We start from the raw sequence: 135,489 nt of genomic DNA, 5'->3' as shown, positions 1-135,489 counted from the left end.
GCCGGGTGCAGGGTGGTGCTCTCGGAGATGGAGCTCCCCGTCCGGTTCCTGCTCCTGCACGAAGCCTGGTGGCACACGGGGGTCAGGCACCGCCGTCCCCAGCACCCATTTGTGCACCCTGTCACCCAAGGGACTCCGGCACAAGCCCTTGGGTGTCCAGGGGACGCTTGTCCCCCATGTCCTCACCTCCTCGTCCCTGCCCACGAGGACCAGATGTCCGTCCACCAACGAGAAGTTGGAGACGTCCCACACCGGGGCATCAGGTGCTGGAGCCAGCGGGATCGATGGTATCCCATGGGTGCTCACTGGGGGTGCAGAGCAGGGTGTCAGGGGGAGACTGGGTGCTCACCGTGCCCCCGTCACCCATGGGCAGCGTGGCAGTGCCAGGAGACATGTGGCTGTGGCCATGCCACTATAGGTGTGACAATACCAGGGCACATGGGGCCATGGCTGTGGTATGGTTGGGGTGATGGTGCCAGGGGACATATGGCCATGGCCATGCCACCATGGGTGCGGTGATGCTGAGGGACACGTGGCCGTGGAGGTGCCACCATGGGTGCGGTGATGCTGAGGAACACGTGGCCGTGGAGGTGCCACCATGGGTGCGGTGATGTTGGGGGACATGTGGTCGTGGAGGTGCCACCATGGGTGCGGTGATGCTGAGGGACACGTGGCCATGGAGGTGCCACCATGGGTGCGGTGATGCTGAGGGACATGTGGCCGTGGAGGTGCCACCATGGGTGCGGTGATGTTGGGGGACATGTGGCCATGAAGGTGCCACCATGAGTGTGACAATGCCAGGGGACATATGTCCATGGCCATGCCACCATGGGTGTGGTGATGCTGGGGGACATGTGGCCATGAAGGTGCCACCATGAGTGTGACAATGCCAGGGGACATATGGCCACGGCCATGCCACCATGGGTGTGGTGATGTTGGGGGACACGTGACCATGGAGGTGCCACCATCAGGGTGGTGATGCTGGGGGATGTGTGGCCGTATCACAGTTGGGGTGACAGTGCCAGGGGACACGTGGCCGTGCCACCATCCGCGTGGCAATGCCAGGCCACACACGGCCATGGCCGTGCCGTAGAGGGGCCAAACCCAGGTGATGGCCCTGCCCCAGAGCCCTGCCTGCACCGTGGGTGGCCCTGCCGGAGCCAAGCCGGTTTTGCCAGATCCTGGTGCCGCGGGGGCTGGCACAGCTCCATGTGCCGCCACCGAGCCCCGTGCCGGGCACACACAGGGACTGGGGCCACGTGTGGGTGGGAGCGGGTCCTGGGGCCAGGTGGGATGCGGCCATCCTGCACCCATGGGTGCCCCCCCCGCCCAACCCTGGAGGACGCCTGCAGGCAGGAGCTCCCCAACACCAGCAAAGCCTGGCCACATCCTGCACCCCTCCGCATCCTCCTCTGTCCACATCATGGACCAGCACCCTATGCCCCCCACCGTCGCCCACCAACCCCCAGCCCATCACCCGTCAGCCCTCAGACTCCAGCAGTCACCATCAACCATCACCACCCATCACCCCCCACCCATCACCCCAGCTCATCACCCATTGTCATCACCTAACACCCATCACCCCTCAGTCCATCACCCATCATCACCACCCACCACCCCCAACCCATCACCCATCATCACCCACCACCCATCACCCCCAATCCATCACCCATCATCATCACCCACCACCCATCACTTCCCCCATCAACCATCATCATCACCCACCACCCATCACCCCTCAGTCCATCACCCATCATCATCATCCACCACCCATCACCCCTCAGTCCATCACCCATCATCATCATCCACCACCCTTCACCCCTCAGTCCATCACCCATCATCATCATCATGCACCACCCTTCACCCCTAATCCATCGCCCATCATCATCACCCGCCACCCATCACCCCCCAACCCATCACCCATCATCACCCACCACCCCCCAACGCATCACCCATCATCACCCATCACCCATCACCCCCCAACCCATCACCCATCATCATCACCCACCACCCACCACCCCCCAACCCATCACCCATCATCATCACCCACCACCCCCAACCCATCACCAACAACCACCTACCACCCATCACCCCCCAACCCATCCCCCATCATCATCACCCACCACCCATCACCCCTCAGTCCATCACCCATCATCATCACCCACCACCCATCACCCCCCAACCCATCACCCATCATCATCACCCACCACCCATCACTTCTCCCATCACCCATCATCATCACCCACCACCCATCACTTCCCCCATCAACCATCATCATCACCCACCACCCATCACTTCCCCCATCAGCCATCATCATCACCCACCACCCATCACCCCTCAGTCCATCACCCATCATCATCACCCACCACCCATCACCCCCAAGCCATCACCCATCATCATCACCCACCACCCATCACTTCCCCCATCAACCATCATCATCACCCACCACCCATCACCCCTCAGTCCATCACCCATCATCATCACCCACCACCCATCACCCCCAACCCACCCATCACCCATCATCACCCACCACCCTTCACCCCCAACCCATCACCCATCATCACCCACCACCCTTCACCCCCAACCCATCACCCATCATCACCCACCACCCATCACCCCCAATCCATCACCCATCATCACCCACCACCTTTCACCCCTAATCCATCGCCCATCATCATCACCCACCACCCATCACCCCCCAACCCATCACCCATCATCACCCACCACCCACCACCCCCCAACGCATCACCCATCATCACCCATCACCCATCACCCCCCAACCCATCACCCATCATCATCACCCACCACCCACCACCCCCCAACCCATCACCCACCACCCCCAGCCCATCACCAACCACCACCACCCGCAACCCATCACCATCACCCACCACCAGCACCCTGACCCCCACCCTCCCCATCACCCCCATACCTGCAACAGCATCGTGGAGCACCTGCTCAGCCTTGGCACCGCTCTCCACATGACCCTTCTTCTTGGACATGGAACGCAGGTACTTCTGCAGGGTGGCCTTGCCACCCTCGGGTCCCCGTGTCTCCTTGGTCCCCTTGGAGGGGGCCGAAAAAGCCCGTTGGAAGAGGGACCGACGGGTGCTGGCTTTGGGTGCCCCCAAAGTGGAGTTGCCCTTTCCAGCCCCGTCATCGGGGCCATCAGACTCGGGTTGGCTGTAGGAACGTTTCCAGCCCTGCAACCGGGTCCAGCGCCGGCTGCCTGGGGACCCCGTGCCCCGTTCGGGTTCCCGGTCACCCATGGGTGCTGCCGTTCGCCATTTGTAGGTCTTCAGTAGGGTCGGTGGTTCGGGTCCCAGCGGGGGTTTCTCCACCTCCATCTGTGGGATTGGGGAGAACCACGTTAGCCATGGGGTGTCCACGGGGGGAGCTGGGTGGGTGGGTGGTGGGAAGGGCACCCTTGTCTGGGCACCCCCAATCTGGAATCCCCGCCCAGGCACCCCTCTTCGGGTGCCCCATCCTAGTATCCCTGTCGGAGCACCCCCACCCAGGCACCCCAATCCTGGCACCCTTATTGGGGTACCTCTATGTCACCACCCCATTTGCACCCCCTTATCTGGGTGCCCTGCTCTGGGCACCCATGCCCAGGCATCTCCACCCAGGAACCCCAATCTGGGTGCCCCTCCCTGGGCACCCCCATCTGGGCACCCCTATCTAGGTGCCCTTCTCCAGAGCACCCTAATCCAGGCACCCCTATTTGGGTCCTCTCATCCAGGGCACCCTTACCTGGCCACCCTTAACTGGGCACCCACAGTGGGGCACCCTGGGGTGCCCCTGCCCGCTGAGGGGTCCCCACCTTGCAGGTGCCCACGTCCCTGGGGTGCCCGTGCCCACCGAGGGGTCCCCATCTTGTGGGTGCCCCTGACCCCAGGGTGCCCCTGCCCACCCAGGGTCCCCACCTTGTGGGTGCCCACGTTCCTGGGGTGCCCCTGCCCACCCAGGGGTCCCCACCTTGTGGGTGCCCATGTCCCTGGGGTGTCCTCGCCCACCCAGGGGTCCCCACCTTGTGGGTGCCCATGTCCCTGGGGTGCCCTCACCCACCAAGGGGTCCCCACCTTTTGGGTGCCCACGTTCCCAGGGTGCCCCTGCCCACCCAGGGGTCCCCATCTTATAGGTGCCCCTGACCCCAGGGTGCCCCTGCCCACCCAGGGTCCCCACCTTTTGTGTGCCCTCATCCCCAGGGTGCCCCTGCCCACCGAGGGGTCCCCACCTTTTGGGTGCCCACGTTCCCAGGGTGCCCCTGCCCACCCAGGGGTCCCCATCTTGTGGGTGCCCATGACCCCAGGATGCCCCTGCCCACCGAGGGGTCCTCACCTTTTGGGTGCCCACATCCCTGGGGTGCCCCTGCCCACGGAGGGGGTCCCCCACCCAGCAGGTGCCCACGCCACCGTGCCCACGCCAGCCCCTGCTCCCCGCAGCACCCATCCCTGCCAGGGCACGGTGGCACCGGGGGCGCGGCAGCATCAGGATTTGGTGACACCGGGGTGCGGTGACACCAGGGACACGGTGACACCCAGGCAGGTGGCCCCGCCGCCACCTCGGCCCCGGGCGCAGGCGGGTGCCGGAGATGCTTCCGTCGCCACCACGGCCGCGCTTCCCCTCGCGCCGCCACGGCATTTCCTCCCGGCACCTGCACCCCGCGCCGAGCCCAGGCCCCGGGGACCCCGCCAGCACCCCGGGGCGCACGCATGGGTGCAAGCCAGGGTGGGGGCGGACGGGGCCGGTTGCACCCCAGGACCTCCTCGCCGTGGCACCCCCCGGCGTGGCCCCAGGGTGGAAGTGAGCTGCGGGCACCCGTGGTTTTGGCGCCCACCGATTTAGGGGTGCCAGCACCCTAGAGCTGAGCTGCGGAGGGTGCCCTGGGTGGGGTGGGGGGTGTGCCAGCATTTTTGGGGTCCCCACCCCAACTTGCAGCACCCCATCACCCATACCTTCCCCTGCAGCACCCCTCGCTCCTCAGGGTGCTGCTTTACCCCACCCCAGCACCCCGCATCCCCTCTGCACCCCCGAGGCTGGAGCATCATCCCGGGGTACCACCCCCTCCCCAAAATACCTCCCCCCCCGCCCCTGTCCCCGTGGTACCTCTGTTCTCTGCCTGCTCCGGCACCCAGACTCGGCCGCCCCGGTTCCTGTCGTGGCTTCCCCATGTGACCAGGCAGGAGTTTCAGTCACACCCTCACCTCCGCCTCTGCCCCGATGATGTTATCTACGCTCCCGGCTTGGCCAGGCTCACGCTCGGCCACGGCTTGGGACACGCGGAGAAGGGTGAGCCACGCCCGGCCACCCCGCAGCCAGGTCTGGGTACCCTGGTGGCCGGTGGCATGGATCTGGTTTAAACGCCGTCATTAGGTTTCAGAGTGAACGGGTGTGGGAAATGGCAGCGCTCGGGTGCTACAGTGCGGGGTGCGGCGTGGGGACCTCTGGGGGCTGGATGTCCATCTCGGGGGGGGGATGCTCATCTTGGGGAGGGGGGTATGGAGGTGGGGGGTCTCCTTGGGGGTCATGTGGGGTCTTCAAGGTGGGTTAAGGGGGGACAGTGCTGCTTGGGCACAGGGCACGCGTGTGCACACAGACACACGTGTACCACAGCACCCAGCCCTGCAGCAGGTCCTGGGCAGCTGGGTCCCTTGCTTGAGTCCTCTCCTATGACCCCATGGCCAAGCCCACCCTGTGCCTCAGTTTCCCCCTCACTCTCCAGGGACCACTCGAAGCTGATGTCATGGCACTGACTTTATTGTGGTTACGGGGATGGGCTACTGGGCCAGTGGGGCTGGGCCAGGATCCTTCTAGGCTGGTGCCCACCTGGGCCAGGACCTGTCCAGGCTGGTAGCCTTCAAGGCTGGGGTCCTTCTGGGCCAGTGTCCATCAGGGTTGGCATCTGTTGGGCTGGTGTCCACCTGGACCAGGGCCGATCCGTGATGGCATCCATTGGACCAGGGTCCATCTGGACCGGGGTCCATCCAGGCTGGCATCCATTGGACCAACATCTGTTGGACCAGGGTCCATCCAGACCATCACCCATTGGGCCAGCATCCATCTAGACCATGATCCAACTTTGCCTGCACCCATCCAGACCAGCACCCACGGGGCCGGTCCTCACTGCAGAGGAGAGAAGAAACCACGATCGCTTTCTACATCCACCCCCACCAAACCCCCATCCTCCTGGCCACGCCGGACCAGACCAGACACCCCAACCGGGCACCAACCCTCCAACCCCTGGAGATGCCACAGATCTTGGTGCTCACCTTGAAGCCATGCCAGGTCTCAATCTCCTGGAAAAGGGAGTTGCCGGGGCAGTCGGTGTGACCCATCTGGCGGTGGCCACGTAGGGTGTAGTTACGGTGAAGCCGGCCGGTCCGTACGGCGCAGGGCAAGAGACCGTCCCGCACCAAGGCGATGGCATCGGGGTCCGGCAAAGTGGCCGAGAAGTCTCCAACGTAGCCCACACCGTAGCCTTTGCTGTTGTAGCCTTTGGTGTGGGCACCAACCCAGTGCCAACCTCGACCTTGGTACAGGTACCCATCTGACCCCACCACAAAGCTGCAAGCACCCATGGGTCAACCTGAGCTGCCCGGAGATGGGTGACGGGAACCGCGGTGGGGTGAAGGTGACGGGGTCTCACCTGTAGCCGATGTCATCCCAACCGCGGGTGTCCTGGTGGAAGCGTTGCATGGCGCGCATGGCGCGGGCGCAGGCGGTGAAGTTGCGGCACGGGGCGCTGGGTATGAAGGTGTGGTGGATGTAGACGGAGCCCAAGGGGAGGGTCAATGGTTTGGGGGTGCCCCGGTAGGGACGGGCACCCCACATGCACCGGGGCACGATGGCCGGGCACTCTGCGAGGGAAGGCAAGCGGTGGAAGAAGGGGACTTGCCCGGTCCCACGGGCAGTTGGGGGTCTTGGGGACATGGGGACATGGAGCATCTGCCCAGCTGAGGAACCCCTTGGCCTGAGGCATGGTGGTGTCCTCCTGGGGTCCCCTCATCTAGGTGCTCAAGGTGTCCCTTGGCTGGGGACATGGCTGTCCATCCAGAGGACATGGCAGTGGACACCCAGAGGACATGGCGGTGGACACCCAGGGGATATGGTGGTGGACACCCAGGGGACACATCGGTACCCAGCCAGGGGACAAAGCAGTGTCCAAGGACCCATTATCCAGGGGACATGGTGGTGTCCATCCAGGGACCACCATCTGGGGACACACCAGTGTCCATCTAGGGGACACAGTGGTGTCCATCCAGGAGATATACCGACGTCCATCCAGGGGACGTGGTGGTGTCCATCGAGGTACCACCATCTGGGGACACAGTGGTGTCCATCCAGAGGACCTGTGGGTGTCCATCCAGGGGACGTGGTGGTGTCCATCAAGGTACCACCATCTGGGGACACAGTGGTGTCCATCCAGAGGACCTGTGGGTGTCCATCCAGGGGACGTGGTGGTGTCCATCCAGGTACCACCATCTGGGGACACAGTGGTGTCCATCCAGAGGACCTGTGGGTGTCCATCCAGGGGACGTGGTGGGCCATATGTCACCAATTGGCTCTCAGAGCTTAATTCCCCCCGTGCCACCTACATTGGGGTGACACTGGGGACCCCCAGCCCCACCCAGGGTGCAGCTCTCCACCCATCCTCCCACCCAATTTTTTTTTGGGGGGGGGACAAATGTGATATCGTGACCCGGTGCCACCTCCCTACCCACGTAGACCTCCGTGAAGTCCTGCGCCGCTTGACGAGCAATGGCCGCCACCTCCTCCGGCCCCACGTCCTCCAAGAGCTCCCGGGTGGGTGGCAGCACCCGCAGCACCCTCAGCATCGCTGCCACCTCCTTCTCCAGCTTTCCCGGCCCTGTCAGCACCCCGAAATCTCGCCGCCGGTAACTGCTGGGTGGTCGCCCCTTCTCCGTGCCGTTGCCCATCCCGTAGTAACCCCGGAGAAGGTCGGCTAGCGGGATGGGTGCTTGGGCCAGGCGAGCACCCAACAGCACCCCATCCATCGCCCCGTTGGCAACGGCATCAGGGACGGGTGAGGGGGGTCCCAGCAGGGTGTAGTTTTGGGGGTCATCCACGTCATCCCAACAACCACCGGGCCCCAACGTGGCTCGGTTGCCACCACGAGCCAAGAGGAAGGACGTCCCCAAAACCTCGGTGATGGTGACGGCGTAGAGCGCGTCGACGGGTGGCTCAACAGTGGGGACGGGCCACCCCGCCGCCCGCTTGAGGCCGACCTCGACGCCGGCGAGGAGGGGCCCGAGGGCGACGGTGGAGCCGTCGGGTGCCAGCACGGCGCCGCGCTCGGGTGCCGCGGCGTCCTGGTGGAGGAGTTGGGTGAAGAGCAGCCACTGCTCCCGGCTGAGCGTCGGTGGGGCTGGTGGGACGTCGGGTGGTTCTCCCAAGACCGCGCGGCACCCCGGGGTGCTGCAGCCACCCAGCGCCCGCGCCAGCTCCGGCACGGTGGCGGTGAAGCCGTCGTCGGTGGATTCGAGGGCTTCCACGATCTGAATGACGGAGTCCACGTGGCGTGGTGGGAGACCTGGGGAGGGTGGGGGGGACGTGGGAGGGGACCGAGGGGCACCCGTGGGGCTGGGGGTGCCCGTGGGTGCAGGGGTGGCAGGAGTCTCCCAGGGTGGGTGAGTGTGCACCCAAATCAGCGTGAAGGCACCCAAAACAGGATGAAAGCACCCCAGAACAGGGTGAAGGCACCCAAAACAGGATGAAAGCACCCCAAAACAGGGTGCCAGGCACCCAAAACAGGATGAAAGCACCCCAGAACAGGGTGAAGGCACCCAAAACAGCATGAAAGCACCCCAAAACAGGGTGCGAGGCACGCAAAACAGGGTGAAAGCACCCCAAAACAGGGTGCGAGGCACCCAAAACAGGGTGAAAGCACCCCAAAACAGGGTGCGAGGCACCCAAAACAGGATGAAAGCACCCCAAAACAGGGTGCGAGGCACCCAAAACAGGATGAAAGCACCCCAAAACAGGGTGAAGGCACCCAAAACAGGATGAAAACACCCAAAACAGGGTGCGAGGCACCCAAAACAGGGTGAAAGCACCCCAAAACAGGGTGCCAGGCACCCAAAACAGCATGAAAGCACCCCAAAACAGGGTGCGAGGCACCCAAAACAGGATGAAAGCACCCCAAAACAGGGTGCGAGGCACCCAAAACAGGGTGAAAGCACCCCAAAACAGGGTGCGAGGCACCCAAAACAGGATGAAAGCACCCCAAAACAGGGTGAAGGCACCCAAAACAGCATGAAAGCACCCCAAAACAGGGTGCGAGGCACCCAAAACAGGATGAAAGCACCCCAGAACAGGGTGAAGGCACCCAAAACAGGATGAAAGCACCCCAAAACAGGGTGCGAGGCACGCAAAACAGGGTGAAAGCACCCAAAACAGGGTGCGAGGCACCCAAAACAGGATGAAAACACCCATAGCAGAGCAAATGCACCCAGCAAAAGGCACCCAAAACCAGAACAAATGCACCCAGAACAGGGTGAAAGCACCTAAAAGTGGGTGAACGCACCCACAGGCACAAGCACCCAGGAAAAGGGTGAATGCACCCAAAACAGGGTGAAAAGACCCAAAACAGGTGAATGCACCCAAAACAGGGCAAAGGCACCCAAAACAGGATGGAAGCACCCAGAGGAGGGCGCAAGCACCCAGGAAAAGGGTGAATGCACCCAAAACAGGGCAAAGGCACCCAGAACAGGGTAAATGCACCTAAAACTGGGTGAAAGCACCCAAACCAGGGTGAATGCACCCAGAAAAGGAGGCCTGCACCCAAAACAGGACGAAAGCACCCATAGCAGAGCAAATGCGCCCAGAGCAGGGTGACTGCACCCAAAGCAGGGTGTCTGCACCCATAACCAGAGCAAACGCACCCAAAACAGGGTGAAAGCACTCAGAAAAGGGCAAATGCACCCAAAACAGGGTGAAAGCACCCACAGGACTGCAAATGCACCCAGAGCGGGGTGACTGCACCCAAAACAGAGCAAATGCACCCAAAGCAGGGTGAAAGCACCCAGAGGAGGGCGCAAGCACCCAGGGAAAGGGTGAATGCACCCAAAACGGAGTGAATGCACCCAAAACAGGGGTGAAAACACCCCAAAGCAGGACAAAAGCACCCAGAACAGGGTGAAAGCACCCCAAAACAGGGTGAGAGCACCCAGAAAAGGGTGAATGCACCCAAACCAGGGCAAAAGCACCCTGAACAGGGTGAATGCACCCAAAACAGGGGGGAAAAAAACCCCAAAGCAGGACTAAAGCACCCAGAACAGGGTGCGAGCACCCCAAAAAAGGCAAAAGCACCCCCCAAAAATAGCAAAGGCACCCAGAACTGGGTGACTGCACCCAAAACCGAGGGAAAACGCCCCAAAAAAGGAAAAAGCTCCCAAAAAAAGGCAAAAGTACCCCCAAAAAAGCGTAAAAGCACCCCAAACCGGGGCGACTGCACCCATCGCGAGCACCCAAAGCCCGACTGAAGCCGCACGCACCCAAAACTGGGTGCAGCCCCTCCCCCACCCCCACTAACACCCCCCCCCCGGCATCACCCACGTGGGCACAAATTTGGGCCAGAATCGCCCTAATTAGGGAAAAAAACGCAACCGGAGCCGTTCTGACCCAAAAAGGGGCTTGGAGAAGCCTCCGCGGTTGCCACACGCGTGTGATGGCGTGTGGTGGCGTGTCGTAGCGTGTGGCTGCACGCCGGGGTGCGTTGTGATGGCTTGCGGCATGCTGTGGGCTGTTGTGGCGTGTTGTAGCATGTCGTGGCATGTTCTAGCGTGGCGGGGCGCGTGGCGGGGCGTTGCGGCGTGGCGTGGCGCGGCGTGTTGCGGCGTGTTATGGGGTGTTGTAGCGTGTTGTGGCATGTCACGGAGCATTGCGGTGCGTTGTAGCACGTTGCGGGGTGTTGTGGCGTGGCGTGGCGTGTTGTGGGGTGTTGCGGCGTGTTGTGGGGTGTTGTGGCATGTTCATGGCGTGTTGTGGGGTGTTGTGGCGTGTTGTGTCGTGGCATGGCGTGTTGTGGGGTGTTGTGGCATGTTGTGGGGTGTTGTGTCATGTTCATGGCGTGTTGTGGGGTGTTGTGGCATGTCGTGGGGTGTTGTGTCATGTCGTGGCGTGTTGTGGGGTGTTGTGGCATGTTGTGGGGTGTTGTGGCATGTTGTGGCGTGTTGTGGCGTGCTGTGGCATGTTGTGGCATGTTGTGGGGTGTTGTGTCATGTTCATGGCGTGTTGTGGGGTGTTGCGGCGTGTTGTGGCATGCTGTGACACGTCCCGGTGTGTTGGGGCGTGTTGTAGCATGTTTGGCGTGTTCCAGCTTGTTATGGAGTGCTGTGGCGTGTTGTGGGGTGTCGTAGCGTGGCGTGGCGTGGCGTTGGCGTGTGCCTACCTGTGCCGGGCCGGGCGCAGACGCTCAGCACCACGAGGAGCCCCGGGAGCATGGCGCAGGATTGCGTCCCGTGTCGCGGCCTCGCCGGACTTCGGCCCCAGGGGGGGGACACGGAGACGGGGGGGGGGGAGGGGGTGTGTCAGGGTGGCACACGTGTGCGTTGCGTGGGCGCTTCCGGCGGGGCGGCTCTGCAGGACGGGTGTGCGTGCGCGTGGTGGCGTGCACACGTGTGGGGGGGGCCTAGGAAGGGGCTACATGCGTGTGCATGGGGCGCGTGTGCACCAGAAGTGTGTACATACGTGCACACGTGTGTGCATGTGCTTGTGCGTAGGGTGTATACATACGTGGGCGTGCGTTGCGTGTGCATGGGGCGTGCATACATACATGCGTGTGCAGGCGTATGTGCGTGTGCGTGTTGCGTGTGCATGGGGGGTGTGTGCATACATACGTGTGTGTGCGTTGCGTGTGCACGGGGTGTGTGTGCATACATGCGTGTGTGTGCATGCGTGTGCACGGGGTGTGTGCGCATGCATACATGTGTGTGCATTGTGTGTGCACGCGGGTGTGCATACATACGTGTGGTGCACGACGTGTGTGTTCATACATGCGTGTGCGTGCATTGCATGTGCATGGGGCGTGTGTGCGTACATACGTGTGTGTGCATTGCGTGTGCATGGGGTGTACGTGCATACATACACGTGTGTGCGTGTGAGTGTGCATGGGGCATGCATACATACATGTGTGTGCATGTGTATGTGCGTGTGCGTGTGCATGTTGCATGTGCACGGGGTGTGTGTGCATTGCGTGTGCACGGGGTGTGTGCGCATGCATGCGTGCGTGTGCATTGCGTGTGCACGGGGGGTGTGCATGGGGTGTATCTGCATGCATACATGTGTGTGCATTGCGTGTGCACGCGGGTGTGCATACATACGTGTGGTGCACGACGTGTGTGTTCATACATGCGTGTGCGTGCATTGCGTGTGCATGGGGCGTGTGTGCGTACATACGTGTGGGGACAGTGGGGACAGGGGGGGTGGCACTGGGGGGTGGCAGGGACAGGGTGGTGGCACTGGGGGGGGACAGCAGGGACAGGGTGGTGGCACTGGGGGGACAGTGGGGACAGGGTGGTGGCTCTGGGGGTTGGCAGGGACAGGGTGGTGACACTGGGGGGACAGTGGGGACAGGGTGGTTGCACCTAGGAGGGGGGACAGCAGGGACAGGGTGGTGGCACTGGGGGGTGGCAGGGACAGGGTGGTGGCACTGGGGGGACAGTGAGGACAGGGTGGTGGCACTGGGGGGTGGCAGGGACAGGGTGGTGGCTCTGGGGGGACAGTGGGGACAGGGTGGTGGTACTGGGGGGTGGCAGGGACAGGGTGGTGGCTCTGGGGGGACAGTGGGGACAGGGTGGTGGCTCTGGGGGGTGGCAGGGACAGGGTGGTGGCACTGGGGGGACAGTGGGGACAGGGTGGTGGCACTGGGGGGTGGCAGGGACAGGGTGGTGGCTCTGGGGGGACAGTGGGGACAGGGTGGTGGCACCTAGAAGGGGGGACAGCAGGGACAGGGTGGTGGCACTGGGGGGTGGCAGGGACAGGGTGGTGGCACTGGGGGGACAGTGGGGACAGGGTGGTGGCACTGGGGGGTGGCAGGGACAGGGTGGTGGCACTGGGGGGACAGTGGGGACAGGGTGGTGGCTCTGGGGGTTGGCAGGGACAGGGTGGTGACACTGGGGGGGACAGTGGGGACAGGGTGGTGGCACCTAGGAGGGGGGACAGCAGGGACAGGGTGGTGGCACTGGGGGGTGGCAGGGACAGGGTGGTGGCACTGGGGGGACAGTGGGGACAGGGTGGTGGCACTGGGGGGTGGCAGGGACAGGGTGGTGGCTCTGGGGGGACAGTGGGGACAGGGTGGTGGCACTGGGGGGACAGTGGGGACAGGGTGGTGGCTCTGGGGGTTGGCAGGGACAGGGTGGTGGCACTGGGGGGGACAGTGGGGACAGGGTGGTGGCACCTAGGAGGGGGGACAGCAGGGACAGGGTGGTGGCACATGAGCTCTGAGTGTCCCCAAACTCATCTGTGAATTCAAGCTGAGCCCGTCCCCAAGGCCGGCCACCAGCTGGGGACAAGGGTGTCCCCAAGGCTGGCCGTCACCCTGGGGACAAGGGTGTCCCCAAGGCTGTCACTGAGCCCCGCGGTGCCCCGCGGCGCAGGGGAGGAGCACGGAGGAGGGGCTGCAGGACGTGGAGGAGCTGGTGGCACCGTGGTGGCTCCGGCCATGGACGCCCGTCCTACGCCTCGTCCACCCCGACACCCTGCGCCCCATCCTCCTGGCCACAGGTAGGACACGAGGGCCACCAACCCAGCCCTGAGGGTCCCCAGGGCCACCCAGAGGTGTCACCGTGGCCGGCCTGGTGACCTGGCCATGTCCAGGCTCCCAGCTTGTGGTGGCCACCAACCCAACCCCAAGGCTCTTCAGAGCCACCCAGAGGTCACCCTTGGCTGGCCCAGTGAGTGCCCAAATGCCCATGCCATGGTGGCCACCTTGAGGGTCCCCAGGGCCACCTAAAGGTGTGGCCAGCCCAAATGCCACCCCATAGTGACCCCCAACCTATCCTTGAGGGTCCCCAAGGCCGCTCAGAAGTGTCACCCATGGCCAACCCAAATGCCACCCCATAGCGACCACCAACCTGTCCCCAAAGGTGTCACCATGGCCAGCTGGGTGGCCTGGTTGTACCCAAAACCCCATCCTCTGGTGGTTATGGGTGCAGATGGGGGGGGGTCCCCTCTCCCTAGGGACCCCACCCTCCTTGGAAGCCCCTGAGGGGACCTGATGCCCACCCTGGTGGCACCACCACCAGCCCCCGCTCCCCTCTCTCGCAGCCTTCATCGCCCCCAAGGACCAGCTCTTCTACGGCTTCCTCAAGCCCTGGCTGGGTGAGTGGGTGCTGGGGAGTGGTGGGACGGGTGGGCAGCACCCATGGGTGCCGCGGGCGGAAGCGGGCGCCTACTGACACCCGCCTTCCACAGGGACGTCCTCAGGTCCTACGTGGGCATCTTCAACCAGAGCACCCACGTCATGCACGTGAGCACCCGCTGCCCGCGCCCCGAGGCCTGTCCTGCACCCAAACCCCTGTCCTGCACCCAGACCTGCACCCCGACCCCAACCTGCACCCAGACCTGCACCCCGACCCCAACCTGCACCCAGACCTGCACCCAGACCTGCACCCAGACCTGCACCCCGACCCCAACCTGCACCCCAACCTGCACCCAGACCTGCACCCCGACCCCAACCTGCACCCAGACCTGCACCCCGACCCCAACCTGCACCCCAACCTGCACCCAGACCTGCACCCAGACCCCAACCTGCACCCAGACCTGCACCCTGACCTGCACCCCGACCCCAACCTGCACCCAGACCTGCACCCAGACCTGCACCCAGACCTGCACCCTGACCTGCACCCAGACCTGCACCCTGACCCCAACCTGCACCCTGTCCTGCACCCAGACCTGCACCCAGACCTGCACCCAGACCCCAACCTGCACCCAGACCTGCACCCAGACCTGCACCCTGACCTGCACCCCGACCCCAACCTGCACCCAGACCTGCACCCTGACCCCAACCTGCACCCAGACCTGCACCCAGACCTGCACCCAGACCTGCACCCTGACCCCAACCTGCACCCAGACCTGCACCCAGACCTGCACCCTGACCCCAACCTGCACCCCGACCTGCACCCAGACCTGCACCCAGACCTGCACCCTGACCCCAACCTGCACCCAGACCCCAACCTGCACCCAGACCTGCACCCTGACCCCAACCTGCACCCTGACCTGCACCCTGACCTGCACCCAGACCTGCACCCTGACCCCAACCTGCACCCTGACCCCAACCTGCACCCAGACCTGCACCCTGACCCGCACCCCGACCCCAACCTGCACCCTGTCCTGCACCCAGACCTGCACCCAGACCCCAACCTGCACCCAGACCTGCACCCAGACCTGCACCCAGACCTGCACCCTGACCCCAGCCTGCACCCTGACCTGCACCCAGACCTGCACCCTGACCCCAACCTGCACCCTGACCCCAACCTGCACCCAGACCTGCACCCCGACCTGCACCCCGACCCCAACCTGCACCCTGTCCTGCACCCAGACCTGCACCCAGACCCCAACCTGCACCCAGACCTGCACCCAGACCTGCACCCAGACCTGCACCCTGACCCCAACCTGCACCCTGTCCTGCACCCAGACCTGCACCCAGACCCCAACCTGCACCCAGACCTGCACCCAGACCTGCACCCAGACCTGCACCCTGACCTGCACCCCGACCCCAACCTGCACCCTGTCCTGCACCCCGACCTGCACCCAGACCTGCACCCTGACCCCAACCTGCACCCAGACCTGCACCCAGACCTGCACCCAGACCTGCACCCTGACCCCAACCTGCACCCCGACCTGCACCCAGACCTGCACCCAGACCTGCACCCTGACCCCAACCTGCACCCAGACCCCAACCTGCACCCAGACCTGCACCCTGACCCCAACCTGCACCCTGACCTGCACCCTGACCTGCACCCAGACCTGCACCCTGACCCCAACCTGCACCCTGACCCCAACCTGCACCCAGACCTGCACCCTGACCTGCACCCCGACCCCAACCTGCACCCTGTCCTGCACCCAGACCTGCACCCAGACCCCAACCTGCACCCAGACCTGCACCCAGACCTGCACCCAGACCTGCACCCTGACCCCAACCTGCACCCTGACCTGCACCCAGACCTGCACCCTGACCCCAACCTGCACCCTGACCCCAACCTGCACCCAGACCTGCACCCCGACCTGCACCCCGACCCCAACCTGCACCCTGTCCTGCACCCAGACCTGCACCCAGACCCCAACCTGCACCCAGACCTGCACCCAGACCTGCACCCAGACCTGCACCCTGACCCCAACCTGCACCCTGTCCTGCACCCAGACCTGCACCCCGACCCCAACCTGCACCCAGACCTGCACCCAGACCTGCACCCTGACCCCAACCTGCACCCAGACCTGCACCCAGACCTGCACCCAGACCTGCACCCTGACCCCAACCTGCACCCAGACCCCAACCTGCACCCAGACCTGCACCCTGTCCTGCACCCAGACCTGCACCCCGACCCCAACCTGCACCCTGTCCTGCACCCAGACCTGCACCCTGACCCCAACCTGCACCCAGACCCCAACCTGCACCCAGACCTGCACCCAGACCTGCACCCAGACCTGCACCCTGACCCCAACCTGCACCCAGACCTGCACCCAGACCTGCACCCTGACCCCAACCTGCACCCAGACCTGCACCCAGACCTGCACCCTGACCCCAACCTGCACCCAGATCTGCACCCAGACCTGCACCCAGACCCCAACCTGCACCCAGACCTGCACCCAGACCTGCACCCAGACCTGCACCCTGACCCCAACCTGCACCCTGTCCTGCACCCAGACCTGCACCCCGACCCCAACCTGCACCCAGACCTGCACCCAGACCTGCACCCTGACCCCAACCTGCACCCAGACCTGCACCCAGACCTGCACCCAGACCTGCACCCTGACCCCAACCTGCACCCAGACCCCAACCTGCACCCAGACCTGCACCCTGTCCTGCACCCAGACCTGCACCCCGACCCCAACCTGCACCCTGTCCTGCACCCAGACCTGCACCCTGACCCCAACCTGCACCCAGACCTGCACCCTGACCTGCACCCAGACCTGCACCCCGACCCCAACCTGCACCCTGTCCTGCACCCAGACCTGCACCCTGACCCCAACCTGCACCCAGACCCCAACCTGCACCCAGACCTGCACCCAGACCTGCACCCAGACCTGCACCCTGACCCCAACCTGCACCCAGACCTGCACCCAGACCTGCACCCTGACCCCAACCTGCACCCAGACCTGCACCCCGACCCCAACCTGCACCCTGTCCTGCACCCAGACCTGCACCCTGACCCCAACCTGCACCCAGACCCCAACCTGCACCCAGACCTGCACCCAGACCTGCACCCAGACCTGCACCCTGACCCCAACCTGCACCCAGACCCTGTCCTGCAACCAGACCAACATGACGTGTACCCCCCCCGTGCCACACGTCACCACCCATGGACGTGTCCCCCCCCAGTGCCACACGTCACCACCCATGGACGTGTCCCCCTCCCTGTCACCGTCCTGGCACAGGCGGGGGGGGGGGGAGGGAGCGACGGCGGCAGGTGGGCGTGGCTACAGCCAAGCGGCATGTGGGCGGGGCCACGGTGCGGCACTGGGCGTGGCCACAACATTCTGGGCGGTGGGAAGGCGTGGCTACGGCCAAGCATCGGGTGGGCGGGGCCACGGTCCGGCACTGGGTGTGGCCACAGCGTTCTGGGTGGAGGGGAGGGCGCGGCTACAGCCAATCGGCGCTCTGGGCGATAGGTGGGCGTGGCTACCGTCAAAGGAGCGGGTAGGCGGAGCCACGGCGGTACCTTCCGGTCACGTGAGGAGGGCGGCTGAAGCCGCGGTGCGGCGGCGCCATGGCGGCCCCGTCCGGTGAGCGGCAACCGGGGACCGGGGCGGGGAGGGCGGCGGGGGGGGGGCGGCGCGGGCCGGTACCGGCCCGCGCCGCCCCCCCCCGCCGCCCTCCCCGTCGGAGGCTCCCGGTACCCGCCTGTTAACGGCCGTTTCCCCTCAGAAACGGAGCGGCTGCTGGGCCGCGGCCCCGGCTACGGCACAACGGAGTCTCCGGCGGTGGCGGAGGAAGAAGAGCTGCGACGCCGCCTGAAATATTTCTTCATGAGCCCCTGCGATAAATACCGGGCCCGGGGACGGCGACCCGTTAAGTTGGGGCTGCAGCTGGCCAAGATCCTCCTTGTCACCGTCCAGGTACGGGGACAGCGGGGAGGGGGGGACCGGGGCACCGGGGGGGGGGGGCCTTGGGGCATGGGTGGGCCTGGGGAACGGGGACACCGGGAGGGGAGGGGCATGGGGCATGGGGACAGCGGGGAGGGGGAGAGCGGGGCACCGGGGGAGGGGGGCTTAGGGCATGGGTGGCCCTGGGGAACGGGGACACCGGGAGGGGGGGGGCCTGGGGCATGGGGACAGCGGGGAGGGGGAGAGCGGGGCACCGGGGAGGGGGGCTTAGAGCATGGGTGGCCCTGGGGAATGGGGACATCGGGCACTGGGGCGTGGGGACACCGGGAGGAATGGCCCTGGGACGTGGGGACACTGGGGAGAGAGGCACTGGGGGGGTCCTGGGACGTGGGGACACCGGGGCGGGAGGCACTGGGACATGGGGACGCTGGGGAGGGAGGCACTGGGACATGGGGACACTGGGGAGGGAGGCACTGGGGGGTCCTGGAATGTGGGGACACCGGGGAGGGAGGCACTGGGATGTGGGGACAGCGGGGAGGGAGGCACTGGGACATGGGGACACTGGGGAGGGAGGCACTGGGAGCTCCTAGGACGTGGGGACACCGGGGAGGGAGGCACTGGGATGTGGGGACAGCGGGGAGGGAGGCACTGGGGATCACGGGACATGGGGACACCAGGGAGGGGTGGCCCTGGGACATGGGGACACCGGGGAGGGAGGGACTGGGACGTGGGGACACGGGGGAGGGAGGCACTGGGACATGGGGACACTGGGGAGGGAGGCACTGGGAGCTCCTAGGACGTGGGGACACCGGGGAGGGAGGCACTGGGATGTGGGGACAGTGGGGAGGGAGGCACTGGGGATCACGGGACATGGGGACACCAGGGAGGGGTGGCCCTGGGACATGGGGACACCGGGGAGGGAGGGACTGGGACGTGGGGACACTGGGGAGGGAGGCACTGGGGGGTCCTGGGGCATGGTGACACCAGGGAGAGGAGCCTGGGGGCACTGGGCACAGGGACACTGGGGTGGGGTGGCCCTGGGACACGGGGACAGCGGGGTGGCACTGAGGGGCAATGGGCAGGGGGACACCGGGGCGTGGGAGATTGGGGGTTGACAATGACACAGGCACTGGGGGTGGGGGGGGGGGCTCTGGGCGCAGGAGGTGACCTCTGAGGTGGGCACTGGGCAGGGGGACATAGGAGGGGACACCCTCAGCGAGGCCTGGGGACATCGTGGGGAGCACTGGGGGTTTGGGGACACTTGGTGGGGGTGCTTGGGGACAGTGGGGGACTCAGGAGAGATCCCCTGGGAGAGGGGGGGTCTGGGGTTACCCTGCTGGCACGTCCTTGGGGTCCGGGTGCCACACACGGGGGAGTCTCAGGCAGTGGGTGATGCCGGGGGTGCCCCAAAAAAGGAGGGGGTGCAGAAAGGATGACACCTTAGGGTGTCACCGGCTCCCGGACGGGCACCAGGCTCCGTCCCAGGGCGGAAAATCCCCGGGGAGCTGCCAGGCTGCGGTCACAAGGCGCAGAGGAAACACCCAGCACGTGACATCCCCGTCCCGGCGAGGGAAATCGGGGTGCCGGGGCCTTGACCCGGCCCCCCCCCCCCTTTTCTGCCTGCTCAGCGCTGCCTGCACCCTGCCTGGCAGGCAGCGGCTCCCAGCTCAGCCGTGTTGTCCTGGGTGCTTTTCCCCCGAGGCTTTGAGCGCTGTCACCCAGAGCCACCCGTGCCCTCACCCTGCCAACGAGCAGCGCTAACGAGCGGCCTCTTACGTTAATAAATACAAGCTAATTACCGGCACGGGGAGGAGTTTAGAGCACGCAGCCAGGGAAAAAACGATGAAGAGGAGGAAGATCAGGGTCCGCTTTGCCGTAGGGTTCCTAGGGTGCTTGGACGCATGCGCGTCCCCGAGGAGATCGTCCTCCCCCCGCCTGCGGTGGGACACGCGCGCGTCCCCGAGGAGATCGTCCTCCCCCCCCCCGCCTGCGGTGGGACACGCGCGTGTCCCCGAGGAGATCGTCCTCCCCCCGCCTGCGGTGGGACACGCGCGTGTCCCCGAGGAGATCGTCCTCCCCCCCGCCTGCGGTGGGACACGCGCGTGTCCCCGAGGAGATCGTCCTCCCCCCTTCTGCGGTGGGACACGCGCGTGTCCCCGAGGAGATCGTCCTCCCCCCGCCTGCGGTGGGACACGCGCGTGTCCCCGAGGAGATCGTCCTCCCCCCTTCTGCGGTGGGACACACGCGTGTCCCCGAGGAGATCGTCCTCCCCCCTTCTGCGGTGGGACACGCGCGTGTCCCCGAGGAGATCGTCCTCCCCCCGCCTGCGGTGGGACACGCGTGCGTCCCCGAGGAGATCGTCCTCCCCCCGCCTGCGGTGGGACACGCGCGTGTCCCCGAGGAGATCGTCCTCCCCCCGCCTGCGGTGGGACACGCGCGTGTCCCCGAGGAGATCGTCCTCCCCCCCGCCTGCGGTGGGACACGCGCGCGTCCCCGAGGAGATCGTCCCCCCCCTGTCTGTGGTGGGACACGCGCGTGTCCCCGAGGAGATCGTCCTCCCCCCGCCTGCGGTGGGAGAGGAGCTTTGCTGCGGGAAATCAGCCGGCGTAGGAGGTTTTGGGGCACCCAGGGGGACATGGGGACAACCTTAGGGACGTGCTAGGTGGCCCTTGTCTTCTTGGGATCGCCCGAGTGTAGGGTGATGGCTTTTTGCCTCTATGAGCATCTTTGGGGCGAAAGAGCTGAATTTTGGGTCGTGGCGTCGTCGTTTATGGAACCTTTGGGGCAGGGATTTAATCGTGGTCTCTTTTGTCCCTCAGCTCATCCTCTTCGGGCTCAGCAACCAGATGGTGGTGACGTTCAAGGAGGAGAACACCATCGCCTTCAAACACCTCTTCCTGAAGGACTACGTGGACGGCGCGGATGACTCCTACGCCGTCTACACGCAGCGCGACCTCTACGACCGCATGTTTTACGCCGTGGAGAAGGTGAGAACGGCGGGCGGAGGGGGACACGGGGGTGGCTCAGGGACACGGAGGTGGCTCGGGGCCACATCCAGCCGCTGAAGGCATCTCCTTTTCCAGTACTTGGCCATTCCCAACGAAACCATCGGCCGCTACGCCTACGTGCGGGGGGAGAGCGGAGGGAACCGCTCAGCCCTCACGCTGTGCCAGCAGTACTACCGTAAAGGGCGCATCGATCCCGCCAACGACACCTTCAACATCGACCCCAAGATTGTCACCGGTGGGTTTTGGGAACGGTGAGGCTGAGGTCACTTGTCCCCACGGCCACCACTGGATCCCCAAGGAGGTTTTTTTGCTCCTCGTCCTGGGCTTGAGAAGGTCCGAGGGGTCTGCGTGGGGCTTCGGGCTTCCCTGAAGGTGCTTTTCCTTCCCTGCAGACTGCCTGGGAGTGGATCCCGAGGACCCACAGCCTCTGCCCCCCGAGCTGGACCGCAGCTACAAGAACTTCACCCTCAAATTTCACAAGTAATTGCCGGCACCTTCCTCTCAACTTGGGATGTCCCAACGTTTGGGTGCTGGGGGACACCCCATCGGCACAGGGTATGGACGAGGGTGGAATGGGGACCCCAACGCGGGGGAATTCCTCGCGTTGAAGCTTGCTGCCGGGATGGAAAAAACCCCGTCGGTTTGAAAAACCGCTTGCGGGATAGAAAACAAATCCATCCTTGTACCGAGGGAGATGTGAAACCGGTGAGGTTGCACAACAAAGCAGCTCTTTTCCGGCCCCGTCTCCATCGGCGTCGACCGCAGAGCTGGCCCCGAGGCACCGCAACTGTCCTGCAACACCCGCTTTGGGGGTTGTTTTCTCCACCTCGAAACCCTGGGCTGGCTTTCGGCAGCGTTTTGATGGCCCGTGGCCAAGCCCTGCAGTTGTGGGCACGTTATCAGCGTGGGCAGGCCCCAGCTTCTTGCCGGTGGAGTTTGTGGAACTGTTTCTTCCGGAAACAAAATTCACCGACGCTGAGGCATGCGGCCAGCGGTTTGTTCCTCTCCTGCTGGAGACACCCTTTCCTAGGGCTGTACGCACCCCCCAAGGAAGGGGTTTACCCCCCTCGCTGTTGGTTGTTTGACTCTCGGCGCCGGATTTTGGGGGGTTGAGGGGGGCTGAGACACCCTGGACAAGCCCCGGGAGGAGGATTAACGACCGTCCCTTCCCGCAGACTCATCAACGTCACCATCCAGTTCAAGCTAAAAGCCATCAACATCCAAACCATCATCAACAACGAGATCCCCGACTGCTACACCTTCACCATCACCGTGAGTGCGTTGGCACCGTTCCCCGTTTCGGGGTGATCCAGCCGGGTTGCGTGGGGGTGACAGCGGCCCTCGTGGGAACGTAGGGACCGAGGACCGGCAACGAGGGGCTGCCGGGCGGTTTCGGTGACCGTCCCCCTTCTCCCCAGATCACGTTCGACAACAAGGCGCACAGCGGCCGGGTGAAAATCCGCCTCGACAACCGGGCCGACATCAAGGAGTGCAAAGATCCCAGCGTCTTCGGCCGAGGTAGGAACCACGAGGTGACTTCTGGCCCCAGCGGTTGCCAAAAGGCTTCCTGGGGAAGGGCTCGGGGTGCTTCTGGGCGGCCGTCCCCCTCGTTAAGAAGAATCACCGCGCGTCTTGTAGGTGACAACTCCTTCCGGCTGTTCTTCGATGTCGTCGTCATCCTCGTCTGCTCGCTCTCCTTCATCCTCTGCGCTCGCTCCATCATCCGGGGCCTGATGCTGCAGCACGTGAGTGGTGGGAGGGCAGGGAGCGGCGCTAACCGTAGCTGCCCTCCACCGTGTAACCGGTGGGGACGGACAGAGCTGTCACCAGGACGCTGTTTCGGCGCTGCCGGCTTTCAGAGGAGGCCCTTTCCCCACGAGGGTGCTCAGTCAAAGCTGTGGGTGCTGCAAGACGAGCAAAAAACCCTGGACGGTGGGTAAAAGACCTCATTTATTTTTTTTTTTCCTCCCCACGCAGGAGTTCAGCCGGTTCTTCCAGCGTCGATACAACCAGAATGTGTGCTTGTCAGATCGCATGGAGTTCCTCAACGGCTGGTACATCCTCCTGGTGATCAGCGACGTCCTCACCGTGCTGGGAACCATCATGAAGATCGGCATCGAATCCAAGGTACGGGGACACCGGGGAGCCAAGCGGGAGGTTTTGCAGATCCTGGGTGCTGCGGGGTTGCTGGGGAGGGGACATTTCTGTCTGGCGGGGGTAAACCTTCCCGCTTGGCCGTGAAACAGCCTCTCTCGGGTGTTGGCAGCGCGTTGTCTGCCCCGGTGAAGCTGTCCTGGGTGTAATGGGAGCCCTGTCAGCAGGTTAGGGGACAGACGTGGCTCCTGAGGGGGTTCACAGAGGGGTCCTGGCCCAAGTGGGACCCCAGAGCCCCCCTTTTTCCCTTTGGGACAGGGAGGTGACAACAAAGGGACAGGCAGGCTGCTGCGTGGTGGCTTGTGACGTCGGGATTTCACTCGCCGCTAGCTTGTGGCCGGCGCAGAGGGTTGTTGGGGCTTCAGGGACGGCGTTGGGGACTTCGGGGGTGGCGTTGGCCGTGCCTCAGGCCCGTGACACCTCTGTCCCCCGCAGAACTTCGCCAGCTACGACGTCTGCAGCATCCTCCTGGGCACCTCCACGCTGCTGGTCTGGGTCGGGGTCATTCGCTACCTCACCTTCTTCCAGAAGTACAACGTGAGTGACACCGGGGAGGTGACCTGGGAGCCAAGGGGACAATTTCCAGGGCTGGGGACGGCCGTGCCAGCCTGGCCCTGAGCTCCTGGGCAGGCTTAGGCTCGTCCTACAGCTGCTGCGTGTCCCCAAGGTCCCCATCCTGCTCTGCTGGGGACCTCGGGGTCACACAGGGTGCTTTAACTGCTGTTGGGTCCCCTCCCGCCGACACCCTCGGAGGAAGACGAGGGTTAATCCCGCCTGGTTTTCCTCCACCAGATCCTCATCGTCACGCTACGGGTGGCCCTTCCCAACGTCATCCGCTTCTGCTGCTGCGTGGCCGTCATCTATCTGGGCTACTGCTTCTGCGGGTGGATCGTGCTGGGCCCGTACCACGTCAAGGTGCTGCTCCGGCGCGGTGGTTGGGGTGGGCTTCACCCACCTCCGGGTGATTCCCTGCCCGGATTTGGGAGGAGGTGGGTGTGGGACCGGTCCCCGTTTTGGCTTAGATACGGTGCCGCTCTTTGCCGCAGCCTCTCTCCTCGTAGCCCAACGGCATCGGGGTGGCACGTAGGGTGTCGGGGAGCGCTCGCTTCCGAGAGCTTCCAGCCGGCCGGTGGCCTGAACCAGCTACCAGCCCTTTGTCACCTTCCATCTCCAGTTCCGATCCCTTTCCATGGTGTCCGAATGCCTTTTCTCCCTCATCAACGGAGACGACATGTTCGTTACCTTCGCCGAGATGCAACAGAACAGTTATTTGGTGTGGCTCTTCAGCCAGATCTACCTGTACACCTTCATCAGCCTCTTCATCTACATGGTCCTCAGCCTCTTCATCGCCCTCATCACCGGCTCCTACGAGACCATCAAGGTGAGGCCGGATCCTGGTTTTTAAGCAAAGCTTGGTTTATTTTTGGGGGGGAGGGATTCGACCTCCCCGTCCCCTTTCCCCCCAGCACCAATGCGAAGGCGAAGCGCCCGTCTCCCAGCTCCACGCCTACATCGCCCAGTGCAAGGACAGCCCCAAATCGGGCAAGTACCGTCGGGACAGCGCCTCATCCTGCTCCGTCTTCTGCTGTTGCGAGCGGTGAGCGGGCAGTGCCGGTGCTGGGGGCGCCGGGGGGGGTTATTGGGGGGGGGGGGGGGGCGGGGCTTCTGGCTGCTGGATCGGGGCCAGGTACGCTCTGCGACCCCCCCCTGTTATCTACCCCGCTCCCTCCTGCGTGGGAGAGGAGGATTTACGGCTGTTTTCGCTCCTCGGACGTGGCCGATCCCAGGTGGATCGTGATTTCCAGCTCCCCTCCCCGCTGGTGAGTCTCTTGCCAGCACCCCAAAATGGCTCTGTGCCCGTGGGGACCCCCCCACATGGGTATAACCGGGGTACGTGGGCTCTCTGCGTCCCCCCCTCCTCGCTCCCTGCTTGTTTCTGGGGGGGGGGGGGGGGGGGGGGGGGGTCTCCCTTTAGCTACGGCTGGGTCTTGTTTCCAAAATCGAAGCCGCCTTCCCCAAATTCATCGGATTTCCCCCCATTACCGCCGGCGCTGTCTCCCCGCAGGGCTCCTCTGCAGGACAACGCGCTGCTGGTGAACTGAGGGAGCACCCCACGGCGCGGACCCCCGGGGACACGAGGGAGCGGTGCCCCGTCCTCCCCCCCCGGCCCCGAGCCCTTTTAATTTATTTTATCGCTTGCTTTTTACCGGCTTGGGGCCCCGAAAAAGCGGGGAGAGACGGTGGCCGTGTCCCCTGCACCTGGGGGACGCTAAACGGACGCTTGTGGCCCCGTTATTTTGCTTGACGGACTTTGGTCTTGCTGCTCCTAATCCTGAACTGGAGCCGGGCACCCCTCGGGGGCTCGCCGTGGAGCCCTGCCACCCCTCGGATGTGTTTTAGGGGGGCAGCTTGGAGCCCTGCCACCCCTCGGATGTGTTTTAGGGGGGCAGTTTGGAGCCCTGCCACCCCTCGGATGTGTTTTAGGGGGGCAGTTTGGAGCCCTGCGACCCCTCGGATGTGTTTTAGGGGGGCAGCTTGGAGCCCTGCCACCCCTCGGATGTGTTTTAGGGGGGCAGCTTGGAGCCCTGCCACCCCTCGGATGTGTTTTAGGGGGGCAGCTTGGAGCCCTGTGAACCCTCGGATGTGTTTTGGGGGCTCAGCCTGGAGCCCTGCCACCCCTCGGCTGCGTCGGGGACGTGGCCGAAGCCTCATCCTAAAGCCCCCTGGTCCCTTGGCTGCGCTGGGGACTCGTCCCCGCCCTTGTCCCCAAGCCCCGCAGCCCCTCGGCTGCGCTGGGGACTCGTCCCCGCCCTTGTCCCCAAGCCCCGCAGCCCCTTGGCTGCGCTGGGGACTCGTCCCTGCCCTTGTCCCCAAGCCCCGCAGCCCCTCGGCTGTGCTGGGGACTCGTCCCCGCCCTTGTCCCCAAGCCCCGCAGCCCCTTGGCTGCGCTGGGGACTCGTCCCCGCCCTTGTCCCCAAGCCCCGCAGCCCCTTGGCTGCGCTGGGGACTCGTCCCCGGCCTTGTCCCCAAGCCCCGCAGCCCCTTGGCTGCGCTGGGGACTCGTCCCCGCCCTTGTCCCCAAGCCCTGCAGCCCCTTGGCCAGGTCAGGGACTCGTCCCTGCCCCTGTCCCCAAGCCCCGCAGCCCCTCGGCTGCGCTGGGGACTCGTCCCCGTCCTTGTCCCCAAGCCCCGCAGCCCCTCGGCTGCGCTGGGGACTCGTCCCCGTCCTTGTCCCCAAGCCCCGCAGCCCCTCGGCTGCGCTGGGGACTCGTCCCCGCCCTTGTCCCCAAGCCCCGCAGCCCCTCGGCTGCGCTGGGGACTCGTCCCCGCCCTTGTCCCCAAGCCCCGCAGCCCCTCGGCTGCGCTGGGGACTCGTCCCCGTCCTTGTCCCCAAGCCCCGCAGCCCCTTGGCTGTGCTGGGGACTCGTCCCCGCCCTTGTCCCCAAGCCCCGCAGCCCCTTGGCCAGGTCAGGGACTCGTCCCCGCCCTTGTCCCCAAGCCCAGCTGCCCTGTGGCAGCATCAGGGACTCGTCCCCGAGCCCTGCAGCCATTTTGGGGGGAGCGCCTAGGCCCAAAGGGGGCTCCCCTTGCCCCCCCCCCCCCAGCCACCTCTGTCCCACTCCACCCGGGGCCGTGGGGTAAGAAGGAAAACGGGTCCCCTGGTCCCCGGGGTTGGGACAGAGGGACAGTGTCACCCCGGAGCTGTTGACGCGCGAGGGGACGGGTCAAGGGCGCGTTTTGTCACCGGAGGAGCAGCTGCTCCCGGCTGGAGCGAGGCCAGCGGCCGCTCGAACCAGGCACCGCTGCCTCCGCCCGCCTTCCCAGCACCCAAAAAAGCCAAATTGAACCCCAAATCGAGGAGCCACCGAGATTGGGGGTGTTTGGCGTTGCTTTTAATGCCCCTTTCATTCATGGCCTGAGTTGTGGCCGGTCTCAGCTCATGGGTTTGGCTCCATGTTTTGGGGGCGGTGGGGGGGGGGGGGAGTTGCGCCCCACGTGGGGTCCCGGTGGGTGCCCCCGCGGTGGGAGAATAAAGCGCCCCGGGAGAACAGTGGGTCTGTGCTGCTGTGGGACCCCCTGCGCCGGGGGGTGCCAGCACCTTGGGGTGCCAGCACCTTGGGGTGCCCATGGGGACGGGGTAGCGGTGGGGCTGGTGGGGCTGTCACCCTGGGGTGCCTTGGGGTTGGTGGTGGGTGCTGTCACCCCGGGGTGCCCGTGGGGGGACCGGGCTGGCGGTGGGTGCTGTCACCCCGGGGTGCCCGTGGGGGGACAGGGCTAGCGGTGGGTGCCGTCGCCCCGGGGTGCCCGTGGGGGGACCGGGCTGGCGGTGGGTGCCGTCACCCCGGGGTGCCCGTGGGGGGACCGGGCTGGCGGTGGGGCAGTGGGTGCTGTGACCCCGGGGTGCCCGTGGGGGGACAGGGCTGGCGGTGGGTGCCGTCACCCCGGGGTGCCCGTGGGGGGACAGGGCTGGCGGTGGGTGCCGTCACCCCGGGGTGCCCGTGGGGGGACCGGGCTGGCGGTGGGGCAGTGGGTGCTGTACCCCCGGGGTGCCCGTGGGGGGGCACAGACCTGAGGGTGCTCCCCGGTCCCCAACCCCAGGGTCTCCCCCCAGATTCGGGGTCCCCCCCCCATCCCCCGGCCGCCCTCCCCTGCCACTCCCAAGATGGCGCCGGGGCGCGCACCAAGACACGCCCGCGCCGTCGACCTGTGATGACATCATCACCCCCCGCGCCACACCCAAGATGGCGCCCACCCGCTTCGCCGCGCTCTCGCCCTCTCCCTTGACCTTCCCAACATGGCGGGGGCGCCGCGACGCACTCCCCGCCCCCGCGTGACGTCAGCGCGAGAGGCGGGGCGCCTTTAAAGGGACCATGACCCCGCGGGGGCCGCCGCTACCGCCGAGGCCGGAGCGGGGCGCGGGGCGGCGACCGGCGGCTGGTGAGTGCGGGGGGGGCCGGGGGGGGCATTACCGGCCTGGGGAGGGGGGGAACGGGGGCAGCACCGGCTTTGGGGTGACCGGGGGGGGCCAGGTCTGGATTTGGGGGGGGGAGTAGAACCGGGGGGGGGGGGCAAGACCCCTCGGGGGGGGCAGCAATAGCCCGAGGGGGGGCAATAACGCCTTGGGAGGGTTGGGGGGGGGCAGCATCAGCCCCCCAATTAGTGGGGGGGGGGGCAATATTAACCTGGGGGGGTAATAACGCCTTGGGGGGGGGCAGCATCAGCCCCCCCAATTATCGGGGGAGGGGCCAACACTAGTTTGGGGGGGCAATATTAGCGTGGGGAGGGGGCAATAACGCCTTGGGGGGGGGGCTTGGGGGGGAGTATTAGCCCATGGGGGGGGCAATACGAGTTGGGGGGGGCAATATTAATGTGGGGAGGGGGCAATAGCGCCTTGGAGGGGGCTGGGGGGGCAGCATCAGCCCCCCAATTATCGGGGGGGGCAATATTAACCCTGGGGGGGCAATACTAGTTTGGGGGGGGGCCAATATTAGCGTGGGGAGGGGGCAATAACGCCTGGGGGGGGGGGGGAGAGTATTAGCCCGGGGGGGGCAATACGAGTTGGGGGGGGCAATATTAATGTGGGGAGGGGGCAATAACGCCTTTGGGGGGGGCAGCATCAGCCCCCCCAATTACCGGGGGGGGGGCAATATTAGCCTGGGGGGAGGGGGAGGGCTGGGGGGGGGCACTATTGACCGGGGGGGTGGCACAATTTGGGGGGGGGGAGGGAATATTGCCCTGGGGGAGGGGGTAGAACCAGCCGGGGGGGGGTAATTGAGGGGGGGTGATGGGGGGGGGGGCAGTTGTCACCCATGGGGGGGTGACAGTTGTCACCCATGGGGGGTGGCAGGGGCCCCCGGCGCCGCCCTCGCTGCAAACAGGGTGCTGGGTGCTGGCTGCGCGTCGTGTCCCCACCCCCCCAAAGGGTGGCCGCGATGGGGGCGGGGGGGGGAGGGGGGGGGTGACACGTGCCAGCCTCGGTGACGTCCCCGCTCCGGTGCCCGCCGATGCCACCGTCACCTCCCTGGGGTGTCCTTGGGAAGGACGGTGGTGACGCGGGGGGGGGGACGACACCCACACACCCCGGGGCTGGCCCCGGCGCTCGGGGACCCTTCTGGGGGTGACAGCGGTGACAGCGGTGACAGCGGTGACAGCGGCCGGTGGCCTCGGCGTGGTGACCGAGGCTGTCGCAACAGAGGGTTCCTGCCACCGCTTCCTCTCCCTGCCGGGGAGGGGACATTAAAGTCCCCAAGGTGGGGGGGGGGGGGACGACACTAAAGTCCCCTCCCAGCCACTCGATGTCACCGAGCACCCTGGGGACACCCCGGGGACACCCCTCGTCCCGAGCGCACCCCATCGAGGCCAAACTCAACCCCCGGTGGAGTTTTTACCCCCCGGCGCGAATGTCACCCCGTTGTCACCGGTCCCTCGGTGGCCATCGTGGGTCCCTGTGTCACAAAACTCTCTTTTTTTTTTTTTGGGGGGGGGTTTTAACCGGTTTTCCCCATTTTTGCAGGTTTTTGCATGGGCGGGGCCCCGCCGCGGCCATGGGGCAGAGCCCGTCGGAGCCGCAGGAGGAGGCGGAGGTAGGAAATTGTCACCGCGCCTGGGCAGGGGGGGGACAGTCACCCCCCTCCGTGTCACCGGGGGGGGGGCTCAGCTGTCCCCTTGTCCCCGCAGGATGTGTCCCTGACGGCCGTGCTGCCCAAGCTCTTCGCCGAGGAGCAGCTCCCCACCGGCGCGGTGAGCACCCCCAGGGGACACCAACTTGTCCCCATGTCCCCAAGGGACAGCGTCCTGGTCCCCAATGCTCTTGAGCACCCCCAGGGGACACCAACTTGTCCCCATGTCCCCAGGGGACAGCGTCCTGGTCCCCAATGCTCTTGAGCACCCCCAGGGGACACCAACTTGTCCCCATGTCCCCAAGGGACAGTGTCCTGGTCCCCAAAGCTATTGAGCACCCCCAGGGGACACGAACTTGTCCCCATGTCCCCAAGGGACAGCGTCCTGGTCCCCAATGCTCTTGAGCACCCCCAGGGGACACCAACTTGTCCCCATGTCCCCAGGGGACAGCGTCCTGGGTCCCCAATGCTCTTGAGCACCCCCAGGGGACACCAACTTGTCCCCATGTCCCCAGGGGACAGCGTCCTGGGTCCCCAATGCTCTTGAGCACCCCCAGGGGACACCAACTTGTCCCCATGTCCCCAGGGGACAGCGTCCTGGTCCCCAAAGCTATTGAGCACCCCCAGGGGACACGAACTTGTCCCCATGTCCCCAGGGGGCAGCGTCCTGGTCCCCAATGCTCTTGAGCACCCCCAGGGGACACCAACTTGTCCCCATGTCCCCAGGGGGCAGCGTCCTGGTCCCCAATGCTCTTGAGCACCCCCAGGGGACACCAACTTGTCCCCATGTCCCCAGGGGACAGCGTCCTGGTCCCCAATGCTACTGAGCACCATGAGGGGACATGAACTTGTCCCCATGTCCCCAGGGGACAGCGTCCTGGTCCCCAATGCTCTTGAGCACCCCCAGGGGACACCAACTTGTCCCCATGTCCCCAGGGGACAGCGTCCTGGTCCCCAATGCTCTTGAGCACCCCCAGGGGACACGAACTTGTCCCCATGTCCCCAAGGGACAGCGTCCTGGTCCCCAATGCTCTTGAGCACCCCCAGGGGACACCAACTTGTCCCCATGTCCCCAGGGGACAGCGTCCTGGGTCCCCAATGCTCTTGAGCACCCCCAGGGGACACCAACTTGTCCCCATGTCCCCAGGGGGCAGCGTCCTGGTCCCCGATGCTACTGAGCACCGCGAGGGGACATGAACTTGTCCCCATGTCCCCAGGGGACAGCATCATCGTCCCCAATGCTATTGAGCACCCCCAGGGGACACCAACTTGTCCCCATGCCCCAGGGGACATGAACTTGTCCCCACGCCCGTGGGGACAGCGTCCTGGTCCCCAATGCTGTTGTGTCCCCTTGGGGTGCTCAAACTTGTCCCCATGTCCCCAGGGGACAGCATCATTGTCCCCAATGCTATTGAGCACCCCAAGGGGACACGAACTTGTCCCCATGCCTCTGGGGACACGAACTTGTCCCCACGCCCCAGGGGACACCATCCCAATCCCCGATGCTGTCGAGCCCCTCCCATCCCTCCATGTCCCCAAGGTGGCAGTGCCATTGGTCACCCCCTGCGCTCGTCCCCGGCCCCCGGGGGACACTGGGGACCCCCCCCTTGTCCCTCCGCAGGTGCTGGGGGCGATGCTCGGCCTCGGCCTCTTCACCGTCATCGTCGCCACTGCCATCGTGGTCCTGGTCCGCCGGCTGCGCCTTAAGAGTGAGTGACACCGCCGCGGTGGCCTTGGGGACAGGGGGTGACAGGGCTGCGCCCCATTAACCTGTCCCCATCGTGCTCCCCAGAGATACCCGCGCAGGGGACCCCGAAATATCGCTTCCGAAAACGGGACAAGATGCTCTTTTACGGCCGCAAAATCATGCGCAAGGTGACACCGGGGGTGGCAGCCGGGGTGACTTTCTGATGTCACCATCGGGTGACATCCCCGGCTTGGTGTCCCCAACCCCAGGTCTCCCAATCCACCTCCTCCCTGGTGGACACCACCATTTCCAGCACCTCGAGACCCCGGATGAAAAAAAAACTCAAGATGCTCAACATCGCCAAAAAGTGAGGTTGTCACCGACGCCGGGGGGTGGGGGGGTGGTGGCCCTGCCCCGATGTCACCTCCTTGTCCCCAAGGTTCCTGCGCATCCAGAAGGAGCTGCCCACGCTGCAGCTGAAGGAGCCTCCGCCCTCGGTCCTGGAAGCCGACTTGACCGAATTCGACGTGGCCAATTCCCATCTTCCCTCCGAGGTCCTCTACATGCTCAAAAATGTCCGGTGAGGCTCAGGATCCATCCCTGGGAGGATCAGGATCAGGTCCCAGGGACAGGATCAGGCCCCAGGAGGACAGGATCCATCCCCGGGGTCAGGATTAGGCCCTGGAAGCTGATGAGGGGAGGCTGGACCTCTCCGTTGAAGGACGCTCTTCCCCTCCGCATCCCCATGGCAATCGGCCACTGGGATGACTCCAGAAGACCGGAGCAGATCCCGGTGTCACCCGGTGTCCCCGTCCTTGTCCCTGCAGGGTGCTGGGTCACTTTGAGAAGCCGTTGTTCCTGGAGCTTTGCAAGCACATGGTTTTCCAGCAGTGCCAACAAGGTGACTACGTTTTCCGGCCGGGACAACCCGACACCAGCATTTACGTCCTGCAGGACGGCAAGTTGGAACTCTTCCTCACCGAACCGGTGCGGGGACGGGGACAAGAAAGGGTGGGGGGGGGGACAAGGACATGGGAAAAGGGGGCTGGGGACGCTGCGTGGGGAGGATGAGGATGGAAAGAGCCAAGGTGGGGGGGGGGTGTTTGCGCTTCGCAGGATGGGAAGGAGACGGTGATGAAGGAGGTGTTCCCCGGGGACAGCGTCCACAGTCTGCTCAGCATCCTTGATGTCATCACGGTACCGGCGCCGGCACCGTCCCCAACACCCCCTGTGACAGATTGTGGTTGTCCCCAAACCCCCTAAGCCTGATGGTGGCCATCCCCAACCCCCCCCCAGCCCAACAGTGGCCATCCCCAAACACCCCCCAACCTAACTGTGACCACCCCCAAGCCCCACCAGCAGCCCCCAAGCTCCTCCAGCCCAACCGTGGCCATCCCCAAGCCCAACCGTGGCTGTCCCCAAGTCCCACCAGCCATCCCCAAGCCTCTCCAGCCCAACCGTGGCCATCCCCAAGCCCAACCGTGGCTGTCCCCAAGTCCCACCAGCCATCCCCAAACCCCTCCAGCTCAACCGTGGCCTTCCCCAAGCCCCACCAGCCATCCCCAAGCTTCTCCAGCCAGACAATGACTGCCCCCAAGCCCAACCGTGTCTGTCCCCAAGCCCCACCAGCAGTCCCCAAGCCCCTCCAACCTGACCATGGCCATCCCCAAGCCCAACCGTGGCCGTCCCCAAGCCCCACCAGCCAGCCCCAAGCCCCTCCAGCCAGACCATGGCTGTCCCCAAGCTCCTCCAACCTGACCATGGCCATCACCAAGCCCAACCGTGGCTGTCCCCAAGCCCCACCAGCAGTTCCCAAGCCCCTCCAGCTCAACCATGGCCGTCCCCAAACCCATCCAGCTCAACCATGGCCGTCCCCAAACCCATCCAGCCCAACTGTGGCCATCCCAGCCCAACCATTGCCATCCCCAGATGCCTCCAGCCCAACCACGGCCATCCCCAAGCCCAACTGGCCAAAAGCCACCGGCGGGCTTCACCAGCCCCCAGCTGCCACCATCCCTCATCCATGGCCAGGATGGACCTCCCCATCCCAGCAAGGCCACCAATGCCACGGCATGTCACCTAGGGCCACCAGCGACCATACCGAACGGTGTGTGCCCGGGCAGCGGAGGACTCCACCGTGCTACGGCTGCCGGTTGAAGCCTTCTCTGCCGTCTTTGAGAAGTACCCCGAGAGCTTGGTGCGGGTGGTGCAGGTGAGAACAGGTTGGGGAGACCACGGTGGGGGGGGGGGGGGTGGTCCCTTGGGGTGGCAGGGGACCACTGATGGCTTCTTGTCCCCTCCTTAGATCATCATGGTGCGCCTACAGCGCGTCACCTTCTTGGCGTTGCACAACTACCTTGGGTTGACGAACGAGCTCTTCAGCCACGTGAGTTCATGCTGAAAATGGGAGGGGGGGGGGGTCGGGCCAAATCCGGACCCACCCCCCGCCCCCCCCCCCAGCCCCGCTGATGTCCCCCCTTTGCAGGACATGCAACCGCTACGGCTCTTCCCCCAACCCGGCCACGCCGCCCGCACCAGCCCCGTCCGCCACGGCAAGCGGGGGCTCGGCGGTGCCGATGAGGGCAGGGAGCCGGGTAAGAGCTCGGGGTGCTGGGACAAGCCCCCCCCCCTCCTTGCCAGCACCGTGGCGGTGGGGGGCTTGGTTGCTCAGGGTGGTCTCATCCTGCAGCTGACGCCCTGAAAGCCGGAGGCCTGGAGACCCCCGTGCCGCCGCCGTTGAGCCGCTGCATCTCCATGCCGGTGGATATCTCCGGTGGGTCGGAGGCTGGAGGAAGGAGGGGGGGAGCCAGGGTCATGCAATGCCCCCTCCCCCCCCCCAGGCTTGTGCATCCCCCTCCCCAGATTGTGCAGACCCCCCCCCGGGCTCTTGCCGGTGACCCCCCCGGTCCCCTCCCTCACCCATCTCAGGCATCCAGAAGGGTCCCCGCTCCGACTTCGACATGGCCTACGAGCGCGGCCGCATCTCGGTGTCGCTGCAGGAGGACAGCACCGGCGCCTTGGCCGCCTTCTCCCGGGTAAGACCAGATCCGGCAACACAACGTCCACCCAAATCCTCCTCGCCGGGGTGGCCGCGGACGGGTGCCGGAGCTGTCCCGTCTCCCCGCAGTCCGTCTCGCACGAGCCCAAGGAGCGCAAGTCAGTGACGGTGGAGGAGCAACCGTCTGGTGTCTACCACTACAACTACTGCGAGGACGATTCGGCAACCGGGAATTGTCCCTTCGGGCCCTACCAGGGCCGCCAGACCAGCGCCATCTTCGAGGCTGCCAAGCAGGAGCTGGTCAAGCTCATGAAGGTGGAGGTGAGGGCAGAAACGGTGCCGGTATGGGGGTATTGTGGCTTTTTGGTGGTCCTCTGTTGCATTGTGGTTAGTTCCCCTGGCTTTGTGGTGGTCCCCCATGGCTTTGTGGTGGTCCCTGTTACCTCATGGTGGTCCCTCGGCACTTCGTGTTGGTTCCCCGTTGCTTTATAGTGGTCCTCCGTCACCTCATGGTGGTCCCTCAGCACTTTGTGGTGGTCCCCCTTCGCCTCGTGGTGGTCCCCCATCACCTCGTGGTGGTCCCTCGGTGCTTCATGTTGGTCCCCCGTTGCTTCATAGTGGTCCCTGTTGCTTCATGGTGGTCCTCCGTTGCCTCATGGTGGTCCCCCATCACCTCGTGGTGGTCCCCCGTTGCTTTATAGTGGTCCCTGTTGCTTCATGGTGGGTCCCTGTGGTCTTGTGGTGGTCCCCCATCACCTCATGGTGGTCCCCCATCACCTCGTGATGATCCCTCGGCACTTCGTCGTGGTCCCCCGTTGCTTTATAGTGGTCCCTGTTGCTTCATGGTGGGTCCTTGTGGTCTTGTGGTGGTCCCTCATTGCCTCATGGTGGTCCCCCATCACCTCGTGATGATCCCTCGGCACTTCGTCGTGGTCCCCCGTTGCTTTATAGCGGTCCTTGTTGCTTCATGGTGGGTCCTTGTGGTCTTGTGGTGGTCCCCTGTGGCCTCATGGTGGTCCCCCATCACCTCGTGATAGTCCCTCGGCAGTTCGTGTTGGTCCCTGTTGCTTTATAGTGGTCCCTGCTGCTTCATGGTGGGTCCCTGTGGTCTTGTGGTGAGTTCCCATCACCTCGTGGTGGTCCCCCATCACCTCGTGATGGACCCTTGGCGCTTTGTGTTGGTCCCCTATTGCTTCATGGTGGGTCCCTGTTGCTTCATGGTGGGTGCCTATCACCTCATGGTGGTCCCTCATTGCCTCATGGTGGTCCCCCATCACCTCGTGGTGGTCCCTTGGTGCTTTGTGTTGGTCTCCTGTTGCTTCATAGTGGTCCCTGTGATCTTGTGGTGGGTCCCCATCACCTCGTGGTGGTCCCCCGTTGCCTTGTGGTGGTCCCTCATCACTTCGTGTTGGTCCCCCTTTGCTTCATGGTGGGTCGCCATCACTTCGTGATGGTCCCCATGGCCTCAGGGTGGTCCCCCATCTCCTTGTGGTGGTCTCCATCACTTCATGGTGGTCTCCATTGCCTTGGGGTGGTCCCCTGTTTCCTCATGGTAGTCCCCCATCACTTTGTGGTGGGTTCTCATCTCCTCGTGGTGGTCTCCATTGCTTCACGATGGTCCCTGTGGCCTCCTTGTGGTCCTCTGTCTCCTCGTGGTGGTCCCCATCTCCTCATGATGGTCCCCATCACCTCACGTGATGCTGTTCTTCCCTCTAGGACCCTTCTCTCCTCAACAACCGTGTCTTGCTCCATCATGCCAAAGCCGGGACGGTCATTGCCCGTCAAGGGGACCAGGTGGGTCTGGGTTTCGGGGAGCTGCTGTGGCATCTTTCTCCCCCCACCCTATATTTCCGTGGGGTGCTACTCTTCCTACTCCTGCCCTATGGGTGGTGAGGGGCGGGAATGATCGCCAGAGCCATCTGGAGGGTGCAAAACACCCCGTGAAGAGGACCAGAAGAAACCTGGAGGGATGCTGGTGGGACCCCTCATGCCTGGGGGTCCCAGGTGGCCCCCGTCGTCTATAGGGTGCCATTTTGGCAGGACGTGAGCCTCCACTTCGTGCTGTGGGGCTGCCTCCACGTGTACCAGCGGATGATCGACAAGGCGGAGGACGTCTGCCTCTTCTTGACGCAGCCCGGTGAGATGGTGGGACAGCTGGCCGTGCTCACCGGCGAACCCCTCATCTTCACCATCAAGGCCAACCGTGACTGCACCTTCCTTAAGATCTCCAAGTCGGACTTCTACGAGTGAGTCCCGGCATCGGTGGTGGAGGAGGTTTGAGGGCAAAAGGGTTGATGCCAAAGGAGATTCCTGCGGTGAGCGTTGTGGTGGTATCTTTTGGGGCCACCACCGTGTCTCCCAACTGCTGTTGACCCATAGGATCATGCGGGAGCAGCCCAGCGTGGTGCTGAGCGTCGCCCACACCGTGGCTGCCCGTATGTCACCCTTCGTGCGCCAGATGGACTTTGCCATCGACTGGATGGCGGTGGAGGCCGGCCGGGCGCTCTACAGGTGGGTACCGATGAATGGGTGCCCACCTCAGCTTGATGAGGACCACTTTGGGGTGGCTGAGGTCCCACTGGTGGTGTCCCCCAGGCAGGGGGACAAGTCGGACTGCACCTACATCGCGCTCAACGGCCGTCTCCGCTCCGTCATCCAGAAGGGCAGCGGGAAGAAGGAGCTCATCGGGGAGTACGGCCGCGGGGACCTCATCGGCGTGGTGAGAGCCATGTCGGGGCCAAGCCACGGACACCCTATACGTCTTGCCGATCCATCTTGGTTATATGTCTTCTTCTCCAGGTGGAAGCCCTCACCCGGCAGCCCCGTGCCACCACGGTCCACGCGGTCCGGGACACGGAGCTGGCCAAGCTGCCTGAGGGCACCTTGAACAATATCAAACGCAGATACCCCCAGGTACCCCTAGATCCTCATCCCGGGGTCTGCACCCTCTTCCCATGGAAGGAACGTGTCCTCACATCTCCTCCAATCGGTGGTTGCGATGCTCGTTAAAACCAGCTTAAATTAAGGAATTAAAGACGTGATTAGAGCTGTTGGAGGAGGAGGGCTGATGTGCTAAAGGGTTGTCCCTCTCTGAGGTCCTCAAGGGTGGGTGGTGGTACCCAAAAAGTCGTGTGGGACACCGGTCTGGGGTGTTAATGAGTCTCCAGCTTGGGAAGTCCTGCTGGGTCTGGTGGCCATCCCTGTCCTCGTCCCTGCAGGTTGTCACCCGCCTCATCCACCTCCTGAGTCAAAAGATCTTGGGAAACCTTCAGCAGCTCCGTGGCCCCTTTGCAAGTAGGTCCCGAAGGGGTTAGGGACAAGGGGGTGCTGGTGGCCATCATCGGAGCAGCACGTGGAAGGTGTCCACCACCCCATCGTGGTGTCCCCCCACCGCCACCGCGTCTCTGTCCGTGCAGGCTCTGGCTTGGGCATGGCCTCCAGCTCGGAGCCCACCAATCCCACCAGTAACCTGTCAACGGTGGCGGTGCTGCCAGTGTGTGACGATGTGCCCACGGCTGCCTTCACGCTGGAGCTCAAGCACGCGCTCAACGCCATCGGTGAGTGCCAACGCAGTGGTGACCACCGTGGTGGCTATGGCATGGAGGTGACCATGGTCCTGTGGCACGTCAGTGACCTGGTGTGGTGATTGCAGCCCCATGGCATGGTGGTGGCTGTGGAATGGAGGTGGCCATGGTCCTGTGGCGTGGTGGGCATCGTGGCATGGTGACCACCACAGCCTCATGGCATGACGGTGACCACAGCATGGTGGTGACCGCAGTCCCGTGGCATGATGACCACAACCCTATGGCACGGTGGTGACCACAAGGCATAGTGGTGACCACAGCCCCGTGGCACGGTGGTGACCACAGCATGGTGGTGACCAAAGCCCCATGGCATGGTGGTGACCACAGCATGGTGGTGACCAAAGCCCTGTGGCACGGTGGTGACCACGGCATGGTGGTGACCAAAGCCCCGTGGCACGGTGGTGACCACGGCATGGTGGTGACCAAAGCCCCGTGGCACGGTGGTGACCACAGCATGGTGGTGACCAAAGCCCTGTGGCACGGTGGTGACCATGGCATGCTGGTGACCAAAGCCCTGTGGCACAGTGGTGATCACAGCATGGTGGTGACCACAGCCCCGTGGCACGGTGGTGACCACAGCATGGTGGTGACCACAGCCCCGTGGCACGGTGGTGACCACAGCATGGTGGTGACCAAAGCCCCGTGGCACGGTGGTGACCACGGCATGGTGATGACCACAGCCCCGTGGCACGGTGGTGACCACGGCATGGTGGTGACCAAAGCCCCGTGGCACGGTGGTGACCACGGCATGGTGGTGACCACAGCCCCATGGCACGGTGGTGACCATGGCATACTGGTGACCACAGCCCCATGGCACGGTGGTGACCACAGCATGGTGGTGACCAAAGCCCCGTGGCACGGTGGTGACCACAGCATGGTGGTGACCACAGCCCTGTGGCACGGTGGTGACCACAGCATGGTGATGACCAAAGCCCCGTGGCACGGTGGTGACCATGGCATGCTGGTGACCACAGCCCCATGGCACGGTGGTGACCATGGCATGCTGGTGACCACAGCCCCACGGGACACCGGTGACCATGTCCCCACCTCTCCCAGGTCCCACATTGCTCCTCACCAGCGACATCATCCGTGCCCGTCTCGGCTCCTCGGCGTTGGACAGGTAACTCCTGTCGGGAGGAACATCCCCGGCGACCCATCACCATGCCGCCGGCTGACGCCTCCATCTCGGCAGCATCCAGGAGTACCGCCTGTCGGGTTGGCTGGCGCAACAGGAGGACATCCACCGCATCGTCCTCTACCAAACCGACTGTACCCTGACGCCGTGGACCGTGCGCTGCATCCGTCAAGCCGACTGTATCCTCATCGTAGGGTTGGGCGACCAAGAGCCAGCGTTGGGAGAGGTGAGATGGGGGCTGTAGGTGGTGGTGGTGAGACAACACCGCGCCGGGTGGCTGATGACTTCTACAGCTGGAGCAGATGCTGGAGAACACGGCGGTGCGTGCCCTGAAGCAGTTGGTCCTCCTACACCGCGAGGATGGTCCCAGCCCTTCCCGGACCGTTGAGTGGCTCAACATGCGTAGCTGGTGCTCTGGCCACCTCCACATCAAGTGTCCCCGGCGCGTCTTCTCCCGCCGTAGCCCCACCAAACTGGTACGTGTGTCCTCCTGGGTGACCTTGGTGGTCAACCATCATCATCGTCACCCATCGTTCATCCCGTCCGCAGCGGGAGATGTACGAGAAGGTGTTTGAGAAGAGCGCCGACCGGCACAGCGACTTCTCCCGCTTGGCGCGGATCCTCACCGGCAACACCATCGCCCTCGTCCTGGGAGGCGGCGGAGCCAGGTGGGTGCTGTGCCGTGACAGGATGCGACCCGGCAGGGTGGGGATCCCGCTCTCGTCCATCTTCCTCTTTATTTTCTCTGTCCGGCCAGGGGTTGCTCCCACATCGGGGTGATCAAGGCGATGGAGGAGTCGGGGATCCCCATCGACATGGTGGGCGGCACCTCCATCGGCGCCTTCATCGGGGCCCTCTACGCCGAGGAGCGCAGCGCCGTCCGCACCAAGCAGCGGGCGCGCGAGTGGGCCAAGGTGGGTGCCGCCGCACGTCCCCCCACCCCAGCGACGGCCCTCCCTGCCGGTGGCCAGCCCTGCCTGGGGTGTTTCTAAAGCATCTCCTTCCTCCTTTTCTTCTTCCTCCTCCTCCTTCTTCCTCTTCTTCTTCTTCTTCGTCTTCTTCTTCTTCCTCTTCTTCGTCTTCTTCTTCTTTTTCTTCTTCGTCTTCTTCTTCTTCTTCTTCTTCGTCTTCTTCTTCTTCTTCTTCTTCGTCTTCTTCTTCTTCTTCTTCTTCGTCTTCTTCTTCTTCTTCTTCGTCTTCTTCTTCTTCTTCGTCGTCTTCTTCTTCTTCTTCCTCCTTTGCCTCTTCTCCTCTTCCTTCTTCTTTTTTCCTCCTCTTTCTTCTTCCTCCTTCTCCTCCGCCGCCTTCTCTCCTTTTCTTCTGCTGTTGCTTCTTTCTCTTCTTCCTTCCTTTTTCCTTCTCCTCCTTCTTATTCCTCCTCCTGCTTCTCTTCCTCCTCCTCGTGTTTATTCCTCCTCCTCCTCGTGTTTATTCCTCCTCCTCCTCCTTTTTATTCCTCCTCCTCCTCCTCCTTTTTCTTCCTCCTCCTCCTTTTTCTTCCTCCTCCTCTTTTTTCTTCCTCCTCCTCTTTTTTCTTCCTCCTCCTCTTTTTTCTTCCTCCTCCTCCTTTTTCTTCCTCCTCCTCCTCCTCCTCCAGTGCATGAATTCAGTGTTCGAGACCGTCCTGGACCTCACCTACCCCATCACCTCCATGTTTTCGGGTTCAGCCTTCAACGCCAGCATCAACAAGGTCTTCCAGGACAAGCAGATCGAGGTGTGTTGCACGGACGCCCCCCGGAGCTGCACCCACCCGTGGTGGGGGGTCCAACCAGCTCCCCACCCACCCACCAACCTCCCCACGACGTCACCCACCCCATCTTGTCCCCGCAGGACCTGTGGCTGCCCTACTTCAACGTCACGACTGACATCACGGCCTCGGCCATGCGGGTGCACACGGACGGTAAGAGCTCCCCGGGGAGCCGGGGAAGCTCTCCGGTGCCACCACATCCCCCCTTGTGGGGACCCTCCTCACCAGCACCCCAAAACGGTGTCACCACACCACGGGGGAAGGTTTGCCATGTGCCAGGAGGACGTATCCTGGCACGGCAAGGAAAGGGCTTGGAGGGCTCATGGTGAGCCCGGGCAGTGGTGGCTTCCCAGAGCCACCTGGTGCTGGTGACACCACCAGGCTCAGGTCCCCATGGGGGTCTGGCTGTGCCCCACATCCTCGGTGGGGTTGGGGGCAGAATTGGTGCGTGGAGCCACATCTCGCCACCCTGAGCTGAGCGTGCATGTCCCCTCTAACATATCTGCTCACCACTAACCCCAGTAACCCACGCTCACGGCATGTGGAGCACGGGGAGGCGGTTGGCAGTGCTGGGGATGATGCCGTGGTGGTGGTGGGGATGATGCCGTGGTGGTGGTGGGGATGATGCTGTGGTGGTGGTGGAAACGTGATGGTGGTGGTGGAGACGTGGTGGTGGGGATGATGCCGTGGTGGTGGTGGGGATGATGCCATGGTGGTGGTGGAGACGTGGTGGTGGTGGTGGAGACGTGGTGGTGGGGATGATGCCGTGGTGGTGGGGATGATGCCGTGGTGGTGCTGGAGTCAACGTGGTGGTGGTGCAGTCAACGTGGTGGTGGGGATGACATCGTGGTGGTGGGGATGACATCGTGGTGGGGATGACGTGGTGGTGGTGGAGATGGTGCGGTGGTGGTGGGAACATCGTGGTGATGGGGACGTTGCGGTGGCTGCCCCTCTCCCTTGCCTGGTGTCGGAGCTCACCTGGGACATTGAGCCGTCCACGGGGGCGCACGCGGTGGCTCGTAGGCAGCCTGGCTCTCGCTCTGCCTGCTCCTCTGGCCTCCTAACGCCAACTAATCCCTCCTCACCACCCCTAACCCTCCGGCGAGCATCTCGCCCCATTCCATCCTTCCCCATCCTGGTAGCTCAGGTCTTGGGGCTGCAAACATCCCACCGGCGTGGTGCCAACCATCCTTGGTCACCCACCGCCGGGTGCTCGGGTACGTCCCGTCCCCCCGTGACCGTGTCCTCTCGCTCCGGCAGGCAGCCTTTGGCGTTACGTCCGAGCCAGTGCGTCTTATACCCCCTACCTGCCTCCGCTCTGCGACCCCAAGGACAGCCATTGGCTCGTGGACGGCTGCTATGTTAACAATGTCCCAGGTCAGCATCTCGCTCGCCGGGGCCACCGGCCTCCCAGAAAAAACACCCTCTCCCACCCCCCCAAAACCACGTCCCATCCCAACTTTGAGCCACCTGAGTTTTCCAAACGGCCGGTCAGAGCGAGCAACGGGTTCCTCTGCCACCCGTGGGTGCCCGTCGGACAACCGTGGGGTGCAGACATCCCCGGATGCGGGGCAAGGGCGAGGGGCAGCCCCCCCCCAGGGGGGGAGGATCTCGGGCGGGCCGTGCTCATTGCGTTTGTTCCCGCCGGCGCAGGCTCGCTCTGGCGGTACGTGCGAGCCAGCATGACCCTTTCTGGGTACCTACCGCCACTCTGCGACCCCAAGGACGGCAACTTGCTGATGGACGGTGGTTACATCAACAACCTGCCAGGCAAGTAGCAGCTCAACGCCGTCACCGTCACCGCCCAACCGGGGCGGCAGCCAACGCGGCGCCGGGTTTGACCCCGAGAGCGGTGGCAGGTGGTTGGGTGGGGGCTGCGTGGGCCACCATGAGATAGGCGCTCAATGGATGGAGACGTTGAGGTTGGATTTGGGTCATCTTGCTTGGGTTTGCATCTTCTTGGTGTCTTCGTTGTTGGGCGTCCTCTCAGGGCGTCCATCCATCCAAAAAGCGTTCATCCATCTCGCATCATCTCTTGGTGTCCTCAGTACCAGGTGGCTTCCCAGGGCATCTTCATCTTTCTTCATATGCAAGATGCGTCCCTTCATCTTGCATCATCTCTTGGTGTCTTCGGTGTTGGGCATCCTCTCAGGGCATCTTCATCCTCTTTCATGCGCCAAAAAAAGTCGTACAGTCTTGCGTCGTCTCTTGGCGTCATCGGCCAAGGTGACAGGTCGCTTCCCAGATCATCCTTCTTCACACGCAAAAAATATCCCTCCATCTTGCATCATCTCTGGGTGTCCTCAGCACTGGGTGCCCTCCTAGAGCATCTCCAGGCTCCTTATGTACCAACCACCTCCCTCCATCCTGCACCGTCTTTTGGTGTCCTCAGCATCGTGTCCCCTCCTGGGGCGTCTTCATGCTTCACCATGTGCGAGCCATCTTTGTCCATCTCTTGACGTTCTGAGCTCCGGGTGCCGTCCTTGGGCCTCTTTCACCTACAAGACACCTCCATCCGTCTTGGTGTCCAGCTCTTGGTGTCTTTGACACCAGGTGTCCTCCATGCTCTTTCACAGGCAAACCACCTCCCTCTGTCTCACACCATCTCTTGGTGACCCCGGCACTGGGTGCCTTCCTGGGGCACCTTCATGTGCAAACCACCTTTGTCCATCCTGCCTCATCTTCTGGTGCCCTCAGCTCTGGATTGCCTCCTGGGGCATCTCCATCCTCATTCATGTGCAAGCCACCTCCTGTCATCTCAAACTATTTCCTGGTGTCTTTGACACCAGGTACCCTCCCAGAACATCTCCATGCTCCTTCCCATGCAAGCCACTTCCCTCCATTCTGTGTCATCTTCTGGTGTCCTTGGCACTGGGTGCCCTCCCAGGACATCTCCATCCTTCTTCACATTGCAAGCTACGTCCCTCCATCCTGCACCGTGTTTTGGTGTCTTTGGTACTGGGTGGCCTCCTGTGGCATCTTTGTGCTCCTTCATTTCCAAGCCACCTTCCTCCATCCTGCGTCATCGTCTCTCAGTGTCCTCAGGACTGGGTGCCCTCCTGCAGCGTCTTCATCTCCCCTCATGTACAAGCCACCTTCCTCCATGTTGCATCATCTCTTGATGTCCTCAGCGCCAGGAGCACCTCCATCCTCCTCCATATTAAGCCATCTCCATCCACCTTGCCTCGTCTCCTGATGTCCTCACCACTGGGTGTCCTCCTGGGGCATCTCCACGCTCCTTCGCATCCCACCGCAGATGCCGCAACTTGCCTGTGCCCTCCCGTCGCCGCAGCACATGCACCAGGTTGCGTGACTACTCTGCTCCCCACCGGCACGTCCTGCCCGCTGGGCTCCTGCCCCCAACTCTGGCACCCATGGGACACCCCTCGTCCCACCACGAGCCCCAGCATGGCTTTGCCATCCAACCCATCAGGGACAATCCCTCACCCCCATTTCCCTCCGCTCGTGCCATCGCCTCTCACCGCGGGCTCGGACCGGGGGAAACGGCGACGCTGCCGACCCAGCTTCTTCCTTTCCCATCCCGCAGCCGACATCGCCCGCAACATGGGTGCCAAGACGGTGATCGCCATCGACGTGGGCAGCCAGGATGAGACAGACCTCTGCAACTACGGGGACAGCCTGTCTGGCTGGTGGCTTCTCTGGAAACGTCTCAACCCCTGGGCTGAAAAAGTCAAGGTGAGGACCGGTGGGAGGCGGGGATGCTGGTGAGGTGACGCGGGCAGGGTGCTGAGCACCTTGGCTTCCCAGGTGCCCGACATGGCGGAGATCCAGTCCCGCCTGGCCTACGTGTCGTGCGTCAGGCAGCTGGAGGTGGTGAAGTCCAGCTCGTACTGCGAGTACATCCGCCCCCCCATCGACCGCTTCAAGACCATGGATTTCGGCAAGTTCGACGAGATCTACGTGAGTTGGGGGATGGAGAGGCCGGTGGGGTGGCCTGGACCATCGTTTAGGGTGCTTCTGGCCATGAATGGGGTGCCCCAAGCCATGGGTTGGGAGTTCTGCAGCCATCAGTTGGGGTGTCCTGGCTGTTGCTTGGGGTGTCTTGGCCATTAACAGGGTGCCCTGGCCACTAATGGGGTGCCCCAGATGTGGATTGTGGTGCCCTTGCCATCAGTTGGGTGTCCAGGCCATTAACAGGGTCTCCTGGCCATCAGGTAGGGTCAACCAGCAATTGATTGGATGCCCCAGCCACCATTTGGGGGTGCTCTGGTCCATCGGTTGGGGTGTCCTGGCCATTGGTGGGGTGCCCCAGCCATCAGTTGGGTGCTCAAGCCATCATCCAGGTGCCCCAGCCATTAACGGAGTGACTGGATCATCATCTGGGGGTGCCCGAGCCATCATTCGGGGTGCTTGGGCCATCAGTTGCCATGTCCTGGCCATTATTTGGGGTGCCTGGGCCATCGTTCTGGGTACCCAGGTCATCATTTGGGGCTCCCTGACCATCAGTTGGGCTGCCTGGGCCGTTGGTCAGGGTGCCCAAGCCATCAATGGGGTACCCTTGGCCATCGTTTGGGGTGTCCTGACTAGGTTGAGCATCCCAGTCATCATTTGGGGTACCCTGGCCATCAGTTGGGTGCCCCAGCCATCAACCAAGTGTCCTGGGCGATCAATTGGGGTGTCTTACCCATCAGTTGGGTGCCCGGGTCATCATTTGGGGTGCCCCAGGCCATCGTTTGGGGTGCCCAGGGCACCGATGGACTGCGGCTGCTCTCCTCGCAGGACGTGGGGTACCAGCACGGCAAGGTGGTCTTCGACGGCTGGAGCCGGGGCGACATCATCGAGAAGATGGTGAAGGACCGGCGTTCGGCTGACTTCTACGAGAGCAAACGCATGGACGTGAGCAGGGGGGGGTGACACCGGCGCCCGTGGGTGGTGGTGGCTGCCTGGGGACCTGCCCTGGGGCATCCTGGGATGGGCCTGGCACCCTGATTTTAAGAACTTTTTGTTTTCCCCTGGCCCTGGAGCCATCTTCAGGGAGCAGCACCCTGCTTGTCCCTTGTCCCCTCTGTCTCCCCCACGTCCTTCTAGCTCCATCCTCCTGTCCCCTTGGTCCATCCTTCTGACCCTGTCACCCTGGTCTATCTCCTGTCCCTCCCCAGCATCATCCTGTCCCCTTGGTCCATCTTCTTGTCCCTTCCTTGGTCCATCTCCTGTCCCCTCAACCCTGGTCCATCTCCTGTCCCTCACTGGCATCCTCCTGTCCCCTTCTTAGTCCATCTCCTGTCCTCCTCCCCATCATCCTTTGTCCCCTTGGTCCATCCTGTCCCCTTCTTGGTCCATCTCCTGTCCCCCCCAGCATTCTTGTCCCCTCCTTGGTCCATCTCCTGTCCCCTCAACCCTGGTCCATCTCCCATCCCTCATTGGTAGCCTCCTGTCCCCTTCTTGGTCCATCTCCTGTCCCCTTCTTGGTCCATCTCCTGTCCTCCTCTCCATCATCCTTATGTCCCCTTGATCCATCTCCTGCCCCTCCACCCTCGTCCATCTCCTGTCCCTCACCGGCATCCTCCTGTCCCCTCCTTGGTCCATCTCCTGTCCCACTCCCCATCATCCTTTTGTCCCCTTGGTCCATCCTGTCCCCTTGGTCCATCTCCTGTCCCCTCCTTGGTCCATCTCCTGTCCCACTCCCTATCATCCTTTGTCCCCTTGGTCCATCTCCTGTCCCCTCCTTAGTCCATCTCCTGTCCCACTCCCCATCATCCTTTTGTCCCCTTGGTCCATCTCCTGTCCCCTCCTTGGTCCATCTCCTGTCCCCTCCTTGGTCCATCCTGTCCCCTTGGTCCATCTCCTGTCCCCTCCTTGGTCCATCTCCTGTCCCACTCCCTATCATCCTTTGTCCCCTTGGTCCATCTCCTGTCCCCTCCTTGGTCCATCTCCTGTCCCACTCCCCATCATCCTTTGTCCCCTTGGTCCATCTCCTGTCCCCTCCTTGGTCCATCTCCTGTCCCCTTGGTCCATCTCCTGTCCCCTCCTTGGTCCATCCTGTCCCCTTGGTCCATCTCCTGTCCCCCTGGTCTCCTTTTGTCCCTCTCTCTGTGTCCCCCGCTGCCCTTTACCCATCCCACGTCCCTCCTCCTGCCCCCTCCATCCTCACCCCTTCTCGCACTCGCTGGGGGGGCTGCTCGGGGGCCCCCCCTTTTTCCTCCCGTAGGTGCTCACTTGCCCCAGCGCCGGCTTCACCGACCTGGCGGAGATCGTGTCCCGCATCGAGCCCGCCAAGCCGTACTTGTCCGACGGATACGCGGACGGTGAGATGGGGGGGGCGGGGGGTCGGGATCCGGGGTGCGGGGCCTGATCCGGACCCGGGGCCTGACCCTGCCCCCCCCCATCTTGCTCCCCCAGAGGAGTCCGACTACCTCACCGAGTACGAGGACGAGGGGCCGGAGCCAGCGCGGGGTGAGGAGGACGCGTTCGCCCCTTCCGAGTGGGCCAGCGCCGGCGCTTTGGAGGCTGTGAGTGCCCACGGCCGTGGAGACCCTCTGAAATGGGGTGCCCCTGGGTTTGGGGGCTCCCAAGGGTGCCCTGACCCCGTGTATGGGGGTATGTGGTCATGGAGAGCCTCCAAAATGGGGTGTCCCTGGGTTTGGGGGCTCCCAAGGGTGCCCTGACCCCGTGTATGGGGGCATGTGGTCATGGAGAGCCTCCAAAATGGGGTGTCCCTGGGTTTGGGGGCTCCCAAGGGTGTCCTGACCCCATGTATGGGGGTATGTGGTCATGGAGAGCCTCCAAAATGGGGTGTCCCTGGGTTTGGGGGCTCCCAAGGGTGCCCTGACCCCATGTATGGGGGTATGTGGTCATGGAGAGCCTCCAAAATGGGGTGCCCCTGGGTTTGGGGGCTCCCAAGGGTGCCCTGACCCCGTGTATGGGGGCATGTGGTCATGGAGAGCCTCCAAAATGGGGTGCCCCTGGGTTTGGGGGCTCCCAAGGGTGTCCTGACCCCATGTATGGGGGTATGTGGTCATGGAGAGCCTCCAAAATGGGGTGTCCCTGGGTTTGGGGGCTCCCAAGGGTGCCCTGACCCCGTGTATGGGGGGTATGTGGTCATGGAGAGCCTCCAAAATGGGGTGTCCCTGGGTTTGGGGGCTCCCAAGGGTGCCCTGACCCCGTGTATGGGGGTATGTGGTCATGGAGAGCCTCCAAAATGGGGTGTCCCTGGGTTTGGGGGCTCCCAAGGGTGCCCTGACCCCGTGTATGGGGGTATGTGGTCATGGAGAGCCTCCAAAATGGGGTGTCCCTGGGTTTGGGGGCTCCCAAGGGTGCCCTGACCCCATGTGTGGGGGTATGTGGCCATGGAGACCCTCCAAAATGGGCTCAGGGACACCCTGGACCCCACGGGTGCTGCACCGTGTCCCCGTCCCAGTGTCCCCCACGTGTCCCCAGCTCCCTGCAGACACGGGGACACCCTGGACCCCACGGGTGCGGCACCGTGTCCCAGTGTCCCCCACGTGTCCCCCAGGTCCCTGCAGACGCGGGGACACCCTGGACCCCACGGGTGCGGCACCGTGTCCCAGTGTCCCCCACGTGTCCCCAGCTCCCTGCAGACACGGGGACACCCTGGACCCCACGGGTGCGGCACCGTGTCCCAGTGTCCCCCACGTGTCCCCAGCTCCCTGCAGACACGGGGACACCCTGGACCCCACGGGTGCTGCACCGTGTCCCCGTCCCAGTGTCCCCCACGTGTCCCCCAGGTCCCTGCAGATGCGGGGACAGCCTGGACCCCACGGGTGCGGCACCGTGTCCCCGTCCCAGTGTCCCCCACGTGTCCCCAGCTCCCTGCAGACACGGGGACACCCTGGACCCCACGGGTGCGGCACCGTGTCCCCGTCCCAGTGTCCCCCACGTGTCCCCAGCTCCCTGCAGACACGGGGACACCCTGGACCCCACAGGTGCTGCACCGTGTCCCAGTGTCCCCCACGTGTCCCCAGCTCCCTGCAGACGTGGGGACAGCCTGGACCCCACGGGTGCTGCACCGTGTCCCAGTGTCCCCCACGTGTCCCCAGCTCCCTGCAGGCTCGGGGACAGCCTGGACCCCACGGGTGCGGCACCGTGTCCCCGTCCCAGTGTCCCCCACGTGTCCCCCAGGTCCCTGCAGACACGGGGACACCCTGGACCCCACGGGTGCGGCACCGTGTCCCAGTGTCCCCCACGTGTCCCCAGCTCCCTGCAGGCTCGGGGACACCCTGGACCCCACGGGTGCGGCACCGTGTCCCCGTCCCAGTGTCCCCAACGTGTCCCCAGCTCCCTGCAGACGCGGGGACACCCTGGACCCCACGGGTGCGGCACCGTGTCCCCGTCCCAGTGTCCCCAACGTGTCCCATCTCTCCCCAGGAGGAGGAGAAGAGCCTGCGGCACCGCCCGAGCCCGCCCCGGGACCCCCCCGCACCCCACACCTGACCCCAACGCCACCGAAGGAGCCCCAGAGCCGCCACTACCTCCGCACCCCGGGGGGGGGGGGTGTCCCCCACTACCGACCCCCCCCCCCCCCAGCCTTTCCGCGGCCCGGTGGCACTTTCCCACTTGTCCCCATCGCTGTCCCCAGGCTGGGGTGACACAGGGGGGCTCCAGGGACCCCCCCATTCCCCCCCTCCCCCCCTGCACTGTTGCACTGGCCCAAATCCCCCCCCCCCCCCCGGCCCGGCCGTGCCCCGCTGGCGAGGAGGGGAAGTGACTGCTGTATATTTTCATTTTTCTTTTTTTTTAATTATTATTATTATTTAAAATTAACCCAGCTGTATATTTTCTTATTCCTTTATTAATTCTTATTAATTATTTAAAATTAACCCCGCAGCGCTCATCCTGGGGGGGGGGGTGGGGTGAGGGAATAAAAGCTTCAACGCTGGGGGCTGGCGACAGCCGGTCCGGGTGACGCCTCGGCACGGTGTTCGTTGGCACCGTGTCCAAACACCGGGAGGAATAACCACCCCCCCCGCCACGATGGCAGCACCCATGGGTGCTGGTTGGGTGTCAGTTGGGCGCATGAACTCGCTGGTGCAGGAGGAGGTTGGAGCTGCGGCTGTAGCGGCGGCCGCAGTGGGCGCAGGGAAAGGGACGTTCGCCGGCGTGCGCCCGCCGGTGCCGCAACAACGCCGAGCGATGCCGGAAACGGCGGTGACACAGAGGACAGCGGTGGGGTCGCTCGCCCGTGTGCCGTCGGCCGTGTTCTACCAGGCTGGCTCGCTGGGCGAATCGCTGCCCGCACTGCCCGCAGGCAAAGGGCCGCTGCCCGCCGTGCGCCCGCCCGTGAGCCGCCAGCGCTGCCCGTCGCCCAAAAAGCTGCCCGCACTGCCCGCAGGCAAAGGACCGCTGCCCGCCGTGGGTGCCAGCGTGCGCCCGGAGATGCGCCCGTTGGGCGAAGCGTCGTCCGCACTGCCCGCAGGCGTGGGGTCGGGCGCCGGCGTGACCCCGGCGATGGCGCAGGAGGTTGGCGCGGTCGGCGAAAGTCCGTGGGCATTCGGGGCAGGCGTGGGGCCGTTGGCCGGCGTGGGCGCTGCGGCGGTGCTGGGCCAGGTAGGCGCTTTGGGTGTAGGCGCGGGGACAGTCGGGGCAACGGTGCGGGCGTTCGCCGGTGTGCACCAGCTGGTGCCGCAGCAGCGTCGCGCTGAGGGCGAAGGTTTTGCCGCACTCGCCGCAGGGGAAAGGGCGTTCGCCCGTGTGTGCCAGGCGGTGCCGGGCCAGGTGAGCCCGTTGGCGGAAGCGGCGCCCGCAGTCGCCGCAGGCGTGGGGTCGCTCGCCGGTGTGGGTCTGAGCGTGCCGGGCCAGCGTGGAGCGGAGGGCGAAGGCTTTGCCGCACTGCGGGCAGGGGTGCGGGCGCCCCGTGCCGTGGGCGCCCTGGCGGTGTTGGGCAAGGTGGGCGCTCTGCCGGAAGCGCTGCCCGCACTCGGCGCAGGCAAAGGGACGCTCGCCCGTGTGCGCCCGTTGGTGCACCAGCAGCCCCGCGCTGCCGGCAAAGGCTTTGCCGCACTGGGCGCAGGCGAAGGGGCGCTCGCCCGTGTGCCCTCGCCGGTGCGTGGCCAGCGCCGCCCGGTCACAGAAACCGCGGCCGCATTCGGCGCAGGAGAAGGGGCGCTCGGCTCCGTGCAGCGCCTGGTGCCGCATCAGCGTGGTGCTCGCCCCGAACCGCTTCCCGCACGCCCCGCACCGAAAGGGACGGGCACCCGCTGCCGTGGCCTCGCCGGTGGCCTCACCGTCGTGCCGGCTCGGCTTGGCAGCATCCTCCTCGTGCTGGTGCTGTGGGGCCGATTCGGCGCTCCTGGCATCCGCCGTGTCCTGGCATCGTGTCCCCGAATCGGCGCTCTTGGCATCCGCCGTGTCCTGGCATCGTGTCCTCGAATCGGCGCTCCTGGCATCCGCCGTGTCCTGGCATCGTGTCCCCGAATCGGTGCTGCTGGTGGCTGCCTCGTCCCGGCACGCCGGCATTGGTTTGGAGCTGCCGGTGTCTGCCTGGTTCTGGTAGTGTGTCCCCAGATCGGTGCTGCCAGTGGCTGCCCGGTCCCGGTATTGTCCCCCGAAATTGGCACTGCTGGTGTTTGCCCGGTGCTGGCACGCCGGCATCGGTTTGGCACTGTCAGCACCCTCTTCATCCTGGCATCGTGGTCCCGAATCGGCATTGCCGGCATCAGCCCTGTCCCAACACCGCGGCATCGTTTTGGCACTGCCGGTGCCTGCCCTGTCCTGGCTGCCTGGTGTCACTTTGGCACTGGTGGCATCTGCCAGGTGTTGGCACGGTGGCCTCGAATCGGCGCTGCCGGTGTCCTCACCGCCCTGACGCGCCGGCATCGATTCGGTGCTGCCGGCATCTGCCCCAGCTTGGCATCGTGGCCCCAAATCGGCGCTGCCGGTGTCCATCCCGTCCCGGCACCCTGGTGCGGTTTCGGTGCTGCCGGTGTCCTCCCGGGTCCCGTCTGCAGTGCAAGGAGAGAGGGGGTGAGCAGGCAGCACCCAAGGGGGTCACCCTGGGGTGGTGGTGTCCCCCTCCAGTACCGGGGACACCCCAGGGATGCCGGGACACTGGTGACGGGTGCTGCTGGGCCCAGCTGGCGCCGGGGTCACCGGCGATGGGGACAGGTCCCTGTGGGCAGCCCGGTGCCATGGTACCGACAGGTCCCACTCCCTGGTGCCTTTCCCAGTCCCGGTCTGGTCCCCCAGTACCGGCTTTCTGGCTCGGTACACCCATCGCCCTGCCGGTAACCGGCCCCCGCAGCCCGGTACAGCCCCCTCCTCTCCGGTGCTGGATCCCCCAGCTCCCCGGTACCGACTCCTCCCGCACCGGCTCCCCCCCCTCTCCCCAGTACCGGGGGCCCCCCCCACCTTTACCCAGATCCCTGCTCCCCGGTCCCTGCTCCCCCTGGTGCCGACCCCCGGTCCCTGCTCCCCAGTCCCGGTATCCCCCAGTCCAGGCCCCCGTACCTGCTCCTCGGTCCCAGCCCCCTCCCCCCGGTCCCGGCTCCCCCCGTACCGACCCCCAGTCCCTGCTCCCCGGTCTCGGCTCCCCCGATATCGATGCCCGGTCCCTGCTCCCCGATACCTGCTCTCCGGTCCCAGTATCCCCTAGTCCCTGCTCCCCGTTCCCAGTATCCCCCGGTCCCAGCCCCCCGGTCCCAGCCCCCCCGGTCTCCGTATCCCCCGGTCCCTGCTCCCCGGTACCGGCTCCCCCCGTACCGACCCCCGCTACCTGCTCCCTAGTTCCAGCCCCCCCGTTCCCAGTATTCCCCCCGTACCTGCTCCCCGGTCCCGGTATCCCCCGGTCCCGGTCCCCCGGTCCCAACCCCCTCGTACCGACCCCCGGTCCCTGCTCCCCGGTCCCTGCTTCCCGGTCCCGGTATCCCCCGGTTCCTGCTCCCCGGCCCCAGCCCCCCCGTACCGACCCCCCGTACCTGCTCCCCAGTCCCGGTATCCCCTGGTCCTGGCCCCCGGTCCCTGCTCCCCGGTCCCAGCCCCCCCGGTCCCGGTATCCCTCGGTCCCAGCCCTCCCGGTCCCACTATCCCCCGGCCCAGCCCCCCCGGTCCCGGTATCCCCCGGTCCCGCTATGCCCCGGCCCCAGCCCCCCCGGTCCTGGTATCCCCCGTTCCCGGTATCGCCCGGTCCCAGCCCCCCCGGTCCCGGTATCCCCCGGTCCCGGTATCGCCCGGCCCCAGCCCCCCCGGTCCCGGTATCCCCCGTTCCCGGTATCGCCCGGTCCCAGCCCCCCCCGGTCCCGGTATCCCCCGTTCCCGGTATCGCCCGGTCCCAGCCCCCCCCGGTCCCGGTATACCCCGGTCCCGGTATCCCTCGGTCCCAGCCTCCCCGGTCCCGGTATCCCCCGGTCCCGGTATCCCCCGGTCCCGCTATCCCCCAGCCCCCCCGGTCCCGGTATCCCCGTACCTGCTCCCCGGTCCCGGTCCCGGCCCCGCCCCCCCCGGTCCCGGCCGGGGCTGCGCTCGGCCCCGCCCCTCGGCGGCTCCGCTCGTGATGGCGCCACCTGGCGGCCGCGGGCCGCGCTGCACCGCGGGGGGGCGGGGACACGCGTGGGGACCCCAGCGGGGGGGGCGGGGGGGGGGGGGGACCCTCTGGGGACACGCGAGGGGCAGGACGGGTGTGGGGGTCCTGCGAGGACGGAGACTGGGAGGGGGGACCCGTGGGGACACCTGGCACAACTGTCACCGGGACGGGACAGCCGGCACCGCCACGGGACAGCCGGTACCGCCACGGCACAACTGTCACCGGGACGGGACAGCCGGCACCGCCATGGGACACCCGGCACCACCACGGCACAACTGTCACCGGGACGGGACAACCGGCACCACCATGGGACAGCCGGTACCGCCACGGCACAACTGTCACCGTGACGGGACAGCCGGCACCACCATGGGACAGCCGGTACCGCCACGGCACAACTGTCACCATGACGGGACAGCTGGCACTGCCACGGGACACACGGCGCCGCCACGTCACAACTCTCACCGTGACGGGACAGCCGGCACCGCCACAGGACACACGGCATGGCCACGGGACACCCAGCACCGCCACAGCACAACTGTCACCGTGACGGGACAGCCGGCACTGCCACGGGACACACAGCACCGCCACGGCACAACTGTCACCGTGACGGGACAGCCGGCACCGCCACAGGACACACAGCATGGCCACGGGCCACGCGGCACTGCCACGGGACACATGGCATGGCCATGGCACACCTGGCCAGCACAGCCATGGAATAGCTATGGCACAGCCGGCACTGCCACGGCACAGCTGGTACAACCACAGCACACCCAGCATCACCACGGGACACGCAGTACAGCCATGAGACACCCGGCACAGCCACGGCACACCCAGCACCGCCACGGGACACCCAGTACCACCACAGGATACCTGACACCACCATGGCACACCTGGAACTACCATGGGACACCCGGCACCACCATGGGACACCCAGTACAGTCATGGGACAGCCGGCACCACCATGGGACACCCAGCACCACCATGGCACATCTGGCACCACCATGGGACACCCGGCACCACCATGGGACACCTGGCACCACCATGGGACACCCGGCACCACCACGGCACAGCTGGTACAACCACAGCACACCCAGCACCACCATGGGACATCCGGCACCGCCATGGGACATCTGGCACCACCATGGGACACCCGGCACCGCCATGGGACATCTGGCACCACCATGGCACATCTGGCACCACCATGGGACACCCAGCACCACCATGGGACACCCAGCACCACCACGGCACAGCTGGTACAACCACAGCACACCCAGCACCACCACGGGACACCCAGCACCGCCACGGCACATCCGGCTCCGCCACAGCCCCACGGCCATTCCCACAGCGCCGCGCCCGCCCCGCGGCACTGGGTGCCCGCTCCCACCGGGTGTGATAAGCCGGGTGCCGGCGGGTGGCCGGGGAGCTGTGGCCGGGGCTGGTGGGTGCTGATAGCACCCGGCTATTCCTGCGCGGCCAGAGCCGGCGTGGGGCCAGGCACCCGCCTCGGGGCCACCCGGATCTCCCGTGGGTGCTGGGATGGGCGTGGGGACACCCTGGTGATGGGGACACCACGGGCACTGCCATGGGTGTACCCTGGACACCGGCATCTGCTGAGCATGGGCACGGGGACACCATGGGCACGGGGACACCCTGGACACTGCCATGGGTGCACCCCGGGCATGGGGACACCCTGGACATTGCCATGGGGACACCCCAGGCATGGGGACACCTTGGACATTGCCACGGGTGCACCCTGGGCATAGGGACACCCCCCGAACACTGCCATGGGTGCACCCCGGGCATGGGGACACCCTGGACATTGCCATGGGGACACCCCAGGCATGGGGACACCCTGGACTTTGCCACGGGTGCACCCTGGGCATAGGGACACCCCCCGAACACTGCCATGGGTGCACCCCGGGCATGGGGACACCCTGGGGTACTGCCATGGGTGCACCCCAGGCATGGGGACACCTCGAACATGCCATGGGTGCAATCTGGGTTTGGGGACACCCCAGACACTGCCATGGGTGCACCCCGGGCATGGGGACACCCCGAACATGCCATGGGTGCAATCTGGGTTTGGGGACACCCCAGACACTGCCATGGGTGCACCCCGGGCATGGGGACACCCCGAACATGCCATGGGTGCAACCTGGGTGTGGGGACACCCCAGACACTGCCATGGGTGCACCCCGGGCATGGGGACACCCTGGGGTACTGCCATGGGGACACCCCAGGCATGGGGACAGCCCCGGACATTGCCACGGGTGCACCCTGGGCATAGGGACACCCCCCGAACACTGCCATGGGTGCACCCCGGGCATGGGGACACCCTGGGGTACTGCCATGGGGACACCCCTGGCATGGGGACACCCTGGACATTGGCATGGGGACACCCCTGGCATGGGGACACCCAGCCCCTGCTCTCCCCAGGTCCCCACATGCCACCGAGCACCCACCCCCCCAGCCAGGCAGCACCCTTGGGCCCCCTTCGCCTTCCTGCACTGAGACCCCAGGGACACTGGGGTCTTTGCCAGCACCCGTTGGGGACTGTCACTGGCGGTGCCACCTCCAGCCAAGCTTTGGGGTGCAGGGAGGGAGCCGCTGGGTGCTCGGGGGGCCCCTCTGAGGCCCGTCCCCGGGGTGGGGGTGCATCCGGCACCCCCCCACACCCGCTTCCTGCAGGCTTTATCAGTGGGGACACCCACTGGGGACAGCTCTTCGGCGCCGCAGGGACAATGTACGGCAACATCGAGTCCAGCCAAGCCGGGCAGGGACAAATGTGGGTGCTGGGACCCGATGGAGGGGAAGGTAGGGAGCACCCCGGGGTGCTGGTTGGGGTGGGGGCTGTCCCGCTGTCCCTAATACACACCCCATGTCACTTTTGGGGGTCTCACGGTGTTGGGGGAATCCCCTGTCTCTGTCCCCGGTGCCCAAGGGGGGTTCTCAGGGTGGGTGGTGGCACCCAAGGGGGGTTCCCCCATCCCTGAGGTCTGAAGTGGGGAGTCCCCAGGATGGACTGTGGCACCTGGGGGGGGGGGATCCCCATCTCCTCTCCCTGGTGCTCAAGGGGGGGTCCCTGGGGCAAGTGGTGGCACCTAGAAAGGGATCCCCAGTCCCCGGTGCCCAAGAGGGGTCCCCAGGGTAGATGGTGGCACTGAAGGGGACCCCCATCTCCCTGAGGGGTGTCCCCAAGGTGGGCAGTGGCACTGAGAGGGATCCCCGTCTCTGTACCTGGTGTCCGAGGGGGCCCCTGGGGCAGTTGGTGACCCCCACAAGAGATTCTCCCACCCCCAGTGTCCAAGGAAGGGGTCCCTAGGGCAGACGGTGGCACCGAAGGGGACCCCAATTTCCATCCTCGGTGCCCAAGGGCGATCCCTGGGGAGGTCGGAGACATCTGGGGGGGGATCCCCCACCCCTGGTGCCCAATGCGGGGGGTCCCCAGGAAAGTGGGAATCCTCCACCCCTCATACTCGAGGGGAGTCCCCAGGGATCATGGTGACATCGGGAGGGGGAGATCCCCCACGAGTGCCGTCACCGCTGCCCCCTCCCCAGCCTGCAGCGACCTGTGCCCCACAGAGGAGAACCCCTATGAGCCCCTGGACCCCCCCATCGCCGTGCCAAGCCAGAAGCACGTCCCCGACACCCCAGGTACGGCACGGGCGAGGGCAAGAGCATCACCGGCGGGACAAAACCACGCTGCGGTTAAAGCCGGTGCCATCCAGCTCTGCCCGAACCGGGGGCCGGTCGTTACTCACCCACCCTCCCCAGTATCAGGGTGCTGCTCCAGGGAGAAGCTGGTGGTGGTGGGCACCGTGGCACTGGGGGTCTCAGTGCTGATGAACGTGCTCTTCCTCGCCATCGGCTCGCGGCACAGTGAGTAGCGGGGCTCCGCGGGGCTCGGGGGAGCTTCCTTCCACCTGGGGAGATGTCCCCCCCAAGTTGGGGGGGACAGAGTTAAGGTTATCAGGGTGTTGGGGGTCTCCACGGGGGATCTGAGTGCTCAGCACCCCTCAATGCCAGCCTCTCTCCCACCCCTGCCGCGGCAACAGCTCCGGGACACCCTGTGCCCTGCGGTGACGGGGTGATCTCTGTGTGTCCCCATGTGTGTCCCCCCCCCCAGTTGCAGCCCTGACGGCGGCGCTGGAGGCAGAGAAGGCGAAAGAGCTGCCGAACGTGGGTGCGTATCCGCGCCGCGTGTGTGTCCCCCCCCCTCCTTTCCACGGTGACACCCACAGACGTGTCCCCAATCCCTGTGTGTCCCCCCGCCCCGGTTCACCGGGAACCTCTCCGCAGCCTCCCGGTCCTTCCTGTTGTACAACGAAGACCACCGCAAATGCGTGGAGGCCAGCGGGCAACAGCTGACGGCGACGGCGTGCCGGCCCGAGGCCGCGGCGCAACGCTTCCAGTGGTTACACGGGGGCCGGTTATGGGGTTGGGGGAGCCAGCGTTGCGTTACGGCAACCCGCGGGCAAAACCTGGCCCTCGTGAGGCTGGAACCGTGCCGGGACGACGGCAATTTGCAGCGCTGGGAGTGCCGCGACGGTGGGGTGTTGGCGCTCGCCGGCTACAATCTTTACTTCAATTACGGCAACAACCAGCAGCGCACGGTGATGCTTTACACCGGGGACCGCGAGTGGAGCCGCTGGGTCGTCCACGGGAGCAAGGATGATATCTGTTCCCGCTCCTGTCAGTCCCGGCAATCTTCATCCCAAATATTTAGGGCTTCGCCTAACCCTACGCTGGCTGAAGTTCAGCCCTAACCTGGCATGGATACAGCTTAAGCTAAGCTCAGACTGCAAGAGGGCCCTGAACCTGATCTAACCCTACATTTAGGGTGACTTAGGTGACTTGGGTGACTTAACCTAACCCTAACCGAGCCCAAACCTTAATGGGGTCCTAGCCCTGACGCAGACTTAACCCTAAATATATGCAACTTAACCTAATCCTAATTGAGGTCAAAACTCAATGGGGTCTTAACCCAGCTCAAACCCTAAATATAAGTGACTTTACCTAATCCTAAGCTAGCCCAAACCCCTAACCTAGACGTAACCCTAAATATAAAGGATCTAAATTGATCCTAAACTAGCCCTAATCCCAGCGAGGCCCTAACCCTAACCCAGCCATAGCCCTAAATATCTAGGACTTAAGCTAACCCTGATTTAGCCCAAACTTCAGCACGGTCCTAACCCCAACCCAGTTGTAACCCTAAACATACAGGACTCAAGCTAAACCCAAACCCCAATGGGACCCTAACCCAGTTATAACCCTATATATATAGGAGTTAACCTAATCCTGACCCAATCTAAACCCCAATGGGAACCCAACCCAGTCCTAACCCTAAATATATAGGATTTAACCCAAACCCCAGCACGATTCTAACCCTATCCCAGCCATAACCCTAAATATATAGGAGTTAACCTAATCCTGACCCAATCTAAACCCCAATGGGAACCCAACCCAGTCCTAACCCTAAATATATAGGATTTAACCCAAACCCCAGCACGGTTCTAACCCTATCCCAGCCATAACCCTAAATATATAGGAGTTAACCTAATCCTGACCCAATCTAAACCCCAATGGGAACCCAATCCAGTCCTAACCCTAAATATATAGGATTTTACCCAAACCCCAGCACGGTTCTAACCCTATCCCAGCCATAACGCTAACCCAGCAGGGATGCTCGGCATCTCCCACAACCGGGGTCATGTCTCCGGCCAGGGTTGTCCCCCGGTTTATGGGGTCTCGCAGCCCCAGCTGGGAGGTGACCCCCTTTTTTCTGTGTCCCTCCCCCCCCCCCAGGCTGTCCCCCTTGCTCCAAAGGCTGGACTTATTTCAGGAATTCCTGCTATTTCTACTCCAAGACGGAGAGCTCCTGGGAGAACGCCCAGCGCTTCTGCTCGGTCCTGGGCACGCAACTCCTGGAGGTGGACGGCCCCGAGGAGAAGGTGAGGGGCGGGATGGAGCCAGGTATCCGGAAAAGAGGGTATTGAGGCGGGATATGGCATCAGGTCCTGCTGTCCCCCGCTGTCCCCGAGGGTGGGCAAGGGGCCGTGGGGGGCTCTGCCATGGGGCGACGTTGCCTTTGCCCCCAGGATCACATCCGGACCATGCTGCAAAGCTCCTCTTGGCTCGGCATCAGGGATGTGGAGGTTGAGGGTACCTGGAAGCGGCCGAACGGGACTATCCTGCCCCAGGAAAGCAGGTATGACCCAGCGGGCGCTGGGGATAAGGAGATGGGAGCTTGGGGACGCAGGGTGACACCCCTAAGCTGTCCCCATCCCTCTCCTCGTCGCAGCTGGTGGCACAGGAACGAGCCCAACGGCGGGCACCAGGAGAACTGCGCGGCGGTGAGGGAGGACGGCGAGTGGTACGACTACCCCTGCACGAGTCAACTCCGCTGGGTGTGCGAGGGACACCCCTGAGCGTGCAAGGGACACCCCTGAGCGTGCAAGGGACACCCCAGAGTGTGCAAGGGACACCCCAAGAGCACCTGCCACCCCCTCGGGGGGTTCCCCCCCAGCCCCTCTCTGCTTGCCACATCCAACCTGCAACGCTCCGGGATGCAGCCTTGACTTTCAGCGCATTCGTTTGGGGTCCACGGATGGATCTGCGGGGAAAATTCGGGGTACGAGGTGGAGCGGGGAGTCCCTGCAGAGCAATAAACACGTGTGCAGAATGAGGCCCTGCTCCGGTGATGTGGCGGGGGGGGGTGTGGGATGGGGGACCCCCGATGACCACCCTGGATGGGTGCGGGATGGCTCCTAGCTCTGAGTTTGGGGGTCCCCTGGCGAAGAAGTGGTGGTTTGGGGGGTGATGCCACAGAAAGGAAGGGGGGTGGGGGGTCTTGGGCCCCCAGGCCACCCACAATCCCCCATGATCCCTTCCATTACCCTTCAGGCTCCCCAAAATACCCCCCAAATCCCCAGGTACCCCCCCCAGACCCTCCAAATACCTCCCAGACCCCCCAAATACCCCACAGGCCACCCCCAAATACCCCCCAGACTCCTTCAATACCTTCCTGACCCCCAAATAACCTCCCAGCCCCCCCCCAAATACCCTCCAGACTTCCCTAAATACTTCCCAGATGCACAAACATGCCAGGGCTCCCCCAGATACCGCCCAGACCCCCCCAAATACCCTCCAGACCCCCCCAAATACCACCTAGACCTCCAAGTTACCCCCCAAAGCTCCCTCAATTACCCCCCAGAACCCCCAAATACCTCCCAGACCTCCCTAAATTCCCTCCAAAACCCCCTAAATCCCCCTCTAGACCCAAAAATATCCCCCAGGGCTCCCTCAGTTACCCCCCCAGGACCCCCAATACTCCCCAGACCTCCCTAAATTCCCCCCCCAAACCCCTTAAATCCCCCTCTAGACCCACAAATATCCCCCAGGGCTCCCCCAAATACCCCCCAGACTCCCCTAAATACCCCTCCAGCCCCCCAAATACCCCCAGATCCCCCCCAAATACTCCCAGAGACCCCCCCCAAATACTCCCCAGCCCCCCCAAGCCCCCTAGGACCCTCCAAATACCCCCCAGCCCCCCAAATACCCCTCAACCTGCCCAAACATCCTCCAGACCCCCTTAAATACCCTCCAGAGCCCCCCAATACCCCCTCAAATCCCCCCCCCCAGGGCTCCCCACACCTCCTCACCCTGTGGCCGGGAGGTGTCTCCGCTCCGGGGGCGGGGAGGGGGGGGGTCCTCCCGGTCCAGGTGGGGGTGTCTCGGTCCCGGGTGGGGGTCTCGGTCCCGGGTGGAGGTGGGGGGGGTTCCCCGTGGTTCCGGACTACAGCTCCCGGCAGCGCTGCCGGCGGCATCCCAGGAATTCGCGCCGCGGGATGGCGGCGCCGCCGCTTCAGGCCCCGCCGCGCTGAGGGGACGGGGACGGCCCTGAGGGGAGCGGGAAGGGCTGAGGGGACCAAGCCGGGTTGAGAGGACCGGTACGGGCTGGACGGACCAAGGAAACGGCGGAGGGCGGAGGGGGAGGCCCCCGAAGGTGTGAGGAGAGGCCGGTGAGGGGAGCGGGGCGGGTGATGGCGGAGCCGCTGCTGCGGCGGACCTTCTCCCGCCTGAGGGGCCGCGACCGCCCGCGCGGGAAGAAGTCGGACGGCAAGGACAGAGGTACGGACACCCCCCACCCCGGGGAAGGGACCCACCTCCCCGGGAAGGGAACCCAACACCCTGGGGTCCCTCCTGTCCCCCCCGAGGAGGGGACCCCCCCCGAGGAGGGGACCTCGGACCCCCCCCCGAGGAGGGGGACCCCCCCCGAGGAAGGGACCCCCCCCGAGAAGGGGACCTCGGACCCCCCCCCGAGGAGGGGACACCCCCCCGAGGAAGGGACCCCCCCCGAGGAGGGGACCCCCCCCGAGAAGGGGACCTCGGACCCCCCCCCTGAGGAGGGGACACCCCCCCGAGGAAGGGACCCCCCCCGAGGAGGGGACCTCGGACCCCCGCCCGAGGAGGGGGACCCCCCCCCGAGGAAGGGACCACCCTGGTGGTCCTTCCTGCACCCCCCGAGGAAGGGACCACCCCCATCCCCCTGGGGTCCCTCCTGCACACACCCCCCCCCCAGGAAGGGACACCCCCAAGAAGGGATCCCCTAACCCAAGGAAGGGACCCCCCCCCGAGGAGGGGACCCCCCCCGAGGAAGGGACCCCCCCCGAGGAGGGGACCTCGGACCCCCCCCCCCGAGGAGGGGACACCCCCCCGAGAAGGGGACCTCGGACCCCCCCCCGAGGAGGGGGACCCCCCCCCGAGGAAGGGACCACCCTGGTGGTCCTTCCTGCACCCCCCGAGGAAGGGACCACCCCCATCCCCCTGGGGTCCCTCCTGCACACACCCCCCCCCCAGGAAGGGACACCCCCGAGAAGGGATCCCCCATCCCCCTGGGGTCCCTCCTGTCCCCCCCCCCAAGGAAGGGACACCCCCGAGAAGGGATCTCCTAACCCAAGGAAGGGACCCCCCCTCCGAGGAAGGGACCCCCCATCCCCCTGGGGTCCCTCCTGTCCCCCCCCCCAGGAAGGGACACCCCCGAGAAGGGATCTCCTAACCCAAGGAAGGGACCCCCCCTCCGAGGAAGGGACCCCCCATCACCCTGGGGTCCTTCCTGCACCCCCCAAGGAAGGGACCCCCCTATCTCCCTGGGGACCCTCCTGTCCCCCCCGAGGAAGGGACCCCCCCATCACCCTGGGGTCCCTCTTGCCCCCCTGCCCTGAGGAAGGGACCCCCCATCACCCTGGGGTCCCTCCTATCCCCCCCCCCCCAGGAAGGGACACCCCCGAGAAGGGATCCCCTAACCCAAGGAAGGGACCCCCCCTCCGAGGAAGGGACCCCCCATCACCCTGGGGTCCTTCCTGCACCCCCCAAGGAAGGGACCCTCCATCTCCCTGGGGACCCTCCTGTCCCCCCCCGAGGAAGGGACACCCCATCACCCTGGGGTCCTTCCTGCATCCCCCAAGGAAGGGACCCCCCATCACCCTGGGGACCCTCCTGTCCCCCCCAAGGAAAGGACCCCCCCATCACCCTGGGGTCCCTCTTGCCCCCCTGCCCCAAGGAAGGGACCCCCCATCACCCTGGAGTCCCTCTTGGCTCCCCCCCCGAGGAAGGGACCCCCCCCATTACCCTGGGGTCCCTCTTGCCCCCCTGCCCCGAGGAAGGGACTCCCCACCACCCTGGGGTCCTTCCTGCCCACCCTAAGGAAGGGACCCCCCCCATCACCCCAGGGTCCCTCCTAACCCCTCCCAAGGAAGGGACCCCTCCCCAAGGAAGGGACCCCCATCACCCCAGGGTTCTGCCCCCCAAGGAAGGGACCCCCATCACCCTGGCGACCATCCTGCCCCCCCCAAGGAAGGCACCCCTCCCCAAGGTAGGGAACCCCATCACCCCGGGGTTCTGCCCCCCAAGGAAGGGACCCCCCCCATCACCCCAGCTCCCTCTGTGCCCTGAGAGAGTTGGGGTTCCCCTCTGTCTGTCCCCAGGATCTCCCCTGGGATTCCTCCTGCCCCCCCAGAAAGAGACCCCCCCCGAGGAAGGGATCCATCACCCCAGGATCCCTTCTGGCCCCCAAGGGAGGGACCACCATCACCCTGGGGTGCCTCCTGCCCCCTCAGGAAGGGCCCCCCCTTTGTCCCCAGGGCCCCTCTTGCCCCCCAAGGAAGGGGCCCCCATCACCCCAACTCCCTCTGTGCCCTACAGGAATCGGGGTGTCCCCCCCCCTCGGGTCCCTCCTGCCCCCACCCCACATCTCAAGCTCCATGGCGTCACGGGACGGGGGGGATCCTGGGGGTCTGTGGGGTGTCACGGGGGGGGCACCCTGCCGTGGGTGCAGTGGGATTGGGGTGCACAAGGCAGGGGAGGTTGGGCTGCACAAGGCAAGGGGGTGCAGGGGAGATTGGGGTGCACAATTGGAAGGATGCAGACAACCTGGGAGGGAGGGGGGGCCCACAAATGAACCCCAGGGGGGTGCAGGGAATTGGGGGGTGCACTATTGGGGGGACCCCCCTGTGTGTGTGAGCCGGGGGGGGCAGGGGGGCCTTGCGGCACAGAGCCAGGGGACACGGCCAGAGCCACCCCCCGTCCCCGTTGGGGTGCAGCCCTATCCTCATTGGGGTGCAGAGGGCTCCGGCTGTGCCCCCCCAACTCCTTGCCGGGGCTCCCCCTGCCCGCGCCAGGGCGGTGGGAGCGCGGCCGCGGGTCCGGCCAGCGGTAAACAACCGGAAATCCCGCTTGGCAAGGGGCTGCGCGCAGCTGCCTGCGCCCGCCCGCCGCCCCGGCAGAGCCGGCACGGGGAAGGGGGGGTCCCATCCGGGACGGCAACGGATTCAGGGTGAGGACGGTGGGTGGCCTGGCAAGATGCTGGGGGGGGGACGACGAGAGAGTGATCCCCATGTCCCAGTGGGCACCCCGTTGGCGTTTTGGGGACCCCCGCACTCAGCCCGGCTCTTTTCCTTCCTCCCGCAGAGCATCCCCTGCCGAGCCCCGATTCTCCGGTGGACCCTGAGGCGGCATCGGCGGAGCCGGTACCGGCGGCATCCCGCAAGCAGAACTGGGCCCGTTTCTCCTGCGGCGGCCGCGACGAGAGGCAGCCGCTGCCTCCCAAAGTCTCCCCGGATCCGGCGGATGCCGGCGAGCTGGTCCTTGCCGCCAGCAGCAGCCCCCGGCTCGGCATCGAGCAGCCCGGCGAGGAAGACGTGGAGCCGGCGGAGGAAGCCGAGGCGGTGAACGGCTCTGGGGAGCTGGGCGGTCCCGGTAGGAGCCCCGGGCACGGCGCCTACCTACAGAGTTTGGAGCGGAGCAGCCGGCACTGGGTGCTGTCATCGGTGAAGGGACCAGGGCTGGATGAGCCGGGCGGCGGAACCGAGGCGGATGCCGGCGCTGCCGGCAGCGAGGGCGAGATCTGGTACAACCCCATCCCTGAAGATGAGGACCCCCAGCCTGGGAGCTCCTGGAAGACATGGAGCGGAGGGAACCGTGGTGGGGAGTCACCCCCGAAGACGGGTAGGGAAGACCCTCCCCGGGGCGGTTTGGGGACGGCGGAGAGCTCCGGACCCCGCAGCGGCACGGCCCTGGTGCTGCCGGCGGCTGGCCGAGGAGAGGAGCCGGGAGCCAGCAGGACCCAGGCTTGCGGTGAGGGGCGGCACGCGGCTACGGTTTGGAGGGGGAGGTGGGACAGTGGTCCCCCACAGCCCTTGTCCTCCTGTCACCTCTTCAGGAGAGCGTCCCCTGGACCCCACGGTCTGGTCTCCATCGGCAGCACCCTGCGGTCTTTGTCCTTTCTCTGTCCCCCGTGAGGTTTCCTGGACCCTGTGGTCCCCAAACCTCATCGTCCCTGTCCCCTGTGTCCCCTGGACCCTGTGGTCCCCAGATCTGATGATCCATGTCCCCAGTGTCCCCCAGACCCCATGGTCCCTGTCCCATGGGCGGCATCATCCCCATCCCGTCGTCCCCATCCCTTCCCTGTCCCCAGGCCAGTGGTTCCTGTCCCTTCCCAGTCTCCCTGGACAGTGTCCTTTGAACCTCACAGTCCCTGTCCCCAAGGATGTCTCCTGGACCCCCCAGTCCCCCAGGAGAGTGTCCCCAGGACCCCACAGTCCCTGTTCCCACCCCAGGGGAGTGTCCCCCAGACTCCACAGTCCCCGTCCCCTCTCCATCCCCCAGGACAGTGTCCCCAGGACCCCCCAGTCCTCGTCCCTTCCCCATCTCCCAGGACATTGTCCCCCAGACCCCCCACTCCCCATCCCTTGCCCATCCCACAGGACATTGTCCCCCAGACCCTATAGTCCCCGTCCCCTCCCCATCCCCCAAAATAGTGTCCCCCAGACCCCACCGCCACCACGTCATCCCACGGGACCCTCCCTCCACCCCACAGCAGTTGCCAGGGAGCAGCCCAGTCCCACCCAGGCTTCCCAGTAACCCCCCCAGGCACCCATTCACCCCCTTTTTCCCCTCCACAGGGAAGATGCCGATCCCGTGTGTGAGCTCGGGGACGGGGCTGACCACCCCCTCGCCCCCCGCCAGCCCCAAGAAGGGTCGTTCGCTCAACAAGGTGAAATCTCCGGGTACCGTTCGTCGCCTCTCCATGAAGATGAAGAAGCTGCCGGAGCTACGGAGGAAGCTGAGCCTCCGCAACCCCCGGCCCCGGGGCCAAGAAGGTGGCACCTCACCCTCCGAAACCCGCAAGGAATCCAGCAACGTCATCAGCCGCTACCACCTAGACAGCAGCGTGGCTTCACGGCCGGGGCTGCCGCGAGCCAAAGCGGCCGGCAAAGGTGGCTACTTGAGCGACGGCGACTCCCCGGAGCTGCCGGCTAAAGCCGGGGCGCGTGCCGAACCGGAGGATGGGGAAAACGGGTTGGACGTGGGCGCTTTCCGCCCTTACAGCTGCGGGGAGACGCCGCCGCGGTGCGGGCAACACATCTCGGGGCTGGTGAGCGTTCACCTTCACGGCGTGCGGGATCTGAAGCCGCCGCGGGCCGAAGCCCGGGAAGTTTTCTGCGTGTTACAGGTAGACGCGGCCAACCGGGCTCGCACGGCTTTGCTGCCCTGCAAGACGGCGTTCCTCGGCCTCAACCATACCTTCAACCTGGAGCTGGAGGGCGCCCGGCACCTCAAGGTGATCATCTTCTCCTGGGATCCCACCTCCTGCCGCAACCGCCTCTGCTGCCACGGCACCGTGGTCCTGCCCCACATCTTCAGAGGTACGGCCGGCCGGTGGGGTCGGTTTGGGGTTTGGTGACTCGGTACCCCCCTTGACGGCACCATTTGGTTCCGCAGGTTGCCGGGCCCAGCAGCTGGCGGTGCGGCTGCAACCACGCGGCGTCCTCTATTCCAAATTCACCTTGGTGGAGCAATGGGACAGTCCCGGTGAACGGGAACCCCGCGTCTTCGGCGTGGAGCTGGGCCAGCTGGTGGAGAGGGAGAAGACGGCCACCAAGGTGCCCCTGCTCATCCAAAAATGCGTGGCCGAGATAGAGAAACGAGGGCTGAAGGTGAGCGGGGACTTACGGTGACGGCTCCGGGGGGGGTGGCGGTGGATAAACACCCCCCCCGCCCCCCAAAACCGTGGTGACGGTGTCCCCATTTGCAGGTGGTGGGGTTGTACCGGCTCTGCGGCTCGGCCGCCGTCAAGAAGGAGCTTCGCGACGCTTTTGAGAGGGACAGCGCAGCCGTGACGCTCTCGGAGCAGCTTTACCCCGACATCAACGTCATCACGGGTGGGTGCTCGTCCCCGGGGGGGGGGTGCCCCCGCAGCTCCCTGCGTATCCCACGGCACCGCGCTGACGTCCCCCCGCCCCACGTCCTCTCTCCTGCAGGGATCCTCAAGGATTACTTGCGGGAGCTGCCCACGCCGCTCATCACCCCCACGCTCTATCACGTCGTACTGGAGGCCATGGCCAAGCGACCCCCCCGGATCCCCCCAGGAGAGCGAGACGCTGTCACCCTGCTCGACTGCCTGCCCGACGTCGAGAAGGTGGGTGCCCAGCGCCGAAAAGGGGGTACCCAGCCACGGCAAGGGATTAGTGGGGGGGATCCCATTGCCGCTCAGGCCCGGGGTCTCCCCCATCCCGAGCCACCGCTGCAGACGGTTCCTTATTTCTCGACCTGCGACACATGCAACGGGGCATGTCTCAGCGTCACCTCCCTCCTCAGGACCCCCCAAGCATTTTTTGGGGGGGTTCTTCACATCCCCACCCCAATATCTAAGCATTTATTTCCACCTCCGCATTCGCTGTGTGACATCAGGGACCATCCGCAGCCAAATCCCTTGGGACGATTCCCCTCGGCTTTGTTTTTGCCGGGGGGGTGGGACAACGGGGTGGCACCAGAGGATGTCCCCACTGAGGCCACCTCTTCCCCCCCCAGGCCACGCTGACGCGACTCCTGGACCACCTTAGCCTGGTGGCCTCCTTCCACGACTTCAACCGCATGAACTCGCAGAACATCGCCGTTTGCTTCGGACCCGTCCTGCTCACCCAGAACCAGGAACCCCGGCGTTCCGGCATCGGTACCGGCGCTGGCACCGGCAACCGCGGTTACACCCACTGCGAGGACATCGCCAGCGCCGTTGACTTCAAGAGGCACATCGAGGTGCTGCACTACCTGCTGCAGGCCTGGCCGGGTGAGCGGGGTGGGGGGGGGACACACCTGCATCCCCCCCACACTTTAGGGGGGTTCTTTGCATGGCCACCATCATCGGTGGCAGCTGATCTGGGGGTCTGTGACCGCCCCCATGTGCCACCGTCCCCAGCAGCTGCTCCAGGGGTCCGTGACCCCCATGTGGCTGCTCTTGGGGGGCCCCCCCCAGCCCAGAGGGGATCTGTGACCCCCCCTGTGGCTTCCCTATGTGTCACCGTCCCCAGCAGCTGCTCCAGGGGTCCATGACCCCCATGTGGCTGCTTTTGGGGGGGCCCCTAGGCCCTGGAAGGGGTCTGTGACCCCCCCACCATGTGCCTCCGTCCCCAGCAGCAGCTCCAGGGGTCTGTGATCCCCACATTTCTGCCATGGGCCCCCCCCCACCGATTCCCAGTGGCTGGACCATGGGCCCCCCCCCCATCTCCAGCAAAAGGTCTGGGGTCCCCCCCACTTTTCTGGGGGCTGCTCCGTGGGCCCCAGCCCCACACATCTGCCCTGCCCCCCCCAGTCCAGCAGCTCTCCTGGGCTCCCCCCATCTCCAGCAAAAGGTCTGGAGTCCCCCCCATTTTTCCAGCAGCCGGTCCACGCCCCCCCCGCCCCCCAACATCCAACAGCTCTTCTGGGGGGTCCCCCTCTTTCTTGCTGGTCTGTGCCCCCCACCATCTCCAGTAACGGGTCCCCCCCATTCCCAGCAAAAGCTCCGTGGTCCCCCCATTTTCCCAACCCCCCCCCCCCAACACCAACAAACTTCCCAGTGACGCCCCCCCCCGCCTCCTTTACCGCTCTCTCTGCAGCCCCCCGCTCGGCCCCGACCCCCCAACTTTTGGGGGTGCAACCCGCTTGCCCGCAGCAGCAACGGGGGCCACCGCTGCGACTGGACCTGCTGGAGAGCGCGGTGGTGGCCCGGCACCGTCCCCGCGGACCGGAGAGCCCCCCCAGCAACCGCTACGCCGGCGACTGGAGCATCTGCGACCACCAATTCCTACTGGTACCCGGCACAACCGGCGACGCCGACTACGACGAGGTGGCGGCCGGTGACGGTGAAAGCGGGGTGCCGGCGCGGCGGTCCCCGCACCGGCGGACCCTCTTCGTGGCCGATTTCGCCCTGGGTGAGGAGCCCGAGGCGCCCTTCGGCCCCCGCCTCAACCTAAAGGACTTCGACGCCCTCATCCTCGACCTCGAGCGGGAGCTCGCCAAGCAGATCAACGTCTGCCTGTGAGACCGGCGCCAACGCCGGTGCCGATACTGGTGCCGATACCGGTGACAATGCTGATACCGGTGCCGATACCAGTGCCGATACCGGTGACAATGCCGATACCGGTGCCGATACCGGTGACAACGCTGATACCGGTGCCGATAACGGTGCCGATACCGGTGCCGATACCAGTGACAATGCCGATACCAGTGCCGATACCGGTGCCGATACCAGTGCCAATGCTGATACCGGTGCCGATACCAGTGACAATGCCGATACTGGTGACAATGCTGATACCAGTGCCGATACCGGTGACAACGCCGATACCGGTGCCGATACCGGTGCCAACGCTGATACCGGTGCCGATACCGGTGACAACGCCGATACCGGTGCTGATACCGGTGCCAATACCAGTGACAATGCTGATACCGGTGCCGATACCAGTGACAATGCCGATACTGGTGACAATGCTGATACCAGTGCCGATACCAGTGACAATGCCGATACCGGTGCCGATACCAGTGCCAATGCTGATACCGGTGCCGATACCAGTGCTGATACCGGTGCCGATACCAGTGACAATGCCGATACCGGTGCCGATACCAGTGACAATGCCTATACCAGTGTTGATACCGGTGACGGTGCCGATACCGGTGCTGATACCAGTGACAATGCCGATACCGGTGACAACGCCGATACCGGTGCTGATACCGATGCCAATGCTAATACCGGTGACAGTACCGACACTGGTACCGACGCAGATACCAGTGCCGATACCGGTGCCAATGCCGATACCGGTGCCAATAACACCGGTGCCAATGTTGACACCGGTGCCGGTGCCGGTGCCGGCGCGAGAGCGACCAAAAAAGCAGCACTTGCCTCTAGTTGCCTTCGATTTGCACAGCGCCGAGCGGGAGGGACCCCCGAGGGCGAGGCTCACGCCGCCTTCGGTGAGGCGGGGGGCTCCCCCAAAACAGCCCCGGTGCCGGTTTCTGCCCCCGCGTTTTTTTGGGGGGGGGGGGGGTGGGCGGGGCAGAAGAGGGACGCGGGGCTCAGTGCCTCTTGCTCGGTTTTATGGTTTTTTTTTTATTTTATTTTATATGGCCAAATTTTGCCCTCAAGTGCCTCTTCGCCCCCTTCGCCCTTCCCTGGTGGCCCCCCCAGAGGCTGCCCCCCCCCCCCAAAAAATAACCAGTATTAGGAATTATTGACAAGGGTCCATGACCTCCATCGCTCAGGCTGGGGGGGGGGGGGGGGGCTGCCCCCCCCCCCCCAAAAAAAAAACCCTTCCCCGCTGCGTGTGCACCCCAAAGAGGGTGATGGGGCTCCCTCCTGCCACCCTTGCCTGGGTGGCAAGCGGGGACACCCCCCCCCGCCCCCCCCCCCATTTTCTAGCTCCCCCCCCCGCCAAGGGGGGGTGCTGCCGGTACGGGAGCGCTGAGCTTTATTTATTACTCGAGCTTCGTGTGCGTGTGTGTGCGTGTGCGGACGGCGGGCGCCGTCACCGCGGCCTGCAACAAAAAAACCCCTTTTTACCCCCAAAAAATACTGCCAGTGTTACAGCGGGGGGGGGGTCCCCAAAATACACTCCCCCCCCCCAAAAAAAACCCCAGCCTTGCTCAGTATTAGCCTTAAAGGAACCAGCTGAATGTGAAGCCACCGGCCCGGCCGGGCTGAGCCACCAGTGTTAAAGCGCCCAGGCAGGGGGTGACGGGGGGGGGTGACAAAGCTGTCCCCTGTCCCCCCCCCCAGGGTGGCCTGCCCCCCCCCCCTCGCCCTGTCACCGCCTTGTCACCATCACCAGCAATAAATGACACAAGCTGCACTCGCCGCCGGGCTTTGTGCGTGTGTTGGTGCGACGCCGGCCCGACAAAGTGTGTGTGGGGGGGGTGACAGCCCCGAAAATGTCACTTCGGGTGTCCCCAGGGTGTTGGCACCCAAATGGATGGTAGAGGACGAGGGGGGTGGGCACACGGTGCTGTTTTATTGCCGGGGGGGGGGTGAAGCGGCTGTCCCCCGGGATGGGGCACAGCACCAGCGTCACCCAAAACCACCCCTTTCCTCTGTGTCCCCCCCCCCAGCTGGGGACACGGCCAGGACATTTTGGGGACACTGTCCCTAGACGGAGATGGAGCCGTCGCGGAAGTCGGTTTTGCCGATGAGGGCGTTGATGAGGACGGGGTGGCCTTGGCGGCACGCATCCTGCGCGGCGCGGAGGACGGCGTCCAGCCGCTCGCGGTCCGGGCGACCAACCACGAAGCCTTTGCCGCCCAGAGCTTCGGCCACCGCGTGGTAGTCTGTAGGGAGGGGACAGCGGTGGTGGCCCTGTCACCTCCGTGGGAATGGCTTGATAGTGGGGTGATACAGGGCCACCGCGAGGGGTCAGTATGGGGTGACACTGGGCTACTGTGCCCCATCCTCCCCGGGGTGACACGGTGCCACCAGGCATGGCCTGATCCTCCCAAGGGTGACACGGTGCCACCAGGCATGGCCTGATCCTCCCAAAGGTGACACGGTGCCACCAGACATGGCCTGATCCTCCCAAGGGTGACACGGTGCCACCAGGCATGGCCTGATCCTCCCAAGGGTGACACGGTGCCACCAGGCATGGCCTGATCCTCCCAAGGGTGACACGGTGCCACCAGGCATGGCCTGATCGAGAGTGACACGGTGCCACCAGACATGGCCTGATCCTCCCAAAGGTGACATGGTGCCACCAGGCATGGCCTGATCGAGGGTGACACGGTGCCACCAGACATGGCCTGATCCAGGGTGACACGGTGCCACCCGGCATGACTTGATCCTCCCAAGGGTGATATGGTGCCACCAGGCATGGCCTGATCCAGGGTGACACGGTGCCACCAGGCATGGCCTGATCCTCCCAAGGGTGACACGGTGCCACCAGGCATGGCCTGATCCAGGGTGACACGGTGCCACCAGGCATGGCCTGATCCAGGGTGACACAGTGCCACCCAGCATGACTTGATCCTCCCAAGGGTGACACGGTGCCACCAGATATGGCCTGATCCAGGGTGACACGGTGCCACCCGGCATGACTTGATCCTCCCAAGGGTGACAGGGTGCCACCAGGCACGGCCTGATCCAGGGTGACACGGTGCCACCAGGCACAGTCCAATCCAATCCTTCCTAGAGATGATGTGACCATTGACTGTGGCTTGATGGTCCCCAAAGTGACGTGATGTCACCAGGCATGGCCTGATCCTCCCTAGAGTGACGTGGTGACACCTGGGACAGCTCAATCTACCCCAGGGTGACACAGTGCCACCGGGCATGGCTCGATCCAGGGTGACACGATGCCACCAGACACGGCTTGATCCACCCCAAGGTGTCATGATGCCACCAGGCATGCTTCAACCCACCCTAGGGGTCACCTAGGTGTCCCCAAATCTGGGGACAAAGAGGGGACACGGTGCTCACCCAGGTACTTGAGGCCACACGCCACGTTGCTGCCCAGCAAAGCCACTTGCTCCCGGGCAATCTGGCTCCAGCACGCGTCGTTGCCCACCAGCGCGATGACCGGCGTCTGTAGGGGACAAAGCACGGGGCCACCGCGCCCCGGTGACACCCTGGGACGGGGACAAGACCCCATTTCCCCCCCCCCCTCCAGACCCCATTTTTGGCGTCATCTCACCTTGTGCCGCACGAAGGTGTCGAACTCCATCAAGCTGTAACCCAGCGAGCCGTCACCGTAGAGGACCCAAACCTGGCACCGGGGAGGGGACAAACACCGTGAAGCCACGCGGGTGACGCGGTGGCCACCGTCCCCACTGGCCACCGCATCCCAGTTACCTCCGCGTCGGGACGGCAGAGCTTGGCGCCGAGCGCGAACCCTCCGCCGACTCCCAGCGTGCCAAAAGCTCCTGCGGAGACAACAGCCGGCGGCGTCACCCGCGTGTGTCACCCCCTAAGGTGACAGCGTTCCCCGGGGTGGGGGGTCCTTACCGGGGTCCAGCCAGGCGAGGGGACGTCGGGGACGGACGATGTAGGCGGCGGTGCCCACAAAGTCCCCCCCGTCGGCTACGAGGAGGCTCTCGGGGGGCAGCAGCGCATCCAGGCGGTGCAGCAGGTCCAGGGGGTTCAGGTGTTGCGGGGTGGGGGTCGCTGCCTTCTCCCTGTTTGGGGGGAGACCCCCCCCCACCCCGGGGCAAGGAAGAGGTAGGTGGGATCCCCCTCCCAGTTGGAAATGGGTTGGGATCCCCCAAGGACTGGGAATGGGGACGCCCCCCAGTTGGAAATGGGTTGGGATTCCCAAGGACTGGGAATGGGGACGCCCCCAGTTGGAAATGGGTTGGGATCCCCCAAGGACTGGGAATGGGGACGCCCCCAGTTGGAAATGGGTTGGGATCTCCCAAGGACTGGGAATGGGGAGCCCCCCAGTTGGAAATGGGTTGGGATCCCCCAAGGACTGGGAATGGGGATGCCCCCCAGCTGGAAATGGGTTGGGATCCCCCAAGGACTGGGAATGGGGACGCCCCCAGTTGGAAACGGATTGGGATCCCCCAAGGACTGGGAATGGGGACGCCCCCCAGTTGGAAATGGGTTGGGATTCCCAAGGACTGGGAATGGGGACGCCCCCAGTTGGAAATGGGTTGGGATCCCCCAAGGACTGGGAATGGGGACGCCCCCAGTTGGAAACGGATTGGGATCCCCCAAGGACTGGGAATGGGGACGCCCCCCAGTTGGAAATGGGTTGGGATTCCCAAGGACTGGGAATGGGGACGCCCCCAGTTGGAAATGGGTTGGGATCTCCCAAGGACTGGGAATGGGGAACCCCCCAGGACTGGGAATGGGTTGGGATCCCCCAAGGACTGGGAACGGGGAGCCCCCCAAATCAGAAAGGGGCTGGGATCCCCCCCAAAAAAGGCCAAGATCCATGCCCCTCCCCGTCCCCATCCCAGTCCCTGTCCCCATCCCTCTCCCTCTCCCTGTTCCCATCCTCGTGGTTGTCCCCATTCCCATGCCTTGCCCTGTCCCCGGGCCTGTCCCTGTCCCCATCTTTGTGCCTGTTCCCGTCCCCATGCTTGTCCCCATCTCCATAACTGTCCCCAGCCCTGTCCCTGTCCCCATCCCTGTCCCCTCCCCGTCCCCATCCCTGTCCCCATCCCTGTCCCTGTCCCCATCCCTGTCCCCTCCCCATCCCCTCCCCTGTCCCCATCCCTGTCCCTGTCCCCATCCCTGTCCCCATCCTCATCCCCGTGCCTGTGCCCAGCCCTGTCCCTGTCCCCATCCCAGTCCCTGCGCCTCTCCCTCTCCCAGTTCCCATCCTCGTGGTTGTCCCCATTCCCATGCCTTGCCCTGTCCCCAGCCCTGTCCCTGTCCCCAGCCCTGTGCCCATCCCTGTCCCCTCCCCTGTCCCCAGCCCTGTCCCTGTCCCCAGCCCTGTCCCTGTCCCCAGCCCTGTGCCCATCCCTGTCCCCTCCCCTGTCCCCAGCCCTGTCCCTGTCCCCATCCCTGTCCCCATCCTCATCCCCGTGCCTGTGCCCAGCCCTGTCCCCAGCCCTGTCCCTGTCCCCAGCCCTGTCCCTGTCCCCAGCCCTGTGCCCATCCCTGTCCCCTCCCCTGTCCCCAGCCCTGTCCCCATCCTCATCCCTGTGCCTGTGCCCAGCCCTGTCCCCAGCCCTGTCCCTGTCCCCAGCCCTGTCCCTGTCCCCAGCCCTGTCCCTGTCCCCAGCCCTGTGCCCATCCCTGTCCCCTCCCCTGTCCCCAGCCCTGTCCCCATCCTCATCCCCGTGCCTGTGCCCAGCCCTGTCCCCAGCCCTGTCCCCAGCCCTGTCCCTGTCCCCAGCCCTGTCCCCAACCTCGTCCCCAGCCCTGTCCCTGTCCCCAGCCCTGTCCCCTCCCCTGTCCCCGTCCCCGTCCCGCGGGCGCTCACCGGTTCGCCTGCTCCTTTTTCCGATCGGCCTCGCGCAGCCCCTCCACCCAATCCCCGGGGCAGGCGTAGCCCCGCAGGCTCCGCGCCAACCGCGCCACGAAGGAGGCGGCGTCGCCTGCCGAGAACGCCCAACTCGTCACACCCCACGCGGCCCATTTCAGGTGGGGGGTGGCAGGGTGGGGGGCGGGGGGGGGTCTCACCTTGCACGGCGAGCCGAGGTTTCCAGAAGACATCGGAATTGCGGAGGAGCTGCACCCGATCCCGGTTAACGGCCACGACGACGGCGCGGCGACCGAAAAGGCGCCCGTAGGAGAGGCGAAAATCACAGACGGCACCTTTGGGGACAGGCAGAGGGTGGCACCGTGGGGATGGGGACACCGGGGGTGTCACCCCCCCCCCCCCAGCCGCATCCCGGTACCTGCCAGCAGCACCAGGTCGGCATCGCGGAGGGCGTCGCGGCGGTTCTGGCGCAGGAGGAGGGGGCTGCCGGGGGGGAGAAGCCCCCGCGCCGCACCCCCCAGGTAGCAGGGGATGCCCAGGGTCTCCAGCGCCGCGCTGGGGGTAGGCGGGCGTCAGCGTGTACCGAAAACGGCTCGGTTGGGCTCCAAAATGGCTCAGTTTAGCCCCAAAAAGTGGCTCAGTCGGGCTCCCAAACTGGCTTCGTTGGAGACCCAAAACCGCCTTGGTTTGGCCCCAAAAATTGGCTCAGCTGAGCCCAAAAACTCGCTCAGTCAGGCCCAAATCTGGCTCATTTGTCCCCAAAGTGGCTGATTCACCCCCAAAGCGGCTCAGCCGTCCCCAAACCCGCTCCTCTGTCCCCAAACCATCTCATCTGTCCCCAAACCCAGCTCAGCTGTCCCCAAACCCGTTTGTCCATCCCCAAACTGGCTCAGCAGACCCCAAATTGGCTGATCCATCCCCAAACCCAGCTCAACTGTCCCCAAACTGGTTCGTCCGTCCCCAAACTGGTTCGTCCCTCCCCAAACCGGTTCGTCCGTCCCCAAACCGGTTCGTCCGTCCCCAAACCGGTTCGTCCGTCCCCAAATTGGCTGATCCATCCCCAAATCCGGCTCAACTGTCCCCAAACCGGTTTATTCATCCCCAAACCAGTTTACCCATCCCCAAACCAGTTCATCCATCCTCACACCAGCTCAGCTATCCTCAAACTTGGCTCAGCTGTCCCCACACCAGTTCAGCTGTCCCCACACCAGTTCAGCTGTCCCCACACCAGCTCAGCTGTCCCCAAATTGGCTGATCCATCCCCAAACCCAGCTCAACTGTCCCCAAACCAGTTTACCCATCCCCAAACCAGTTCATCCATCCCCAAACCAGTTCATCCATCCCCAAACTGGCTCAGCTGTCCCCACACCAGCTCACCAGACCCCAAATTGGCTGATCCATTCCCAAACCCAGCTCAACTGTCCCCAAACCAGTTTACCCATCCCCAAACCAGTTCATCCATCCCCAAACCAGTTCATCCATCCCCAAACTTGGCTCAGCTGTCCCCACACCAGTTCAGCTGTCCCCAGATTGGCTGATCCATCCCCAAACCCGGCTCAACTGTCCCCAAACCGGTTTACCCATCCCCAAACCAGTTCATCCATCCCCACACCGGCTCAGCAGCTCCCAAATTGGCTCCACCATCCCCAAAACCGGTTCACCCGTCCCCAAAACCAGTTCACCCGTCCCCAAAACCAGTTCACCGTAGCTCCTCGGCCGGCGTGGGCGGCAGCATGGCCTGGCTGCCCACCAGTACCAGTGGCTTCGTGGCCCGGCTCACCAGCTCCGCGCACCGCTGCACCTGTGACCCAAAACCGCCTCGATCAGCCCCAAAACCGGCTCGGTTGGGCACCAAACCCAGCAGGGTTGGCCCCAAAACCCAGCCCTGTCGAACCCTAAAACTGACTCAGCTGAACCCCAAAACCAGCTTAGTCAGGCCCCGAAACTGGCTCAGCTGAGCCCCAAAACCAGTTCAGTTGGGTCCCTAAACCAGCCCGCTTGGACCCCAAAACTAGCTCAGTTATCCCCAAAAACCAGCTCAGGTGAGCCCCAAAATCAGCTCAGTTGGGCCTCAAAAACTGGCTCAGCTGAGCCCCAAAACCAGCTTAGGAGAGCCCCAAAACCAGCTCAGGAGAGAGCCCCAAAACCTGGCTCAGCTGAGCCCTAAAATCAGCCCAGCTTAGCCCCAAAACCAGCTCAGCTGAGCCCCAAAACCAGCTTGGGCCCCAAAACCAGCTCAATTGGGCCCCAAAAGCAGCTCAGCTGATCCCCAAAACCAGCTCCACTGAGCCCCAAGCCTGGCTCAGTCAGCCCCAAAACCCAGCTCAGCTGAGCCCCAAAAGCGGCTCAGTCAGCCCCAAAAACTGGCTCAGCTGAGCCCCAAAACCAGCTTAGGAGAGCCCCAAAACCAGCTCAGCAGAGCCCCAAAACCAGCTCAGCAGAGCCCCAAAACCTGGCTCAGCTGAGCCCTAAACTCAGCCCAGCTTAACCCCAAAACTGGCTCAGCTGAGCCCCAAAACCAGCTCAGGAGAGCCCCAAAGCTGGCTCAGCTGAGCCCTAAACTCAGCCCAGCTTAACCCCAAAACTGGCTCAGCTGAGCCCCAAAACCAGCTCAGGAGAGCCCCAAAACTGGCTCAGCTGAGCCCTAAACTCAGCCCAGCTTAACCCCAAAACTGGCTCAGCTGAGCCCCAAAACCAGCTCAGGAGAGCCCCAAAACCTGGCTCAGCTGAGCCCTAAACTCAGCCCAGCTTAACCCCAAAACTGGCTCAGCTGAGCCCCAAAACCAGCTGATTTAACCCCAAAACCCAGCTCTGCCATACCCCAAACCTGCCCCAACCAGCCCCCACCTCCAAGACACCCCAAAACCCCCAATCCACGGGTGGGGATGGGGGGGGGTCACCCCAAAACCCACCTCATCCTCGGTGGCCAGCGGCACCTGCACGGGCAACGGGGACACGTCCCGGGGCTCCCAGGCACCCGCAAAGAGGTTTCGGATGTAGTTCTGGAGGTACCTACGGGGGGTTGGGGTGCTGGGACCCCTTGGGGACGTGCCCAGCACCCCCAGCGCCAAGCTCCCAGCACCGCCATCGCCCAGCACCACCACCACCCAGCACCCCCTGTGCCCAGCAGCCAGCACCCCCAGGTCTCACACCCAGCACTCCCAGTGCCCAGAAACCAGCAGACCCAACACCCAGCACCCCCACCGCTCAGCACCCCCACTGCCCAGCACCCAGCACCCCCAGTGCCCTGCACCCCCAGTGCCCTGCACCCAGCACCCCCAGTGCCCTGCACCCAGCACCCCAAACACCCACCATCCAGCACCCCACAGGTCTCACACCCAGCACCCCCAGTGCCCAGAAACCAGCAGACCCCACACCCACCACTCCCACCGCTCAGCACCCCCAGTGCCCTGCACCCCCAGTGCCCTGCACCCAGCACCCCAAACACCCACCATCCAGCACCCCACAGGTCTCACACCCAGCACCCCCAGTGCCCAGAAACCAGCAGACCCCACACCCAGCATCCCCCCCACCCAGCACCCCCAGTGCCCTGCACCCCCAGTGCCCTGCACCCCCAGTGCCCTGCACCCAGCACCCCCATAGGTCTCACACCCAGCACCCCCAGTGCCCTGCGCCCCTTATGCACAGCACCCCCAGTGCCCTGCGCCCAGCACCCCAAACACCCAGCACCCCCACAGGTCTCACACCCAGCACCCCCAGTGCCCAGAAACCAGCAGACCCCACACCCAGCACCCCCCCCACCCAGCACCCCCAGTGCCCTGCACCCAGCACCCCACAGGTCTCACACCCAGCACCCCCAGTGCCCAGAAACCAGCAGACCCAACACCCAGCACCCCCACCGCTCAGCACCCCCAGTGCCCAGCACCCAGCACCCCCTGTGCCCTGCACCCAGCACCCCACAGGTCTCACACCCAGCACCCCCAGTGCCCAGAAACCAGCAGCCCCAACACCCAGCACCCCCCCGACCCAGCACCCCCAGGGCCCTGCACCCAGCACCCCACAGGTCTCACACCCAGCACCCCCAGTGCCCAGAAACCAGCAGCCCCAACACCCAGCACCCCCCCGACCCAGCACCCCCAGGGCCCTGCACCCAGCACCCCACAGGTCTCACACCCAGCACCCCACGTCTCACACCCAGCACCCCCAGTGCCCAGAAACCAGCAGACCCCACACCCAGCACCCCCAGTGCCCTGCACCCAGCACCCCACAGGTCTCACACCCAGCACCCCGAAACCAGCAGACCCAACACCCAGCACCCCCCCGACCCAGCACCCCCAGGGCCCTGCACCCAGCACCCCACAGGTCTCACACCCAGCACCCCCAGTGCCCAGAAACCAGCAGACCCAACACCCAGCACCCCCCCACCCAGCACCCCCAGTGCCCTGCACCCAGCACCCCACAGGTCTCACACCCAGCACCCCGAAACCAGCACCCCCCCCACCCAGCACCCCCAGTGCCCTGCACCCAGCACCCCACAGGTCTCACACCCAGCACCCCGAAACAGGCAGACCCAACACCCAGTACCCCCCCTACCCAGCACCCCCAGTGCCCTGCACCCAGCACCCCACAGGTCTCACACCCAGCACCCAGAAACCAGCAGACCCAACACCCAGCACCCCCACCGCCCAGCATCCCCAGCACCCCCCCCACCCAGCACCCCAAAACCAGCAGACCCAACACCCAGCACCCCCACCGCCCAGCATCCCCAGCACCCCAGCACCCCAGCACCCCAGCACCCGTCGGAGGGGCGGAGGGGGGTGCCGCTGCTCACCACTGCACCACCTTTCCCCGCAACCCTCGGGCGCTCTTGGTGCCACCGATCTCCTTCTCCACCACGTGGAAGGGGTAGAGAACGTCGATGGGGACCTCCACGAAGACGGGTCCTACGGGATCGGGGTGTCGGGGTGGGGAGGACCCCCACGTCACCCCAAAACCACTTTTGGGTGCTAAACCCCCTCAATTCAAACAGCAGCGCCCCAAAAAACGCCGCTGCAAACCACGAGTAACCCACGGTGGGGACCAAACCCACCAACCCGAGCGCCTTAGGGGTGGTTTTGGGGTGTCGTCTGTCCCCCGCGCCCCCCTCTATTATTTTACCGGGGGTCCCCGACTGCGCGGTGGCGATGGCTTCGCGGAAGGTGGGGACGATGTCACGGACGGCGCGCACCGAGACGCAGGCTTTGCAGAGCGTCTTGAAGAGCGAGAGTTGGTCGATGTCCTGCAGCGCTCCCCGACCCTACGGAGAGGAGAAAAATGAGCCTCGAACCCCCAAAACGGGGGGGGGAAAACTCCCCAAAAAATGAAGACGAGATGGGATTTTATTGGGGTGCCCCCCCCCCCCCCCACCTTCTGCAGCGAGGCGGCCGCTCCCCCGATGAGCAGCAGCGGCGATTCGGCCATCTGGGCGTTCTTGACGGCTGTCACCGTGTTGGTGACGCCGGGACCGGCGGTGACGGCGGCGACGCCGATACGACCTGCGGGGAAATGGGGGGGGGGTGGAAAGGGGTCCCTCTGCACCCCGATTTTTGGCTGGGGGTTCAGGGCACGCTTGGTTGCTCATCTCTTGGCACCCAAGTGCTTGAATTAGCTCCGAGGGGGGAAAAATAGGGACAAAACCCCCCACAGAAGGACCCTGGCCACCCACAAAGTCTTTGAACCCTCCTCAGGTCAACCAGGACCCCACCAAGCTGGGACACCCCAAAATCCTCATCCATTGGGGCCGGAGAAGGTGCTGGCCGTGGGGTCACCTTCTCCTCGTCCTGTCCTCACCGGAGCTGCCAAATTATCTCCAGAGGGACAAAACCCCCCACAGAAGGACCCTGGACACCCACAAAGTCTTTGAACCCTCCTCAGGTCAACCAGGACCCCACCAAGCTGGGACACCCCAAAATCCTCATCCATTGGGGCCGGAGAAGGTGCTGGCCATGGGGTCACCTTCTCCCCATCTTCTCCTCACCGGAGCTGCCAAATTATCTCCGGAGAGAATAAATGAGGACAAAACCCACCATGGAGAGTGTTTGAACCCTCCTCAGGTCAACCAGGAGCCCACCAAGCTGGGACACCCCAAAATCCTCATCCACTGGGACAGGAGAAGGTGCTGGCCGTGGGGTCACCTTCTCCTCATCCTGTCCTCACCGGAGCTGCCAAATTATCTCCAGAGGGACAAAACCCCCCACAGAAGGACCCTGGCCACCCACAAAGTCTTTGAACCCTCCTCAGGTCAACCAGGATCCCACCACGCTGGGACACCCCAAAATCCTCATCCATTGGGGTCGGAGAAGGTGCTGGCCATGGGGTCACCTTCTCCTTGTCCTCTCCTCACCGGAGCTGCCAAATTATCTCCAGAGGGAATAAATGAGGACAAAACCCACCATGGAGAGTGTTTGAACCCTCCTCAGGTCAACCAGGACCCCACCAAGCTGGGACACCCCAAAACCCTCCATCCATTGGGACAGGAGAAGGTGCTGGCCGTGGGGTCACCTTCTCCTCGTCCTGTCCTCACCGGAGCTGCCAAATTATCTCCAGAGGGAATAAATGAGGACAAAACCCACCATGGAGAGTGTTTGAACCCTCCTCAGGTCAACCAGGAGCCCACCAAGCTGGGACACCCCAAAATCCTCATCCATTGGGGCCGGAGAAGGTGCTGGCCATGGGGTCACCTTCTCCCCATCTTCTCCTCACCGGAGCTGCCAAATTATCTCCAGAGGGACAAAACTCCCCACAGAAGGACCCTGGACACCCACAAAGTCTTTGAACCCTCCTCAGGTCAACCAGGAGCCCACCAAGCTGGGACACCCCAAAACCCTCCATCCATTGGGGCAGAAGAAGGTGCTGGCCATGGGATCCCCTTTCATATCCGCACCCGAGAGCCTGGAGACGGCATCGGCGGCGAAGACGGCGGTGGCCTCATGCCGGGTGTCCACCACGCGGATGCCCAACTTCTCGCTGGCCACCAAGATGGGTGAGATGTGGCCACCAGCCAAGGCGAAGAGGAAGCGGACGCCGTGTGCCTTCAGCACCTCCGCCACCAGCTCACCACCGTGCCGGGAGCTTCGGGGGTCCACCTGCACGGCGGAGGAGTTCACCGGGAGGATGTACGCGGCGTCACCATCCCTTTACCGAGCCGGGATGGCTTCAAAAATAGGCGTTTTTCGGTAAAATCGCAATGTTCTCACCCGTTTCATCCTACCTTATGCCGAAGCTGGTAGAGGAGCCCCAAGCGATACGCCACGCCCAGCAGCGCCGCCGCCAGCACCGCCAGGAGCCCGGCACAGGCGCAGCCGATGCCGGCAAGGAGATCCATGGGGATGCCGGTGTGCCGGGAGCTGGAAAAGGTTGGCGGGATGGAGGAAAAAAAAACAAGAAAAAAAAAACCCCAAAAGCCATGAGATGGGGTTGCACCGACGGGGGATGTGCCGAAACCACCGCGGCGGCACGGCACGGTGCCACCGTCCCCCAACCCTGGGATGGCGGCGGTGAATTGAACCCGGATTAATTAAACCCAGATTAATTGAACCCAGATTAATTGAACCCAGATTAATCGAACCCAGTTTAACTGAGCCCAGTGAATTGAACTCGGTTTAATTGAACCCAAGGATTTGAACCCAGTTTTATCGAACCCAATGAATTGAACCTGGTTTCACTGAACCCGGTTTAATTAAACCCAGTTTAATCGAACCCAGTGAACCCAGTTTAACTGAACCCGGTTAATCAAACCCAGTTTAAATGAACCTGGTTTAATCGAACCCAGTTTAACTGAGCCCGGTTTAATCGAGCCCAGTGAATTGAACTCGGTTTAATTGAACCCAGGGATTTGAACCCAGTTTTATCGAACCCAATGAATTGAACCTGGTTTCACTGAACCCGGTTTAATTAAACCCAGTTTAATCGAACCCAGTGAACCCAGTTTAACTGAACCCGGTTAATCAAACCCAGTTTAAATGAACCTGGTTTAATCGAACCCAGTTTAACTGAGCCCGGTTTAATCGAGCCCAGTGAATTGAACTCGGTTTAATTGAACCCAGGGATTTGAACCCAGTTTTATCGAACCCAATGAATTGAACCTGGTTTCACTGAACCCGGTTTAATTAAACCCAGTTTAATCGAACCCAGTTTAATCGAACCTGATGAACTGAACACAGTTTAACTGAACCTCCTGAATTGAACCTGGTTAACTGAACCCAGTTTAATCAAACCCAGTTTAATCGAACCCAGTGAACCCAGTTTAACTGAACCCGGTTAATCAAACCCAGTTTAAATGAACCTGGTTTAATCGAACCCGGTTTAATCAAACCCGGTTTATCTGAACCCGATTCATTAAACCCAGTTTAATCGAACCTGGTTTAATCAAACCCGGTTTATCTGAACCCGATTCATTGAACCCAGTTTAATCGAACCCGGTTTAACTGAACCTGCTGAATTGAACCCAGCTTAATTGAACTCAATTAATTGAACCCAGTGAATTGAACCCAGTTTAATTGAACTCAGTGAATTGAACCCCGTGAATTGAACCCAGTTTAATCGAAACCCAGTACCACTTCTCCGGCTCAGCCCCGTCGCCCGCCCAAACCCAGCTCATTTGCATAATTACCACTTAACGAAAGCGGCGGCGGCGCCTCGGCGTCAGTCTGCTGCAATTCCTGGCGCGGGAGTAAAGACCTGAGGGGAAGAGGCGGATGAGACCAAACCCGGCCTAATTTCCCCCCAAATATGCACCGGTTTAGCCACTTCCCGCACCCGGAGCGGATTCAGACGCCGAATTTTCTCCTTAAACCCCAATTTCCCCCTTTTTGGGCTTAAAAAAAAAGGCGGGTGGGTGTTGCAGCTCGCCGGCGGCAAATGCAAGAGCGAAATGGGGCAAAAAAAAAAGGCTGAAATTGGGCAAAATAATCCCACTTTGGGGGCGGTTTTGGGGTTCGGGCTGGTGGTACCTGGGGGAGGGCGAGGTGACAACGGGTCCCTGTGACAGAGGGGACAAGTTTCTACCCCGTTACGGTTGCTCCGCTGGTTCCTTGTCCCCTCTGTCCCCATGGCCACCCCTGTCCTGACCCTGATACCATGGCCCGATTGTCCCCTCTGTCCCCACAGCCACCCAATTGTCCCTCCATCCCTGTGGCCACCCTTGTCCCTATTGTCCCCTCTGTCCCCACGGCCACCCAATTGTCCCTCCATCCCTGTGGCCACCCTTGTCCCTATTGTCCCCTCTGTCCCCACGGCCACCCAATTGTCCCTCCATCCTTGTGGCCACCCTTGTCCCAATTGTCCCCATGGCCACCCTTGTCCTGATTGTCCCCTCTGTCCCCACGGCCACCCAATTGTCCCTCCATCCCTGTGGCCACCCTTGTCCCGATTGTCCCCTCTGTCCCCACGGCCACCCAATTGTCCCTCCATCCCTGTGGCCACCCTTGTCCCGATTGTCCCCTCTGTCCCCACAGCCACCCAATTGTCCCTCCATCCTTGTGGCCACCCTTGTCCCAATTGTCCCCATGGCCACCCTTGTCCTGATTGTCCCCTCTGTCCCCACGGCCACCCAATTGTCCCTCCATCCCTGTGGCCACCCTTGTCCCGATTGTCCCCTCTGTCCCCACGGCCACCCAATTGTCCCTCCATCCCTGTGGCCACCCTTGTCCCGATTGTCCCCTCTGTCCCCATGGCCACCCAATTGTCCCTCCATCCTTGTGGCCACCCTTGTCCCAATTGTCCCCATGGCCACCCCTGTCCCGATTGTCCCCTCTGTCCCCACGGCCACCCCTGTCCTGTCAGTCACCCCAACACTGTGGCCACCCTTGTCCCAATTGTCCCCCCCATCCTTGGGGTCCCTTTTGTCCTTATGGTCACCCTGAACCTGTCACCACCCTTGTCCCCCCCCCCCCCATGGCCACCCCGTCCTTGCTGTCCCCCCCCCCCCCCATGGCCACCCCGTCCTTGCTGTCCCCCCCCCCCCATGGCCACCCCATCCTGCCCCCCCTCTCCGTGGCCACCCCTGTCCTTATTGTCACCGCGGCCACCTCTGTCCCTAGTGCCCCCCCCGGTGCCTGTGACACCCCAGGGCCCCCCCAAACCCCTTCCTCGCCCCGGTCCCCCCGTTACTGTGCCCATGTCCCCCCACCACAGGCCGGCGACACCCCCCCCCCCCCCGGGGACCCCCTGTCCCACGCCCCCCCACGGGTGTCCCTCCGGTCCCACGCCCCCCCCTCGAGACCCCCCCCGTTACCATGACACCCCCCTTGTTACCATGGCACCCACCCGGGCCCGGGGTCTCCCCGCTGCCCCCGCAGCCACCTGCCCTTCCCGGAAGCACCGCGCCTCGCGGCCCCGCCCACACCTGGCGGCCACGCCCATATTCATAAGCCCCGCCCGCAGCCCCGCCCGTGACCACGCCCCCCGTACCGTCTGGTGGGGGGGGAGCCTCTGGCCCCCGAGCGTCCCCCTGCGCCGCCGCCTGAGTCACGTGACGCGACCTTCCGGCACCGCCCCCTCCTCCGGCGGGCGCTCTGGCGTCACTGGTCCGCGCACCGCCCCCACCTCCTCCCCGCAGCGGGGCGCGCTGATTGGCGGCTCGCGGGGAGGGGCGGGGCCTCTCTTGGTCCTCGGGGGACTGGGCGGGGCTGGCGAGGGGCCAGGGCGGGGCAGAGGCTAAGAGCGAGGGCGGGCCCAGGGGCGAGGGGCGGGGCTAGGGGACGGGGGCGGGATCAGGGGCGGGGCGGAAGGCGGGGCCTGGCAGGGGAGTCCCCCATGGGGGTTCCCCCATGGGGGGGTTTTACGTGGAGGTCTCACTTGGGGGTCTCAGTTAGGGGGGTTTTATGGGGAGGGGGCTCACTTAGGGGGCTCCCATGGGGGGGCTCCCATGGGGGTCCCACTTGGGGGGTCTCCCATGGGGGGGTCTCTTTTGGGGGGGGGGTCTCCCATAGGGTTCTCATTTGGGGGGGTCTCCCATGGGGGTGTCTCTTGGGGGGGGTCTCCCATGGGGGTCTCTCTTGGGGGGGTCTCCCATGAGGGGGGTCTCCCATGGGGGTCTCCCATGGGTGTCTCTCTTGGGGGGGTCTCCCAGGGGGGTCTCACTTGGGGGGGGTCTTCCATGGGGGTCCCACTTCGGAGGGTCTCCCATGGGGGTCTCACTTGGGGGGGGTCTCCCATGGGGGGTCTCTCTTGGGGGATCTCACATGGAGGTCTCCCATGGGGGTCCCACTTGGGGGGTCTCCCATGGGGGCGTCTCCCACAGGGTGTCCCATGGGGGGGGGGGGGTCTAACAAGGGGGGTGGTCTCCCATGGGGTCTCCCATGGATCTTCATAAGAGTAGGGATCTCCCATGGGGGGAGTCTATCATAGGGGTCTCCCATGGGGGGGCCCCAAGGGGTTGCGTGCACACAACCTCCTGCAGAAACACGCGTGGGCACATCCACCGGCCTTTGCACGGGGGGGACCCAGGCGTCCGGGAAGCTGCCCCGCCCCCAGGGCCGTGTTGGGGACCCAGGGCTCCTGTCACCCCCCCACCCCCCAAAACCCTTCCCGGTCCCGTCCCCCCCGGTGGGGGGGGGGTGCAGAAATTCCCGCCCGGCTCCGTGGCAGGAAACTCCGGGGCTCCGTCACGGCCGGGGGAGGCGAAATCCCCCGGGAAGGGGAGGGGGGGACACACTTCCCCTCCGCGGTGACGTCACCACCGGGCACCCCCCACCCCACCCCCACCCCCATTCCAGGGTGCCAAGGGGACCCAGGCGTCCGGGCACCCAAGGGGGGGGCGGGGCAGTCCCCGGACGCCTGGGTCCCCGTTCCAGCCTTCCGCTCCCCCCCCCGGTGTCCCCCGGGTTCCCCCCGCCCCCGGTGTCACCGGTTCCTCCCCGGTCTGTCCCCACCCCCGGTGCCGGTCTGTCCCCGCCCCCGGTCCCCCCCCCAGTCCAGCCTGTCCCCCTCCGGTGTCCCCCCCGGTGTCGATCTGTCCCTCCCCGGTCCCACCGTTGTCCCCTCCCCGGTCCCACCGGGATTCCCCCCGGTCCCCTCCCGGCCCCTCCCGGTCACCCATGGTCCCTCCCCATCCCCTCCCCGGTGTCCCCGGCCCCTCCCCGGACCCCTCCCGGTCCCCCCGTAGCCCAGCCTGTCCCCTCCCGTGTCCCCCCCGGTGTCGGTTTATCCCTCCCCCGGTGTCGGTCTGTCCCTCCCCGATCCCTCCCCGGTGCCACCGTGGTCCCCGCCCAGTCCTGCCGGTCCCCTCCCGTGTCCTCCCCGGGGTCGGTCTGTCCCCCCCCGGTCCCACCGTTGTCCCCCTCCCCGGTCCCTTCCCGACCCCGCCCGAACACCCATGGTCCCTCCCCATCCCCTCCCCGGTGTCCCCGGCCCCTCCCCGCTCCCTCCCCATCCCCTCCCCGGTGTCCCCGGCCCCTCCCTGGACCCCGCCCGGTCCCCCCCGTCCCCCCCCCCCCCCGCCCCCACCGGTCCCTCTATAAGGCGGCTCCGCCGTTCGGCCCCTGCCGCGATGCCGCCGCTCGCCGACCCCGAGAGCCCCCCGCCGCCTCCCTGCCGCTGCCGCTGCCGCTCCCGGGGCCGCCGCTGCCTCCTCCCGGTTCTCGCCGCCCTCGGAGCCGCCGCGCTCGGGGCCGCCGCTGCCGCTGTCGCGCTCCTGGGGGTGCTCCGGGGGGGGACCCCGCCGCAGGTGGGCACCGGGGGGGGGGCCGTGTGTCCGTCTGTCCGGTTGTCCCGGTGTCTGTCCGGTTGTCCATCTGTCCGTCTGTCCGGTTGTCCATCTGTCCATCTGGCCGGTTGTCCCAGTGTCCGTCTGTCCGGTTGTCCATCTGTCTGGTTGTCCATCTGTCCAGGTATCTGGTTGTCCATCTGTTTGGTTGTCCCAGTGTCCGTCTGTCCGGTTGTCCGTCTGTCCGGTTGTCCCAGTGTCCGTCTGTCCGGTTGTCCATCTGTCTGGTTGTCCATCTGTCCAGGTATCTGGTTGTCCATCTGTTTGGTTGTCCCAGTGTCCGTCTGTCCGGCTGTCCGTCTGTCCAGGTATCTGGTTGTCCGTCTGTCTGGTTGTCCAGGTATCTGGTTGTCTGTCTGTCCACCTTGTCCAGGTGTCCGTCTGTCCAGGTGTCCCAGTGTCCATCTTGTCCAGGTGTCCATCCATCTTGTCCAGGTGTCCATCTTGTCCAGGTGTCCATCTTGTCCAGGTGTCCATCCATCTGTCCATCTTGTCCAGTTGTCCGTCTGTCCAGGTGTCCATCCATCCTGGTGTCCTGGTGTCCATCCATCTGTCCATCTTGTCCAGGTGTCTGTCTGTCCAGTTGTCCATCTGTCCAGGTGTCCATTCATCTGGGGCTCCATCCATCTGGGGGGATGTTCATCTAGGGGGTCCGTCCGTCTGTCCATCCGTCCGGGTGTCCATCCGTCCAGGTGTCAGGTTGCCCGTCTGTCTGGGGGTCTGTCCAGTTGTCCATCTTTCTGACTGCCCACTTGTCTGTCTGTCCGTCAGTCTGGGTGTCCATCTGAGTGTCCCTCCCTCCAGGCTGTCCGTCTGTCCAGGTGACTGCCTGGGTGTCCATCCAGGTGTCCATCCTTCTGTCTCCCCAGGTGGCCGTCTGTCCGTCCATCTGGGTGTCCATCCATCCAGGTGGCCGTCTGTCCATCCATCTGGGTGTCCACCTGTCTGGGTGTCCAGTTCAGTTGTCCATCTGTCCAGGTGCCCATCTGGTTGTCCGTCTGTCCACCCATCCGGGTGTCTACCTGGGTGTCCAGTTGTCTGTCTGTCTGTCCGGGTGTGCATCTGGCTATCTGTCCAGGTTCATCCATCTGGGTGTTCTTCCTGCCCAGGGGTCTGTCCGTCTGTCTGTCTGGGTGTCCATCAAGCCAGGCATCTGTCCACATGTCTGTCTTTCTGGCTGTCCAGGTGTCCGTCCATCTGGCTGTCCACCCATCCAGACATGTCTGTCTGTCCGGGTGTTCATCCGAGTGTCTCTCCGGGTGTCTGTGCAGGTGTCCATCCACCTGGGTGTCCGTCTGTCTGCCCAGGGGTCCGTCCATCTGTCCAGACGTCCCTCTGGATGTCCATCCACCTGGGTGTCCGTCTGTCTGCCCAGGGGTCCGTCCATCTGTCCAGACGTCCCTCTGGATGTCCATCCCTCTGGGTGTCCGTCCGGTTGTCCATCCATCCAGGCTTCCCCCCCCTCCATCCTTCCGGGTGTCCGGTCCTCCGCGTGTCCGTGCGTCCATCCAGGTTGCGCATCCCGCTGGTGTCCGCCTGTCCGTCCATCCGCCTGTCCCCGGGGTGTCCGTCCACCTGGGCCGGGGCGAAGGAGGATGCATCAAGCCTCCAACCCTACCTCCCCGTGCCTCAGTTTCCCCATCCCTAAAGACATCAAATCCAGGGGTCACCCCCTTTCCCGGGGACCCCCCCAAAATACCCAACGGGGTTGGTGGAAACTCCCCAAATCCCGACACGACACCCAACTTCCCCTTCACCGGGGGGGGGGGGACACACATGGGGACAAGGATGCTTGGGTCCTTCCCACCGATGACATTCTCTTTCCTTTCCCTTGCAGGGTGCTACGGCCGCCCACATGCTGCTGAGTGCTGGTAAGTCCCTCCCCCCCCCCCCACCCTCCCGCCAGGCCTGAGGCCACGGTGAGGGGCTCCGGGGAAGGCGGTGGCGGGTTGTCCTCCTTTAGGCGGCTCGCCCAGTCATCTCGAAAGCGTCGCGCGGGTTCCTCCTTCCGCCTTCGGGGAGGAAATGTCACCCCGGGCCTGGAGCATCCGGGGGTGTCACAGGGCGGCCGCGGTGCCCAGGGCGTCACGGAGTGTCCCTAGGGTGTCACGGAGCATCCTCTGTCCCTGTGGTCCCCAGGGCGTCACGGAGTGTCCCTAGGGTGTCACGGAGCATCCTCCATCCCTGTGGTCCCCAGGGTGTCACGGAGCATCCTTCGTCCCTGTGGTCCCCAGGGTGTCATGGAGTGTCCCTAGGGTGTCACGGAGCATCCTCTGTCCCTGTGGTCCCCAGGGTGTCATGGAGTGTCCCTAGGGTGTCACGGAGCATCCTCCATCCCTGTGGTCCCCAGGGTGTCACGGAGCATCCTCTGTCCCTGTGGTCCCCAGGGTGTCATGGAGCATCCTTCGTCCCTGTGGTCCCCAGGGTGTCATGGAGTGTCCCTAGGGTGTCACGGAGCATCCTCCATCCCTGTGGTCCCCAGGGTGTCATGGAGTGTCCCCAGGGTGTCACGGAGCATCCTCTGTCCCTGTGGTCCCCAGGGTGTCACGGAGGGTCCCCAGGGTGTCACAGAGCATCCCCTGTCCCTGTGGTCCCCAGGGTGTCACAGAGCATCCTCCATCCCTGTGGTCCCCAGGGTGTCACAGAGCATCCTCTGTCCCTGTGGTCCCCAGGGTGTCACGGAGGGTCCCCAGGGTGTCACAGAGCATCCTCCGTCCCTGTGGTCCCCAGGGTGTCACGGAGGGTCCCCAGGGTGTCACAGAGCATCCTCCGTCCCTGTGGTCCCCAGGGTGTCACGGAGCGTCCCCAGGGTGTCACAGAGCATCCTCCATCCCTGTGGTCCCCAGGGTGTCACGGAGGGTCCCCAGGGTGTCACAGAGCATCCCCTGTCCCTGTGGTCCCCAGGGTGTCACAGAGCATCCTCCATCCCTGTGGTCCCCAGGGTGTCACAGAGCGTCCCCAGGGTGTCACGGAGCATCCCCTGTCCCTGTGGTCCCTTGGTCCCATCCCAGGTACCCCTGGGTGGGCTGTGGTGGCCAGGAGCACCAGGGAGGGCTGCAGCACCCATTTCCCATCAGGGACCCCCCTTTCCCAGCGGGGACACCCCATTTTCCACCCCCATCCAGCTCCCAGGAGCCCCCTCACCCAATTCTCAAGACCTGGGTGCCCTGTGGAGGGCTGTAGCACCCACCTCCCATCAGGGGCACCCACTACCAGGGAGGGGCACCCATTTCCCGTTGGGGACCCCTGTTTCCCATCAGGGGCACCCATTCCCCATGAGGACCCCCCATCTCCCATTGGGGACCTGCATCTCCCATCAGGGGCACCCATCTCCCATCAGAGACACCCATCTCCTGTTGGGGGCACCCATCAGCAAGCAGGAGCACCCACCTCCCATCGGGGACCCCCACCTCCCATCAGAGACCCCCATCCCCCATCGGGGTCACCCCATCTCCCATTAAGGGCACCCATCTCCCATCAGAGACACCCATCTCCAGTTGGGGGCACCCATCACCAAGCAGGAGCATCCATCTCCCATCGGGGACCCCCACCTCCCATCAGGGTCACCCCATCTCCCATCAGGGTCACCCCATCTCCCATCAAGGGCACCCATCTCCAGTTGGGGGCACCCATCACCAAGCAGGAGCACCCATCTCCCATCGGGGACCCCCACCTCCCACCAGAGACCCCCATCTCCCATCGGGGTCACCCCATCTCCCATCAGGGCCACCCATCTCCCATCAGGAGCACCCACCACCGACCAGAAGCACCCACCACCCCTCTCCCCTCTTCTCCCCCCCCCCAAGGCTCGTTGGCGGTGCCATCGGAACCCAGTTGGCGCTACGAGGAAGGCATCAACGGCGTCTTCCTCAGCGGTGACGTTCAGGTGACAACCGGCAAACTACGGGTGACAGCGGGTGGCCTCTACCTCCTCTACGGCCAATTCGCCCTCACCTGCACAGCACCCACCTGTCCCCCCGGCACCGTCACCCTTCAACTCCGCCGCGCCGGTTCACCGCGCCCGTTGCTCGCCGTGCCGTTGGCGCTGCCCGACGATGCAGGATCTGACCCGGCCCGTTCTGGTTTGACCCAAGCCGTTGGGCAACTCCAACCTGGAGATGTCCTCAGCCTGGCGCTGGCCGGGGACGTGGCCGGGGACGGGTGGCAGTTGGCCCAGGACGAGCGAGAGGGCAATTTCGTGGGGTTGCTGCGTATCGCCGGGGGGTGACGCGTGGGGTGGCAGGGGGTGACCAGAGGGGTTTGGGGCTGGTCACCCTCATGGTTGGAGGTTGGGGACATCAAGGGACATTGCTGACCTCCACGCCTGGAGATGTGGGGACATCAAGGGACATTAAGGGACATTGCTGACCTCCACGCCTGGAGATGTGGGGACATCAAGGGACATTAAGGGACATTGCTGACCTCCATGCCTGGAGATTTTGGGACATCAAGGGACATTGCTGACCTCCACATCTGGAGATGTGGGGACATCAAGGGACATTGCTGACCTCCACACCTGGAGATTTTGGGACATCAAGGGACATTGCTGACCTCCACATCTGGAGATGTGGGGACATTAAGGGACATTGCTGACCTCCGTGCCTGGAGATCTGGGTCCCAAGACCCCCATGTCCAGAGATTTTGGGGACATCGAGGGACATTGCTGACCTCCATACCTGGAGATCTTGGGACATCAAGGGACATTGCTGACCTCCATGCCTGGAGATGTGGGGACATCAAGGGACATTGCTGACCTCCATGCCTGGAGATCTGGGTCCCAAGACCCCCATGTCCAGAGATTTTGGGGACATCAAGGGACATTGCTGACCTCCATGCCTGGAGATCTTGGGACATCAAGGGACATTGCTGACCTCCACATCTGGAGATGTGGGGACATCAAGGGACATTGCTGACCTCCACATCTGGAGATGTGGGGACATTAAGGGACATTGCTGACCTCCGTGCCTGGAGATCTGGGTCCCAAGACCCCCATGTCCAGAGATTTTGGGGACATGGAGGGACATTGCTGACCTCCATACCTGGAGATCTTGGGACATCAAGGGACATTGCTGACCTCCACATCTGGAGATGTGGGGACGTCAAGGGACATTGCTGACCTCCACATCTGGAGATGTGGGGACGTCAAGGGACATTGCTGACCTCCATGCCTGGAGATCTGGGTCCCAAGACCCCCATGTCCAGAGATTTTGGGGACAGCAAGGGACCGTAAGGGACATTGCTGACCTCCATGCCTGGAGATGTGGGGACATCAAGGGACATTGAAGACCTGGAGATGTGGGGACACCAAGGGACGTTGAAGACCTGGAGATGTGAGGACATCAAGGGACATTGCAGACCTCCATGCCTGGAGATTTGGGACTGGTGACCCACCTGCTTGAAGGTTGGGGACATCAAGAGACCTTGGAGACCTTCGTGCTTGAAGATTTGGGACATTAAGGGACGTTGCAGACCTCTGTGCTTGAATATTTGGGTGCTTGGGGATGTGGGGACATCAAGGGACCTTGAAGACCTCCATGCCTGGAGAAGTGGGGTCCAGAGCCCCCCCTCCTCCATGCTTGGAGCTTGGGGTCATCAAGGGACCTTGGACACCCCCATGCTGGTCATTTGGGGACCCCAATGCTGGACACTTGGGGACACCAAGGGACCTCGCAGACCCCCATTTTGGGGACGTTGGGGACCGCAGAGACCCCCATGCCCAGAGATGGGGGAGGGGTCCCTGCTGGTCCCAACCCCCTCCCCCCCCAGCCGGCCTGGGGGGGCCCCTCCCCCCCTTCTAAATTATTATCCGGCACTCGGAGCCGCTTTATTTATTATTTAATAAATTTATTTATGGTTTCCAGTGCTCCAAAATGGCCTTAATCGCCCCCAAAAAAGGGGGACCCCTCCCTGAGCACCCCCCCCCAAGCATGCATGTGCACGTGTGTGCATGGACATACATGGACACATGGAAATACATGGACACGTATGTGTACACGCCCAGACATGTGCACATACGTATGCACATACGCGTGCACATGCGTGTGCACATGCGAATGGACATACGTGTGCACATGCACATACGTGTGCACATGTGAATGGACATACGTGTGCACATGCACATACGTGCGCACATGTGAATGGACATACGTGTGCACATGCACATATGTGCGCACATGCGAATGGACATATGTGTGCACATGCACACATGTGCGCACATGCGAATGGACATACGTGTGCACGTGCACACATGTGCGCACATGCGAATGGACATACGTGTGCACACGCACATACGTGTGCACATGCGAATGGACATACGTGTGCACATGCACATATGTGCGCGCATGCGAATGGACATACGTGTGCACATGCACATACGTGCGCGCATGCGAATGGACATACGTGTGCACATGCACATACGTGCGCACATGCGAATGGACATACGTGTGCACATGCACATATGTGCGCACATGCGAATGGACATACGTGTGCACATGCACATACGTGTGCACATGTGAATGGACATACGTGTGCACATGCACATACGTGCGCACATGCGAATGGACATACGTGTGCACATGCACGCTCGTGTCCACATGCAAATGGACATGTGTGTGCACATGCACATACGTGTCCACATGCGAATGGACATACGTGTGCACAGGGGCAGGTGGGTGCGCACGCATATATCCGTGCACATGCGCACACATGCGTGTGCGCACGCACAGGCGTGGGCAAAAGCAAGAACGTTCGCAAATGCACAGACGTGTGCGCGTGCACCTACGTGTGCCATGCGCACGCATGGGCAAATGCAAATACACATGCAAATACACATGCAAATACACATGCAAATGCAAATGCGCATGCATGTGTACATGTACACGCGTGTGCAAATGCCGATACACGTGCAAATGCCAATGCACATGCGTGTGCACATGCACATACATGTGCAAATGCCAATGCACATACGTGTGCACATGCACATACGTGTGCAAATGTCAATGCATATACGTGTGCACATGCACATACGTGTGCAAATGCCAATGCACATGCGTGTGCAAATGCCGATACACGTGCAAATGCCAATGCACACGCGTGTGCACATGCACATACGTGCGCACGCGCAAACACCCAGGCAAATGCACATACGCGTGTGCCTGCACACACACGTGCAAACACAAATACATGCGAACGCCAATGCGCAGACCTGTGCACATACGTGTGCATAAGCACACGCGTGGGCACTTCCCCCCCCCCCCCCGTGCCCCACAACCGGGTTTTGCAAAAGGGGGGGCCCCAACCCTCACGGCCCCCCCCAAGTGTGTCCCCCCCCCCCCCCCGTGGCCTTATCCGGCCGCCAGCAGCAGGAAATCCTCCCCGTGCGACGCTCGCACGAGGGCCGAGCACCTCTTGCACGAGGAGGTGGAGGGGACCCAGGTCCTGGGGGGGGGGGGGATTGGGGGGGACACGCACATCTGGGGCTCAATTGCCCCCCAAAATCCTGGCTTCACCCCCCCCCGGAGCAGGGAGAAAGGGGGGGGACACAACCTCATAGCAGCCAGCAGAGAATCTCCACTCCAAAGGGCAAAGGGCGCTTGGGAATTGGGGGGTGCCCCCCCCCTCCAATTTGTCCCTGATCCCCCCCAAATTTGCCCTTGATCCCCCCCAAATTGCTCTTGCAACCCCAGATTTGCACTGACCCCCCCAACACTTACCCCAGACCCCCCAATATACCCCAGCCCCCCCAAATTTGCCCCTGCACCCCCAGATTTGCCCTGACATCCCCCAGGTTACTCCTGCACCCCCAACATTTGCCCTAGACCCCCCCAGTTTGCCCCAGGCCCCCCAATATAGCCCAGACCCCCCCAACACTTACCCCAGACCCCCCAATATACCCCAGCCCCCCCAAATTTGCCCCTGCACCCCCAGATTTGCCCTGACATCCCCCAGGTTACTCCTGCACCCCCAACATTTGCCCTAGACCCCCCCAGTTTGCCCCAGGCACCCCAATATAGCCCAGACCCCCCATATTTGCCCCAGACCCCCCCAATTTGCCCCAGGCCCCCCAATATAGCCCAGACCCCCCATATTTGCCCCAGACCCCCCCCAATTTGCCCCAGAACCCCCAAATTTGCCCTGACACCCCCCTAGTTTACCTCTGCACCCCCAGATTTGCCTTGACACTCCCAAATTTGCCCCAGACCCCCCCAATTTGCACCAGGACCCCCAGTATATCCCAGACCCCCCCCACTTTGCCGCAGGGCCCCCCAAATTTGCCCCTGCCCCCCCCGATTTGCCCTGACACCCCCAAATTTGCCCCAGCCCCCCCAAATTTGCCCCTGGCCCCCCCTCAAATTCTGGCACCCATCAGTTTCTCTTCCCTTTTATTTTTGGCTCAGGATGGGGGGGGTCAGGGTGGGGGGGGTCCCCAGGTGGGGTCCCCCAATTTGGGGGGAGGGGTCCCCCAATCCCTGCCTGGCCCCACCTGGGGGAAACTGAGGCACAGCAGAGATGATGCTGGGTGAAGGACCCAGGCATGTCAGGGGTGGGATCGGGGTTCGGGGGCCCCCCCTGAATATCAGGGTTAACCCCCCCCAAAATAAATAGGTAAAAAAGGGGTCCCCGGGGGTCCTGCAGAGGAGGGACCCAGGCGTCAGGGAGGGTGGGGGGGTGCACTCAGTATCAGCACCCTGTGCACAACCCCATACGAGCCACTGGAGAATCCACACTGCCCTTCAGTTCTGGGCGTCAGGGACTTTTGGGGTGCTCAAAGGGGTCTTGGGGGTCCTTCAGAGAAGGACCCAGGGGTCCGGGTGGGTGAGGGTCCGGGTCTGGGGGGTCCAGGTCATCAGCACCCTGTGCACAACCCCATACGAGCCACTGGAGAATCCACTCTGCTCTCCAGTCCTGAGCCTCAAGGATTTTGGGGTGCTCAAAGGGGTCTTGGGGGTCCAGCAGAGAAGGACCCAGCGGTCCAGGTGGGTGACAGTCAAAGTCTGGGGGGTCCAGGTCGTCAGCACCCCGTGCACAACCCCATACGAGCCACTGGAGAATCCACTCTGCTCTCCAGTCCTGGGTGTCAGGGACTTGCAGGGTGCTCAAAGGGGTCTTGGGGGTCCTTCAGAGAAGGACCCAGGTGTTCGGATGGGTGAGGGTCCAGGTCTGGAGGGTCCAGGTCATCAGCACCCTAGGTCCAACCCTATACGAGCCACTGGAGAATCCACGCTGCCCTTCAGTCCTGGGTGTCAGGGACTTTGGGGGTGCTCAAAGGGGTCTCCACAGGCTTCCGGTGAGGGACCCAGGGGTCCGGGTGGGTGAGGGTCCAGGTCTGGAGGGTCCAGGTCATCAGCACCTTAGGCCCAACCCTATACGAGCCACTGGAGAATCCACTCTGCCCTTCAGTCCTGGGTGTCAGGGACTTTGGGGGTGCTCAAAGGGGTCTCCACAGGCTTCCGGTGAGGGACCCAGGGGTCCGGGTGGGTGAGGGTCCAGGTCTGGAGGGTCCAGGTCATCAGCACCCTAGGCCCAACCCTATACGAGCCACTGGAGAATCCACCCCCCACACCCAGTCCTGCACCTAAAGGATGCCGGGGGCGGGGGGGGGGGGGGTGCCAACCCACCAGTACCACCCCCCCACCCCCCCCCCACCCACCCAAAATCACACCATAAACATCCCGAAATAAGAACGGGTGCCATCCACCGCCCTCACCAACTCGGGTGCCTGCACCCTGGTAAAAACCTCGTCTCCCGTTTCGAGGTGCACGAGTCCCCCCAAAAAACTGTGCCGGGCCCAGGGCACCCCGTGGGCTTGGGGACAATAAACCACCTTGTTCACCAGGAGGTCAAGGACCCCCGGGTAACGGGGGGTTCGTTTGTGGATGCCGTGGAGGGTGGCGGCACGCGTCGGGCACCCGGGAGCACCCAGTTGCACCTTGGCGTAGACGAAGTAAAGCCCGGGCTGGTGGCAAACGAGGGAGCCCCCCTGGTAGCCCAAACCCCGGATGAAGGCCCAGGATTTGCCGGGTTCCCATCGAAGGGACCCGTTGGGTTGGGATGAGACGTCGGCGCCGGCTGCGGGGAGGAAGAAGAAGGGAGGGAGGGTGCTGAGCACCCCAAAAACTTCCAGCACCTCCCTATCTATAGGGGGACCCATCATCCGGGGTGCTGAGCACCCCAAAACCTTCCAGCACCCTCCTATCTATAGGGGGACCCAGGTGTCCGGGGTGCTGAGCACCCCAAAACCTTCCAGCACCCTCCTATCTATAGGGGGACCCAGGTGTCCGGGGTGCTGAGCACCCCAAATCTTCCAGCACCCTCCTATCTATAGGGGGACCCATCATCCGGGGTGCTGAGCACCCCAAAACCTTCCAGCACCCTCCTATCTATAGGGGGACCCATCATCCGGGGTGCTGAGCACCCCAAATCTTCCGGCACCCTCCTATCTATAGGGGGACCCAGGTGTCCGGGGTGCTGAGCACCCAAACCTTCCAGCACCCTCCTGTCTATAGGGGGAGCCATCATCTGGGGTGCTGAGCACCCAAATCTTCCAGCACCCTCCTATCTATAGGGGGACCCATCATCCGGGGTGCTGAGCACCCAAACCTTCCAGCACCTTCCTATCTATAGGGGGACCCATCATCCGGGGTGCTGAGCACCCCAAATCTTCCAGCACCCTCCTATCTATAGGGGGACCCATCATCCGGGGTGCTGAGCACCCCAAATCTTCCAGCACCCTCCTATCTATAGGGGGACCCATCATCCAGGGTGCTGAGCACCCCAAAACCTTCCAGCACCCTCCTATCTATAGGGGGACCCAGGTCTCCGGAGTGCTGAGCACCCAAATCTTCCAGCACCCTCCTATCTATAGGGGGACCCATCATCCGGGGTGCTGAGCACCCCAAAACCTTCCAGCACCCTCCTATCTATAGGGGGACCCAGGTGTCCGGGGTGCTGAGCACCCAAACCTTCCAGCACCCTCCTGTCTATAGGGGGAGCCATCATCTGGGGTGCTGAGCACCCAAATCTTCCAGCACCCTCCTATCTATAGGGGGACCCATCATCCGGGGTGCTGAGCACCCCAAAAACTTCCAGCACCTCCCTATCTATAGGGGGACCCATCATCCGGGGTGCTGAGCACCCCAAAACCTTCCGGCACCCTCCTATCTATAGGGGACCCATCATCCGGGGTGCTGAGCACCCCAAAACCTTCCGGCACCCTCCTATCTATAGGGGGACCCATCATCCGGGGTGCTGAGCACCCAAATCTTCCAGCACCCTCCTATCTATAGGGGGACCCATCATCCGGGGTGCTGAGCACCCCAAAACCTTCCAGCACCCTCCTATCTATAGGGGGACCCATCATCCGGGGTGCTGAGCACCCCAAAACCTTCCAGCACCCTCCTATCTATAGGGGGACCCATCATCCGGGGTGTTGAGCACCCCAAAACCTTCCAGCACCCTCCTATCTATAGGGGGACCCATCATCCGGGGTGCTGAGCACCCCAAAACCTTCCAGCACCCTCCTATCTATAGGGGGACCCATCATCCGGGGTGTTGAGCACCCCAAAACCTTCCAGCACCCTCCTATCTATAGGGGGACCCATCATCCGGGGTGTTGAGCACCCCAAAACCTTCCAGCACCCTCCTATCTATAGGGGGACCCATCATCCGGGGTGCTGAGCACCCCAAAACCTTCCAGCACCCTCCTATCTATAGGGGGACCCAGGTGTCCGGGGTGCTGAGCACCCAAATCTTCCAGCACCCTCCTATCTATAGGGATACCCAGGTGTCTGAGGTGCTGAGCACCCCAAAACCTTCCAGCACCCTCCTGTCTATAGGGGGACCCATCATCCGGGGTGCTGACCCCCCAAACCTTCCAGCACCCTCCTATCTATAGGGGGACCCAGGTGTCTGAGGTGCTGAGCACCCCCAAACCTTCCAGCACCCTCCTATCTATAGGGGGACCCAGGTGTCCGGGGTGCTGACCCCCCAAACCTTCCAGCACCCTCCTATCTATAGGGGGACCCATCATTTGGGGTGCTGATCCCCCAAACCTTCCAGCACCCCCCGCTATCTGTAGGGGCACCCAGGTGTCCGGGTCACCCACCCCCACCCTCAGGTTGGGGACCCAACACCCCCCCCCTTACCTATGAGATGCGCTGCTGGCTTCTGAGTCGGGGGGTGGTCTGCAAAGGGAACCCAGGTGGGCGGGTGAGGTCCAGTGTCCCCAGGGTGGTGGCACCCATGTCCCCATGGTGGTGGCATCCATGTCCCCATGGTGGTGGCACCCACGTCCCCAAGGTGGTGGCACCCTCATCCCCAGGCTGGTGGCAGCCCCATCCCCAGGGACGCGGTACCCATGTCCTCGGGGTGTGGGGGGGATCCCGTGGCACCCACATCCCCAGGGTGGTGGCACCCATGTCCCCAAGGTGGTGGCACCCATGTCCCCAGGATGGTGGCACCCATGTCCCCAAGGTGGTGGCACCCTCATCCCCAGGCTGGTGGCACCTTCATCCCCAGGCTGGTGGCACCCACGTCCCCCAGGTACCCATGACCTCAGGGTGGGGAGGGGATTCCCTGGCCCTGGGCTAGTGGCACCCATGTCCCCACGGTGGTGGCATCCATGTCCCCAGAGTGGTGGCACCCACGTCCCCAAGGTGGTGGCACCCTCATCCCCAGGCTGGTGGCAGCCCCATCCCCAGGGACGCGGTACCCATGTCCTCGGGGTGTGGGGGGGATCCCGTGGCACCCACATCCCCAGGGTGGTGGCACCCATGTCCCCAAGGTGGTGGCACCCATGTCCCCAGGATGGTGGCACCCATGTCCCCAAGGTGGTGGCACCCTCATCCCCAGGCTGGTGGCACCCACGTCCCCCCAGGTACCCATGACCTCAGGGTGGGGAGGGGATTCCCTGGCCCTGGGCTAGTGGCACCCATGTCCCCACGGTGGTGGCACCCATGTCCCCAAGGTGGTGGCACCCTCATCCCCAGGCTGGTGGCACCCACGTCCCCCCAGGTACCCATGACCTCAGGGTGGGGAGGGGATTCCCTGGCCCTGGGCTAGTGGCACCCATGTCCCCACGGTGGTGGCATCCATGCCCCCAGAGTGGTGGCACCCATGTCCCCAAGGTGGTGGCATCCTCCTCCCCGGGCTGGTGGCAGCCCCATCCCCAGGGACGCGGTACCCATGGGTGTGGGGGAGATCCCCTAGCCCTGGGCTAGTGGCACCCATGTCCCCAAGGTGGTGGCACCCATGTCCTCAGGGCAGTGGCACCCATGTCCCGAGGGTGGTGGCACCTGTGTCCCCAGGACGCAGTTTTGGGGACCCACCTTGCAGCACCTTCTCCGACAGCGGCTGGTCCCCACTGGCCTGCGGACACCCACATGGGTCAGGGGACACATGGGGACACGAGGGCACATGGGGACAGCGGGACACGGTGGGATATGGGGACGCAGTGGGACATGGGGACACACGGGGACACACGTGTGTGGACATGCACCTGGGTATGGGGACACCCACGGGGACCCACAGGGGTGCCCATGGGGACACAAGAAGGGACACAAGGGGACATGAGGTGACATGAGGACACAGCTGGGGACACATGAGGGGACATGTGGTGACACATGGGGACACGTAAGGGGACACAGGCACACATGGGGACACACGAGGGGACACCAGGGGACACACGAGGGGACACGGCGATACATGGGGACACTCACACCAGGATACATGGGGACAGAAGAGGGGACACGGGGACACACAAGGGGACACGTGGGGACAGGCACACGCATGTGCGCCACCACGGCCCCCTCCCACGCACACGCGGTGTCACCCACTGCCACACGCGTGTCCCTCCAGCCATGTCTTGCACAGACACGTGGTGTCCCCACACTGTCCCCAACCCCATTGTCCCCATGTCCCCCTGTATCAGCGTCCCCCATGTCCCCATGTCCCCAAATCCCGCATATCCCCCATGTCCCCATATGTCCCTGTGTCCCCCATGTCCCCCATGTCCCCCCATGTCCCCCCGTCTCCCATGTCCCCCATATGTCCCTGTGTCCTGCCATGTCCCCATATCCCCTATGTCCCCCATGTCACCCCATGTCCCCACGTCCCCCCATGTCCCTGTGTCCCCATGTCCCCATGTCCCCCATATCCCCCCATGTCCCTGTGTCCCCGTGTCCCCGTGTCCCCATATCCCCCATATCCCCCCATGTCCCCATATGTTCCTGTGTCCCCCATGTCCCCATATCCCCTATGTCCCCCATGTCCCCCCATGTCCCCATGTCCCCCACATCCCTCCATGTCCCTGTGTCCCCATGTCCCCATGTCCCCCCATGTCCCCATGTCCCCCACATCCCCCCATGTCCCTGTGTCCCCATGTCCCCATGTCCCCCCATGTCCCCATGTCCCCCACATCCCTCCATGTCCCTGTGTCCCCATGTCCCCATGTCGCCCATATCCCCCCATGTCCCTGTGTCCCCATGTCCCCATATCCCCATGTCCCCATGTCCCCCATATCCCCCCATGTCCCCATGTCCCCATGTCCCCATGTCCCCCATATCCCCCCATGTCCCCATATCCCCATGTCCCCATGTCCCCCATATCCCTCCACGTCCCTGTGTCCCCATGTCCCCATGTCCCCATGTCCCCATGTCCCCCATATCCCCCATGTCCCCATGTCCCCCATATCCCCCCATGTCCCCATGTCCCCATGTCCCCATGTCCCCCATATCCCCCCATGTCCCCATGTCCCCATGTCCCCATGTCCCCCATATCCCCCATGTCCCCATGTCCCCCATATCCCCCCATGTCCCCATGTCCCCATGTCCCCATGTCCCCCATATCCCCCATGTCCCCATGTCCCCCATATCCCCCCATGTCCCTGTGTCCCCATGTCCCCCATGTCCCCCCATGTCCCCCCATACACCCCCACATCCCCATGTCCCCCCCGTCCCCCCCCATGTCCCCCCCCCCCCATGTCCCCACGTCCCCTCTCACCTGCAGTCGCGCCGTCACCCGCTGCAGCTCCCCCCGGACTCCCGCCAGCACCCAGCCCTGCACTGCCACCGCCACCAGTGCCAGGGCCACCAATGTCCCCAACACCCACCGTCCCCACGCCCTGCCCCGGACCCGCCGCCGCCACGCCGGGACGGGGGGGGTGGCAGCACCCATGGGTGCCCCGGGGGGGGGCACCGGTGGCCAGGGCCCCGCTAGGGTAAAGATGCCGTCCCCCATGGGCCACCCCCGGTGTGTCACCCGCCGTGTCACCCGCCGTCCTGGGGACCTGCACCGGCTTTATGGCCCCAGAGGAAACGGGACCCACGTCACCCGTCCGTGTCACCACTCCGGGGTGGCTCCCCCCCGTCATGGGGACACAGCGGGGGAGGGGGACACGTGGCCGCGTGGCATCACCCACTCCCCGGTGCCACCGCTGTCCGAAAGGGTCCTTGTCCCCTCTGGTGCAGTGTCCCCATAGTGTCACCCCTTTGTGTCCCTAGGGGGTCTCTGTGCCCCCCCACCCATGTCCCCAACACCGTGGCCCCCCGTGTTGTCCCCTGCGCTTTCCCCATGGGGACACATGGGGACCACAGAGGTGCCACCGCATCACCCTGCTTTTGGGGACATCGGTGACCCCACAAGTGTCACCGGGACTGGGAATGTCCCGAGTGCCACCAGTGTCCCCAGGGTCACACCGGGGGGGGGGGGGGGGGGGGGGTGTCCCCATCGCCAGGGCCACTGCAGCTGGGGACATCAGGGACACTGCTGTCCCCATGGTGGCCCTGGGATGCTGGGGACAGCTTGGGGACAGCTTGGGGACAGCTTTGGGATGCTTCGGGGGGACAAGTTGAGGACAGCCAGGGCAACAGCTTGGGGACAAGCTGGGGACAGCTTGGGGACACTCCCAGCCGTCACGTGGCCCCAGGGTGAGGCCAATGCAGGAAGCGGCAGGACATGGGGTGACACCACGGGGTGACACGAGGGGGGGGGGTGACACGGGGGGGTGACACCCTCCTGGCCACCCCCATGCCTTGTCCCCAGCACTGGGGACACCACGCGGCTGAGGGGGACACATGCTCGGCTGATTGCACGCTGGCACACGCTTGTGCACGTGTTCACACGCGTGTGCAACACGCTTGCACCATGCACACGCCGGCATCGTGCGTGCGCACACGCGTGTGCACGTTCGCACATGCTTGTGTGGTTGCACGCGGGCATCAGGCGCACGTGTGCTTGGGCGCACGCGGACACGCCTGTGACATGCGCACACACGGCTGTGCCATGCACGCACACGCTTGTGCCCGTGCAGACGCCCGTGCTATTGCACGCTTGCGCCATGCACGCACACGCTTGTGCCCGTGCAGACGCCCGTGCTATTGCACGCTTGCGCCATGCACGCACACGCTTGTGCCCGTGCACACACCCGTGCTATTGCACGCTTGCGCCACGCACGCACACGCTTGTGCCCGTGCAGACACCCGTGCTATTGCACGCTGGCGCCATGCACGCACACGCTTGTGCCCGTGCAGACACCCGTGCTATTGCACGCTGGCGCCATGTACGCACACGCTTGTGCCCGTGCACACACCCGTGCTATTGCACGCTTGCGCCATGCACGCACACGCTTGTGCCCGTGCAGACACCCGTGCTATTGCACGCTTGCGCCATGCACGCACACGCTTGTGCCCGTGCAGACACCCGTGCTATTGCACGCTGGCGCCATGTACGCACACGCTTGTGCCCGTGCAGACACCCGTGCTATTGCACGCTTGCGCCATGCACGCACACGCTTGTGCCCGTGCAGACACCCGTGCTATTGCACGCTTGCGCCATGCACGCACACGCTTGTGCCCGTGCAGACACCATTGTGCTACATGCTTGCGCCACGCCCACACACGCTTGTGCCAGTGCACAAACCCGCGCTAAGGCGCACTTGCAGCGTGCAAACACGCTTGTGCCGTTGCACGCTTGCACCACGCCCGCACACGCTTCCACATGCGCACCCGTGCTCGCGCTACCAGCACCGTGCGCGCACACACGCTTGCGTACGCGCTCGTACCCCCCTGCAACCCGCTTGTGCACGCACCCACGTGTGTCTGCGCGCCCACACGCGTTCGCAGCCGCATGCGCCCACGCTTACGCGTGCACCCACGCGTCTGCACCCACGCGCACGCCCCACGCGTGTGTGCACGGCCGTGCCCGGGGCTGCTCCGGCAGCGGCTGTGGAAGCCAGAGAAGCCACCGGAAAGCGCCGCCCGCACGAGGCCGTACTGGGAAGGCAGGAAACCGCCGGCTGCGGCACCCTGCGTGCCACGAGCGGGTGCTGGGCTGGGCGCTGAGCGCTGGGTGCCGAAGGGCGGGCAGCACCCTGTGGAAAATGCCACGCAGCACCGTGCACCGAGGGTGTGCAGCACCGTGCACCGAGGGTTGTGCGCCGAGGGTGTGCAGCACCGTGCACCAAGGGTGTGCAGCACCGTGCACCGAGGGTTGTGCGCCAAGGGTGTGCAGCACCGTGCGCCAAGGGTGTGCAGCACCGTGCACCGAGGGTGTGCAGCACCGTGCACCAAGGGTTGTGCACCAAGGGGGTCCAGCACCGTGCACCGAGGGTTGTGCACCGAGGGCGTGCAGCACCGTGCACCAAGGGTTGTGCACCGAGGGTGTCCAGCACCGTGCACCAAGGGTGTGCAGCACCGTGCGCCGAGGGTTGTGCGCCGAGGGCATGCAGCACCGTGCACCGAGGGTTGTGCGCCGAGGGTGTGCAGCACCGTGCACCGAGGGTTGTGCACCGAGGGCGTGCAGCACCGTGCACCGAGGGTTGTGCACTGAGGGGGTCCAGCACCGTGCACCGAGGGTTGTGCGCCGAGGGTGTGCAGCACCGTGCACCAAGGGTGTGCAGCACCGTGCGCCGAGGGTTGTGCACCAAGGGGTGTGCAGCACCGTGCACCAAGGGTGTGCAGCACCGTGCGCCGAGGGTTGTGCACCAAGGGGTGTGCAGCACTGTGCACCGAAGGTTGTGCGCCGAGGGTGTGCAGCACCATGCACCGAGGGTTGTGCGCCGAGGGCGTGCAGCACCGTGCACCAAGGATGTGCAGCACCGTGCACCGAGGGTGTGCAGCACCGTGCGCCAAGGATGTGCAGCACCGTGCGCCAAGGGTGTGCAGCACCGTGCACCAAGGATGTGCAGCACCGTGCGCCGAGGGTGTGCAGCACCGTGCACCGAGGGTTGTGCACCAAGGGTGTGCAGCACCGTGCACCGAGGGTGTGCAGCACCGTGCACCGAGGGTTGTGCGCCGAGGGCGTGCAGCACCGTGCACCAAGGGTGTGCAGCACCATGCACTGAAGGTTGTGCACCGAGGGTGCCCAGCACCGTGCACCGAGGGTGTGCAGCACCGTGCACCGAGGGTCGTGCACCAAGCAACACGCAGCACCGTGCACTGAGCGCCGTGCTGCACCGTGCGCTGAGGACTGTGCACCGAGCGGCGTGCAGCATTCTGCACCGAGGGCCCTGCGCTGAGCAGCACCGCGCAGCACCGCGCGCTGAGGCCGTGCACCGAGCTCCGTGCAGCACCGTGCGCCAAGGACTGTGCGCCGAGCGGCGTGCAGCACCATCCAGCGCCGTGCACCGAGCTCCGTGCCAACACCGTGCCCTGGATGCCGTGCAGCACCGTGCACCAAGCGCTGTGCACCGAGGGCCACGTACTGAGCCCTGAGGGCCTCATCCAGCCCCCAGTATGGCCCCATACAGTCCCATAGGTGCCCATATGGTCCCAGAGAGGCCTACACGGTCCCCTATGGGCCTGTACAGCCCCACATGGCCTCTTGACCCCAAGGTCCCCTATGGAGTTCACAAGAATGCGTGGTCACCTATGGAATCCCCACAACCCCATCATTCCCTAGAAGGTCCCCATGATCCTGTGGTTCCCTATAGCGTCTCCACAACCCTGTTGTCCCCTACGGAGCCCCCATCAGCCCTTACAGGGTTCCCACAGCCCTGTCATGACCTATGGAGTCCTCACATCCCCTATGACACCTCCAAGACCCTGTTGTCCCCTATGGAGTACCCATGCCCCCTGTAGAACCCACATGATCCTGTTGTCCCCTACGAAGTCCCCATGACACCTATGGAGTCCCCACATCCCCTATGACACCTCCAAGACCCTGTTGTCCCCTCTAGAGTACCCACGTCCCCTATAGAGCCCATATGATCCTGCTGTCCCCTGTGAAGTCCCCATGATACCTATGAGGTCTCCACAGCCCTGTTGTCCCCTATGGTGTCCCCATGACCCTGTCATCCCCTACAAGGTCCTCACATCCCCAAGGAATCGCCATGACATCATCATCCCCTATGGACTCCCCACATCCCCTATGGGGTCCTCACAACTCCGTTGTCACCTACAGAGTCCCCATGACCCCTATGGAGTCCCCACAACTCCGTTGTCCCCTACGGAGTCTTCACGACCCTGTTGTCCCCTATAGGGTCCCCATGATCCCATCATCCTTTACAGGAGCCCCATAGGTCTGTCATCCCCTGCGGAGTCCCCACGGCCCCTATGGGGTCCCCCATCATCCCCTATGGACTCCCCACAATCCTGTTGTCCCCTACAAAGTCCCCACAGCCTCTGTGATGTCCCCATGACCCCATCGTCCCCTATGGAATCCCCACCACCCTCTTGTCCCCTACAAAATCCCCATGACAACTATGAAGGCCTCACCACCCTGTTGGCCCCTATAGTGTCCCCATGACCTGTTGTCCCCTACAGGGTCCCCACAGCCCCCTGACACCCCCACCACGCAGATCCAGCGCCAGGCTGTCAGAAAGGACCTTTTTAACCCCAAAAAAAAAAAAAAAAAGGGGGGGCAACAGGGGACAGCAGGGTGGGAAGCACCCATGGGTGGGGGGTACTCGCTCAGGATGGACACCCAAACATGGTCATGGCCTCGGCGAACTCAACGAAGTCCTGGCAGAGGGTTTGCAGGTCGGGCTCCTGGCACGCCACCTCCGAGGGCCATACCTCCAGCCACGTGTCCTTGCCGATGAGGTAGGAGAAGCTGGAGACACCAAGGGGACAGAAGGGACATGGGTCAGAAGGGGGTGGTACCTCAGGGGGGGGTGGGGACAATGGGGTGCACAACCCTGTACGAGACATTGGAGAATCTCAGGCTTGGGGGGGGGGGGGGGGGGGGGATGCGCCTCTGTAGTTGGGTGTCAGCGTCACCATGTCCATGTGTCTCTGTGTCCCATCTACCCATGTCCCCATTCTCCCATGTCTCATGTTCCTGTGTTCCCATGTCCCCACAGATGTGGCCCCATCCGTGTCCCCACACGTGTCCCCATGTCCCTACCGGCCGCCGGTGACCCACAGGTCGGTGGCCAGCCCCCAGAGCAGGTAGTCCTGGCCGATCTGGAGCCTCAGAGCATCTCGGCACTGTCGGTGGCTCACGAAGGTCCGGTTGCTTCCTGCTGGGTCCTCGTCGGTGCCTGCCCCAGGGGAGGTCACACGGGGGACATGTCACCTCCACCCCAACACAACAGGGACACCCACTTTGCCATGTCCCGCGACGGGGACTCTCAGTCCTCAGGGAGCCACTGGCATCCTTGGTGGCACCACCCCACTGGTGTCATCAGCCATAGGTGACACCAGTTCCCTCCAGCTTTCCCCAGCACCCTTGGGTGTCTCTACCCCACCTGGGTGACACCAGCATTCATGGGTGTCCCCAGCACCCTTGGGTGACACCAACTCACCTAGGTGTCCCTTCCCAACGGGTGTCCCCAGCACCATTGGGTGATGCCAACCCCCTTGGGGACCCCCAAGCCACCCTAGGGACACCAGAGTGTCCCCAGCCCTAGGTGGCCCCCACCATGTCACTCAGGGTGGCCTTGTCCCCCACCCCCGGGGTGCTCGTACCCATCTTGATGACGGAGAGGATGGTCATGATGTAGTTGTCATGGGACGGCGACTGCTCCAGTGCCACCAGCTTCACCTTGTACACTGGGGAGGGGAACATCACCGTGTCACCCCCACCCCTAGACAGCATCCCCACCCCAAGGTGGCCCCTCAGACCTTTCCTCCCCATGTCCCTCTACATCCCCACCTGTCCTTCTCGTCCCTCCATGTCCCCCTGTCCCCTCCTGTCCTCTCCGTGTCCCTCATGTTCTTCTCTGGTCCTTCATGTCCCCATCCATACCCTTTACGTCCCCTCTATGTGCCCCAACTCCCCCCATGACGTCATATCCCCCATTATCCTTCCACGACCCCACGTCCCCCGCGCCCCAACTCCCCCCATGACGTCATATCCCCCACTATCCTTCCACGACCCCACGTCCCCCGTGTCCCCCGTGTCCCCCGTGTCCCACCATAGTCAACTCCCGGCTCGCAGGCGCGTTCAATCCGTTGGTTGACGGTGATGGGGACATCTTGCTTCTGCCGCACGAAGCAGTTTTCTGCGGGGACATGGGGACACGGCCATGACAAGGTCTATTGTAGTAGTGACACGTCCCGTCACGGCAGGCACATGTCCCGTCACGGCAGGCACATGTCCCACCATAGCAAGGACACGACTCCATCACAGTCATGACACGTCCCATCTTGTCAATGACATGTCCCATCATGGCCATGATGTGTCCCATCACGGTAAGGGTATTGACCCAGTTTGTCCCCGTGTCCCTGTGTCCCCATGTCACCTTCGGCGCAGCGGCACACGTCCCCGTAGCAGATCTTGCTCAGTTGCCCCCCGTCCTTGTCCGGATGATAGAAACGGGTGCAGCGGTCATCTACGGGGACATGGGGGACATGAGGGGACATGAGGTGGGGGGGGACACAAGGGGAAAGGACCAGCGGGACACGGGGACAGAGTGGTGACGTGTGGAGGGAGAGGGTCAGCAGGGGACGCAAGGGGACATGGGGACACGGGGGGACATGGGGACACAGGCATGGGGAGAAGATCAGCAGGGACGTGGTGGGACAAAGGGACAGGAGGGAACCCAGAGGGAGGACACAGAGGGGACTTTGTGGAAGCAGGGGGCACAGAGGAGAGTGTGGGGACAGAGGGGACCTGAAGGTGACACGAGGGGACATGGGGCGCACCGATCTTGTAGTAGCTGTAGACGGTGACGGCCGCGGGCTGGATCAAGCCCACCTGGAATCGCTGGTGGACCTTGAAGGAGAAACACTCCTCGGCCTTGTGCGAGATCTGGGGACAGGGACACGGGGACATGGGGACACAGGGATGGCAGTCAGCCAGGTTGGGAGTCAGCGCCCCAACCCCCAGCCTGGCCCTGTCCCCCGCCATGTCCCCATGCTGTCCCTATCCATGACCTGGACCCACCCCTCTCCTTGAACCCATCCCTGCCACCCTTTTCCTGTCCCCACGTCTGTCCCCATCCATGTCCCCAGCTTCATTGCCATCTCTGTCCCTGTTCCAGTCCCCATCCATGTCCCCAACCCCACTGCATCCCCATCCCATCCCATCCCTGTCCCTGTCCTGTCCCCACCCTGTCCCCAACTCCATCCTACGCCCATCCTTGTCCTTGTCCCCACCCTGTCCCCTTCCCTGTCCCACCTTGTCCCTGTCCCCATCCCTGTCCCATCTTGCCCCTGTCCCCATCCCTGTCCCATCATGTCCCCATCCCTGTCCCATCTTGCCCCGTTCCCATCCCTGTCCCATCAAGTCCTCATCCCTGTCCCATCTTGCCCCTGTCCTCATCCCTGTCCCATCATGTCCTCATCCCTGTCCCATCTTGCCCCTGTCCTCATCCCTGTCCCATCATGTCCCCATCCCTGTCCCACCTTGTCCCTGTCCCCATCCCTGTCCCACTACATCCCCATCCCTGTCCCACCTTGTCCCCATCCCCATGTCCCTCCTACCCTTCCTGTCCCCCATGTCCCCACCTTGTCGAGGTAGATGACGAGGTTGCTGCGGTCCGATGGTGCTTGGTCGATCTCAAACTTGGAGATGTACCTGTCCACTCCCTCTGTGAGCTGGGGACAGGGACACGGTGACACCGGGCACGCAGGACAGGCAGGGACACGTGGTGACAAGGAACCGCATCAGGATAGGGGGATGTATGGGCACAGGGGCACATAGGGACGCGGTGATGCTGGCCACATGGGACATGCAGGGACACTTGGCCATGGTGGGATGCAGGGGACTTGCAGGGATGTGGGGACGCAGGGGGACATGGGGACGTAGGGACAGTGACACCAGGGGACACGGCGACACATGGCCGTGGAGGGAAAGGCAGGGACACAGGGATGCAGTGGCACAGGGGAATATGGGGACGCAGTGACACAGAGGGACACATGGGGACGTGGGGACACAAGGACATGGGGGACACGTGGGGGTTAGGGAGATGTGGGGACACGGTGGGACACGATGGCACAAAGATGAACGGTCCCGTGTGTCCCCCGGGTCCCCCAGGTGTCCCCATGTCCCCGCACTCACCCTCTTCAGGTCCTGGAGGTCAGGCGAGAAGCCCGTGAGCATGGAGACATCGAGGATGGACATGGTGGCATCTACATTGTCCAGGTACCTGTGGGGACAGGGCTGAGGCCACCTGCCTGTCCCCAACTACCCTATTGTCCTCAGCATCTCCATCCCTGATGTCCCTGTCCCCAGTATCCCCATTCCCCTCCCTATCTCCAATGTCCCCGACGTCCCCGACGTCCCCAGCCTGTCCTACCTGGTGCAGATGGTGAGCTTGACGGAGCGGATGACGCCGTCCTGTTCCTTGCCTGTGCGGGGACATGGGGACAATGAGGGGACGTGGGGGACATCGAAGGGGACATGGGGCACCATGGAGGGTACACATAGAGGACGTGGGGACGGATCCAGGGGGACACAGTGAGGACATGGGGGGGGACATGTGGGGGACTCGCCTGTCTTCACGTCCTCCACCTGCACCCGCAGGTCGAAACTGTCACACTTGTTGTCCTTGTCGGGGACCTTGGCATTGTAGATGGTCACCACTGTCATCGTCCCCTTGCCCGCGCCCTCAGCTTTCACCGTGAAGTCCTCGTTGAACTTGGTCTGTGGGGAGAGGTGACATTGGGGAGGGACAGGGACATCCCCTGGGAGGGACATGGAAGGGATGGGCCATCCTGGGCCACGGAGGCAAGCGGAAACATGAAGGGGGTGTAGAAAGGACAGGGACAGGGACATCCCAGGACATGGAGGGGACAACAGCGTTGCAAGATACAAAGGGGACAGGGACATTGAAGGACATGGAGGGAACAAGGAAATCAGAGGACGTGGAGGGACGTGGAGGGGACAGGGACATTCCAGGTCACAGCAAGGGAGGGGACAAGATCAGCCTGGGACATGGCAGGGACATCCCAAGCCTTGGAAGGACACAGAGGGGACAGGACATGGAGGGGGACAGGACATGGAGGGGACATGGAAGGGACAGGGACACCAGAGGCCACAGCGAGGGGACGTTGTCCTGGGACGTGAAGAGACACAGAGGGGACAGGGACATCCCATGACCAGCAACAGCAGGGCGAGCAGTGCTGCATCCCCGGGGTCCTGATGGTGACAGTGACAACGGTGACAAGGGTGCCGGTACCTCAGCGGAACGTGCCACCAGGGCGTTGCGGTTCTCGATGCGGTAGGTCATGGCGCTGGCACGGCGTGGCAGCAGCACCGACACGTCAAGGTTGAGCTCAAGCTGCCGCGGAGATACCACCTGGTACTGGGCCAAGGCTTGGAATACCAGGATGGTAGCCTGCAGGGACATCACCAAGGCTTGGGGACAACATCTGGAGCATCCCCAAAGTCCCCTGGGTGTCCCTAAGCCCAGGGTGACCCCAAGGCCTGGGGCCACCTGATATCACCTTGAACATACCCTTGGGGGTCTTATGGAGCAGAGGTGTCCCTCAGGGACAGGTTGTGTCCCTGAGGGTCCCCAGGGTCTGGAGGTGTCCCCAGGGACTAGGGTGTCCCCCAGGGACAGGCCTTTTGGGTTTTTCAAAGCCCTGGAGATCCCATGGGACCAGGGGTGTTCCCCAAGGACATGCCATGTCCCTGGGGGCCCCAAGGGCCCTGAGGTGACCCCCAAGCCCTGAGGGGTTCCTTTGGGGTCCCATGGGACCAGAGGTGTCCCCCAGGAGACATGCCATGGCCGTGGAGTCCCCAGGGCCACAAGGTGACCCCTCAACCCCCAACAAAGCCCTCAACCCCTATCTTCCCATCCCCCTTCCCTATGACAGCGGGTGCCAGGACAACACTCATGGGTGCCAGGGGGGTCCGTAGCCCACCTGAGTGGATCCGTAGCCACCACCGAAGTAGTTCTGCTGGGCCAGCCAGCGGGCCACTGGCCCCGTCAGCTCCGGCTTCTCCATTTGCAGCAAGGCCAGCAACGCGTAGGATGTCCCCTCGATGTTGTAGGTACGGGCGTTGCGTTCCTCCCAACGTTTGCCCTCTGGGGTGACATTGGTCCCTCAGCACCCTCGAGGGATGATTTCTCCCCCCACCAGGGAACCCATAATTACCTCTCCCCCCCACCCCAGTTTTGTCCCCCCTGCTGACACGTCACCTTTGGAAAACTTCATGAGAACTTTCTCGCTTTTGAGTTTCCCTGCCATGGCCAAGGCGTAGGAGGTCAAGGCCACTGTGTAGGGTCGGGCCAGCGACTGGTACCTCCGGGCAAGGTATTCGGCGGCTTTGGTGATGCTCCCGTCCAAGCTCTGGGCAGAAAGGATGGTAAGTTTGGATTCTCAGGTGGCTGCTATAAGGGTTGGGCACCTTGTCTTGAAGCACTGCCCTTCGACGTGACAGGTGCCAGTTGTCCCCCCTCTCCCCATGTGGGGTTGATGACTGGGTCACTCACGTTGACATGGTCCTTGCACACCTCCCGGGCTTCCTGCAGCGCGATGAGGACAAAGGCTGTCAGTGACACCTCGGGCTCGGCACCCTGGTAGCCTCCCTGTGTGACAAAATGGAGGGAAAAAACCTCAGGATCACGGTTTTCACAGCAAGCTCCGTCCACCCAACTCTCCTCCCTGTCACCCAACATAGTCCTTTCCCCACAGCTCATTCCAAAAGCCCATCCTCGAGCCAACAGGGCTTTGACCACCAGCAGGAACAGGGTTTGGATCCCCCCATACCACCATCTCCTTATGGATGACAGGAGCATCTTCTTGGAAAATCCCATCTGGCTTCTGCTTCTCCAGGATGAGCCATTTCACGGCACCACAAATCACCTCGGGCTCGATGTCTACCAGCTTGATGGCCATGGCAAAGACTTTGGCCACGTAGGCTGTCAACCTGGGGACAGGAGGACCTTAGCGTTGTGTCTAACGTTGTCACCCCAGACCCACGTGGTGGTGGCAACATGATCCTCACCAGGTGCTTGATGGACGGTTCTTGAAGGCGGCATAGGAGCTGTCAGGTTTCCGGAAAGCAAGTTGTTGGGTGTAACCTGGTGAGGAGATGGCGGTTGGCCAACACAAGGAGCACCCAGGGGTGGTTTCAGGCCACCAATGCCCTCCAGCTGTTGGCCAACACAAGGAGCACCCAGCCAAGCTGAGGTAGCTTCAGGTCACCAACCCGCTCCGAAAGCACATTCCAGTGCAAACCAGTAGCTCTAGAAATCCCCAAACTGATAGCACCCAACCCATGTCTTCTTCAAAGGTGCAGGTTTCTTCAGCACCTTGGATGATGGTGACATTTTGCACCCCAAGAGAGAAAACCAGGGGATGCTCCCACCCTTTGGGGGGTGCTCCTACCCTTTTTAATCAAGCTGATGGCGTCGGTGCGGCGGTCAACACCGAGGCTTTCCCACTGCAACGTGCTGTCCAAGTAGTGGGTGGCAATGACAGTGGGCGTTATCCCGATCATGTTCTGCTCCCCACAGCCCGCTGGCGTCACGATGAGGTGCTTCAGCTTGTCCCCGTCGATGGCTTTCTCCACCATGATGGACACAGGGTTGCCTGGACCAGAAGAAGGGGAGACGTCAAGCCAGGAGTGTCCCACCCCCTCCCAGCTCGTCCCCGCGTGTGTCCTTTCCCCTGCTCTCACCTTGGATGCTGACTTTGGTCTCCGACTCAGTGTTGGGGACAATGTCAGAGAGGTTTGCTGCCCTCACCTTCTCTTCCTGTACACCATCTGCAGGGCAGGGAGGTCAGGATGGAGATGTCTCCCCCACCCTGAGGTGACCCAGCCCCACCCCACATCTGCAGCAGGATGTCCCTTGTCCCTCAAGATGTTCCAGAGCCGTACTAGGATGTCCCTTGGCCCTTGAGATGCCCCAGCTTCATGGTAGGATGTCCTTTGTCCCCAAGGATGTCCCAGACCCACAGCAGGACATCCCTCATTCCCTGAGATGTCCCAGCTCCATAGTGGGATGTCCCTTGTCCCCAAGGATGTCCCAGACCCACAGCAGGACATCCCTCATTCCCTGAGATGCCCCAGTTCCATAGTGGGATGTCCCTTGTCCCCAAGGATGTCCCAGACCCACAGCAGGACATCCCTCATTCCCTGAGATGCCCCAGCTCCATAGTGGGATGTCCCTTGTCCCCCAAGATGCCCCAGTCCTACCCTTGGTGGTACATCCTTCATCCTTCAAGATGTCCCAGACCCACAGTGGGACTTCCCTTGTCCCCTGAGATGCCCCAGATCCTTCCCTCAGTGGGACATCCCCGTGGGGCTGAGACATCCTCAAGACCAGCCAGGGCCACTCACTGATTCCCTTCGTCTTCGGGTCCAGCTCAACTATCTTCACCGTCTTCTCCAACCTCATCCCTTCGGGCTGCAGAGGTGAGAGTCCAATGCTAAAGGTTGGGCTGGTTTTGGGTCCCCCCTTCTCAGCCTCTTTGGGTTATTCAGGAAAGATGTCCCAGTCTAAACCAGCACCCCCAGGTCATGGGACAAACTGGGAGAGCCCCAGGAGACCACACTTGAGCATCCTAGGGGGAGGATCCTTCATCCCTAGGTACCAACACCAGGGATGTCACAGGGATACCACGCTGGGGACATCTCAGGGATGGAGGTGGCACCATGTAGTGGAGGTGCCATGAGCAGCAATGGCCACTCACCACAACTTTAAGCCTCTTCTTGACACCGTCAGCCACGAAGCTGCCCCGGACAGCCGCCTTCACCTCGACATCGTGCAACCCCAGCTGCAAGGGCACGATGACGAAGGGCACGGCCCACGATGACTGAGCTTTCAGGTTGAGGATCTGCTGGTAGCGCACCTTGGAGGTGGAGGCGCTGCAGAGGGCTGGGTTGTGCATCAGCTCCACGCGCACCTGCAGGGCACAGAGATGTTGGTTCAGGTGGTCACAGAACCCAAGCCAAGAAGCCCGAGCGTGGGTCTCCCGCCAACCTTGATATCGTGCGTCCAGTAGTTGTAGAGGATGGCACGGATCTCCACCTGCTCATTCCTCACCACAGAGTAGGGCAGGCGCAGGTCGATGAAGAACTCCTTCATCACCGTGATCTCATAGGGATCAGCCACACACAGCCCTGCGGGGTGGCCCCCAGGGACATGGGGTTCAGGCTTACGGACTTGCTGGGCCCCTCATGGCCCAGGGACATCCCCAAGGCTTTCAGAGATCCCTCAAGTCTCATGGAGTCCTCCCAAGGCTTAGAGGATCCCTCAAGTCTCATGGAGTCCTCCCAAGGCTTAGAGGATCCCTCAAGTCTCATGGAGTCCTCCCAAGGCTTAGAGGATCCCTCAAGTCTCATGGAGTCCTCCCAAGGCTTAGAGGATCCCTCAAGTCTCATGGAGTCCTCCCAAGGCTTAGAGGATCCCTCAAGTCCCATGGAATGCTCCCAAGGCTTAGGAGATCCCTCAAGTCGCAAGGACTGCCACCAAGCTTTGGGGGATCTCCCCAAAGTTTGAGGCACCTCTCCAGTGGTATGCACCCCTCTAAGATTTTGGAGATCCCTCAAACCCCAAGGAAACCCGCTAGGCTTTAGGGGACCCTTCAAGGGTCCCAAGGTTTGGGGATTCCTTTGATCCCCAGAGACACCTTTCTACTCCATCACGTACCCTTGGTCTGTGAGAGGCTGATGGCCAGGACCTCCCACGTGGTGATGGAGTCCTTCAGGTACACAGGCAGAGTCTTCGTGGAGATTCTGGAGAGGATGGGAATGACCAAGGGGGTCATAACCGGCCCCAAGCCAGTCTAGGAGGTGTAACCAGCCACCAGGCTGGAGTAGGGGGGGTCATAGCTGGTCCCCAAGCTAGACCAGGGGGTTGCAGATGGCCCTTGAGCTGGACCAAGGTGTCATAGCTGGTCCCGAGGCAGCACCAGGGGGGTCAAAGGTGGCCCGTGTCTAGACTTGAGGGGCATCATAGCTGGTCTCCAGACTGGGCAAGGCAGTGTCCAGAGCTGGACAGGGAGGAGGTAATGATCCCCAAGTTGAGCCACGGGGTGGAGGGGTATTGGGACAAGGGCATAGGGCTCACCCCAGCTCATTGGGCCGCTCCGTCAATGGCTCCACCTGCCACAGCCAGCTCTCCGGGAAGAGGCTCCGTGAGGTGATGTCCTCGTCAGCCAGGAAGCCGTCGTCCACCTCACCTAGGGGTAACAGCATCCCTCTCGACCATGGCCTCAGGGGCCCAGCCCCTGGATGGAGCCAGTATCACCCCAACATCATCCAAGCACCACCCTCGTTTTGCCCAAGCATCGTGTAGGCATCACCCAACTTTCACCCAAGCATTGCCCAAAACTCATCCAAGTATTGCCTGAGGAGAGCGCAAGGTTGACCTAACCTTCACTTAAGCTTCGCCCAAGCTTTGCCCAAGCTTCGCCCAACTGCCAACCCCGCCGTCACCCCACCGTTGCCCAGCACTTGCTTCGAGCCAGCTCGAGGTGGAGCTCGCGCTGCTTCTGGTCACGGATGCCCTTGATGTAGTTGCAACAGTCGAGGAAGGCCCGGATGCAGGCTTCTCCATCCTGGATGTAGTTGGTCCGATGCTCGCAGCTGTGGCCCATGGGGTTCTCCTTCATGCCGTCCTCACAACACTTGCGCAGTACCTTGTCCGTGTACTCAGCCGCTGCCAGCACCGAGGCACCCAACTGGCACCCAGTCCCAAAGCCCCTGGCCTGAGGGCCGTTGGGGACATGGGGCACTCTGGTGTCCTTTGGGATGCTGTGGTATCACCAGGGAGATGGGATACTCTGATGTCCCTCAGGGACATGGGAACACTGGTATGGACTGGGACATGCGATGCTCTGGTGTCCCTCAGGGACACTTTGGCATCTTCAGGAACATGGGACAATCTGGTGTCCCCAGGGGCACAGGACATTTCAGTGTTCTTGGGGACATGGGACGCTCCCGCTGCCACCTACCCTTGGTGCCTTTGTACTCGATGAGCTGCAGGGAGCGGCGCTTGCGTTTCGCAGGCTGGGGACACTGGACCTCTGGGGAGGGAGAGGACACAGGTCAGGAACCCACGGTGTCACAGCCCCAAACCCAGGTGTCACTTCTCCTTGACGTCACTTGTCACATCCCAAAACTCAGGGGACACATCCCCCATCCCTGAGATGTCACACTCCTCCATCCTTGAAGTGCCACATCCCCAAAGTGTCACCTACCCCCTCCCCAAGGTGCCACCCCAGGTTGTCCCAGTCCCCAGCATGTCCCCTACCCGTTCGCTGCGGCGTGGTGATCTTCGTGTTGGTGACCAGGCTGAGGCCAGCGTCAGCAAAGACACCCACATTGTTCCTCCCACTGCCCGGGGTGCAGCCGATGTCACTCTTCTCCACCGTGTCCCAAACCTGTGGCCAACGGGGGACAGGCATGACAGCCACTGCCACCACCTGGGGACAGTGGGGATGGGGACCCAGGCACCCACCTTGGACTGGGTGAGCTTGTTCTTCTTGCTGAGGACGAAGACGCCCTTATCCACGGCCACCAACCCCACGTGGGCATTGTGGTCACCCTCGATGCGCAGCCGCATGGGTGTCCCTGGTTCATGCACCCGGTTGTCAGCCTCCGTTGCTCCCTTCACCACCAGCTGCCAGCGGACACGGGGCGGGGGGGTCATGTCCATAGAATGCTCAAAAAAAACCCTTCACCACACCCCCAGGAGCTGTCCCATGGGGGTACCCCAACCCCACGGGGTGTTGGAGTCCTCCAGGGGTAGCTGATGGCTGTGTCCTCCACCATGGAACATCTGGACCATCAGTGGGTCACCTGGGCCACCCAAGCCCCACTGTGAGATGCCCAAGCCCCCCATGGATTATCCAAACCACCTAAGTGCCACCCAATCTCCATCATGCACCACCCAAGCCCCATCATGGGCCATCCAAGCCCCATCATGGGCCACCTCAGGGGCCACCTAAACTACCTCCAAGGCCCAGTCAATACCCCCACGGGCCCCCCAACCCCTAGAACAGTGGGGACACACTCACAGTGCCCATGCAAGTGTCCTTGACATCAACCCAGATGGAGTCGGCAACAATCTCGCCGGGCATCACGTAGTAGTAGGCCACGATGCGGAAGGAAGGGATGAGCTCGGCCGTCACTGGCAGTGACATGGTGACCAGGTTCTGGCCGGCCTCGTGCCGCTGTCGCCCCACGCGGACGATGCGTCCCTTGCTCATGATCTATGGCGGGCAAGAAAAGGCAGGGGTGGTGGGCATCTGGACACCTAGGTCCTCAAGATGGGGGGTAGGTGGTTGGCAGAGGCCAAGCGCGCTCACCAGGTAGGTGAAGCTTAGGACAGAGTCACGAACGGAGTTGCTGTTGCTCTTGAGGTGGAAGTTCACGGCGAGGTTTTCACCAGGCTGCAGCTCTGTGGCCCCCACAGCCAGGTGGAGGAGGTTGCCGGAACCATCTTGGCTGCGGTAAGCTTCGGCCGTCATCTGCCGGGAGGCTTGGCGGTTGGAAGGCAGCCCCGGCTGGTCCGTTCGCACCTGCAACACAGGGGACACAGTGGGGCTTGGTCAACAGGGAGAGGTGTGGATCTGGGCAGGGGTCACCATGGAGGTCTTGGCCACCATAGAGGTCTTGGCTGTCCTGGTCTTCCTGGCCCCTGCTACCCTGGTCCTTGGTCAATGGTGATCATCTCCTTCGTCAACCTGATCATCTCTGCTACCCTGGATTCTTGGCCACTCTAGTCAACTCAACCACCTTTGGTTGCCCTGACGTTGGTCCTACTGGCCCTTGGCTACCCTGAACATCTTGGCCACTCCCATCCTCCTGACCTTGGCCATCCCGGTTCTTGGTCACTGGTGAACCATGTTGACCCTGGCTGCAGGCCACCATGGACAACTTGGCCACTATGGACATCTCCGCCAGTCTCCCTCACACTGGCCATCCTGGTCCTTTATCACCCTAGATGTCTTGGTCAACCCAATTGTGTTGGCCGCCATGGTTCCCCTGACATCAACCATCCCGCTCCTTGATAGCGGTGACCAGGATAGCTCTGGTCGTTTGTCACTCTGGACATCTTGATCACCACAGTCATCTCAGCCATGCTGGTCCCCCTGACCTTGGCCATCCTGGTCCTTGGTCAATGGTGACGGGGGTGGCCCTAATCCTTGGCCACCACGGTTGTTTAGGCCATCCTGGTGCCCCGATCCTTGTCTCCTGGCCCTTGGTCAATGCTGACCATGCTGGCCATGGTCCTTGGTCACCCTGGACATCTCAGCCACCTTGGTTGTCTCAGCAACACCAACCTCCAGGTCACTTCAACCACCCCTGCCCCCAGCCACCTTGGCCACCCCACTCACAGTGATGGGGACGGCGTCCTTGTTGGCCGGCATGTTGAGGACCAGCTTGGCTGTGCCATCACGCTGGGTGGAGACGAGACCCTGGAAGCCATCAGCCTTGACAGTGACACGCGGAGCTGGGGACTCATCTGGGTTAGTGACGTAGACCTGCAAGGGATGCGGTGGGACATTACATGGAGACATGGCATGAGGGACATGTCACCTGGTGCCATCGAGGTGACAGAGGGACAGACCATGGTCCCCAGGCCCTCTCCAGGTGACACAGTGATATGAGATGGGGATAGACCCTGGTCCTCAAGAATCCTCCACCCACAAACCCCCAGGCTTGCCCCGTCCCAATCCCAATGCTGGGGACCCTGGTGCCATGGGGGTCCTGGGCCAATGCCACCGCTGTCCCCACCCTTGTCCCCAGATGCCATTACCATCAGATCGAAGGGCATCCCCGGCTTGAAGTACTTGGGGGTGTGGGTGAAGTGGATGGTGTACGGGGACGTCACGATGTGGATGCCACTGCGCTGTGCCTCCACCATGTCACTGCCTGCAGAGGCCACCGGAACGGCCGTGTCACCCAGTGCCGGGACAGGGCTCCCAGTCCCTCCCAGGGACAGCCCTGTCTGGCCTTGTGTGGCCCCAGATGGCCCCATCCTCGCTGTCCCCAACCCCACCTCTCCTCATCCTTGCTGGTCCCCAACCCCATGTCTCCCCATCCTTTGCTGTTCCCAACCCCACGTGTCCCCAGCCCCACGTGTCCCTGCTGTCCCTATCCCCCCAAGTCCCCCGTGTCCCCTGTGATCCCCCTGCACACCTGACTCGGTGAGAACGGTGACGGAGACGTAGAGTGAATGTCCCACCAGCTCCTGGAGGTTGGCGAATCGCTGCCGCAGCGTGGCCATGGACAGTGTGGCTTCCCCGTCCCCATCGGTCACCTGCGGCGTGGAGTTAGTGGGACAGGGGACAGCCATGGGGACCGCGATGGGGACAGGGAGGGGAACGGGGACAGGGGATGGCAGCGCTGATTATGAGACAGGGATGGGGACAGGGCTGAGGATGGGGATGACACGGCTCAGCAAGGGACAGAGCTCAACTGGAATAGGGACAAGGGATGGGGACAAGGACAAGGACAGGGTCACCTGGACGCGCTGCAGGGACTGGGGGATGCTCTTCTTCTCGTCATCCACCATAACACCGAAGAGGACGAAGGCTGTCCCCTGCAGACGCTTCCCGTACAGGTACCTGCGGACAAGCCACCAAGTCACCGTCAATCCCTGTCCCCATGTCCCCATCACATCCACATCACTGTCACCCCAGGTCCTCACATCCTCTTGTCATGCAACCCTGCCACCCCATTGCCCCATGTTCTCATCACCCTGCCCCTCCCCATGCCCATGTCCCTCTGTCATCCCATCACTCTCTGCCACCTCCATCACCATCACCCTGTGTCCTCCTCACCCCCTGTCCCCATCATCCCATTTCCCCACATCCCCATCACCCTCAAACCTGTCACCTTGCATCCGTGCCACCCCCTCATCCCTGGGGACTTTGCGCAGGAGCAGAGCAGGAATGTCATCCTGCACCATCGCCCATAGGGGTTTGACCCCCTAAAATGAGCAGTTTTGGGGTCCCCATCCCACCTGGCCGTGATGGACACTCGGAAATCCTCCTTCCGATCGATGTAGAGGAACTTCTCCTCTGGCTCCAGCACCACCTCAAAGCTTGGCAGCACTGTGGGGCGGACACCCAATGGACCCAGGCATCCAGGACAGGCACAAGGGACCCAGGTGTCTGGGGACCCCCACCCCACCTTACCATATTCCTTGACTTCGAATTGGGTGCTGAAGACCTGGTCTGGTGAGTCTTCGAATTTGGCCATTATCGTCCATGTCCCCAGGCTAGAAAAAGCAGGGGACAGGGTGAGGGGACAAGCTCGGGGACACAGGTGTCCCTGGGCCACCCTGGGAGGTGGCACCCACCTGACAATCTCGGGCAGGTTGTGGTTGAGGGAGAAGATGCCGGTCTTCATTGGCGAGGACACGGGCACTTGTTTGATGATGACATTATCGGGCGTCTGAAGCGACATGGAGTAGTTGGGGACAGTGGCATGGGTGGCTGTGTCCCCATGTCCCTGTGTCCCCAGTGGGCACCCACCTTGATCTCCACAATCACCGTCTTGGGTGCTGGCTCCATGAGGTGGCCCAGAGCGAAGAGGCGGCAAAGCACTGGGAGGGGACACGGGGGACAAGGTGAGCAGGGATGGTGTGGGGACATCCAGAAATGGGTGCTGGACCCCAAAATGGGTGCTTGGGTCCCAGTGGAGATGCCAGGGGGATGTCCCCAAATGGGTGCTGGACCCCAAAATGGGTGCTTGGGTCCCAGTGGAGATGCCAGGGGGATGTCCCCAAGTGAGTGCTGGACCCCAGCACACCCCAAGGTCACACCAGCACCCCAAGGTGCTGTGGAGGCAACCCAACATCCCAAGGTGCCACCAGCACCTCAACAAGCCATGGTGAGACCCAGCACCCCAAGGACACACCAGTGGAGCCAGGGGTGTAGATGGGCTTGTCAGTCTGCAGGAAGATGTGGCCGCTCTGGAGTGACACCAGCAGCACCTTCTCCAGGGTCACCTGGGCCACCCGTGCTGTCACCGAGACAAACTGCTTCCCCGCTGCTTGTGGCAGTGCCTTGGCCGACACCTGCGGTGACAGAGGACACCAGGTGGCACCTGGACCACAGGGAAGGGGCAGAGGACACCAGATGGCACCCATGCCCAGGGAACAGGGCTGAGGATGCCGGGTGACAGTCCCCAAGGACTCCAGGGTGACCATCATCAAAGACCCAGAGGTGACCATCCTCTTAATCATAGGGTGACCATCTCCAAGGACCCTGAGGTGACTCTCCCCAAAGATCCAGAGGTGACCATCCCATTGGACCCAGGGGTGACCATCCTCTAATCATAGGGTGGCCATCTCCAGGGACCCCGAGGTGACTGTCCCCGAAGATCCAGAGGTGACCATCCCCATGGACCCAGGGGTGACCATCCTCTAATCATAGGGCGACCATCTCCAAGGATCCAGGGGTCACTGTCCCCAAGAACCTGGGGTGACTGTCCCCAAGGACCTCAGAGCGACCATCCCCAAAGCCCTCGTGGTGACCATCCTCCCCCAGGTCCCACCAGCCCCATGGAGATTCTCCACCATCTCGTATAGGGTTGAGCCCCATGGGCCACCATCCCCGGGGCCAGGAGGGGGCAGTGACCGGCAGGGAGGTGACACGGGGGTGGTGACATACCTTGATGGTGGTGGTGGCCAACATGCCCTCGGCAGGGCTCAGCGGCACACGGATCTGGTAGAGCACCTGGCGCTTGAGGGGAAAGTCCTGCACCAAGAGGGTGGCCTCGGCGGGGGCGGTCAACCCCGGCGCCTCCAGCACCACCCGCTCCTCTGTCTCCAGCCGCAGCACCGCCGGTGTCACCATTGTCACCCTGGGGACACCGGCCGACATGGGGGGCTGTCACAGGGTCCCCCAGAGCACCCTGGGGACCTCACAGCACCCAGAACCCCCCCAGTCTGTCCCCACAGCACCCTAGGGACCCCCTGATCTGTCCCACACAGCACCCAGCACCCTGCAAACCCCATGGCACCCAGCACCCTGGGGACCCTATGGCACCCCAGGGACCCCCCAATCTGCCCCATGGGCCTGAAGCAACCCCAAATCCCCCATTGCACCCCAATATCACCACATTGCACCCCAATATCCTCCCATTGCCCTCCAGTAGCCACCGCCTGGGGGGGTCCTGGAAAGAGGGCTCCCATCTGGGTTGGGTGTCCTGGTCAGGGGGGTCCTGGGTAGGTTGGGGATCCCTGGCAGGGGGGTCCCAATTGGGGTGGGGGTCCCAGACAGGAGGGTCCTGGTTTAGGGGGTCCCAGATATGGGGGTCTCCTTCAGGGTGGGGGGTCCTGGCCATGAGGGGGTCTACCATGGGGGTTCCACCTGAGGCAGGGGGCCTTGGTTGGGGAGGGGGTCCCAGCCATTGGGGTCCCAGCCAGGGGGGTCCTCTGGGTGGAGATCCCATGGGTGAGGGGATCCCAGGGTGCAGGGATCCCACGGGTGGGGTGGGGGGTGTCCCAGAAGAGGGGGATCCACTGGGTTGGGGGGTCCCATGGGCACATGGGGGATCCCAAGGTGGATCCCAAGGGGTAGGGGGTCCTAGAAAAGGGGGTCCAATGGTTGGGGGAGGATCCCATGGGTGGGGGTGTCCCATGGATGGGGGGGGTCCCCGTGACTCACATTTGGGCATGGGTGGGGGTCGTGTGCAGCAGCAGGAGGCCGAGGAGGAGGGGCAGCGCCGGAGCCCCCATGGCTGGAGCGGGGGATGAGGACGGGAGATCCAGGGGGGTCCCTTTATGGTGGCGCCACCGGTTAATGGGTAACCAGCACCCGGACGCCTGGGTCCACCCATGCCAACGAGGCCCTGGGTCCACCCATACCCAGCGGGGGGGGGCCGGACGCCTGGGTCCACCTGGGTGGGAGTTGGAGAGGGTCTGCCCGGACCCCTGGGTCCACCCATGCCAAGAGTCTGGGGGGGGGGGGTGTCCCAGATCCTTGGGTCCACCTGGGTGGGGGCTGGGAACCACAGGACCCCCTGGGTCCACCCTTGTGGGGGTGTGGGAGGGGCTGCCCGGACGCCTGGGTCCTTCCTCATTTCGGGGAAGGCGGCTGGCGGGGGGCCACGGGGAGTTGCGACACCGCATGGGCGGGGCGGGGAGGGACACCGGAGGGGGGTGCGACGGGGAATGGGGGGACATTAGGGGACACCTGTGACCCTCCTGGGATGTGGGTGAAGATGGGCAGGACCAGGACACCTGGGTCCCCTCCTGGACCCCCAACACCTGGGTCCCCTCCTGGACCCTTGGCAGAACTCGGACACCTGGGTCCCCTCCTGGACCTGGACACCTGGGTCCTCTCCTGGACCCTCAGTAGGACCCACACACCTGCATCCCCTCCTGGACCCCCAACACCTGCGTCCCCTCCTGGACCCTTGATAGGATCCAAATGCCTGGATCCCCTCCTGGACCTGGACACCTGGGTCCTCTCCTGGACCCTTGGTAGGACCCAGACACCTGGGTCCCCTCCTGGACCTGGACACCTGGGTCCCCTCCTGGACCCTTGGTAGGACCCAGACACCTGGGTCCCCTCCTGGACCTGGACACCTGGGTCCCCTCCTGGACCCTTGGTAGGACCCAGACACCTGGGTCCCCTCCTGGACCTGGACACCTGGGTCCCCTCCTGGACCCTTGGTAGGACCCAGACACCTGGGTCCCCTCCTGGACCTGGACACCTGGGTCCCCTCCTGGACCCTTGGTAGGACCCAAATGCCTGGGTCCCCTCCTGGACCCTTGGCAGAACTCGGACACCTGGGTCCCCTCCTGGACCCTTGGTAGGACCCAGACACCTGGGTCCCCTCCTGGACCTGGGCACCTGGGTCCCCTCCTGGACCCTTGGTAGGACCCAGACACCTGGGTCCCCTCCTGGACCTGGACACCTGGGTCCCCTCCTGGACCCTTGGTAGGACCCAGACACCTGGGTCCCCTCCTGGACCTGGACACCTGGGTCCCCTCCTGGACCCTTGGTAGGACCCAGACACCTGGGTCCCCTCCTGGACCTGGACACCTGGGTCCCCTCCTGGACCCTTGGTAGGACCCAAATGCCTGGGTCCCCTCCTGGACCCTTGGCAGAACTCGGACACCTGGGTCCCCTCCTGGACCCTTGGTAGGACCCAGACACCTGGGTCCCCTCCTGGACCTGGGCACCTGGGTCCCCTCCTGGACCCTTGGTAGGACCCAGACACCTGGGTCCCCTCCTGGACCTGGACACCTGGGTCCCCTCCTGGACCCTTGGTAGGACCCAGACACCTGGGTCCCCTCCTGGACCTGGACACCTGGGTCCCCTCCTGGACCCTTGGTAGGACCCAGACACCTGGGTCCCCTCCTGGACCTGGACACCTGGGTCCCCTCCTGGACCCTTGGTAGGACCCAAATGCCTGGGTCCCCTCCTGGACCCTTGGCAGAACTCGGACACCTGGGTCCCCTCCTGGACCCTTGGTAGGACCCAGACACCTGGGTCCCCTCCTGGACCCTTGGCAGGATTCGGACACCTGGGTGCCCCCTGAGACCCCTGATAGGTCCCGGATGCCTGGGTCCCTCACGGGTCACCGTGCCCGGACGCTTGGGTCCCTCAGGGGGCCCTTGGTGTGGGTGTGCAGGCCCTGGTGCCTGGGTCCCCCCCATGGGTCCCGGATGCTTGGGTCCCCCCACGGGCCCCCCTGTTCCCACCACCACCACCACCGCAGGCCGTGACCACAGCGGGGCCCCCCGGGGGCGGCAGCTCCTCCCCGGCTGCAGGCGCTGGGGCGGGAAGGACCCCAGCATCCGGGAACCGCGTCCACGTTCCCATTGGGCCCCGCGGCACCCCAGGGCGCAGGCGCGGCACCGCCAGCTTCCGGCACCCCTACGAACCCCCAGCCCGGCCGGGCCCCAACGCCATTACTGCCTGCAACCAGGTGGTCCCCAAGGCCACCGGACCCTCCCCAGACGTGGGTGCACCAGGGGGAAGGAGCCCATCGGCACCCGGTCTTCTCCAGGCGTGGCGGCAGCGGTGGGAAGGAGACCAGCGCCGGCCGCTTCTCACTGCCGGCAGCTGTGCCGCGGGGCCCCATCACCACCGGCTCCTCCCCAGACGCGGTGGTTCTTGGGGGGGAAGGACCCCCCCTTGCTGTGGGAGCCTCCCCAGAAGCCACCAAAGACTCATCTCCATTGGCTCCTCACCAGAAGTCATCCCACCAGGGCCTCCCCTCCGTGGGTTCCTCACCGGACGTAGTCCCACCAAGGCCTCACCTCTGTCGGAACCTCACCAGAAGTGGTTGCACTGCAGGACCTCACCTTCTGCAGCTCCTCCCCAGAAGTGGTCCCACCAGGACCTCATCTTCTGCGGCTCCTCCCCAGAAGTGGTCCCACCAGGACCCCATCTCCATCGGCTCCTCCCCAGAAGTGGTTGCACTGCAGGACCTCATCTTCTGTGGCTCCTCACCAGAAGTGGTCCCACCAGGACCTCATCTCCATCGGCTCCTCCCCAGAAGTGGTCCCACCAGGACCTCATCTTCTGTGGCTCCTCACCAGAAGTGGTCCCACCAGGACCTCATCTCCATTGGCTCCTCCCCAGAAGTGGTCCCACCAGGACCTCATCTTCTGCGGCTCCTCACCAGAAGTGGTTGCACTGCAGGACCTCATCTCCATCGGCTCCTCCCCAGAAGTGGTCCCACCAGGACCTCATCTCCATCGGCTCCTCCCCAGAAGTGGTTGCACTGCAGGACCTCATCTTCTGTGGCTCCTCCCCAGAAGCGGTCCCACCAGGACCCCATCTCCATCGGCTCTTCCCTAGACATCATCTCACCGGGACGCCATCGCTGTTGTCTCCCCCAATCAGCAGGCGCCATGGAGGCGTGGCGGCAGTGCGCCCGCTGGCTGGTGGCAGCGCGGGTGCTGCCGGCGGGGCACCGGGCGAGCAGCCCCGGGGGGCAAGTGTGGGACCTGGCGCAGGCGCTGCGGGATGGGGTGCTGCTCTGCCACCTCCTCAACGCCCTCCTGCCCCGCGCCGTGCCCCCCCGTGACATTTGTCCCCGTCCCCAGATGTCACAGGTATGACCGGGGGCAAATACCCACTGGGGGAGTGGAACTGGCCCAGGGTGGGGTAACTGGGGGGGGTAATTGCCCCAGAAAGGAGTACGGGGGTGCTGGTTCCAGCGGGGATGATGGTGACAGTGACAATGACAGGGCTGGTGTGAATGAGGGTGATGGCGATGGTGACAGGGACGATGGTGGTGATGGTGACAGTGGGGGTGATGATGATGGTGGTGATGTTAGTGGCAACGGGGTGATGGCGATGGTGACAGGGACGATGGTGGTGATGGTGACAGTGGTGGTGATGATGATGGTGGTGATGCTGGTGCCAATGATGACGGTGACAACAGGGTTGATGGTGACAATGACGAATGGTGAAAATGGGGATGACGGTGATGGTACCAATTGACAATGGTGTTGACAATGGGGATAATGATGATCATGACGGTGACAATGATGGAGATGACAGTGATGGTGACCGTGATGACGATGATGTTGGTGATGATGGGGGTGACTGATGGTGTCAATGGGTGTGATGTGGATAGTGATAGTGACCTTGGGGGTGACAATGACCATGACGACAACAATGATGGTCATGATGATGGTACTGGTGCCAGTGAGGATGACAGTGACAGTGACAATGATGGTGTTGGTGACAGTGACGATCATGATGATGATGGCGATGGTGCCAATGGGGATGACAGTGACAGTGTTGGTGATGTTGATGATGGGGGTGACAGTGACGATGGCGGTGTTGATGACAGAGATGACGGAGGTGCCAGTGTCAATGGTGGTGACGACGGTGGTCATAAATGGGGGAAGATGATGGGGTTGATGGTCCTGATGGGGATGACAATGGCAGTGACAATGATGGTGATGGTGACAATGGGGGTGCTGATGGGGGTGTTGGTGACGGTGCTGGTGACAGTGACACGGTGCCACCACAGTTCCTGTGCCTGAGGAACATCCGCACCTTCCTGACCGCCTGCGCCGACAAGTTTGGGCTCCCGAAGCACCGGCTCTTCGGCGCCTTCGACCTCTTCGATGTCCAGGACTTTGGCAAGGTGGGACCCAGGCGTCCGGGTCCGACCCGGGGGGACGCAGGCGTCCGGCTCCTGCCCCTCCCTGCCCAATGTCCCCTGTCTGTCCCCAGGTGATTGACACCCTCTCGACGCTCTCCTGGACTCCCATCGCCCAGAGCAAAGGCTTCACGTGAGTGCAGGGGACCCAGGGGTCCGCGCCCCCTCCCCAAGGGACCCAGGGGTCCGGTCCCCAAGGGACCCAGGGGTCTGGGCCCCCTCCCCAAGGGACCCAGGGGTCTGGCCCCCAAGGGACCCAGGGGTCCGGGCCCCCTCCCCAAGGGACCCAGGCGTCCGGTCCCCAGGGGACCCAGGGGTCTGGTCCCCAAGGGACCCAGGGGTCCGGGCCCCCTCCCCAAGGGACCCAGGGGTCCGGTCCCCAAGGGACCCAGGCGTCCGGCCCCCAAGGGACCCAGGGGTCCGGGCCCCCTCCCCAAGGGACCCAGGCGTCCGGTCCCCAGGGGACCCAGGGGACTGGTCCCCAAGGGACCCAGGGGTCCGGGCCCCCTCCCCAAGGGACCCAGGCGTCCGGTCCCCAGGGGACCCAGGGGACTGGTCCCCAAGGGACCCAGGGGTCTGGGCCCCCTCCCCAAGGGACCCAGGTGTCCAGTCCCCAAGGGACCCAGGGGTCCGGGCCCCCTCCCCAAGGGACCCAGGTGTCCGGTCCCCAGGGGACCCAGGCGTCCGGTCCCCAAGGGACCCAGGGGTCCGGGCTGTGTCCCCCCCTCCAGGCCCTTCCCTACTGAAGACTGCGTTGGGGACGATGACATCTACAGCGGCCTCTCTGACTTCATCGAGTGAGTGGGGCGGGTTGGGGGGTGTTAGGGAGGTACTGGGGGGGGTTAGGGGGTGCCAGGGGGCATTAGGGGGGGCATTAGGGGGTTATTGGGGGGTATTGGGGGATACTAGAGGGGTAGTAAAGGTCATTAGGGGGGCATTGTTGGGGTATTGGGAAGTACTGGGGGGTTAGAGGGTGCGAGGGGGCATTAGGGGAGTATTGGGGGGTAATGGGGGCATAGGGGGCATTAGGGGGGTATTGGGGGGTAATGGGGGCATAGGGGGCATTAGGGGGGTATTGGGGGATATTAGGGGGGTATTAAGAGTCATTGGGGGGTATTAAGGGGTATCAGGGGGTACCAGGGTTATTAGGGGAGATTAAACGAGTTCCTGGGGGTGTAAGGAGTTAAGAAGGGGTATCAGGGGGCAATTGGGGGTATTAGAGGGGTACCAGGGGGTATTGGGGGGCAATAGAGAGGTATTAGGGGGCATTATAGGTGAATTGGGGGTATTATAGAGGTTTGAGGGGGGTTAGAAGGGCACCAGGAGGTATTGGGGGGCAATAGAGGGGTATCAAGGGTATTAGAGGGGTACCTGGGGATACTAGGGGGGTAGTGGAGGGGGATTGGGGGTATTTAAGGGGTACCTGGGGGTATTAGGATATCAGGGGAGTACCAGGGGGATTGGGGGTGTATTAGAGGGGTATCGGGGGGCATTAGGAGGCATTAGCAGGGTATTAGAGGGTATTAGGGGCTATTGAAGGAGTACCAGGATATTGGGGGGCAATAGAGGAACACCAGAGGGTATTTGGGAGGATCTGGGGGGGATTCGGGGTGCAGAGGGGTACCGGACTGTCCCCACGCAGCGACACGGCGGAGGAGGACGATGACCTTTACGACTGCGTCGAGGCCGAAGGAGATGACGGCGATGACATCTACGAGGACCTGATGCGGGTGGAGCCCCCCCCGGCTATGGTGGGTCCCCTCCCGGGTGCCTGGGTGTCCCCAGGATGCCTGGGTCCCCCCCGCCAGACATAGGGGTCCCACTGTCTCCCCAGAAGATGGAGGTGGACCGGAGGCTCTGCTGCATCCAGGAGTTGAGGCAGACGGAGGAGAGGTACACCGAGACCCTCGAGTCCATCTGCCAGGTGGGTTGGGGACATGGGGGGACACCGGGGACACGGGGGACATTGGGGACATGGTGGGACATGGGGGACATGGGGGAATATAGGGGATGTGGGGAGATATTGGGGACAAGGGAATATGGGGGACATGGGGAGATGGGGGGGGACATTGGGGAAATATGGGGACATGGGGGGACATGGGAGAATATGGGGACAAGGGGGACATAGGGGACATGGGGGACATGGGGGGACATGGGAGAATACGGGGACAAGGGGGACATAGGGGACATGGGGGACATGGAGGGATATGGGGGACGTAGGGGACATGGGGGGACATGGGGGAGATTGGAGAAATATGGGGACATGGGGGCTATGGAGACATGGGGGACACTGGGAACACAGGGGGACATGGGGGAATATGGGGACAAGGGGGACATGGGGACATGCGGGGACACTGGGGAAACAAGGGGACATTGGGGGCGGAGGGGACATGTGGGACATTGGGGAAATAAGGGGACAGGGGGACATGGGGGATATGGAGACATGGGGGACATTGGGGACATGGGGGGTCATGGGGGAATATGGGGACATGGGGGACATTGGGGGACATTGGGGACATGGGGGGACATGAGGGAATATGGGGACATGGGGGACATTGGGGGACATTGGGGGACATGGGGGGACATGAGGGAATATGGGGACATTGGGGACATGGGGGACATTGGGGGACATGGGGGGACATGGGGGGACATGGGGGGACATTGGGGACATGGGGGGACATGAGGGAATATGGGGACATGGGGGACATTGGGGGACATTGGGGGACATGGGGGGACATGAGGGAATATGGGGACATTGGGGACATGGGGGACATTGGGGGACATGGGGGGACATGAGGGAATATGGGGACATGGGGGACATTGGGGGACATTGGGGGACATGGGGGGACATGAGGGAATATGGGGACATTGGGGACATGGGGGACATTGGGGGACATGGGGGGACATGGGGGGACATGGGGGGACATTGGGGACATGGGGGGACATGAGGGAATATGGGGACATGGGGGACATTGGGGGACACAGGGAGATGGGAGATGGGGGGGACTTGAGGCCACTGGGGGACGTGGGACACGGGTGGAGATGGCGACGAAGGGGACGGGGACGCAGGGACAGGGACATGGGGCACTGGGACAGGTTCCCCCAGTGTCCTCAGTACCCTTTCCCAGTGCTCCCAGTAACCCCAGTGCCCACAGCACTTCCTGCGGCCACTGCGGCACTTCCTGCAGCCCCAAGACCTCGAGAGCATCTTCATCAACATCGAGGTGACCCCAGTAACCCCCAGTAATCCCCAGTGCTCCCAGTAACCCCTCCTAGTGCTCCCAGTAATGCCCAGTAACCCATCCCACTCCTCCCAGTAACTCTCCAAGCTCCCAGTGCTCCCAATAACCCCTCCCAGTACTCCTCGTAACCCCAGTAACCCCTCCTGCTGCTCCCAGTAACTCCCAGGGCTCCCAGTGCTCCCAGTAACCCCTCTCAATGCTGCCAGTAACCCCCAGTAACCCTTTCCACTGCTCCCAGAAATGCCCAGTAACGGCTCCCACTGCTGCCAGTAACTGCAGTATCCCCCAGTAACACCTCCCACTGCTCGCAGTAATGCCCAGTAACCCATCTCGCTCCTCCCAGTAACCCCCAGTAACACCTCCCACTGCTCCCTGAAATGCCTGGTAACCCCTCCCAGTTCTCCCAGTAGCCCTCCCAGTGCTCCCAGTATCCCCCTAGTACTCCCAGTGCTCCCAGTAACCCCTCCCACTGCTCCCAGAAATGCCCAGTAACATCCCAGTCCTCCCAGTTACCCCTCCCAGTGCCCCCAGTAACCCCCAGTAACCACCGTAGGGGGTGCTGGGAGGGTCTGTGGGATCTGAGGGAGGGTCTTGGAGGGGGGGGTCCCCCTTTTTCGGTGGGTGACACCCCCCTTGCCCCACAGGAGCTGCTGCAGCTGCACCGGCTCTTCCTGGGGGAGCTGCGGGGGGCACTGGGAGGGTCGGGGGGGGGGCGAGGGCTGCCCCCCCTCTTCCTCGCCTACAAGGAGAGGTGAGGGGCATGGGGGGGTCCTGAGGGCTGTTGGGGGGTCCTGGGGGCAATGGGGGGTCCTGGGGGCAATGGGGGGTTTGGGGGCGGTCCTGGGAGGGTCCGGGGGGGCATTGAGGGGTCCTGGAGGGGTCCTGGGGGGTAGTGGGGGTCCTGGGAGGGTCCTGGGGGGCATTGAGGGGTCCTGGAGGGGTCCTGGGGGGTATTGGGGGTCCTGGGAGGGGGCAATGGGTGTATGTGGGGGGGGCCATTTTAGGGTTCATTTTGGGGCCGATTTTGGATCAATTTTTGGTCCAATTGGGTTTATTTCGGGTCCAATTTCAGGTCTGATTTTGGGTCCAATTCTGTCCATTTTTGGTCTAATTTCAGCTCCATTTTGGGGGAAATTCTGTCCATTTCAGGTCCAATTTCAGGTCCATTTTGGGGCCAATTCTGTCCATTTCAGATCTGATTTCAGGTCAAATTTCAGATCCATTTTGGGTCAATTCTGTCCATTTTGGGTCTGATATCAGCTCCAATCCTGTCCATTTTGGGTCCAACTTCAGGTCCATTTTGGGGCCAATTCTGCCTATTTTGGGTCCAATTTCAGGTCCATTGTGGGTCCATTCTGGGTCTGATTCCGGGTCTGGTATTGGCTTTGATTTTGGCTCAGTTTGGGGCAGATTCCAGCTGCGTTTTGGGTGGGTTCGGGTGGATTTGGGTGGTTTCCATCCCCCCAGGTTCCTGCTCTACGGCCGCTACTGCAGCCAGGTGGAAGCGGCCGCCCGGCGCCTCGACCAGCTCGCGACCAACACCGACCTCCGCATGAAGCTGCAGGTGGGCCTGGATGCCTGGGCCCCCTCCCCAACCCCCCTTGATCCCCCCGGAGCCCCCTGATCCCCCCCAAAACCCCCAGCCACAACCTCTGCATGAAGGTGCAGGTGGGTTCGGACGCCTGGGTCCCCTCCATGGGACACCCTGACACCCCCTGGGACCCCCGGACTCCCCTAGTTCCCCTGGAACCCCTCTGGTCCCCCTGGGACCCTCCCAGTCCACCCCGGGACCCCCCATGTCCCCCCACCCCTCATGACCCTATGTCCCCCCATGACCCTTCTGACTCCCCCAGTCCCCCTGTGACCCCCATGTCCCCCAGACTCTCCCAATCCCCATGATCCCCCATGACCTGACCTCCTCTGACCCCCATGACCCCCTGTGAACCCCCCCATCACCCCTGTGACCCCCATGACCTCCCCCGTGACCCCCAGGAGTGCTCCCAACGAGCCAACAACGGGCGCTTCTCCCTGAGGGACCTCCTGATGGTGCCGATGCAGCGGGTGCTCAAGTACCACCTCTTGCTCCAGGTCTGCTCAGCCGGGAGGGGGGACCCCTGGGTCCCCTGGGGCACGCCTGGGTCCCTTGGGGAGGGAGGGGGACGCCTGGGTCTCCTGGGGCACGCCTGGGTCCCTTGGGGACATCTGGGTCCCCTGGGGCACACCTGGGTCCCTTGGGGAGGGAGGGGGACACTGGGTCCCCTGGGGACATCTGGGTCCCCTGGGGCATGCCTGGGTCCCTTGGGGAGGGAGGGGGATGCCTGGGTCCCCTGGGGCACGCCTGGGTCCCTTGGGGACATCTGGGTCCCCTGGGACACACCTGGGTCCCTTGGGGACATCTGGGTCCCTTGGGGGACATCTGGGTCCTCTGGGGCACGCCTGGGTCCCTTGGGGACATCTGGGTCCCCTGGGGCACACCTGGGTCCCCTGGGGAGGGAGGGGGACACCTGGGTCCCCTGGGGACATCTGGGTCCCCTGGGGGACGCCTGGGTCCCTTGGGGAGGGAGGGGGACACCTGGGTCCCCTGGGGACATCTGGGTCCCCTGGGGCACACCTGGGTCCCTTGGGGCACGCCTGGGTCCCTTGGGGACATCTGGGTCCCCTGGGGC

General features: G+C 63.8%; 11 protein-coding genes across 26 annotated transcripts in view; 5 read left to right on the top strand and 6 right to left on the bottom strand.

Moving 5' to 3' along the window:
* The window catches only part of RASAL3 (RAS protein activator like 3), a 13,970-nt gene extending 10,626 nt beyond the window's left edge, over positions 1-3,344 (bottom strand). The window contains exons 1-3 of the mRNA XM_075134107.1: positions 2,930-3,344; positions 187-305; positions 1-65 (exon numbers count right to left, since the gene is read on the bottom strand). The exon at positions 1-65 is cut by the window's left edge and continues 20 nt beyond it. Coding sequence (XP_074990208.1) covers positions 1-65; positions 187-305; positions 2,930-3,344 — 599 coding nt within the window. The remainder of the gene's footprint in view (positions 66-186; positions 306-2,929) is intronic.
* A 2,395-nt stretch (positions 3,345-5,739) lies between these two features.
* On the bottom strand, positions 5,740-11,494 carry PGLYRP2 (peptidoglycan recognition protein 2). Its single transcript, XM_075134097.1, has 5 exons — positions 11,411-11,494; positions 7,718-8,551; positions 6,647-6,857; positions 6,270-6,564; positions 5,740-6,123 (listed from the first exon to the last, which is right to left on the bottom strand). Exons 1-5 carry the CDS (start codon positions 11,460-11,462, stop codon positions 6,121-6,123), a joined length of 1,395 nt encoding a protein of 464 aa, XP_074990198.1. The 5' UTR covers positions 11,463-11,494; the 3' UTR covers positions 5,740-6,120.
* A 6,367-nt stretch (positions 11,495-17,861) lies between these two features.
* MCOLN1 (mucolipin TRP cation channel 1) lies at positions 17,862-27,092 on the top strand. Of its 7 annotated transcripts, none has more exons than XM_075134221.1 (14): positions 17,862-17,964; positions 18,107-18,297; positions 21,105-21,272; positions 21,369-21,528; positions 21,686-21,773; positions 22,469-22,565; positions 22,712-22,811; positions 22,932-23,038; positions 23,271-23,420; positions 23,883-23,984; positions 24,240-24,436; positions 24,622-24,828; positions 24,914-24,989; positions 25,513-27,092. In XM_075134221.1, exons 1-14 carry the CDS (start codon positions 17,949-17,951, stop codon positions 25,750-25,752), a joined length of 1,899 nt encoding a protein of 632 aa, XP_074990322.1. In that variant the 5' UTR covers positions 17,862-17,948; the 3' UTR covers positions 25,753-27,092. The 7 variants fall into 7 exon arrangements, with proteins under 7 accessions (XP_074990322.1, XP_074990323.1, XP_074990325.1 ...); XM_075134224.1 differs by having other exon boundaries at positions 17,863-17,964; positions 24,914-25,044; XM_075134226.1 differs by having other exon boundaries at positions 17,863-17,964; positions 24,240-24,362; positions 25,513-25,632.
* A 1,210-nt stretch (positions 27,093-28,302) lies between these two features.
* PNPLA6 (patatin like domain 6, lysophospholipase) lies at positions 28,303-49,863 on the top strand. Of its 8 annotated transcripts, XM_075134212.1 has the most exons (37): positions 28,304-28,385; positions 29,962-30,031; positions 30,126-30,188; positions 31,689-31,776; positions 31,860-31,942; positions 32,024-32,121; positions 32,194-32,334; positions 32,582-32,741; positions 32,871-32,951; positions 33,838-33,966; positions 34,060-34,140; positions 34,240-34,348; positions 34,444-34,527; positions 34,683-34,789; positions 34,882-35,073; positions 36,469-36,546; positions 36,793-36,998; positions 37,132-37,263; positions 37,348-37,471; positions 37,552-37,665; positions 37,971-38,046; positions 38,169-38,309; positions 39,393-39,456; positions 39,529-39,697; positions 39,765-39,947; positions 40,021-40,139; positions 40,229-40,385; positions 41,069-41,185; positions 41,302-41,371; positions 42,479-42,595; positions 42,872-42,988; positions 44,766-44,914; positions 44,987-45,139; positions 45,959-46,075; positions 47,388-47,484; positions 47,579-47,688; positions 49,565-49,863. In XM_075134212.1, exons 2-37 carry the CDS (start codon positions 29,993-29,995, stop codon positions 49,628-49,630), a joined length of 4,131 nt encoding a protein of 1,376 aa, XP_074990313.1. In that variant the 5' UTR covers positions 28,304-28,385; positions 29,962-29,992; the 3' UTR covers positions 49,631-49,863. The 8 variants fall into 8 exon arrangements, with proteins under 8 accessions (XP_074990311.1, XP_074990312.1, XP_074990314.1 ...); XM_075134210.1 differs by having other exon boundaries at positions 28,303-28,385; positions 37,132-37,471; XM_075134215.1 differs by lacking the exon at positions 42,479-42,595.
* Positions 49,864-50,200: 337 nt separating this feature from the next.
* On the bottom strand, positions 50,201-52,081 carry LOC142073922 (uncharacterized). Its single transcript, XM_075134218.1, has one exon. The coding sequence runs from the start codon at positions 52,079-52,081 to the stop codon at positions 50,201-50,203; it is 1,881 nt and encodes a 626-aa protein (XP_074990319.1).
* A 4,331-nt stretch (positions 52,082-56,412) lies between these two features.
* Positions 56,413-60,399, top strand: LOC142073933 (macrophage mannose receptor 1-like). Of its 2 annotated transcripts, none has more exons than XM_075134234.1 (8): positions 56,413-56,528; positions 57,297-57,368; positions 57,489-57,593; positions 57,841-57,897; positions 58,014-58,406; positions 59,520-59,665; positions 59,813-59,922; positions 60,016-60,399. In XM_075134234.1, the coding sequence occupies exons 1-8, from the start codon at positions 56,456-56,458 to the stop codon at positions 60,140-60,142; spliced, it is 1,083 nt and encodes a 360-aa protein (XP_074990335.1). In that variant the 5' UTR covers positions 56,413-56,455; the 3' UTR covers positions 60,143-60,399. The 2 variants fall into 2 exon arrangements, with proteins under 2 accessions (XP_074990335.1, XP_074990334.1); XM_075134233.1 differs by having other exon boundaries at positions 56,414-56,528; positions 57,273-57,368.
* Positions 60,400-61,718: 1,319 nt separating this feature from the next.
* Positions 61,719-71,380, top strand: SYDE1 (synapse defective Rho GTPase activating protein 1). Its single transcript, XM_075134060.1, has 8 exons — positions 61,719-61,844; positions 64,683-65,348; positions 66,176-66,919; positions 66,996-67,210; positions 67,309-67,435; positions 67,535-67,692; positions 68,085-68,340; positions 69,149-71,380. Exons 1-8 carry the CDS (start codon positions 61,757-61,759, stop codon positions 69,571-69,573), a joined length of 2,679 nt encoding a protein of 892 aa, XP_074990161.1. The 5' UTR covers positions 61,719-61,756; the 3' UTR covers positions 69,574-71,380.
* Positions 71,381-71,386: 6 nt separating this feature from the next.
* On the bottom strand, positions 71,387-85,793 carry HACL2 (2-hydroxyacyl-CoA lyase 2). Its single transcript, XM_075134061.1, has 17 exons — positions 85,709-85,793; positions 84,054-84,121; positions 82,653-82,788; positions 82,326-82,527; positions 80,810-80,937; positions 80,561-80,699; positions 80,235-80,346; positions 78,355-78,454; positions 77,146-77,243; positions 75,861-75,997; positions 75,643-75,777; positions 75,443-75,557; positions 73,513-73,682; positions 73,360-73,430; positions 73,202-73,273; positions 72,988-73,093; positions 71,387-71,846 (listed from the first exon to the last, which is right to left on the bottom strand). Exons 3-17 carry the CDS (start codon positions 82,764-82,766, stop codon positions 71,668-71,670), a joined length of 1,878 nt encoding a protein of 625 aa, XP_074990162.1. The 5' UTR covers positions 82,767-82,788; positions 84,054-84,121; positions 85,709-85,793; the 3' UTR covers positions 71,387-71,667.
* Positions 85,794-97,798: 12,005 nt separating this feature from the next.
* LOC142073863 (tumor necrosis factor ligand superfamily member 14-like) lies at positions 97,799-103,319 on the bottom strand. Its single transcript, XM_075134088.1, has 4 exons — positions 103,146-103,319; positions 101,474-101,513; positions 100,292-100,330; positions 97,799-98,216 (listed from the first exon to the last, which is right to left on the bottom strand). The coding sequence occupies exons 1-4, from the start codon at positions 103,317-103,319 to the stop codon at positions 97,804-97,806; spliced, it is 666 nt and encodes a 221-aa protein (XP_074990189.1). The 3' UTR covers positions 97,799-97,803.
* Positions 103,320-107,947: 4,628 nt separating this feature from the next.
* Positions 107,948-125,214, bottom strand: C3 (complement C3). Its single transcript, XM_075134071.1, has 40 exons — positions 125,114-125,214; positions 124,115-124,307; positions 123,360-123,519; positions 122,975-123,045; positions 122,800-122,894; positions 122,636-122,718; positions 122,461-122,551; positions 121,960-122,062; positions 121,635-121,755; positions 121,252-121,367; positions 120,830-120,976; positions 119,798-120,010; positions 119,507-119,701; positions 118,948-119,109; positions 118,741-118,870; positions 118,442-118,513; positions 117,946-118,146; positions 117,556-117,667; positions 117,136-117,221; positions 116,467-116,606; positions 116,177-116,389; positions 115,824-115,890; positions 115,161-115,247; positions 114,869-115,072; positions 114,486-114,561; positions 114,248-114,407; positions 113,971-114,066; positions 113,677-113,827; positions 113,399-113,562; positions 112,708-112,866; positions 112,022-112,172; positions 111,826-111,877; positions 111,588-111,675; positions 111,035-111,124; positions 110,231-110,336; positions 109,828-109,917; positions 109,501-109,587; positions 109,052-109,135; positions 108,489-108,624; positions 107,948-108,194 (listed from the first exon to the last, which is right to left on the bottom strand). The coding sequence occupies exons 1-40, from the start codon at positions 125,182-125,184 to the stop codon at positions 108,053-108,055; spliced, it is 4,965 nt and encodes a 1,654-aa protein (XP_074990172.1). The 5' UTR covers positions 125,185-125,214; the 3' UTR covers positions 107,948-108,052.
* A 2,812-nt stretch (positions 125,215-128,026) lies between these two features.
* VAV1 (vav guanine nucleotide exchange factor 1) overlaps positions 128,027-135,489 on the top strand; it is a 16,847-nt gene continuing 9,384 nt past the window's right edge. Inside the window, exons 1-10 of one of the 2 annotated variants that reach the window (XM_075134138.1) lie at positions 128,027-128,520; positions 129,450-129,566; positions 129,656-129,714; positions 130,313-130,378; positions 131,224-131,332; positions 131,419-131,505; positions 132,737-132,805; positions 133,468-133,574; positions 134,291-134,387; positions 134,816-134,911. In XM_075134138.1, coding sequence (XP_074990239.1) covers positions 128,317-128,520; positions 129,450-129,566; positions 129,656-129,714; positions 130,313-130,378; positions 131,224-131,332; positions 131,419-131,505; positions 132,737-132,805; positions 133,468-133,574; positions 134,291-134,387; positions 134,816-134,911 — 1,011 coding nt within the window. In that variant the 5' untranslated portion in view covers positions 128,027-128,316. Of the gene's footprint in view, positions 128,521-129,449; positions 129,567-129,655; positions 129,715-130,312; positions 130,379-131,223; positions 131,333-131,415; positions 131,506-132,736; positions 132,806-133,467; positions 133,575-134,290; positions 134,388-134,815; positions 134,912-135,489 lie in introns of both variants that reach the window. The other variant, XM_075134137.1, reaches the window with a different exon arrangement.

Source organism: Calonectris borealis, chromosome 31 (genome assembly GCF_964195595.1).
Source record: "Calonectris borealis chromosome 31, bCalBor7.hap1.2, whole genome shotgun sequence".
Classification (NCBI taxonomy): Eukaryota; Metazoa; Chordata; class Aves; order Procellariiformes; family Procellariidae; genus Calonectris; species Calonectris borealis.
This window is presented reverse-complemented; position numbering and strand designations above follow the sequence as displayed.

Bases quoted from the DNA above. Each gene is read 5' to 3' on its own strand.
- HACL2 (XM_075134061.1), bottom strand. From the start codon at position 82,766: ATGGATCTCCTTGCCGGCATCGGCTGCGCCTGTGCCGGGCTCCTGGCG. The intron at 82,528-82,652 runs GTAGGATGAAAC...TCCGCCGTGCAG, and splicing joins TCTACCAGCTTCGGCATAAG to GTGGACCCCCGAAGCTCCCG. The intron at 80,938-82,325 runs GTGCGGATATGA...ATTTCCCCGCAG, and splicing joins TGCCGTCTCCAGGCTCTCGG to GTCGTATCGGCGTCGCCGCC.
- LOC142073933 (XM_075134233.1), top strand. From the start codon at position 56,456: ATGTACGGCAACATCGAGTCCAGCCAAGCCGGGCAGGGACAAATGTGG. The intron at 57,369-57,488 runs GTACGGCACGGG...CACCCTCCCCAG, and splicing joins GCACGTCCCCGACACCCCAG to TATCAGGGTGCTGCTCCAGG. The intron at 57,594-57,840 runs GTGAGTAGCGGG...CCCCCCCCCCAG, and splicing joins CGCCATCGGCTCGCGGCACA to TTGCAGCCCTGACGGCGGCG.
- LOC142073863 (XM_075134088.1), bottom strand. From the start codon at position 103,319: ATGGGTGCTGCCACCCCCCCCGTCCCGGCGTGGCGGCGGCGGGTCCGG. The intron at 101,514-103,145 runs GTGAGAGGGGAC...GGGTGTCCGCAG, and splicing joins GGGTGACGGCGCGACTGCAG to GCCAGTGGGGACCAGCCGCT. The intron at 98,217-100,291 runs GTAAGGGGGGGG...TCCTCCCCGCAG, and splicing joins GCCAGCAGCGCATCTCATAG to CCGGCGCCGACGTCTCATCC.
- MCOLN1 (XM_075134221.1), top strand. The intron at 21,273-21,368 runs GTGAGAACGGCG...CTCCTTTTCCAG, and splicing joins TGTTTTACGCCGTGGAGAAG to TACTTGGCCATTCCCAACGA. The intron at 21,774-22,468 runs GTAATTGCCGGC...CCCTTCCCGCAG, and splicing joins TTCACCCTCAAATTTCACAA to ACTCATCAACGTCACCATCC.
- C3 (XM_075134071.1), bottom strand. From the start codon at position 125,184: ATGGGGGCTCCGGCGCTGCCCCTCCTCCTCGGCCTCCTGCTGCTGCAC. The intron at 123,046-123,359 runs GTGTGTCCTTGG...GTCCCCTCCCAG, and splicing joins CTACACCCCTGGCTCCACTG to TGCTTTGCCGCCTCTTCGCT. The intron at 120,011-120,829 runs GTGAGTGGGGTG...CCTGTGTTGCAG, and splicing joins AGGACGCCGTCCCCATCACT to GTGCGAACGGACCAGCCGGG.
- LOC142073922 (XM_075134218.1), bottom strand. From the start codon at position 52,081: ATGGACACCGGCAGCGCCGATTTGGGGCCACGATGCCAAGCTGGGGCA.
- PGLYRP2 (XM_075134097.1), bottom strand. From the start codon at position 11,462: ATGCTCCCGGGGCTCCTCGTGGTGCTGAGCGTCTGCGCCCGGCCCGGC. The intron at 8,552-11,410 runs GTAGGCACACGC...CACCCTCCCCAG, and splicing joins CTGCGCCCGGCCCGGCACAG to GTCTCCCACCACGCCACGTG. The intron at 6,858-7,717 runs GTAGGGAGGTGG...CTTCCCTCGCAG, and splicing joins CTTCACGGAGGTCTACGTGG to AGTGCCCGGCCATCGTGCCC.
- SYDE1 (XM_075134060.1), top strand. From the start codon at position 61,757: ATGGCGGAGCCGCTGCTGCGGCGGACCTTCTCCCGCCTGAGGGGCCGC. The intron at 65,349-66,175 runs GTGAGGGGCGGC...TCCCCTCCACAG, and splicing joins CAGCAGGACCCAGGCTTGCG to GGAAGATGCCGATCCCGTGT. The intron at 68,341-69,148 runs GTGAGCGGGGTG...CTCTCTCTGCAG, and splicing joins CCTGCTGCAGGCCTGGCCGG to CCCCCCGCTCGGCCCCGACC.
- PNPLA6 (XM_075134210.1), top strand. From the start codon at position 29,993: ATGGGGCAGAGCCCGTCGGAGCCGCAGGAGGAGGCGGAG. The intron at 31,943-32,023 runs GTGACACCGGGG...CCCCAACCCCAG, and splicing joins GCCGCAAAATCATGCGCAAG to GTCTCCCAATCCACCTCCTC. The intron at 36,547-36,792 runs GTGGGTCTGGGT...CCATTTTGGCAG, and splicing joins TTGCCCGTCAAGGGGACCAG to GACGTGAGCCTCCACTTCGT.